We start from the raw sequence: 139,296 nt of genomic DNA, 5'->3' as shown, positions 1-139,296 counted from the left end.
TAATAGCAGCAATTTGTTGGGTATACCAGGATTGGTGTCATGGACTGTATACAGGATCGCAAAGACACACTTAGTTCTGGACAAGGTAATGTAACCGTAATCATGTTTTCTGACTTGGTGGCTTGGTAATGTATTATATGTCATGTCTGCTGTTTGGGATAAATCACTACAGAAGCATGTGAACATCCTTCTTCCACCCTGTGTGTCTCTGCTCCCAGCTACAGGCGATAACTTCTTCCTCTCTTCACTTCTGATTGTCTTCACTGAGGTGCCTGGGCTGCTCTTTGCACATGGATGAAGACGTGATTAAGTACCTGTCTTAGGGATTCATTCAATTTGCTGGCAAAGGTATTACATCCACCTGACAAGGAAGGATGGATATTTCATTCATCAAATTCTATAATTGAATAGAAGTGAGACAGCACATATGTAACTGAACATAGAGCAAGAGACAGGGGAATAGAGGAGAAAGGTACAGAGTGGGGCTTTGAAGATGATTTAGCCTCTGGATTGAATGTAAATGTGATCAGAATAATAGGTACCACCGGTTATTGTCTACCAGAATAAGATCCTTAGACCTCCACTCTCCGCAAATCATTATCCATGCATTTATGCAGTGCTTGCGGTTGCACAAAAAGTAATTGGAAAGCTTAATTGTAGTGTATTTTATGGTTTTATTGTTATATTTATATACATCCATCCATACTATCCAATAATCCAAAAATATAAAAAGCAATGGCACGCGTTCATATACTTTGTAGCAGTATTATTTATAAGATATTTAGTGTGGGGCATTCCCATCAGAGGAATTCTTTAAGCTTTAGAAATTAAATTGATACTTGAACATTTAAACTTTCCTTTCTGTCTTTGTTCTCTTGTAAAATGCAGCAGGGGAGCCATTCAACCAACAATGGTGGATAAACCTACATGTATACAAAGGCAAAAGGGCCTGTAAATGAACAGCAGAAGGCCTCCGAGAGAGAGACATGGTCATGTCTTTATTTTTGCGAAACAGGATTAGCGAGTTGATGAAAGGGGACAGCGCGCAAAGTGACACGATTACGGTCGGTGTCAGTTTCACTTTACAGTTTGAAGAGCTCCCTCTTCTCCCTTCAAGGGGAGGAAGCTCAGCATAGTTCTGCCCCCGGAGACATGATCATCTCAGCTGCTCGTGAACCCTTCAGGCATGGCTTTTCGTCAGGCTATTCGAGGCTGACACGAGGGCCTCTTCCACTCCTCCACCCCCTGCAGCACACAGCTCATTGGGCATAAGAAACACAATTAAATTCAGCTGAAGCACGACCACTGACTGCTCGGCTGTAGCCTAATAGGCTTAAGAGAGGAAAATAAATCTAATTGCGTGTTATTGGTCTGAAGTTAATCCCCCATGGCTTGACACTAGACCAGAGTTTTGGCGGGTGTGTGAGGCATGCTCCATGGTTCTGGAGCAGCTCATGATCGACTCAGTGAGGAGAGTTTTGGCGGTAACAAAGCCAAAGGGCTGCACTTGACTCTTGACAGGGTCTGAAAACCACTAAAAAGCTTCTTAAGTGGCCCGTAAGTCTTATCAAGTGCACACTCTTGTATGAAGAGAGCGCCTTGTGAGTCCACACACCAGTGAAATGATGATGTCAGGACCACAGTGCAGAGTGATATAAGGTTTCAGTTTCTTGTGCAGTTTCATTTGTTGTGAGGGGATTATGAAAGCTTGACAATGTTCCAGTGACTGCAGGCATGGGAGGTAAGAGGCAGCGTTATGAATTAATTGTTTCATTACACAGTTTTGAGACATATTAGATGAGATTAATATGCAATTACTCTGTCCGCCAATGACACCTGATCTGATTTCTAAGGCATACGTTAAACGAACCAAAGCGATATAAAACACTTAACTTGCTGTTTAGTTTCTGAAATGGTTTCCAGTCCTGAAGCAATCCTGTGAACAGATTGTATTTTTCTCCAGTCCCACCATAATTGGAGCCTCACTTTTGCCCTTTTGTACATATTATTAAGTTGTTAAAACTATCAAGTCAGAGGTTGGGCATTTAACCACATAGCCACACGCATTGTTAATCCTTTCTCTGTTATTTCAACTCAACAAGATTTGGCCTCTCAAGGTTTTTCTCTAAGTGCACAATACCTTTCAGCTGTGCGTATGGTCATGGATGTGCTGGTGCAAGATGGCTAAATAGCTCGTGGTGTAAATAGGACCCAGACGATTGCGCTCCAAAGGAGATGGAAACAGTTTTCTAACTTATTTACTTTGGAACGATCAAGAAAACCACCTATTTACTTCCAAGCCCTTCTTCTTTGGGAGATATAAGTCTGTCTTTAATTTCGTGAGGGCTTCAACAACTCACTTTTCACAATGAGTACTAATAGTCCTCTCTTGGATGGCAGCCCTGCGGCATGTGAGATTTGCATCGTTGTGACGGCCTCCTTGGCTGCAAGCAAACAACACAAAGACAAGTCAGTTAACCTCAGATGACACTGGATTCAGTTCTTTGCATGAGGGCCTCAGCTTGTTCCACCCGGCTGTTTAGACACTGTCAGTGGCTGCCGAATCTCCAACCAGGCCTAATGGTAACTTCCCAATGGTGGGATGGCAAGACCGAGTGGTGGTTTGTGGTCACTTCCAACATGGATCTTGGCTAAATCCTAGTGTGCAAAGACATGGAACTTTCTAATTAGAGTCTTAAGAAAACCTTTTTCTTGGCTAGTACAAAAGTCACTTATGCCACATAGAGATAAAGATAATATTCTTATTTTAAAAGGAAAAGAAAAAAAGTGATGACAGTGATAAGCAGCAACTGCATATACAATATTGTCAATATTCAGAAATAACCAAGATTCAGTGGCCATTCTGACCATTTTGCCCTGTTGATAATATAAGTAATCATCAACTTCTAATTTTTTATTTGCAGCAGGTTAGTATCAGGTTGGGTTTGCCTTGTAACTGTGGCATAAGCTTAAAGTACATTTATAATGATGAGTCTTCAGTTTGTGTTTAATTTGTATGTTTGTTTCTATAACAGCAGAAATACAACTTTTTCCGCCCGCAAACAATTACAGTTAAAACTGTTAAAAGCCTGAGTTTAGACCAGACTAGACATCAGCATAATAATGTTATGGCACCTCTAAAATGCTGCCTATTAAAATGCGATACAAAAGATTATTTCACATTCAGGCACTGTCATAATGTCTTACGCTAATTTCACATTGACCCTTACCCATATGTTTGGATTGCATGATCACACATCATGGTACAATGATGTCAAATCCAAATGTCTGCAAATGCAGTAGCAGCTGAAGTTTATAGTTATTGCTAATCACTAGAGATAGCAAAACTAATGAAGCTCCATCTCTCCTTACAGACATACGGATGGAGCACAGAGTGTTTATCTTGTCGAATGGGAGTTGGCAGTCGATAATTAGCACAATCAGTTGTGTTGTTTTAAAAGGAAAAGAATCTCCTTGGAAGTAATGTTGAGTCTTTGATCACAGCCTGATCACCTGTCCACTTATCTGGACTGTTCTACACATGAGGCCTCTGTTTAGTGTTCAGATAGCGTCTTTGTTAGCCGAGTGGCTTCTTCCTTTGTGTGGTCAAGCATGGAGCAGATGAGCCTTGAAGAGAGAGTGGCTGGACTTCTGTGGTGAATGTGCCGAACGTCAGTGAAACCTGAAGAGTGAATCAGGATTTTTTCCCCAACACTGATAAAACCCAGATTTAGTGCCGCTCATAAAACACAAGGCAAATTGTGGGCTTATAGCTATCTGCTTCAGGACCTGGTAATAGGGTCCACTAAATTTCCATCTCAAGTAACGGCCAACTGAGGTGGATTTTTTTTTTACTGTTTCAACTCTGTGGGTGGGTGGAAGGTTTGATCTTTATTATTCTTAATAAAATTGAAAACAGTCCTGACTTCTTTAAATGAATTTGGGATTTTTTTCATGTTTGTTTATGGAACAAAATACACTATAAACATATGTATATTGTCTTGTAATCTATACATTTTAATTGGCTGATAAGATTTTGTTTTTTAGAAGAATTCAGCATTATCTGTATTTCAACTAATACAACACATATATGCTTTATTGTGGAAAAGTATACACATTCATACTTCAAGGCCAAAATCTGCAAGCTAAGGGGTAATAAATGTTATCATTGGATTAGCTGGTTCATAAGCCTCCTTTCCGCTCTCATAGGTCTGGAAGAAAAGTCCTTTCACACGCAATTGAACCCAAAGTTCATATCCTTACGCATCACACCAATTATCTCAATATCCGGTTATATTGCGCTTTTAAACTTGAGGAGTATGGATAACTCTGAATCCAAACTATGGAAGGAGTTTTCATCCACCTCAGATGTTAATTGTGACAGACAGGTTCAAATAAAGGAGGAAAAACTAACATAAAATGAATGTAATAATAAAATGCTGTTTTCCTATCATGGCTCTCTTTGTGTGAAATTTAGTTCTGTCAGAGTAAGAAATGTTTTTGTATTTAAAAAAAAATTTATATAATCTGCAGTTATAGTTTTTTACAGCAGCACATTTCCCATTGACATCTGTTCTAGTGTAGTCTAACACCGTCATTTCTTAACCACAGTGCAACAGTAGCTCAGCAGTGATGGTGTGGAAACAAATGTGGCAACAGAATCCGCCTGGGGCTCAATTTATGGCTCACTGAAAATACAGAGAGAAAAGACAGCTGCACTTCCTGCAGTTCCATATGAAGCCCCAAACTAAGTTCATTATGATAATTACAACTTTCATCAATTCACTGTCACAGCATTTGGATTTCCTTACTTTACCTCTATTTCTGAGGCAGATTTCCTCCCCAGTCCCCCTTTTTCTCCTCTCCCACTCACTGTGTCTCTGCCACTCTCTTGTTTCACAAGAATAAGGGGAAACAAGAATATTATTACGAGTAGTCAAGCGGGTAACTGCAGCCGCGTTTTTTGAACAATAATGGGCACAGTGCCTTGTGTTGACCCTTGAAAATGGCCTGCAGTAAAAAGTAAAGTGACGGAGCAAAATGCCAGCGGGGAGTTTTACATGCACACATATGAATATATCCATTTATATTTCAGTCTTTCTCTGTGTGTGACAGAAACGGAACTACAGAGACCGGGACAAAAGAGAGAGAAACTGAGTCAGCGAGAGCAGCAACGTCCTCTGGTATCTAAATGATTACAATGAGTCCCTTTCAAGCCGTAGCGCCCATTGCTGTGACTTGATATGATTTTTATCAGATGCTGAAATGCTACATTACCAAGTGGGCAGTAAATTATGTCTAAACCAATTACAGTGGGACCCTGTGCGGCCCAACGGCCACAGAGGGCAAAGTGGGAGGGGATGGAGGAGGATGGAGGAAGGGGGGAAGCAGGAATGAAAGAAGGATATGATAGGGTGGGCTTTGGAGGGTGAGGGGAATGGCTGGAGTTTGTCTTGATTAGTGGAGTCTGGGGGCACATGAGAGTCTGGCGATAAGGCCACTTGCAGGGTGTGTGTGTGTGTGTGTGTGTGTGTGTGTGTGTGTGTGTGTGAGAGAGAGAGAGAGAGAGAGAGAGAGAGAGAGAGAGAGAGAGAGAGAGAGAGAGAGAGAGAAATTGCAGAAGAAATGCACATAAACAAAGGTTAGCATGTGTGTGTGTATGTTTCCTGGTATGTGTGTGGATAGGCATAGATTTATGTGTGCATTTAGGGAAGGTGTGTGTCTGTCAGAGGTCAGAGGAATCAAAGCGGAGAGTCATGGGAAAATGTGTTTCAAAGCTGCCCCCAATAAAGCAATAAATTAGCTTCAGTTACCTAATGCTTGTCGAGCGAAACTGGTTTCATATCTCTGGCCAGTGAATCAGTGCATATTCCCTTTTTTTATTGTCTATAAAAGGTATCTGAAATAAACGAAAATGGCTGATATATATTTATTATCACACTTGCTTAATAATGGAACATAATATCTGTCCTATGACTTCTGTAATATCTTCTTAAACTATAAACTGGTACTTAAAAGAAATTTAGATTTTTTTTTCATGGTAAACCAGATTGACACTTTCAAAATAAAATCAAAAAAGTAAATTTTTTTCCTAAGAAATCAATACAGTGTATCCTTGATGTTTGTTTTGATTTATTTGTAGAACAAGTAGAAATGTAACTTTTATTTATTTTTCGGCCATGAAAGAGCCGCATACATTAGAGTTCTTCAAGAGAGATGAACATTTGTTTCTGACCGACAGTGCAGCTACTGGTAATTTGATTGGTGGTGCAATATATGTGGGCAGGCGTTTGTAGGCCGTTAACCATCTGAGGGAACGTTGTTACTGTGTCGAAAAGTCAGATAATCTAGTGTAAATCAGTGCTATGTTAGCTAGCTTCCACTTTCCACATAAAGTACAAAATTCAAATCATAAAGACGGGTCTTAATCCGCTAACAGTACATGACTAACGGTGTGTGAGATTTGCGTGAGAGCTGCCAATGACAATGACTCAGCATGTGTAACGTCAAGTAACATGAATGAAAAGTAACATCTAGTTGGAATCTGTGCTAATGTTAGCTAGCTCATCCCGAATTTTCTAATATTGTAAAGGGACAAAAAATGCTAACAGTACATAACTAACTCTATGTGTGCTTAATGACAGAAACAAATGTAATGTATCAGTGTTAATAGGCTACAGGACTATGATGTACTCAGTAGCGCAGATGTTGATAGCACGTCTCCAAGCAGTGCCGGCGCTCAAATGTCAACCACTGCCATGGTAAATGCCCACTCAAAAGCTTGAAGCTCAGACACTGTTTAAATATTTCCAAAAAAGGCTCTAGACCTTTTTCTTTTTGAGAAATGGAAAATTGCGTGCAATAGCTGCAGTATCATTATAGTTTATATTTCCTTACACAGAGTGAGGAGAATTAAAACTTCAGTTTGACTTTGAGTAATGAAATAGCTCTGAATTTTGAGTGGAAACGTATGTGTGTCTCTGTGTGTCTCTGTGTGTGTGTGTGCGCGTGTGTCTTATCCCGTCATCTGCTCTAATTTGTTTATCCCCATCCTTTTCATAAACACCATTAGAGGGCAAATAGGTGATCATAAACTGGAATGGCTCCCCTCCTCCCCCGCCATTTAAGATAAAGTGTAGAGATTCAGCAGAACATCTTTATTGGCCTCTGCCGCTTTGAAGACAAATGGAATAACTTTCCCTTGTCTCTTTTGTGCAGCCGATTCTGCTGAACTGTGCAATGTGGCTCACTGATTTATTAATTCACTGGGTTTGTTGTCATACAGAATCTCTCTCACAGCAAAGGAAAATGCCAACAATAAAACAAAGATCAATGGCAAAGTTTTTATGCAACTGCAGAAGTTATAATGAGCCATATATAATACTCTGAAACCTGAAAATGAACTCCAGCAGCATCCATGCTAAAGTGTTTGTTACTGACATGATACATTTCGCCCTTCATGCTTTTATCCCTCTTTCTAAACTTTGTATTTATGCACTTCATTTATTCCACTAAATGCTATTGGCCTGTCATGTTTAATTACATGTTCTATGTATGATGAAGTCCAGTTTCCAGTTGACCCTGTCACTGACAGAGAATATGAACTGAAAAAGGAATCACTTTGTTGTTTGAAACAACCTGAAGAGAAGTCTTTCATCCTACAGCCAACATTTGCCTCTTTTTCTATTTTTGCGTCAATTTTCATTGTTAAAAGAAGGGGGGCTTTAAAACTGAAATGAAAATCCCCTTTCTTTGTAATGTTTATTCTGCCTTTTCCCATATCCGCTCCCGCTTGGTCTATAGCCTCCCACCCCTATTCACCATATTCCCGGATGCGAGCGGCTTGGAGCCAGCGATAGACTGCAGATGAAAGGGGAGACAGAAGGGGGAAGATGGTAATGAAGCAGAGGGAAGAGACAAGAGGTCCCTGCAGGGACTCTGACCGCCTCCCGGGACTTGTTTCGCTGTCAGACCACGCTGGCCTCCACGTCCACAGCTCCCTGTGGAGAAGATGTGTCAGAGGATGTTCTGGGTCAGCCATGGGAAGAGACCATGTCTGAGCAGATAACGTCTTTCTGTCAAATTACCGCTGATGCTTTTGATGTCGGGGAGTGTAAATAAAGAGAGAATTAGCTTGAACCAAGGACTAGAAACTGTTGAAATGGTCTGAATCTGACTGAAATTATTTGTTACAGTGCCTGTGCGCATGTAGGTAACTGAACACACTCACACAGATTTGGCATCGGCAGATTAAGGACATGAAAGGTGTATTAATTACATGTTTGGAATATTTCCTTTTTCAGTGGTGTTAGCCTGACAGCTTCTGTGAGTGGCAGGCGGCACCATGCTACGTCATCCTGTGTGCAGCTCTGCTTTTGCTCAACAATTTACCACTTTAAAAGGCCCTATGGCCAATCTGCAGACAATCGTCCCCTGTAACACTATCTGGGCCCTGCTGATAAAATGCAGATGTGGCTCCTCTCAATGTGAATTTGTGACCCATTAAGTAGAGCCCCTCCTCTTTCCTCACCACTCCATCCCTCCTCTTGGCAGAGACTCCAGACCGCCTTTTCACATGCATTCCCCAAAAGCAGGTATGTGGATAGTATCAGGCTAACGAGTCACAATGGTGAATTTGTTCAACAAGGAGCACCGCATTACTTAAATCCAAGTGTGGCTCTCCCTCTCTTTGAGATCTGCGGACTAGATTGGCGCGGTCTCCCCAGCGTCTCGTTTAGGGACAGACAAAAGGTGAATTCAAGCGCTCCCTTTGAGGTTCACGAGACCTGACTCTGGTCTATTGATGTCAAGTCTCCCCCCAGTCTCCCAGAATGTCTCCATTGGTCAGCCATCACTGCTGTGTCACAGACAACCTTTGTAACAGTTCACTTGTACTTCACTTACAATAACAATGACCAAAATCGAGAAACAAATTGAATCATATTGATAGAATGACTCAAATCCACATAAGACCAGTGTAATGTTTAACTGACTGAACGTGTTCCCACAATTATCCACCCTAATCACTTAAATCTTGGTCACAAGCACCTTCTGTTCTGACAGCTTGTATGCTGCATTTGTATGATTTGGATGATAGAATATTTAATTGCAGGGTAATTTAGAGCCAACAATAAAACAGGTTTTGCAAGGTTATATAATGAGCCCTGTATAATACTCATAATAATATAAAAATATAATAATACATTCTTAACACAACATTGCATGGGAGTGTGGAGATGGTAACCCTGCCCTTTCACCTTAATTTTAAATCGTATCAATTTCTAATAAGCAGTTCTTACTCCGCTAAACTGCTGTGTTGCTTCAGGTACCAATGAGAGAATAAAATGTGATCCAGGAAAGCTGGTTTGAGCACTATCCACGAGTCTGAAGGCTAATCAGACTCCAAAACATGGCACAGTACTTTATAATACTATGAAGAACAACTTAACATCCCTGTAAAGTTACCACAGCAAATGTTTTTTTATTGTTTATTGCAATGATCAGTAGGTAAACGATGGAATTGATTGGTAATTAATTGCCTTGCCAAAGGACTCTGTTGCATTTCAGCTAAATTTGGAGGCCACATTTTTCACACAGCTACAGGTGTGGTTTAACTCTACGTGTGTGTGAGAAGTGATTGTTTGCTTGGAAACAACAACGGCAGAAGCTAAAGAGGTTAGCACAGATGCTGCTGGCATCAGTTATATCAGCACTGGAGAGTATTTATTAATGGAAAGAAGAGCAAAGAACGGCATTGAAGACTTTTCTCAATGGAAAAGATGTTTTCGTAAGTTTGACTACGTTACACGGATTGTTGATCTAACCGGTTTGAAGATGTTTGACAGATGGTTCATTCAGTCACCTGCCAAGTATTTCTGAAAGTGCCTACCCTTTTCCAAACAGATTACAACAATGACTGTGTAAGAAACCATATGGCACAGTCAGTTTAGTTATCTGTCTGAATGCGCCCTAATGACGTCTGTATGCTTCAGCTGAACTGTGCGTTCGATTGTGCATTCGGTTCAGCATCTGAAAACCCATACCTCACACCTTCCTGACATTACCATTGCTGGACACGCATCAGACAATTTTTGTAACTTTCTGAAGCAGACAATCGTGCCCACATCACACAGTGGTGGGCTGTGCAGAGGTGAGAACTTCAAAAATCACTCTCAAAACACTCTTTCTTCACACATCTACTTTTAATTTTTAGTGTGTACAAACAAGTACAACATCATGAATGCCTTTTGAGGAGAGTCTGCTGAAAATGTACGCCTTTATCCCTATTTGTATGATTCATCATGTCTTGCCCTTCTTTTGCATTTTGATGTGGTTGAGTGATACATAGTACAAACTAGTTCTTCAGCCAGCAGTCTGGGCTTCACTGTAGCTCAAAAAGATGGTAGCCTCAGTCGAGAAATAATACCTGGATTACATGTGTTCTTCAGTAGAAAAAACAAGTTATCAACAACAGTGAAGCATGGTTGTGGAGCATGGCTGCCACTGAGTGAAATCCAGTATGGCTCTCTGTCTATACTCTGTGTCTAACTGTATCAAAATAAAATCAGTTCCGTTTAAGTGAAATCAGTAGCACAAAGTCACATATGTACACACTGGGTGGAGGTATAACTATCACACTAGAGATGGTATGGGTTTCTCTTCATATGGATAAGTAGTAAATCATATTTCATGACTTCCATAAAATTCCAGTAAATTTAGTTTTGACCACCCTGACCGCTTCTGATTTGAAAGCAGCCAAATAACAGTGTCCCAAACTGTTTATACTGACCTCATTGTTCAATTTGTAAAGATCCCCCCTCATCTGTGGCTTGGCCCAGTACTGCCTCTGGCTATGCTTTTACATACTCTGTGATCTAGCTCATTGCACCACTTCACTGTGAATAGAGAGAGTTAAAGTCAAACCCCGGGGTAACAGAGGAGAGCATTATGGATGAGCAGCCTGTGAAAAAGACCCATTGAAAAAAGGCCTTTGACAGTTTAATTGGTCGAATTAGTCACGATATTCAAATCTCCTCTGTTGACCAGCCAATGACTGAAGTGTGTTCTACTGCAGGCATAGCCAACCACAAAACTCTGTCCAGATTGCAAACGAGACACATTAGGCCTCCCCTTCCTGCCAGCAAACCCCAGTCCAGTGGCACAGCACTTTTGCCAGTGCAACTTCTTGAAAAAGTTTCATTGCTACTTTCTGGCTACATGGAAAACATTGAAAACTCCTTTATAATATCTGTCAGCTCCCCCAGTCTCCAAAATAAACAGGTGTTCCACCCAAGCCAGTGTATTTACTTATGTCAAGGCAGTGCTTACATATACAGACACTCAACACACTTTTAACATTCTCCTCAATGCTACAGTCGAGCAGCACTTGGCATCAGTGTCTGCGGCCGGCTACACTGTTTCAAGAAGACAAATTAAAGCCATATAATTTGCCTGCTGAAAGACTCGCTCTGTATCACAGGTGTCAGGGCCCAAAGCAGGCGTTAACTCCCTCCAGCCACCCAAACATACACACACACACACACACACACACACACGCGCGCGGTGCATGTTCATACTAACACGTATGTAAGACAGCTACAAAAAATATCTCAAGCAGTCACTTAAGTCCCTATAGCATGGTTAACGTGGTTGTAAAACATGCTGGCCTGCACATGGCTCCAGCTTGTAATAACTGGTGATGACAGTAATATGAGTTTGTGTGTGTGTGTGTGTGTGTGTGTGTGTGTGTGTGTAGATGATGTGTGTGATTGTGAAAAATGTATATAAACATGTCAGTGCAAACAGAGAGATGGAGACTTGGATTGTAGAGGATTAGTCCACTGTGTATATGTTTTGAAGAAACTGTTTTAATAGAGATAGAAATATGCCTATTTGATTAATATCAGCCTTATGTCTGTGGATTAAACCTACAAAGACAGGTTTTGGAGGGTAGCGGAAACAAGCTACAAACATGTGTTACCTACTGTATTTTCACATCGAACAGGGCAACATTAACATTAATATGGAGTTATTTTTGTGCCCAACTGATGAATGTTTGATATGTTAATATTCACTCTTTTTAATTCTGTTTTTGGTCTCTTCCACTTCTGAGGGGAATCTCTGGCTCTTTAGCTGCTATATGCTCCACTGTGTTCACCAGCTAGTTGCTAACTGTGTCTGATGCTGGGCAAGTAGTGAGGTTATCAGAATGTCTGATGAATGTTGTCTGCTGCAGCCAGCAATGAGAGTGCAATGAGATTGGTAAGAATGAACCAAAACAGTAAAGTTGTACATAAACAGAAATATAACAAGGGCAATTTGTGGTTTAAGGGGGAGTTACATGCTGTAACTATTTCTTGGCCAGCAGCTATCAGGCATAGAGACTGTGCACTGCATCCTGAAGCCAGGTGTGGTACACTCAAGCCTGTGCAGGAAAACTGTAACAAAACCTGTTCTTACTGACCATATCTAACAGCCCGCACTGCAAAAAAGAACATGTCAAAAAAGTTTCAACACATACCATTTTTACATTTCTGTTTATGCACAAATAATATACAAGCTACTGTGTAAATGTTGCTGGGCATGTTGTTCAACTTCCTCTGGTCTATATGTTAAACTAAACTCAACACGCACTGACTCAAGTATTCAGCTCCTCCAGAAGAGGACTGAATGCTGTGTTTTAAGATGGCCCCCATTCTTTCCAATGAAACTTGCTCACCAGCTTAGTTGGGAGACTTTCTGTTGGCTTTGCCCACTTATTAATGGCTACACAATTTTGTAATGACTGTATGGGAAAAAGTATTTTCGGGCTTTTGTCAACTGTAATTCCAACTGTGACCACAACACCAAAGTCACCCAACAGCCCAGCTGTTCGTGTAGGCTTGCTCCAGCTCCGTACTAAACGCATAAACATGAGATTAATATTGATATTTCTAGCTCTCAGGAAAAAAAGGTAAAACATTTTTTTAACTATTCCTTTAAAAAGAAAGCTGGGGGAAAAGTGTATCCAGCAGGGAGGGAAGAGGAGAGGATGAAAAAGTAAAGAAGGGCAGGAAAAGCGATAGAGCACTGAAATGCCTAAAGTAATAATCCTTAAGAGACACAAAGGCATGCACTCCCTGGTGTTCGTATGTGTGATAATGTGGCTTGGCCTTCAGCCACTTCCAACAGTTGAAGAAAGCACTCGAGAAGAGAACAGAGGCTGTCCCTTCCACTTACCTCCCCCCACCTCCCTCTCTGACTCTCTATATAAATGCTTGGCAGTTTTACGCATGGCTGGGAGCAATTTCCCACAATGTGTAAATTAGTCAATCTCCCAAGTCAGTAAAGTGGCCTTTGATGGGGAGGACATTAATGAAGTGTACCATTAGGCCTCACATTTGTATTCTTAGGGGCTCTCCAAGCTTTTGATGTCGTGAGGCCCCATGGCTGATTATCCACATGCCAGCGCTGCATGCCTCTGTTACTTAGACGAGAGGGAGGGAGGGGAAGAGAGAGAAAGCAAAGATGCTGGACGTTTAATGTTCTCTTCTTTCGCCCTGCTGGACTGTCCACACTGTCCTGCTGGCCATTTGAAATTGGCAAAAGAAAGAAAGAGAACGAGGGAAGGAGAGGAGAGCGGGTGAGCGGTCCAAAAAGTGCAGTCTAGGAGCTGGACTTCTCCCTGACACTTCAAAGCGCTGTCTGGAGTAAATTGCTGTGGACCGCTTCATTCAGAGTAGAAGGGCTTTCCCTTCGCAGATGACAGTTGCATGGTGACAAAGTTCAATTGGCACTGGTAGGAGTGGAGGGAGGGGGGGTCCCAGATCAAAGCTGGACCATTGTAATGGTTTTGTTCCGTGGAAAATCGCTTTTTGTCCCCGGCCTTTTCAAGCCAACTCCTGGCTCCAGTCAGGGTAAATGGGATTTTTAACTCCCTTGTGTGGGTGGAAGGGCGAGGGGAGGTGGAAGAGCAGAGGGAGGGGAGATTCTTTGCCTCAGGGTAAGGAACTCAAGACCCCCCTTACTCCCCACCATTCCCCTCCTGCTCCTCCTTTAACCCCCCAACCCCCTCTCTCCGCCCTCTGACAATGCAAGGCCAACTATGTTGATGTTACTGAGCCTTTCATCTGAACTCAGCATCATAATCTTCACAGAGAAAGTTTAGCAAAGCAATTGTGCAATTACATTTATTGTAATAACCAGAGTGGGACTTACAATGGTTTATGTCCTTAAAATGTTCTCTGTTGTGCTCTCATCTGCACTTGTTTGTTTAAACACAAACAAATCCTGTCTTTATATCTGTCTTTCTTCCTTATTCTTTCTCTCTCACTGCCTCACACATGGTATCTCATTTTGTTGTGTGCTGGCAGAGAAAGCACAACCTGAAGCGATTGATCTTAGCCAGTTGTGGACAAATAAACACTCATCAACTATCTCTGAGCCCTCATCTTCTCCTCGTCCTCCTCCCATGCTCCCTTTTCTCTCATCTTTACTCTCCTAAAACAGGAGATGTGAAGTCTCCGTCGTCAGCTTGCTTTGAGTCAGTACAAAGGAACACATCAAAACTGCGATATGAGAAAAACTTTCATATTATTTGTTTGTTTAGGGGATTTCATTGGTCTCTTGGTTGGTGTACCACTTCGGTCCAAACTGAAATATTTCAACAACTATTGAATGGATTGCCATGACATTTGGAACAGACATTTATTAGGATGAACTGTAATCACTTCTATTAATATTTGAATTTAGTGCCACCATCAGGTAAGAATTCAAATTTTAAATTTGTGCAATACTGGTTTAGGATGGAATACTTCATCAGCATCAGCCTCAGCTTCACTTTGTTTTTATGGCTAATTAGCACATGGTAGCATGCTTACACGCAAAATTAAGATGGTTATCGTGGTACCATTATATGATAGTAACAATATAGATGTTTAACACTATCATGTTAATATTGTCATTGTGAGCATGTTAGGAAACTCAAAGCACTGCTGTGCCTACAGCCTCACAGGATTGTTAGCATGGCTGTAGACTTGTTTCATCTACAAGTTGATATTGACCTCTGAAAAGTTGGTGATCAACATGACAAATAGCTGTCCAACATACACAAAATATGATTCAGCATATTATACTGATGGGATCATGATTTAGGACACATATTACTTTATTACCACCTCCTATTCCCTCTAATTTACTTAGCTATTGCCACTGCTTGCTTACTAAATTAATTAAAACAATTAGCAGTTTTTGCAACAAATCTTCTATTCCATTGCTGTATATTAGTGACAGTAAGTTCTCTAAATTGAGTAGCAAAAAGTGTGTGTGTGTCTGTATGTATGCCTCCACACACAAGGTATGAGGATATTTTAGTAGCCAAGTGCGTCAGACAGAGCTTGAGCTTGGTCTGTGTGATTGACTGTATGAGCTGCTGGCCAAATGTCTCTGCTTTTTCCCTTGAGCTTGGGGAGAAAAGTGTTATTTCTTCAAAAGCCCCATTTGAGAAACCCCGCAAGCCTGTAATTGCTAGGGAAAAGGCCGGACAACCTGCCAAGCCAAACACTTGAGAGGGAATTGGAAATATTGTAAACAGTAGAGTAACCCACTCACTGTCGGGACTAGACCGGGGGGGGGGTGTTGGAAGGCTGGAGGGTGGTTGCAGATGAAACATAGAGTGTGTGAAAGAGAAATGCTTAAGATTTATATGCATAAAACGATGACAACAGTTCACCGTCTCCTTTGAAGCTCCACCAGAACAGGGAACCTTTGTGAAATGAAGGAAAGCCTGATGAAGAGTTCTTCTTCTACAAACACGAGATGAAGATGAGGATCTCACCTTCTGCAAAACCTGCCTCAACTTCAAAAACGTTTTATTCCTATGTTGAAGTTGTCAACTCAGCAACGCCTCCCCCTCCACACTTTCTGAACAGTGAATGTACTTTATGATCAGCAGCAACCTCTTTTATGTGTTGACACAATATTTTTCTTGTGCTGTCAAATAAAAGCGGGGGATTATTTTTCTAGCGCGACCCCATTTTCCCGTCTTAATGACCCGAGCCATGCTCTCCTGGAGTAGCAACCATTAAAACCCAGTTTGGGTTCAGTGCAACTCGGCAGTTCTGTTGGCTTAGTTTTTTCCCCCTCCCTGCTTTCCTCACTCGCCTTCTTTTTTTTTCACCTTCCCCTTTTAAAAACCAAATTCCCCCGACACCAATTAGAAGGCAAAAACGGAAATCTTCGACCAAACATGACATTTACAGGCTAGAACTCAAGACTTTTAACAGCTCCCCCCACCCTCACTCTTAGACACATATTATGCAGGAGCTCACGTGCAACACATACACACACTGGATTTGTTGTAATTGTTGAGCTATCAAAATGCCAAATCACTGCATTTTTACGAGTTATGTGCTCATGTTCTGCCTTATTGTTTGATGTTTGATGTTTCAGGGTTCAAAGGTTGCAGGGTTTTGAACCTTAATGAACCCAAAGTAACACCTTGTAATTCATTTCTCTACAGCTCAGCAAATTAATTCTCCTTTCACTCATTTCATCTCACGTCAGACTGCCACCCTCAGCGTCAATCTGTGTCAGTCTCCACAAAATTACATCTACATGTGTCTGTATGCCTGCGATTTAACCAGACTGGACCACAGCATTAAATAAGATGGAAACACATCATTAACTCAGACCCCCACCCGCCACCCCCTCTCCGTTCTCCTCCCAAACCCAGGACTACAGAGCATACACAAAAACACTTGGGTAATTACTGATAATTAAATCAATTACAGGCAGGCTCTGCCTTGCCAGCTCTGGATGGCGGCAGCCATGTCAGAGCGCTCCAAATATTTGAACAGCACAATCCAAATATTCTCTCTGAGCAGTTTTTTGCTTCGGAGAAAATCACTCGCCAACCTCGCTCTGACAGCAGCAGTCAGCGTGGCCGTGTGGGCAGTGCCAGCAGGCGGCAAGGCCCTGATGAGCTTCAGCATTAATGATGAGGTGATTAGTCAGCTTTTCCTTCCTCCGGAAGAGGCTCTGCAATTTCATCCCAATCATAGTTCGCTTTGAAAGGATTTTGGATGACGGTAAAAAAAAAAAAATGCTGGGGCAATTAAATTGTTTTTACTCTCTTTTTCCCCAGATTACTATCTGGTGCTCTTGCAGTCATGGTTGACAGAAAAGAGATAAAATGGACCATTTACTGCCTCCTTTGGGGGTGGGCTCAGGCAAAGAGAGGGAGACCCTGCAGGCCTGTGGAACAGGATGATCTGCTTCTCCTCATCTGTGCTTGTGGGGGTCATAACTTAACTTTTCACTTTATTTCAATCACTGAGAATTCTTCTTAAATTTGCATTTTTGTCTTGCATTTTTTGGAAAAAAGTCAGTCAGAGAACCATGTAGATAAAGACTCTGTCTTAGTAATACTAGGAAAGACTGCCACCTTTATATGTCTTTATTTGCTATTTGCAATAAAAGCTGACTTATGGGAGTACAAAGACCATGGATTTATGTTTCACCATGAGTTTCAACATCATGTCATGCAATGTCAGATTATTTTTTTGTGGACTGTGGTGCCAGTGTAAGCAGCACTTTACACTCCTACCAGGTTATGTGTGGCATTATTAGCTGTGTCAGATGTGGAGCAGTGGGTGGGGGTGGGGGGTGGGGAAGGAGGTTTATCAGATGCAGATTTAGTGGGTAAAGGCAGCCACAGTGGGGTGTGGCCACCAATGTCTCTGTGTGGTTTTGATAAAGATAGAGATTTATGCTCCTCCGGCGTTTATGGGTCTGGGACATTGAGTCGAAGCCCACTCAGACCTGCCGCCACCTCTGTCTCGACAAGCTGGGAGGGAGGCGGATATTGTTAACGGCTCCCTTTCCTTGTACCCCACCTCTTCCACCCTATCACCCCCATCATGCCAACTGAGGGCCAAACAGTGATAGACTGACTGACTCTTTGACGTGTCACATGCATACAATGACCTCACTGATTAAGCCTTTACCATGAAGAGGTTAAGATGTGACAGCTGCAGAGAGGATTTCCCCAGGGTGTCTCTGTCAGACCACTGTCTGTTTTAAGTTTATCAGATCAAACACTGACATTAATATCAGGGTTAATCATGAAGGCCTCATTCACATTCATAGGTCAGTGGGAGTGTTGGAAAGGAAAATTAAACCTCAGATTGTGTACATTTATTCTTCTGTGGATGAATGGGAGGAAAAAATGCTAATTTTTAAAGACAACATTTTAGTGAAATAAATCTGTATTCTTCAGAAGAATCTCCACATTTATTAGAAATGTAAAATGTAAAATTTGGATTAAATTAATTGGAATGAAATCATATTGGTCAACATAGGGACAACTCTTTTTTTAAAAAAAAAACATATTAGAGGAATTTCTGTACAGTGGATCTTTCCTTAGCGGAAGCTCCAGACTGACATTTGTTGCAGATAGCCCACAGAGGCTTCAGTCGGAAGAGCAAGGGCGCAGAGGGCAGGAGGGGGAAGCAGTGCGCCGCTGTGCTTGTCCCCCCTGGCTTATTGAATTACCTAAATGAGCAGAGGAGAGCAGACTGGGGCTCTTAGTCGTTTGAAGTTTACAAATCATCCTGACTGCTCTGGGGCTTGGGGGGGATGTTGCAAAGGAGGGAGCGGGCGGGGGGTGTCTTTTGATGCCTTAAATAAAAACATCAGGGAAACAAACAAACAAGGGAGAGAAAGATGAAGACGGTGAAGAGGTGGTAAGTTACCCATGGCAACTTGGGAATGGTGATGGTTGAGAAACCACTTCCTGTGTATGATGGGAAAATTGCATAAGTTCACTGTTGGTGCCTGGACAGACTGAGGACTTTGTGTGTGTTTTGTTTAAGTTGTCTTAAAGGAGTAGGTCTACATTTTGGTCAATATGCTTATTCATGCTCTTGCTGTGAGTTAAATGAGAAGATTGATACCACTCTGTGTACAGTGAAGCTTCTTCCAGTGGTTGGTTAACTTAGATACAGACTGGAAAGAGGGGAACAGCTAGTCTGGCTCTGTCCAAAGGTAACAAAGTCCACCTACCAGCACTTTTAAAGCTCACTGATTAACATGTTATATCTCACTTGCTAAGTCCAAACAAAAACCAGAGTGTAAAAATGGCACATTGTGGTTGTTGGCTACAGTTGTTGTAGGTGCCAGAGTATTTCTTGGCTGGGTGCAGTGATTTTCTGGGGTCGCTGCTGGTTGACTGTGCACCTCGCGGTGACGACACCGTTGACAGATTTTGTTAGCTTAGAAAGAGTCAGGCTTTCTGTTTCTCCTTGTTTCCAGTCAGCCTTTATGCTAAGCTAAGCTACTAAGCTGCTGGTGGTAGCTTCATATTTACAAGGTTGGACATCAGAGTGGCATCAATCTTCTCATCTCACTCTCTGCAAGAACACGAATAAACATGGGCTATTTCCAAGAATGCTGAACAATCCCTTTAATGCATAAAGGAAATAGATGATCACATTGGTAACTTCACTGCAATAACTGGTGAGAAATTGCTTTGTTCTGTGCATCAGTAGCCTACTGTAGAGACTTCTGCTCTGAAATCTATTTTTTAACATATTGTCTGTTTGTACAAAACAGATGGGAAGATATTCTGTGCTTCATTTCATTCCTGTTTGGATCCAATCAGAAAATAGAAGAATAAGCTCACATGAAACATCTTTAGATTCTGGTATCTGTTCAAAAACAAATTGAGAAAATATGTGTAAAATAATTGTCCATTACAGATTCAGTATTTAGAAATAAAAATGTAACTTTGTGGATTTTGCCCCCTGACAAGCTATGATTCTTCTGTAAAGACAAATCAATAATGGATTGTGTCTGGATATGATGCAGAAAAGATAGCATGTTGTTAGTACAATCAGGGGTCTTTTCCAAGCTATTAAGTGGAACTAATTAATTATGGCATGGAAATGCATTATAATGTCTCGCTCCCACTGAAGACAACATCCATTTTCAGAATGGAAAAGCCTGAAATGTAATTAGTTACATAATCATGACAAAATAAGGTTGACTTGATTCAAACCATATTGTTCACATTGCATGTCCCCATTTCCCATTTCCATTCCTCAAAGCACCCGTAATACAGTATTTTGTTTGCAAAAGATATTTACCGTTCTTTCTGGTTGTCCCATTTGCAGTTGATTTTTCAGATTCATGAGGCTGGCTCATTTATGTAAAACACATGCACACACGCTCATGACCAAAAAATGACAACGGGGAAAGAATGATTTCAGCATACAGATTACCAGGAACTCAATCAACAACTGTCTGGGGATGGTAGGAATCCATTTCAACTTTGTGACCCATTGGCTCTGTGTCTCTGTAACCACGCGACTCCGCTCTAATTGGACGACACAATGTCTGGGAGTTCTGAGGCTGGACAGAACTCACGGCAAATTACTGCTCACTTCCTGTTCAATCTGAGCGGGCATTTGAGCCGTCAAGGGAGCTGTTGGACTTTGAAAAGTGTTTGCTTAGCTTGGCATCTCCGGTAACCGTGACCCTGTTGTAATGAAGAATAATTTACCATTTTGGAAAGTTCATTTTTGTGCATGCCTTATTTACAACAGCAACATCCCAAGCGTACATGGAACTGATCCAGTAATGTGAACGGGTAAACTGAAATGGCACTTAAGAGATTTAGTCCTGAAAATTATCTTTTGGTTTGACACAAAAATGTTTAATGTTCTTCTTTTTACAAATAGATACTGGTATGGATGCATGCACTATGACTGTTCAGGAAGAGCAATAAGGAAGGAAATGTTATTCATTCGGACAATGCAGATAAACATATATAGCGGGAAACAAATGTAATTGATATATTGTATATGTATATGTATATTTGCAGCTAAACAACTAAATCATTTAAAGTATAAACCAGATTCAGGAAAAAAAATGTATATACTATGTCTGTGGATGTACTGACGTATAGGTGTGTATGAGGGGTTCAAAATGAATCTATTTTCCATTAAGGTATACGATTAAAGCGCCTTTTATTCTGAAATTTTGTGCATCATTTAAAGTAGAATTCACAGGTAATGAACATGTATAAAATGTGCAGAAGTGTCTCTCTCTGTATTCATTTTTGTTCCGTGTCCGTGTCACTGCGATGACTCCAGCAGGCTCCAGCAGGCTCTGTGTCTCCGTGCTGCTGCTGCCTGGTGAAAGCAGCGTCCACTGGAAGAGGATTGGTAGTGACATCTGGCAGTTTGATAAAGTGGATTTGGTTTCTTAGGGGCAATTCCAGGCTGCTCTCCCCGGGCGCCAGGCCTACTCTGGTTAGTATATGACTTACATGTGTAGGCTGCTGAGAGGGAGGACTGGTGTGTGTTTGTGTGTGTATGTGAGAGAGAGAGTGTCAGTATGTACAGTATACAGTATCTCTAAGTAGGTAGTGTATGTGTGCATGTGTGTGTGCGGTTTGGTGTATTGAGCAGAGGGGAAGCGGTTAGTTCAAATGGAAAACAGCAGTCTCTCCACCATTTACATTAATGCAAGCCTTTCATCACCAGCTCCCCTAAAGCATGGCCTCTCCCCTTCTAATTTACTTTAAACACACACATTAGTCTCATCACTAAATGCTAATGGCTCTTTATGAAACAGAGGTCTATTTCCCATTTTTCTAATGAAGGCCCTATTTCCCTACAGAGCCTCTGAGTCCGGTCTAATCCATCGCTGAGATGGCTGATCCGTCCTTCCATAACATCCTCCACCACCGCCACAAAGTGAAGACAACAAACAACATGCAGGCATGTCCAAATATAGAGACCGGCACTCGCTAACATGTAGCCGTTCTTCCTTCACAACATATGGTACGTATAGACAGTAATACATAGGACTTCTTTAAATTTCCCCTTGAGGCTGGCTCCTCTGTCAAAAGGTTGGCATTTTTTTTATAAGAAACTGGAGTTTTAAAGGACCGATTCCATATTTCCCATAACTATAACATTGCTATAATCTTCTGGTATTAATATGATAGATAAACAAAAACCCAGATTACCGTCATATAGGCTGTCATGAAGCTGCTTTGTAGGTTTTTGTAACTGCTTTTGCCTGAATGGATAAGAGGGCTTTTGTAACTGAACCAGAAGAGCTAAACAGATAACTTGGAAGATGAAAGCACTTCTGAAAATGATATTTCAACAAAACACTAATAACAGAGAGAAATCTCTGAGCTGAGAGAAGAGAAAACACTGGCACCAAAATAACAGGTCATACAGCAACTGATTAAAATTGCAAAACATTCCTAGGAATGTCTTTTTTTGGGGTCATATTTTGTTCTTTATGTGGCTTTTAAACTGAATGATCACCCCTGCATCTGTCCTGGGCAACTGATTTATGAACATGTTGCGGGTTCCGAGGTTTGCTTTAGGATCGAGCCACATGAAAGCCGAGGTGAAGGTCAATAGCACAGGCCTACTGTGGTTATGAAAACATCATGGGTGTTTTCTCGCCAGGGCTCACACGAACACGCTGGGCTCAAGGACAGACCACGCATTCTGCAGTGCCACCATCAAAAGGAGAGTTCGCTCAAAAATGTAAATAGGATTTTTCATCACTAGGCAATTTTACGCGCACCTTAAAGCAGGAATACAATCCACGACGAGACTGTGTGTCTTTCACACAGTGCACATGCTGAGAGTCAGATCCTTAAATATCTTATCAGTTCAGTTCAGAGCTGCTGGTGTGTCATTGCATCTTCATCTGTGCATTTTATGGTTCTTTATCTGTTAATCAAATAATAACTGTAGTTTACAATTCTACATTTAAAGATTTACTTAAGTAAAATACAAAAGTATTAACAGCAAAATGTGACAACTATTTTATTACTATTTTATGACATGTATAATGTGTTTGGAGAGAAATGACTACATTTCCTTTACATGGACTTTAAAGTGTGAAGTGAAAAATAACACATTTTACCAAATGTTCACTTTCAAAGTGTTAAATTATTAGATATATTATGCCACTGGATTATTATTTCTGATGTATGAACATGTCTTTTTATGCAGCATTGCAATATTGGTGCAGTCATTTTAAGGACTTTGTATACTGCTGTGTTGTTTTATCAAGAATGTAAAAATTCTTAATCAATGAAGCAACTAAGAACTATAGACTTTAACTATCAGATAAATGTAGATAGTGGTGAAAATATTTTATTTAAGTAAAAGTAGAATTACAGCCCTGATATTAAACTCTTATTTAAGTAAAAGTACACAAGTCAGCTATCAGCTAAATGTAGGCCACCTAAAGAATCCAATGTTAAAGAACTCATAATGCATGAAAATGGCCCCTGTGAGTGTTATATTATTGTTATATCATTAGATAGATTAGATATTATTATATATTATTACAGATACATTGATGTGTAAGCAGCATTTTACTGGTGTAACTGGTTTGAGTTTTGAGTACTGTTGGTTTAATAATATGTAACAATGCATTTTATGTGTAATCATAATAAGCAAAGTAACTAGTAACTACAACTGCCGGAAAAATAAAGTGAAGTACGAAGTAACTTTTTATATATATATTTTTGGGGGGGGCTTTTTATTGCTTTTAATGGATAGTGACAGCTGAAGATTGACAGGAAAGAGGGGAGAGAGAGCGAGAGAGAGAAAGAGAGAGAGAGAGAAAGAGAGGGGGGATGACATGTGGCAAAGGGGGGCGCCAGCTCTACCAGGTGAGCTCTGCAGGCACCCTAGTACGAAAAAAACATTTAGTACTGTACTCCTCTTCTGTAAGAAGGTGACTTAATTGTAATATTGTATGTATGCATTGGAACAAAGACATTCATCGTGTGGCAGTAACATGAAGCTGCAATTATTTTGTATCTTGCATTGGTGGCTGAGTGCCTCTGTGATTGATTAAATGTAAAGTAGAAACTTACTTATTTAAGTTTGAAAAAGAAGCTTAGACATGATCAATGTTAAACTTTTTTCACTGTCTGATCTTATTTCAGGAAGTCCTGAAATATTTAACTGTTCTGTGTTCATAGTGTTTAGCCAGCCTGACCAGTAACACTGTCCATTAAAGATCGTACACCTTCTCAGTATTTTCTTGCATAATGACAAAAATGTGATGCCTTAAAATCCCCTTTGAAGAATGATCAAAATATAAATTCATGACTGATAAACTATAGTTAGACAACTCCTAGACAAGTTTTTGATATGAAAAAATAAAACAAAATAAAAATTGACATTATTACAGCATGAATTTCTTTCTGTCCTTTCTATTAAACTTACTCATCTCTCTCTCTCTCTCTCTCTCTCTCTCTCTCTCTCTCTCTCTCTCTCACTCTCTGTCTCTGTCTCTCTCTCTCAGTTCTCAGGAGGAAAAGGATCTCCAGTCGGGCCTTACCTCACCCGTGGCATTGGAGAGGGAATTACAGGGCTTAGTTCTCTCAACTTGACCCCGCTCCTAATTACTTGTCGGATAAGTCTTTTGGCTCCTAGCGGAGTGTTGTCCTAACCTCCACTTGTCTGCTGTGTGTCCAAACATGGAGAAAGGAAAACACGTTCCAGTGGAACAGGGGGCTTAGCCTCCACGCCGCGTTCTCACAGAGCCAAACGCCCCACCGCAGGCTCCCAGGGACCCACACAGGTTAGACTGAGGACTCCTGCTTACCTCTGTTCTTCCTCTCTGATTGATGGGGGAAAAGGCAGGCAGACTGTGTCTCGTGGATTTTATTTTGTAATGAGAAGATAGCCCTTTGCATTTTTCAACCTATAAATATAATTACAATTTCCAGGTTTTCTCTTCTTAATTTTCATAGTTAAACAATAATGTTGTACTTTGGACCAGATTAAAGAAGCACAGTTGTGACAGATAAACTGCACAATGCGAGCTGCAGCTGGCCAGCCTGTCTGGAGCATTTTGAACCACCATTCTCCTTTTTAAAAAAAATCTGTGACAGGCACTAGTGATTGGAGGCAACCTGCAGCGAATTTGTCTTCGTCAGACCGTATTGTCTCAGACATTTCAAAACCTTTTTTGGCAACCTCCCCTGTAATTATGGCCCCTTCAAAGACGATGATCAGTGCAACAACTTAGTGTGTAATCGACGCTAATGATGGATAATAACACTGGTATACAGAGAGAGAGAGAGAGAGGACTCCTCATAATCAGGTCTTTTAAGCGTTTCTGATGTGACTTCACACTCAGGAGGAATGTGTTGTGTTTTTGTTCTTTTTAAGAGTGATTTATCACAGTGATGGTTGGCTGGGAGACGTATCACTTTTAATTCCTTCTCTCGGCAGTGACTCACACAGCACTTCCTGCTTGAACTAGCCCACAAACATGCAGCAATTATGATTAAATAAAGCTGAGAAGGTTAATCATTTTTACCAAAAGAGAAAATTAAAAAGTTAATGCCCAACATCCTCATAGTTTAGTTACTGATCATATCTCCACAACCCCCCCCCTTGCTTCAACCCTGAGAAAGTGCTCTCTGAGACTACCATACTTTAAATCATAACTCAAAACAGGGATTATCAGGGGATCAGAGATTTGTTTTTAAATAAGAGCTCCCCAAACCTTTAAGGTATGTGATCAATTCTGTCTAAATAACAAAACGATAAGGAACTTCAGTGAAAAAGGACAATCCTCCGGGGACTGAATAAGTTTGGGGAGGGAAGTTTATTCCATTATTGTCTAATAGCTTCCATAACCATCACCCTTTACCCCCAATAAAGTCTCATTGGCCTGAGGATTGAGTCTGGATTACATGGTAGCTCTGCTAATAATGTCAAACACATGAAGAGACCTGACCCCGAAACTCACCCATCACCACAGCGAGCAGAAGGTTACCAGAGTGTTAAGTGTAACACACTGTCGTGATGGGAATATAAATATCATAAGGAGGCAGCTTTCTTTAGAAAGTGTTATGCGTTAATAATATGTAATGCACAGTATGTGAAACATGTTCTTACAGCATGTTATATCATCGTGTAATTGGCATTTTGCAGCTTTGAAAGGAGTGGTCCTAAAAAAGAGACAAGATATAAAGAAAGAACAACCTGCAAAGACTCTGCCTTTTCTTATATGTGTGTGTGTGTGTGTGTGTGTGTGTGTGTGTGTGTGTGTGTGTGTGTGTGTGGTGTGTGTGTGTGCATACCTCATTTCGTAGGCTGCAGCACTGTACGGCTCCCCCCGGGGCTGCACTGAGAGGCTGGTGCCAGAGAGTCTCACCTTGTCAGGTTAGCCTGGGAACATTCTCATACTACAGGCATTTCTTCCACTCACACACGCAAACACATGCACACACACACACAACCACACTTGTGCTTGCACATTCACAAGTCTGCATGCACACAATGCGACCCACATCAAAGCTAATGAGCCATTATATTGTCATTAGTGTTTTATTTGCACCACCCTGTCTTTCAGCAATCTGTCACACTGTTCACATGCCGATGACTCAGAAACTAAACAATTTCTGCAGATTTGAGTGTGTGTGTGTTTCTACTCTCATGTGCACACACTGCTTTTGTGCAGGTTTGCATGCTACACAAGCATTGTCCTGTTTTCTGTCCATTTTTGTATGTTCTCGACATGTAATCCATTTCCATTTGTCAAAACCAGACAAAATCTGAATCCATCATGGTGTCTGCTGTGAATCCAGCTCACGATGATGTTTCCCGCAGGGCCTCAGAAACCATACATGATTTAAGCAGACTTGAAATTTGTTTGGGGAACGTCCACTGAATAAAGCATGTGTTTATGTACATAGCACGTCATTATCTTTGCATCTTGATTAGATTTTCCATCATTTCTCATGTTTGTGCACCTAAATAAGAGAATATGCTGGCAGGACCACCCAAACAGAGCAATCACACATGTAAAATAAGAAAAGGGATGCTCATTATGTAGCAGACAGTTTGACGCTCTTTCTTTGCATGGTCTCAGTTTGACCTTGAAAAAAAAAACGAATTACTGTAAATACAGTGCAAGTTTTGATGAGGAACCTCTGGTAATTACTCCGGACATTCTATTTGTCTCAAAAGTTGGGTAAATTGATTTATCTTTTCACACCCCCGATGAGATAACAGATCTGTCAACATCATCTCCTCACGGCTGCCGGTGCACTAATTTCTCAGGATGACGCCTGTGTTTGTTTTTTAAGTGATCCAACACTTTTAAGGTTCAATTTTGTCAGTTATTAATCTTGTCAAAACAAACAAATGAAACCACAACATGGAGCAGAGTGATTGCTGTTGTACCTGAATGGGAGGGGCGCAGAGAGCCGGGCTCACGCCGAGCAGACGGGCTCTCCCCAGTGTTCACTCTGAGGAATGCAGCCTTTCTGCATAGTGTTGACAACAGAACTAGTGTGTTCCTCCCACATGCCAAAGCACACATCCACATGCTGCCATAGATTCATCAGTGTTAACTGTTGCTGAGATTGATTTCATCTCAGCACAAACTTTACATGCAAGAATTAGTTTTGGCTGTTTAAAGTAGCTGATATGATGAGAACAGCGGCACCAACATACTGATGGTTTATATGGAGCATTTAAAGAGCTGGCAAATGTGGTAATAACTTGCAGAAAAGGTTGCTCAATATTATGAAGCATGCCTGTTAAAAACTACAGCATGTATGAGTTCCCATTTGGCACAGCTATGGTTAAAGACTTTTTTTTATTTCTGCTGAGTCTGAGCTGCACTGTACTGAAATATATCGATAAAGCTGAGCCCTAAAATAGATTATATTTAGATATTTATTTGTGTTGTTTTTCTTAATTAAAATCTGCTGTGATTTAATTTTATTGCATAACTTACTTAAATACAAAACTGACAAAGAAATGAATTATTATTCAAATTTGTTTGTAGTTACAGTCACAAGAGTTGAGATACATTTGCAGTGATTTTGGTTTTTGTGTGGCAACATGTGGCTAATCATCCCCAAGTTGTCAGTGAGTGACTCAGCTTCATGCAACAAGGTAATAACGCTCCTTTCGTGCCAACAGGCCACTTTCTCTGCTCATGATGCTTTTTTTTCCTAAACCTTTGTCCTCCCCGCTGCCAGCAAGGCTGATTTTCCTTTCAGTTACAATCCACATAAGATATTGCTGTGTTTCTTTTGTGACAATACTAAAGCAATAATTACCAGACCAACACAGTATTTTCATCATTAAAGTGCAGCTGTGATGGATGTGGCTGTTTCAGAATTTGAGTTTAGCCTTTAATTACCTTTGAATGATTGCTTTCCTCGAACAAAGCACAATGATGCTTTTAAGGAGGACATAATTAAATAGCAATTCTAATTAGAAAAAGCAGAACATGTGACTCTGTTGTGCCCTCCTCTAAAGGTTCTAATGCCAGGCAGCATTTGGGAATATGGTATATATTTAGCTTCATTCAAAGCTGGCCCGGCTCTCATTGCCTGCACCCCTGTGAGTCAGAGTTTCGACCTAACCTGAAGAAAACTTGGCACAGCTACTCAGCAAGCGATGGAAAATTAAAAAGCCCAGTTAGTGCCTATGGGTGAGAAACAATTATGGGTTTGTGTTCATTACAATGGTGTACAAAGGGAATGAAAATTCCTACGCTAAGGGTTTTACCATCAAAATGCCAAGAGTAAAATGAATGTAATTAAGCCCACAAATACCTCCGGCTTTTGTAGCAAAGCTGTTTTACTGCCTTTAGCTGCATGCAAGTACTTTGCTTAACTCTAAGTGGTCAATACAAGGGCTTTTGGCAGGGAATGACTCTAGAATCACTCATGCACAATACAACATGTCATTGTATCTTGTTGCATGTTTGTTTACCAGTCCTTTGATATTGGTAATTTAGATACTATAATGAATTTAAGTCTCCATAAACAGAAGATTTGTACTCATGCAGCTCTTCCATTACACAGCAGTGTTGTGTCACAGTGAAGGAATCACAGTTTCCTTCATTCACATCCCCTTACCATGTCTTCTTCTCTCTAAACAGAATATTAGAAAAAAAGTTACTATTAGCCATATTAATACACTAAATATAGAGCTATCCCCACTGCTTTCATTAAGGTGAATATAAAGTAAGGTTTCCCTTTACTGATTCCACTTATTAAATCAATACCAGTCATAAAGGAAGAGATGCAGAAAAGAAGGACTTAAAAGTTAAATAAGGGATTTTTAAGCTTTGACAAAATCATAATATGGATTATGTTAAAAAACACTGCAATTCAGTATCAGTAAGTCCTCACCCATATTTTGTACATTCTATATAAATAAAACTGAATATGCTGCAAGCTTTCAGGAATCAACAATGGGGCGACACCAGTACATTCAGAAGAAGAGTCTAAACACCTGACAACTCAGACTCAAAACAGCAGTCATTTTGGGCAACCAGGAGGCCAAGATTATCAGTCAACAGAATTTCAGCCGGTGGCTTATCATGCATTTGTTTTTATGCTTGGGAGGGCTCAGATACCCTTCTGTAGCCCACACTGCCCAAAACTGCTCAATACCTTAATTTAAAAAAATCATTTTGTGCATTATTCACAAGAAATCAAGTATTTCTTAGTTTAGGTATCTATCTGGCAGGCAAAAAATAAAAGATGTAGTAAACGAATAAACATACATTTTCATTTTCAAACTTAGCCCCAACCGATGCTGCCTAAAGTGACAGCACTTGACATTTATCAGACTACAGGCAGCTCCCTCTGGATAAACTATACCAAGTAAAAACTATATATACTTATTTTTCACAATACAGTAGTACTCACAGACTTCCATGTGTATAATCGGCACAATTCTCCTTTCGGCACTGAATGTTTTATGAGAAAAGTGAACTTAGTTTGTTGTCTGTTTCTCTTCTGTCGGTCTATGAACGACGGCCCTGTAAACGGTCACATAATAATTATATATTAAATATTTACAGAGGTGCATTGATACTCTCTATCTACCAGAGAAACAATCAATATGTACTTTAAATAATGAGGGAACAACTTCAGAAATCTAAGAAACCAGATTGCAACTGAAAATGAATTTAACGTGACGATAATGCAACCCTTTTTTAATGATCCTGAGCAGTTCTTGCAGTATAAACAGCATATGTTTGCACTCACTATGTTACACACTACAGTTTGTTATGTCTGGTGGATATCAGGAGGTTACAATGAAAATAAAGTGCTTGCGATATCACCCTCAGGATGTTTGGACACAGTTTAAACTTTGCTGTTTAGGCCTCAGCACTTGTGTGAAAACAGTAACTCAACTGAATTCACGAAACAGTGAATGAAAATCTCAAGTAGCAGAATGGGTGTTTGGGTGTGTGCGTAGGCTACGGCCTTTTGTTTAGCGCAGGTGTGTGCTTGTTTGTGAAAATTACTAAGCATTTTGTATTTCTCTGACATGGAGTATCAAAAAGCAGACGTCAGAGCTGCAGTAACGGTGAGGAAAGCCACTTGTGAATTTACAAAGAACAACAGAAATCTCCAAGGCTATGAGCCTATTAGACACAGCATGTTTTATTTCATGTGGATTTTGTTATTCTATCAAACACACACTCAAGCATACCCTCATATCTGAGCGCTACATTTCCCCCAATTGAAAACATCTTCATTGAGATACATAAACATATTTAAAAGTCCTATTTAGCTCTACATTTGGGTCCTGTCTGAGATCTGATTTTCCTCTCTTTGATGTTACGTTCATATTCTTCCTCCTCCCCGGCAACATGTGTCCCTCGTTACATCACGTCATGCCAACGAACAATCAGTTTGTCAAAACACATCTCCGGGCTCTGAGGGAAGGGATGAGAAAAGCTAGTGAGGGGAAGAATGGCTGAAAACAGAAGGGACTGTCAGGAGTATTATTAAAGTAGTAACAGATAGCTGCTCTTAGCATCGCACGGCCAGCGGCTTCAGGGCCTCGCCCCCTAGCACCTTCTCCTTGATGTTAGCACCGGGCCGCTCTGGGACCAGATCGAGGCGGCTCATTGAGTGACAGCTTCAATAAGGCTAATTACAGTGGGCTGCAGGGCCCAGTTATGTTGTCTGGCGACTCCACCCACTGTGGAGCCAGAGCGACTGTGTTAACTATGGTGTTAGACCAAGGTAGGCATCAGTCAGCCACCGCTGGACCTCACAGCAGTAAACACACACACACACACACACACACACATACACACATATTCAGGCCCAGAGGAATGCACACAAAGGTTTGTTCATCATCACACTCACAACAACATGAACACGCACTTTTTATTAAAACATAACTACGACAAAGACAAAACTAACTAATTTCTACATGTACACACTTATACACACACAGGGGTTTCTCTTCAAATATGTTTATTTCAGGAGGTTTTAATGATTCACAAAAGAGGACACACAATGTTTCAAATAAAATGAGAATGTTTTGAAAAGCCTTTGAGGTCAAATTCGATGACCCGAGTGTTCTGACAGTAATGATGGCGATGTTGTTTATGATACTAGCAGTAGTGGAATATAGTATATAAGAACGCTGACTCAAGCACTGTACTTAAGCAGAAATATGAGGTACTTGAGTATTTCCGATTCATGCAACTTTATGTTTCTACTCCACTATATTTATTTAACAGTTTAAGATTAACTTTACATTCTACATACAAAACACACGATGAGCTTATATAAAATATGTCACACTTACAATATACTTACAATATTCAATTCCATTCAGTTTTATTTTTATAGCGCCAATTCATAACAAAAGTTATCTCATGCAGGACACTTTTCAAATAGAGCAGGTCTAGACTGTACTCCTATATGCATCAGTAAAAATTATCTCATAATCTAACTATATAATATGTAATAGTATAACACTCAAAGGGGGCATTTTTCTGCATTGTGAGTTACTTTTGACATTTCCAGTGCAGGACTTTTACTTGCATTTTTTTATATTACAGTATACTTAAATTTAAGAATCTAAATACTTCCTCCCCAGGAAATTGTCGCCCAGATCCTGATGCCTCTTGTGACCTTGTGATTTAGTTATGAAGGCTTAAACAGTCAACAAGCTCATTATCTATGTGGGATATGATGTGTTAAGCCGCACCTCTGATCTAATATTAGGATTTTATTTGGTATATTCTTTGTGAAGTCAGCAGAGGTGGTGATTATTTCGGATGAGGTGGCACTAAAACACCGTGGGAAATCCTGCATACAATTCTGAAGCACTGAGGGAGAGTCAAACAGTTTAAACTTGACAGGGGTGTTTCCCATTTTGTTTGATCAGTGTGCGCATGTGTGTGTTAGACATAAAAAATATGTGTTTATATACAGTATCTGAATGTCTTGGGTTTGGCATGTTTACAGTGTGCTCGTGTTACCATCATCTCTGTCTGTCTGCTCGTCTCTGTTCCCCCCACACAGTTATCTGAGTAATCTCCACGTCCCCTTGCTGTGTTCATTGATTTGTCAAGCTACATTTTCTCAGATATGTTGTGACATTTTTAGATTATGTCTGGAAAAAAACTCCCCTTGGCTTTCCGAGTCATAGCAAGCAGCCAAACTGCCTTGCTTACCATTAATTATGAATCAGGTACAGTCTTGCCTGTTTATATAAAAACTGGAAATTATGCTTAATTAGAATTCTGCTTAATGACTGTCTTTAAGGCATGCTGTAATTCATTACGGTACATTGTAATTATTGGTTGCTCATCACAATAACCACTCAGCATGTTGTTTCATTTATCATTACATGGAGTTTTAGTTTAATCAAGAACCTGGTGCTTTTCTGGTGCCGTGGTCGGACCACCTGAACTAGTCTGACTCTGTTAGGAAGATTTGAAACGCTTTAAAAAATGACATCCGACTATCCATGAAAGACATTTAATTGATTCCTCAAGCTAACCTAAGATGCTACATGACACATCAGCAGTGTTGAAGACGTTGGTCAGCTGACATGGCACTAGCCAGCAGGACAGTGATGTTTGTGGGTATGCCAGTGTGGGAGGCTCATTCCACAGTGGAGACAGGACTGTTTAGAGGCCTGTTGTGTCTGGAGTCTCTCAGGTCACTTTAATATCAGCCCAAGGCCTTGAGTCGGCCCCCATGTCGCTCCAGCAATTACTGGAGGATCTCCCTCGTCCTTCTTCCTCCTTCATTCCCTCCCTCTGCTGCTCTTCCTCACCCTTTTGCTGCCGTCTGCCACTTTGTTGTGTCTACTTAACTCTCACGTACTTCTCTCCCTTTGTTTCCTGTTTCTCAATTACATTTTAGTCAAACATTAAACTGATGCTGAGCACAAAGCATGACATAATATTCTGCACTAAATCCTATTTACTACGCCTCTAAACATTGCATTTTTGCAGCTCCAGAGGAGATTTGAGTGAGAACTGTTAACCCTCGAGTCCATCATCAACTTTTTCAACCATCTCTTTCTTAACTCTGTGTTTACTCTGTCACTGATCTGCCACTAAACCAAGTTCCTGTCTGTGTATTTGTATACACAAGCCATCCCTATGAGCTTGCGTGTATATAATAATGCTTTTAGGGGATTGGGCCCTGCATTGAGCCTTTTAACTTCAGTCAGCACTGCATCCTGATATCCTGGTGTGACTGGTTTGAGGGGGTAATTCACTCCACCAGAAACACAGGCTTTTAGAGGTTCCACATGTGCCTTGGCACCAGACAGAAGAGAGGCCAGTAGGTTTCATTAATTGTGGCAACATTCCTGTAGCGTTGTCAGGCGGTTTTATTAGTATTAGCTTTGCCCGCAGGCTGTCATTATGCCTCATTTAGAGCCCGAACCCTTTCCATGGCTGTCAGGTCATAACTGTTTAAGAATATTGTTAACCACTAACAAATTAATCATCAAATCAATAAAGCCAGTTTAATATTATGATCTAATTGAGCCAATCAGTCAAATTTCTAAAAAAGCCACTGAATATATTGTGGTGAAACTAATTTCAGTATAAAGTGGGTGAATTTTTATGAATTTTTCTTTTCCCAAATACCTTAAAAAAGTGGTTTTATATATAGGAAATATAGGATATTTCCCATATAGTGAAAGAAATAATAATAATAAATAAAGTTTGTATTTACAAAAGACCCTAAGAATTATCACAAATTGCAAATGAGAATTTAAAACTAAATTATGCGTACCTAATATGCTCTTTTACAGAGATGGATTGACAAAAATATTTGCAAGTTTCCCTTGTCCAACATCCCAGAAGAAATGTCAAATGCTCCTTTAATCCAGGCAGCTCACTGGGTGGATTCATTGGAGCAATCATCCTAATAGCAGTAAATCCACAATAATTGACATGTCAAAATTACTTGCAAAAATTGAGGTGTTTTTTTTCCTTGACAGAGACCTTTTAAGCAGACCGAGATGATCCAGCGGGTTGGAAATGAAAAGCAGACTGATTGTTCCAGCAGGCATTAACCCCACCTCTGGATGGATCTCCCTGGGTCAGGCCTGGCTACTGAAACAGTCGCGCCTCTGACTGGTTTGATCCGAGCCTGTTGACAAGGTCAGCTGTAACTGGCTGAGGGGTTGTCATGACTGACTGCAAAGCGCTCCTGACTCATCTGTGCAATCATTTGTCAGCATGTCATGTTGCTCAAATGTGAGGGTTGATTGAAAAAAGCCCAAAAATCATAGAAAAAGACGTTTAATTGTCTGTTGGTCTGTTCTGCAGAGAACCAGCAGAGAATTTTATAATCCTCAACAAATTGCTTTTAGACATCTTGGTAAAAATGGTTCCATTTTGAAGCATTGTAATGTACTATAATAATGAAAGATTATACTTTTTTCCTTAGTGTCTGCAGTTTCAAAATATTCAATCTGCCTTTATTTCCTCATTTCTGGGATTTGACTTCTAACCGACACCATGTGACATATTCAAGCAAAGAAATGTGACTAGTTAGCAGTGCTTATTGTGGTCGTCTGGACATGATTTGTTTGCACCAATAAAAGCGGGCAGGAATTGTTTGTTTTTAATGACCATGTTATCCACCATGGAAGCATGAAATTTTATGTCTTTTTTCCACTGAGACCTCCAAAATCACCTCAGGATGAGATAATTACACTTTATTAGAAATATATTCTCTTGTGCTAGTGTATGAGTAAATATTTGACTTTGATCTAGTGTGTTTATGTGCCCGTTGCATGCGAGCACACACATGATCTGTTTGTTTGTGCAAGATTTTCAGCCACTTTCAGAAGAAGCTCATGAAATCCTGACATCATTATGACTTGGTCAGAGAATGATCACAGAAAACTGCATGTACACATCTCTAAGTGGCTGTTAATTCACATTTTACCACTGTGTGTGTGTGTGTGTGTGTGTGTGTGTGTGTGTGTGTGTGTGTGCGTGTGTGTGTGTGTGTGTGTGTGTGTGTGTGTGTGTGTGTGTGTGTGTGTGTGTGTGTCCAGGCCCAGGCTCCCTGCTCGCCCTGTGGTTTGCTGTCTCTCTGCATGGAGCTGAGATGTGAGGAGTGAACGAGGAGCACTGCTGCCATCCCACTGCAGATCAAATACACAACAGGCGGCACGAGGACGACAAACAGTCAAAACAGAACCTGATCTCGGGGGCAATTACCAGTGTTTGCTTAATCTTTGGAACGTGCTGTCGAAGACCAGGGTCAATGACGCTGCTTGACTTTCTCTTTTTAGCTGGGGTGAGAATAGGGATTATTACTCATTAGGACTTCACAGTTTGGTGTTTGTACATGTGGGGGTAGACGGGGGATGGAGCGGGGTGGTGTTGGTAGGGGGGCAAGGCAGGATTCCCCCCATCAAACACACAGGAGAGAGCGGAGTGGGTTAACTGGGCGGTGTGTGTATAAAGAAGGACAAAAAAGAAAGGTAAAGGGGACAAAGAAAGACAAAAATAATAATATGCTCATAGTAAAAGTTCAAGCATGAATCTGACTGAATGGACAGTAATAAAACCACATCCTTGGTTCAGTTTCTAAATTTTCTTCAGCTTACTTTTCAGCATTTGTTTTGGTGAACAAAGTTCTGACACTGACACTCTTTCAGCATTTCTCATCGTTAACCCGCTGGCAGTGCTCTCCCACTGATTCTGTTACCTGTTTGTTACCTCAGCATCAATTAAAGCTATTTGAAACCTCAACCACCCACAGGCTCCTGAAACGTACAATTAAGGTGGCGTGAGACCTGGGTTTGCTTCACACTAATTCCACACCGCATTTAAATGACAGCGTCAAGGGCCCTCGAGGGTTGTGTGAATGGGTTTATTGGATATCTGAGGATTCATAATTACCTGAAAAAGTAATTGCGACTAATTCCACCCAGCCTTCGGGATATTACAAGTTAGGCTGTAAGCTGAGGTGTTCGGTCTCTGCCTATAAATACTTGCTGGAATGAAGTGGCCTTAAATTCATGTTTAAAATGATGATGAACAATAGGTCACGTGCATGTGACCTTTGGTGAATGGAATTACTGTGACATAACAAAATAATAATAACATGTTAACAATGATTAATTTGCTAGCATACACAACTTTGGCTCCCATTAACTTTTAACAACATAATAAATAATAACATAAAGCAGCATAAATACTTGTGTGTGTCTCCATATCCATGATATCCACTCTCTTCTACTTTAATTTGTACAACAGAGCCCTATTTTCTGTTGTCTAAAACATCTACTCTTCTCACCCTTAGACTCAGCACCTCTATTGAGCTGGTGAACTTTAACACTAAACACTAACACTAAATTTAAGACTTACGGGAATTGGTGTTAGCTTAAGTTCACCAAAAACAGAAATAATAAATAAAGTTGCCATGGTTATGTGGAGAATTAGGGTTAAGCAAGTACTCGGCTGAAACAAGTATCGGGTACAGACAATGTCATTTTAACTTTTTTACCAGAGTACCAGTAAAATGCGTCAAAATCTGTATCAGTAAATATACCAACTTTTAAGAAAACTAAGAAAACTAAATAGTTATCTTACTCTTGTGATCACGTCCCATTTAAGCCTTGCCCATTCCAAGTATGGACACGAATACAGATAATTTAGTTGTTTGAACAGATACAGATACAGATAAAGATAAAGATAAAGATAAAGATAAAGATAACAGTGTACTCACTCACCCTAGTAGACATATGGAGTTAACCACACTACATACCGCTGACAAGGTTTATGTTCCAGGGCTGGATTTTAAGTAATTTGTTGTTATTGCAAATAAACCTAAATGTGATTTTGGAATCCATTTTCTTATTTTGGAACTGAACACGGAAGTTCGGTTTCTCTTTAGCCTTTTATAAACTGGAATTATTTTACACCTGAGTAAATTAATTCAACCTTTTCTTTAGTCTGTTTTCATTGTTCTTTTTCTGTCTCACACACACACACACACACACACACACACACACACACACACACACACACACACACACACACACACACACACACACAAACATCTTGTGGTCATGTAGTGACTAACCGGGGGATGAGAAGAGGTTTCATGCTGACAGGATGTCAGTGCTCAGTGGGAGATGGCTAACTAGTGGGAGCATCAAAGAACGGCTAAATCACCTCCCTTCCACCACAGCACAGTCACTGCATTCCTCCAAGGTGCAGATATGAAAGGGAGTATGTGCTTTGTAGAAGAAAATGTACAATCTAAGATAAGATTAGAGTGTCTCTGGTAACAAAAGTAGTAGTAGACAAGTCTGTATCCTGAAATTGTGCAGTTTTATTCCAGATTTTCTCCTCAAAACATTTCATAACTGTCGGCCATTGATACATTTTTCAAAACATACATGTATCTGCACATAACAATGCAGCAGCAACAGTGCAGCTGTCTTTACTTTGTACTTCACTGTTGGCTCTTTTCATTACTTTGGCAGCAATAACACAGTAACCACCATCCTTAAAAAAATCTCATATACCACTCAGCACACACACTGAGGGGCCCTCTGCATGTATACTTCCACCAGTGTGCAGCGGTAAAAGTTGTTGCAGAAAAGGAAAGAGAATATAATGAGACATTTATTTGGTGACAGCTTCACTCACTGTGCCTCTGTTTCACACTCGTATAAAGAGATGCCATAAATGACAAAATGGAAGTCGTGAACATGGACAGTACTTTGATTTTAAAGACCATAACTCTCGGATTGGGCTCTCTGTGGGGTGGATACATTTAAGGAAATGTGTTTTGGTTTTTTTAATTCTAAAAAATGGATGAATGTGTATTTACATAAGTTTGTGCTCATTCATAGTAGTGGGCCACTTTTACAACTTTCCCTCCCTTTTTTAACACAAAGTAACTGTAGGTGAGTAAACATTGACTCCATTTCATCCAAAGTGGGTTTTTCCCCTTCTTCGCTTCATAGCCTCTCTATTGTGTTCTCGCTATTCTCATTCATCCCAAACTCAACCCCAACTCTCCCCTGCCAAGCCTGTTACACAGCCAAACAGGACCTGCTTTGACTGCCACTTAATTACACACCGTTTTGCTCCACAGTTTACCAGTCAAAAGGAGGGGCAGGCTGGGGGTATGTGCACGGGTGGGGGGAGTTGGGCTGGGGGTAGGGGGGCCCCCACTATCCTCTCCATCAATGTCGGCAGCCCCCACAAAGGCCCTCATGACAGAGGATGAGTAGTTATAATGCCGTGGCCGTGCCTGCCGCTCAAAGTCACCCCATTCCTAATTGCCCTCAGAGATGGCAGATAATGGAGGGGCTTTGAAGTGAAAATGGCCCCTAATGAGCGAGAGAGAGGGAGAGAGAAAGCAAGGCAGGATGGGGGATAGTAAGGGAGTGTATGTGTGTGAGGATTGCATGTGAGCCTGTTTATGTGAAGGACAAAGTAGAGAAAATGGAAGAGAATATGTAGAAGAAGAAGAAAGGGTGTGATGGGGAGCTGCTGTACTCCTCAGTGTCCCCCACTGTGCTCACGGGAGTGCAGAGGAGGCCGAGACGGGAGTCTGAGACGGACACTCAGCAGGGGTCTGCTTCATCCATCTTCCTGGCTCGCCTACTTCTCACCCTTCTGCACCCCTCTGTCTCCAGTGTAGCCTCCAGGCACCTGTCTCCCCCAATGGTTTGTTTTGAGGCTCCTCTCTCCATCTCTTCTCTCCTTACTTCATACTCTCTTTCCTTTCATCCTTTTTTGTCCTCTGTCTGTCTACCCATCCCTCCTTTTGTTCCCATCCCTCCCTCTTTTCTCTGTTTCTGCTGGACAAATTGACAATGGCACCGCCGCTTGGTCTGGCGTAACAACCCTTTCCATACCAGCGACATGCCTGGGATTCTTTGCACTGTCTTGCATACTTTCACATGACGCCAAGGAAACTCAAATGATTTACATACAAAGCATTTTTCTTTTTTACTGCGTGCTCCTTTTGTCATGCTCTTTGTTACTGTCTCTTGATTACCTTTTCTTTGTTATTGTGATGAAGCCCTCTCACCCTTTACCTCTGACTTTGTCAGCAGGCTGTAAAGTCAGTTTACTCTCCAGGCCCACAGTACATTTGAATATACAAATAGAGCAAATCAGAGCTGGTCACATTTAGATGCACGAGGACAACAATCAGAAAATTTTGTATACAGTAGCTAAATATCTAATTCATGATTATACACACACAAACACACACACACACACACACACACACACACACACACACACACCTATACCAAAACCATACAGACCAAATGAGATGTCATGGTTACCTGGTGAAACATGTTCATTTACTTAAAAGGGTTTTTAAGTAAATAAGTAAGTGAGTACTTTGGGAACATACTTCTTACTTATGTATAATGCATACGTGTCTCTGGGGCTAAATGCTAGCATGATTATGTGAAAACAAGATGCTATGGCAATGACAATTTGTTTAAATGTTTTTTAATTATTGCTATTATTTCCCAGTTTCCATAATGCCTCAATCGCACATTCTCTTTAATCTTGCTGCCATCGCTCATCCCCATTAGCTCTGTTGTTTACATACTATTGTTGTTCTAATTTAGATCCTTTTGATACAGAACAAAACCAACTCTCCCCACTGTGAACTAAATTTCATATAAACATTTGCAGTCCTCTCTTTAAATCTCAAAGGCCATGACACTGGGCAGCTCTAGTGGCCTGTGCCACGACCCGCCCTCGTTGCACAATAAAACACGACCCGCTCAGCTGATGAAATGGCCAGTTAACTGTAATCTGCCTTTATCAGGCCCCATCAGCCATTGTGTTACTCCCTTTAGTCTTTGTCTCCCTCTCAAACATGTTGTGTTTTTAGTATGGTCTGCCATTTCAAAGGGTGCCTCTCTTCTCGACAAAGACCAGAGCCAGCAGGGCCTTTCTGAATGACAATACTTTGAGGAATCAGTTGGTATTTACTGCTGGAGAGGTGGAGTGCATTAAGCCAAAAGACTGATTGTTGTTGTGTTTGCCTTTACTAATTGGCTGGAAGGCAGTAAGCTGCTGATACAATTCAGAGGGAAAACAGTGATCAGAGGAGGAGATGGGGAGTGGAAACTGAAGATTAAAAAAATGCATGGTTGGTTGGCTTTCTGAGGGCTGATGAGAACATTAAGATTATAAGGACATGCCAGACAGTGACACGCGGTCAAACCTTGTTTATTTAAAACTAAATGATTCTGTGTTTATTCCCACATGCTGAATGAGGTCATGACCCACTTTATCAATGACTATGTACAATGGTACAATGGTAATGTCTACATAGCATGTATTAAGCGCCATAGTGGTGAATGATCAAAAGTAGGTTTATTTCTGGGTCATCCGCAATCCAGTGGGGTCCCTTGTCCTTGACACAAACCTCAGAGACCGTCACTCTGAAATGAGAAGGAGGAGGAACGAGGACCAGAGGGACCGGGTACCGTCTAACCATGGGTACTTGTCTACTTAGTAATCAGGACAAGCTGTGGGGAGACATGGCCTAAACTCTCAACCGCAATGTCTTCCTCCGCAGTGGAAGAAGACGAGAAAGAATAACAGAGGGGGGAATGGTGAGTGAGTGAACGTTTTTGCTGGACGAGCAGAAAAGTAGCCATCCCTGTGATGTGTTGTGAAGAACGGAGGCAAGCCACAGGTCTAAAAGGGACGCACTGTATATTTGTGCGTGTATGTGTGGGCACACTGTGCACGTTTATGTGTGTCACAAGTGGACCAAAGGCATGCACCAGTTCATTTTTTGCTGACAAGAGCTGCCCCGAAAACAGAGACGCTACTCATCAACTTTTAGGTCAGAGGGAACCTAAATTGAGTGTGTGACACAGAGCCGAGAGGGAGACAGGAGAAGGAGGGTGGTGGGGGTGAGGGGGACTCGAAATCAATGCGAAAGCCAAAAAGTTGGGTTCTCAAATGGTCATGGTTGAAACCAGTATTCACAGTGAATTTCCGGCCGCAGTGCCATGCCTAAGTCCCCTTGATTATTTTCTGGTTCAGGGGTTGCCGCATTTCAAAGCTTCCTCTCTGCCCACGTCTGTGATTCAGTCTTGTTAAGAGGCCTATATTTCAGCACAGAAAACCTTAAGCAAAATTAAAAGTGACTATCAATCACACAGAGGTCTCAGTCCTCCATTTGGGGTGGGGTGGTGTGGACCTGGACGTTTAGCAGTATAACCTTGCGACACTGAGTGGGCTGATATTTGAGTATGTTTTTGGAATGGAAGGTTAAATTTACAGTGAGACTGGGAAACTTTCAAGTCGTCTTTAAAGTCGAGAGCCACGAAGCTCAGTTGCTTCAACAGTGAGTAGGTCTTTGTCCTCTGTGAAGATGCTTCAGTGGAAATGCACAATCACCCTCTGTTGAATGTAAAAACACCCAAATCAAATGAACATTATGTGAGTCAGAGCTTTTGCGCTGAAGAAGATGCTTTTTGAGCTAACTATGAAAGTGATCCAGAATCAGATATTGACAATATGCAACAGGCAGACATGATTGCTTGCATCTTATTTGAAATGTTGCTTTGATTTGTATACACTAGAAGATTTTATTTTGAGCTGTGGTAAAGCTTTCAGAAAGTCTTATCCATCCAGTATCTAGTATATGCACATTGCCATTGTTAGCATGCACATAAAATCATGTGGAATTATTTTAGATTAGATTTTAAAGGCGCACTAATTTTACACATGAGGTTCAGTTTACTCATCTTAAGGAGTACTGTGTAAAAAGTTGTATAATGTCTTCTGTGGCTCTGGAGCGAACTTTCTAAAGTAAAATAAAAAAAACTCCAATGATGTCCTCAGGGTAATCCTGCATTGCATTAAACTCTTTTAGGGCATGCAACTGTTAAATATTTTAACTATAAAGTACTCTGATGATTATTTGTTGAATAAATATACTACTTTTATCTACAAAATATCAGAAAATAGCCAAATATAAAAAAAACTTTTCCAAATCTATTACAGAGAATTTAGATAAATGGTCAAAGTTGACAATATCATTAGCGGCCCGAATCTTAATTGCAAAAATGTACTTTTTTATAGTAGTATGCTGTAAATGCCTCCCTTCGAGAGCTATTGGAATAGATTGCAAAATCCTAAAAAATATATAGAAAAGACACAAACCAAGGATTAGAACTACACTACTCTAGTGCAATAATAGATTAGGAGGTTTAAATGTCCCAAATTTTGATTTGTATTATTTATCCTTTATGTTTCATATATTGTCAAAATGGGTTGAAGAAGAGTTAAACACCTTGGGCCCAATTAGAAAAACTTATTATATCACTTAATACTTTTAAAGATCTGCTTTTTTCAAGTTGATCAAATAAGTACTGTAGCACTCAATTTGGACCTATCATTAGCAATTTGATTTATATGTGGCAATAAGTTGGAAAACTAACCAATTGGAAACAAAATGGCATATAAATACACCAATATTCAACAATAATATCATACAAATAGGTGGAAAATCCATAATTCAGTGGCAAAACTGTGGTATCCACACCCTATCCAATGTTTACAACAACAATGGTTTAAGGACCTTCCAAGACTTGAGGGAAACATTCAACTTACTGGGGTCATGCTTCTTTTTCTATTTACAGTTGCACACTGCAATGCGCACATGTGTGGTTCCACTGACTCAATCATTACCAACTCACCCACTCCAAGAAATAATAACAAGCTTTAAACATAGTAGGGGCTTTGTGTCAAATTTGTACAAAATATCCAACAACATCTGAGTTCTCATTGAGCATCATGGCTGTAAAGACCCTAAAAGCTATGAACAGAACATAGACTGGAGGAGAGTTTGGAATAATATTCCACTCACTTCATAAAATTACAACCATCAGCTGCTAAGGTTATCCATAGGTTGTATTTTTCTCCTGTTGCCAACTTAAACTGACTCCAAGCCCTCTATGTTTATTATGTCAGAACATACATGCACATGTTGTGGGAATACCTTCTGGATACACTTAATAACAGCCTTATCAGATATAATGGATGTAACTATATCATGCCTTCCAAACATTGTTTTATTGAATGATGAATCTTCTCTTAATATATCAAAACTAAATATATATATATTTATACCATTAAGTGGAATAACTGCAAAAGAAATGGTAGTAATGAGATGGAAATATCTGCATGATTTAAATATGCATCATTGGTTTTCAGCATTTTATAAAGAATTATCAAGAATACGAGGTATGAAAGATGTCACAGCAGTAGCTCTTGCTCTCTAACTATAGCCACATTGTAAATTGTATATGTATTGGGTAGAGATTATGGATGTGTATGTATGCATATGTTCAGGTGTACAGTATGTGTTAATATGCCAGCATATATATGTATATATATTTTTTTTCCTCTGTATCTCCTATATTGATACTTAAGGGAAAAAAGGTAAGCCAATAAAAAAAAGAGTATTGTTTCAGTACTAATCTCTAGTAGTAGTAGTAGTTGCATTATTAGTTATAATTAGTTCTAACATTTGAAATGTGAAATGTTGAGGATACTCAGCATTCTGTGCCGTATATGTTTGTAGCAGATAAAGGTCATGACAGGCAAGTGGCATCGAGTGTGTACGACTGACCTATCGAAATCTTGAGATGAGCTGACTCCTGCAGGACACAAAAGGGAAAAAAATGAAAGCATTCAGATGAGGGACCGAGTATCTGTTTCACAAAGTCCCTGTCGCTGTTCATGATGCCCCTCCCCACCATCAGACATGAAAGAGCGAAGCTCATAATAAAATGGAATAAACCATTCTCCAAGGTTGAATTATTGTAATTACGTGTAATTGAGTGTTTGGCGGCAAAACCATTTCCTCCTCAGATCCCTCATGTACTTTTTGAAAATCACGATCACTTTGTTCTTGGCCCCAGCCACCAATTGACCTTCTCCAATTGCAGTCTTTCCTGAACGGCTGTGACATGAGACAGAGTGGGACTTGAGGGTGGGAGGTTGGGGTGGTATGGTGGGGTTGGGGGGGCTGCGTGCTATGTTGTCACAAGATGAGTTACTCTCCACCAGTTCCATATGGTTTCAGTCATCTGTTGGGCTCATTTCTCTCTTTCCCCTTTACTTTCTGCCTATTTATAAATACATGAAGCCGTTCGCGACGGTCTGGCCTTGGCCTGAGCCTGGGGTTAAGAATGGGAGAAACCACCAAAACACAAATTAGTTCATGTTTCATTCCAGTGTCTCTGAGGAGGTTGGTTTGTTCTGGGGCAGAAATACGTGCCTTTACAGTAGACATGCCTGAGGATGCATAATAGTGGTCATTGTTTCAGGGTTACGCTGGTCAGCCAGCAGTCTCTCAGCAGAAGAGCACAAGTTTAATTGACCTCAAATGGCCAATTGTTGCCTGGAAGAGTTTGTCTTTTGTACTTTGTGGGTCAACAAAGATTATATAAAAATTACAGACTGTTATATTGATGTAGGAGAAAATTGCACTGTATGTTACCTATGCTACCACAGTATAACAATCTCACTATAAAATAGATTTTCTCTGTGAACCCGCTGACTTGTGCTAACGCCCATAATTCTCCAAGTAATTTCAAGCTCAAGAGTACATTTACAACATTACAGCTGTCTAGTGAGGATGAGGCAATGGGGCGACCAGTGACCTGCTCTGTAAATACTTCCATGGAGCTTTTTACGCCTCAAAGACCATTGTGTCAGTGTGAATGTACTTGTCTGTGTCAGCTCTGTCAAGTCGTAATTGGGTGACCATGCAGAAGTTGCAAGAAGCTATTCAGTGAATCCCCAACAAATGTGTTCAACTTTAGGTCAGAGGGCGAAGCAATGTAACTGTCACTGGTGACTAAGTAACACGATTAATTCTGACCCGACTTTTTGTTGAGTATTTTTTCCTTGGTCGACAGGAAAATAAATACAATATTTTGGTTGTAAATGACTATGAAAGCATAGGATTATTCATTATTCATGGTTAATATTAAGGTCGTCTTAAATGCAGAGAGAAGAGAGAAGCTTCAAATTGGAAAATACATGTTTGTATTTCTTATAAGTGGCAAAAGTCTTGTCAGACTTGAACCTTGAACCCAATAGACACAAAAGATTCCAAAAGACTTTGGTTAGTGAACGTTATAAATAGTAGTATACTGATAAAACTGACAGTTTACATCTCACAAGATTAGCATTACTCAGGGTTCACTGAAAAAGTAATCATTATCGAGATAATTACATATAATTGACTTTTGGTGGATCAAGCTAAAATGTCACTTTGATCTTAAAAATAAAACATTCCATGAGTTTTAATAGAGAAATTGTAATTCTAGTATTCATAGTCGATTTGTCAGTCGGTATCATGCACTCCCCCTTGATTACATAGACTCCAGCTCAAAAGTAAGTTGCGATTGGGAATGTCAGGTTGCCATTTTCTTATGATTGGCTGATGAAAGGTATAATTTGGGACTGCCAAGACAGCAACTTCAAAAGCTTCCAATGCCATATTAAGCTGGAATGTGAAAGCTGTCCAGGCAAAAAATGATCCAATTTTCTACTGGCTTTAATTACAAAGAGGATCCCCTTTCATTGGTGGGGCAATTGCTGTCCATTTCTGAAGACCATTGTGGAAAATGATCAAGTCAACCATATCCAGAATGCTTAAATCTGGACTGTTGTAGTGTGGCCATGGCATGATTATATCATATTTGAAACTCACATATCCATACACTCTGTAAAACAACCTCCAGACTGATGGTAACAAAGAACCAAGACCATTTTTGTGCCAAACAAGACACAATGATAACAGCGATGGCCATAGTCCAATCACTCTATGTCCAAAAAGTAGTTTCCTTAATAACCATTTTGTTTGTGCTTGTGGTGACGGGTAGGACAAAATAAAATAAGTGGGAAAAGGGTAATGTGCCTTGTAACCGTGTCCTTTTAGAAAGTTTCCCTTTCTTGGCTGTCACCACGCCAAAAAAATAAAAGCATAAATTGTGGTTGATCCCTGGAGCAGAGACATTGTGCCTGAAGCCTGTTGGTAATGGGCAATGCCCTTTCTAATCTAAATAAAGTTAAGCGTTCGTAACAGCGACTGCATTATGGAAAATCCAATTTGTGATTGCAACATCTGTACTTAACCTATGGGTAGTTCTTTGTTGGTCCAAGCAGCTAAGCTGCATGTCTTTTCCATGATTAGTTTTCCAGGAAACTTACATGCACATGACCTTGCATGCAATGCTTATGATTCATATGCAAAAACTGGGTCCTGGTTATTATGGTGGTAAAAAAGAATTAACATCTAAATATTCTCAGACATGCAAACCCATGCACAGAGAACAGCATCCAGAGATACTGTATATGCACACAAGAACCTTGTGCTTTTCTCACAGTCTTACACAAACAGTCATACTGTATGCATACACAGTATCATGCAGTCTACATACAAATAATAAGATGTTAGCTTACCATTTGTTTGAAAATAGGAATTAACATAAATTAACATGACATCATGAGACAAAGAAAGAAACTTAGATGATTAGGCCCTGACTTAAACGTCATCACTGGCACCAAATATCTTTTCTTCTCTGCTCTAAAAAGGCTTCTTCTATTTGTCTTGTTGACATAATGCCAAACCAAGCAAACTAGATGAGTTATTCTTCACCATCTTAGCCAACCCTCCCCTCTCTACCCCCACCTGTCAAATCCTGTCAGACCATATGTCATGAGGAGAAGGACACGAAGAAAAGGGACCATTCTCACACGTTTGGGATGTGTCCAGAGGCTTATTTGTAAGCCTGCAGGGTGTGGCAGGTAAGCTACCACCTCAAAGGCAACAGCTCCCTCCCATGTAATTGCTCTTCATCAGATCAAGCTGCGTGACATTCCTTCAGACTGTTTCAAGTGACTACTGCCAAAAGACAGAGTCAGTCAACTGCCCTCAAAGGGGGCTATCTCCAGTCTGGACCAGTGGTGGTTGATGGGATATCATTGTGTCATTAGCTCGGGCTTCAGACTACACCCAGCAAATAAACAAGGCTAACACAAATACAGTACATTGAGAGACTCGACAAGCAAAATACAACCGAAAAACATGAGGCTAATAAGCAGGCGACATGCAGCCATTAGACAAAACAGTGTTATTCACCCCAATAAGAGATCCTCTTATCAGAGCTGGGACCATTCTAGCGAGGCAGAGGAAGGATGCATCCTCAGGCAAACCAGAGATAAGGGCCTTTGATAGAATTAAGCCAACGTCAAACAGCCAGTAGATGAGTTCTGTGAAGATAAAGCAGCCAGGACTGACAGGTCTGATAATAGTCCAAACAAAGAGAAAGTGGAGATTAAGGGGTTTCTTTTCAGGCAGTTAAGTGGACTGCCCAGAGGACACTCCAAAACATGGCTCATCTGTCAGGGATGGGAGGAATGGATACCATCACTGACGCTTCATCCAGGGGACAGATAGTATCTAGGAATGCCTGTAAAGAATGCTTAGTCTGTTGTACCATAGTTCAGGATATTAATAGTCGTCTACTTTATCAGCAAGTTTGCATTTTACATTACTGGAATAGTAGAAATAGAAAATGCAAAGGAGAACAAGAATAACATACAGAAATACCACCTTCCAAGCAAAGAAAATTAAAGTGCTATCAGGAGTATAGCTGTCTGAGGGTAACCTATATGGAAAACAATTCTGACTGAATTCAACTGAACAAATAAAACAGATTCCTGTTTAAAACATTTGTTTTTTTAAAACATTTGTTTTAAACAGGAAAAAAAACAGCCAAATAGGATTACAAATTGTTGCAAGCTCCCCATCAATCTGAGTGAGTTGTAATGAGGGCATGTGAAGGCAGGCAAACACAGAGAAGTTAAAATAGTTAAAAGTAATGAATAAACAGCTGAAAAAGCTAAAAGTAATGGATAGACAATTGAAATATTTAGTAATGTAATGTAATGGATAAATGGTTGTATGTTGGTTGTATCAAAAAATATTTCAACACAATCCATTTTCATATAATTAATAGCCTTATATAGTATACAATTTATATTACATTCATAAAAACATATTTGAGTGTTGCAGGTGAAAGAGTACTTGAGCTCATCTGAAAGGGGTCTCCAGCAAAGTGGTTCCTACTGTATTTGAGAATGATCTGCAAAAAGATGGTCTTTCAGCATATGAAGGAACACAGTGTGACTCTATGAAATATATTTAGATAAAATCAGTTGCTGAATGTGAGGTCTGTCATCCTTCTTCTCTAGCCCAGTGCAGTACATGCTCGCAACAAGCTCAATTAGTGTGCTTTATCCCGTGGTTAAGATAAAAGTTAGGAAACTTTAATGCTCTGTTAGACTTCTCATATCGACACATTAAAGGCAGTCATGCCTTTTTGTGCCCATAACCTTAGTCCTTGAAAAGCTGCTCTCTTTCCACAGTCAAAGCTAAGAGTGAATGAAAAAATGATGAGGAGTTAATGCTGAGGCAGCAGAAAGGAGAGACAGTCACAGCACTCAGTTGTAACACAGTCTGGCACAACACTAACAAAGGAAATGAGCAAACCACACAGCAAATAACAGACTTTTATTCAACACTCTGGGCCCCACTGCTTACATCTGGGTGCCAACCTCGGTCACTTACAAATAAACGGATTTATGAGAAATATTACGCACAAATTACTACATTTGTCTAGACAGGACATTATTGTAGCTTTACTTACATTGGCATGACCAAGCAGAATTTTCATAAATATGTCTATTGGTATATGTCAAACATTTACAGCTTCCAAATTTGCACTTAGGAGTAAATGGCATGAATCAGCAAATAAACTAAATTTCTCACAGTGTAAAATTATACATTTGAGTGAGACTTCAGATAAACTAAATTATGCTTCCTACTGAGAATACATTTTCAAGAATTTGAGAATGTAATAGTTGTAATTCCACAGTTATATGGCACATTACATTCACCTGGGAAAATATTTCAACATTATTTGAGGTTTTGTTAGTGAGTAATGTTTTCTCTTTGTAGCCTACTAATAAGCATAAGCAATATTCTCATTATTGTGTATCAATATCTGTAACACTTTCAGTCCACAACAATAATTTTACTATATTGCACTGACTGAGACTTCAAGTGGTAATGAGGCAATGCAAGGCACCAAACATCATGAATTCCTTCATTTTCATCATACACCACAAAAGCAGAACTTGATGTCATGATAGATCTTATTCTACAAAATATGCATTGATGCACATAAACAGAAAACACAGACAAACCTTGCTGGATTGCTTTTGTAAAAAACTTTAAAAGCAACTTAATCCCTCATTACAATGGGACCAAGTGTGAAAGAGCAAATTCTGAGTAGCTCACTAATGTATCAATTACAGTACAATACAAAGAATTCAAAAAGACATCTGTAATGAGTATAATCAAGTAGAACACCAGAAAAAAAATGTCTGGCATAAATCATAAATAAAGCGTACTAATTTCATCAGGTTTTGGGGTTTTGGTTTGTTCTGATGCCATAATACATAATAGTAATGTTTTAAAATGTAGTGTGGTCTTAGCATTATGGTTGTCTGGTGCAGACAAAATGGCTCTTGGGGCCATAACCATGGACACAGATATATGCACGCTGAGAATAAAAAACAGGCTAAAGGCTATATTCAAATCTGCAATTTGGTCTTCCTGCATGTTCAAACTACACAGACTTGTGAAGCCAAGTTCATTTCCAAGCAATAGGACCTTGAGCTCGGTCTTGTTTGCACGTTGGAAGCAAGTGGGGGATCATTTTTATCACACCAATGACTGCTACTGGTTGGTTACAGCACCTGCATGAATGGAAGTGAGACCTAGGGGAGCCAACTACTGCATGCATTACACACTCCTGGTGAATTGTGAAGAAGTAATCGGTTGCTTCATATGTATAATACATGGCTCTCCACAGTCTCCCCAGGCCAGCAGTACACAGGGAATACTTCAGATATTTTGAGGTCATAGCAGGAAAAGCACAGGTATAACCCATAATACTAATTATGGCTGCATTCCATTTAGGTTTCCCAGTTCCATGCTCATGATACTGATAAGCTCTGCTGTTCCTGTTATAAGTCAAAATGTGTACTGTGAAAAAAGTCAATTGACCATTCCAGTTTGAGAAGAAAACACCAACAGAAAAGTTAAACATAACATAAATATGTTTTACTGAAATAAGGAGAAAAACAGACTTGTGGTAAAAGTAGTCAGTCTCAAGGCAGCCTAAACCTAGCTCATGATCCCTGTTAAGCAGGTATTATACTTTAGTATGCTACAGTCCACTGGGGTCCGTGTCACAAAACTATCGCCATCAGACTTCAGAAAGTAGTACAAACATAACTACTATCAAGTATATTCAGGCCTTTAGTGGGTGAACAATCCAACACTTGGTGAATCCTGCTTCACATTGAGAGGTGACATCGCTATTAGAGCTGGGCCGCGGTACTGTCACGTGTGACCTCACAAACCTGATCAAAACAGCCGAATATGGAATGTGTCTCCAACCAAATTAAATGTGTATTTTTCAGTGTTTTACATCAGTTCTTTACACAAAGAAGAATATGACACATTTCAGCTTTAGCCCTAACAAATCATATACTACTTGAATTTCTGTTGACTTGAATGGTCACAGTTCACAGGCTCAACAAGTCGTTCTCTACAGCTACTTCAGTCCTTTGAAAGGGGCTCTTCCATTTGCTTTTTCATTAGCTTAATTTTTAGTGTGTAATATTCCTCTTGCAGCTTGAGGACGGCCTCTTGTCTTCTCAGCACAGATATTTCCAAATCCATTCGCTCTTGCAAAGTTGGGCAGTGTACTGAGGGCGGAGAAGTAGAGCAGGGAGTATCTAGTCGTTCTGTAGACGCAGTAAAGCCAGCAGCACGATGAGCACTAAACTGCACTGCCAGTGATTTCGGGACGTTGGTGAAAGTCACTTTCTGTTCTGCTGAAGAAGTAGAAGGATCTGGATATGTAGGGAGATCAAGCTCAGTCAGTGGATGTTTGTTTGAGAATCTTTCATCTATTGTGTGGTCATCTCCATCTTCATCACAGCTGCAAAAACAAGAATTGTTGACAAAAATTTGCATTTTATCCTTAACACATAAAGGGCGGGTTCATCCAAATGACAAAAAAAAATGGCCTCAATGCAACCCTATTACAGATGCATATTTTCAACAAATTACTGCTTTCTAAGCACACAAAAAGAAAAAAATGTACCTGTTTTGGTGAGTTTCCACCAACTCTGAGACTGAAGAGTTTTCTCCATCCTGTTGCAGCATGTCTGAGAGGTTCATCACAGAAATCACTACTTGAGTCACAGTACTGAACTGATCAAGGGACAGGCCTTCTGTGAATTCAAAATCAGGATGTTCATCGATTAATATTAAATACAATACAATAAATTCAATACAGAAATCAACAATGGGGATTTGCTTAATTGCAGCCATCCCCACATATCCACCCTCAAGGCCTTGGCTTATTTAAACAGTCTTAGACTGTAGATTTAATTATATTAATTATAAGGTATAAGGATTTTATTCCTAACAAACTTTTCCTCACCTGTTCCCGCTTGCCTTTTTTGTCGTTTGATCTCCTCCCTTGACTTTGCCAGCAAATTCTCCCACTTTTTGTTACAGTCGGAAACTGTACGCTGAATCTGTGGAAAGGCAGCATTGATGGCTTGGGTTATTTCCTCCCAGGCTTGTCTTTTATCCTGTATTGAAACTCCGGTGCTGCACTTCCCTCGGATTACGCCTTTCCTCTCCTGCATTAACTGAGCAAGGAGAAGACACTCCTGGTCTGTCCAGTTAGGTCTTCGCTTCCTGGTGGACATCCCTTCAATAAGTTGTAGGGGCATTTTTCTGAGATACACACACAGATTGATTATATGATTGATTATCTGTATGTACATTTGTTCCCTATTACATCCCTATGACACACACATACAGTGCAAAAAATTCAACATGACTGGATTTAAACATATTATTTAACATGGTCATCTAACTAAAAGGTAAAGCCTTCCACTTAAGTCTCTTTAAACTTAAGTTGTTATCCTTAAGAGATTTTTGAAATGTTAAGATTTTCTCTACCTGCAACTCAATCAAGGCGAAGAGCAACTCGATACCAGGTCAGACGCTTTAAGGTTGTTAATACTATGAGGTAAAATACACGCTATAGTAAATAATAACTGAGAACCGCTTAAGGTAAAATGTAAGGCTTTCTTCTCCGTCTCAGGGAAAATCCACAGCGTCGCAGGATAATGACGTCCTCACTCGGTGACGTGTCAGGTTGTTTACAGCGGTGACTGCGTCGCAGCTGCACCGACATGGCTGTGGACATAACTTTACTTTTCAAAGCCAGTGTAAAGACAGTCAAAACGAGGAACAAAGCGATAGGAATAGGCTTTGACTCTGCCAAAGATGACATTTTCAAGAGGAGCAGACCCAAGAGTGGCTTCTCTCCGAAGGCGAAAGAAGTGGTGAGTGTTTGCTCAAGCTAACTTTAGCTAACTGGGCTAGCATCGGCACAGACAGACTTTACAATGACAGCTAAAGTGTGGGACTGCTGTGGTGAAGTTTACTGGTCATGCTGTATTGTAGAAGCAGCAGCACGCTTTGATAATGTGTACACAAAGTTAGGTAGTTCTCCGGTTTGCTTTGGGTTGCCAAACTGAAACTCAATGCATGAGTTTATTACAGTGTGTGCTAGCCAGCTGTTCATAGTTAACCAGGCCTCTCTCTTTAGCTGTGTCATAACTTTGTTAAATGCAAAATCAATCCAATGGGACCGGGCAATAGAAATAAAATCCTCTATCACAATTTATATGTTACTTTATATGATGGTATGCTCAGTTTCCCAGAAAATACATTGATGAACTGTTGATGGATAAAATATCCAGGCAACAATGATAAATGTAAATATCTGACTAATCAAGGCACTTTCACCACATTGATGCTAAAATCTAATATTACCATAAAGCTGACATGTTTATTGTTTCCTGCACCCAGAAATATTAAAGGAATAATCATATTGGTGTAAAATGTGTGGCAAAGTGTGCCTTGTGTAGGCCAACAATATAGGATTTTCTCATGTTCAAGAAATATTTTCATATGACCATATGGTATTGGCTACTCTGTAATTTTTCAAACACTCTTTCAAACCAGAAACTATGATTGTATCACGCAGTGAATCAGAGCTTTATGTTTCTCCCTCTGAATTGTGTTATTTATTTGCAGCTCTCAAAAAGGAAATCACTTTTCTTCAAACTGTTTAGTAGTAATGGTAGTGATGTACTAGTTTAGTCTTTTCTGTAAACACAAATGTACATGTTACAGGATGCACTGTCATTCCATGTATTCAAAACAAAGTAGTTTTCCACAGAGCCATTACCTACTCAACGGCGCTAGGCTGGAACGATCTGTCTGCTTTTGACTCTGCGTCTTTCTCCAACTCGCCGTGCAGGGTGCCTACTCTTGTGGCATCAAGGTTGTAAATTGCAGTTAACAAATAGGTTCGATTAAAAATCTTACAGTTGGCATTTCGTTTTTTGCTGTTAATCTATTGTCCTTTTTGGCACATATTTGTACATCTTTGGCACAGGTTTTACTCCTAACTGATCGACAGACCAGAGATTCATGCATTGCACATATTTTGTGTACAGTACTGCTTGTCTGTACCCACTCACAAAGCAGGGAGAGACTGATGTTTCTACATAATTAAAACTAAATTGTCTCTCTCAGACAAAGCAATGTCCTCTTCTGCCCTGCTTTGTTATGCGCCTGCTTGACCATTATATTCCTTTGAAATGTGAGCATATCATGGCCAGCAATTATTATTTTCAAGTAGACATGAATAAATACTGTATGGACTAAACACTGCAAATAACATTACAACAACTTAACCTAAGTTAGTCCACTTCTGAAGATAAATCACTGCAAAAATGTCATCTACTGTACACAAGGAAATAAAGATACTGAAATAACATAGCATTCATAAAATTGCCCCTATTTTTACTTGAACTTTGGTTGGACTACAGGAATTTTCAAATCCTGCCCAGTCTGGGCAGTTCAGAATAAATGACTGCTCTGCTTGAGATCTGGGAAGACAAAGGCTAAGTTGTTTGAAAAAAAAAAATCACAGTGGGCCAACTGGCCAGACTCAGCAGTTTTGAGCCCAGAATATTTTGTGCCAACTGTCAAGTTCAAATGTCACTTCTCCCCCAACACTGACAGGCCTGGATTCTGGGCTTTGAACTGACCCGGAAAATTGCCCAATGTGATCTAGACTTTAGGCTGCCGAAGCAGAAACATTACTTATAAAAGTAGTGGAGAGCCCTCTCCTCACTTCATTTAGATTGAAAGGACATGGCAAGTTTTCTTATAATGTCGTGAACTATTTGAAACAAGCATTCAAACCGAGCTAAATGTTTATCTATAGGTTGTAATTGTGTTGACAGCTTTGGTTTCAGTACGTCTGTTGAAAGACTTAGCTCACTGTGTACTAATCTTGATTTTAAATTGTTGAAAATTTCACATAGCCTTTAATATGTTGTTGGGAAAAAAGTTGTTATGAACCTCTTGTCATGGGAAACTGACCTTAAAAACTTGGCAGGGCAACATTGGCGTTTAATTAGTTCAGGAATTTTGACAAAACAGCTCAAATTTTATTCTTCCATTGAGGCACTTAGACATTGTCAGTGGTTGGCAGTAGGAGATGGATTATTGGCAACTAAAAGGCTTCGCTCCATGTCACGAGTGTTGCTTCTACAGCCAGAAGTCTTTGGCCTGACATGTATACCATGAACACAAACCTCTTCAAAGGCACCTTGAAGAACCACTTTACGTTTCCCTCGGGGAGTCAGGACTTTAAGTTGTACCTGATGTCTCCAACCATCAGTCTGAGGCAAACGTGAGCCCAGTCACAGCAGCTCTGCACAACCAGGGTTTTGTTATGTTCTGTTACATTGATATTAGAAATGGTGGTTTAATAAAAGCAGTGGTGCTGATTCAAAGAAACCCAAACCTATCCTGTGGTGCCTGCCCTCTGCTCTCCTCCCCCCTACCGCTGTCTCCCTCATGCTGCAGATATAATCTCAAACCATCTCGATGAAGCAGCTTGTGTAGAAATTGAAATTGCGAGTTTGGAATGTCCTGACTGCTTACAGTTATGTTGCGGTTTTCACCCACAACTCAACTCTCCATTCTTCTCTGTACAGCCTGACATAGGCAGCATTTTTTGTGCAAGTCCGCTCTTCACATGTATGATTCCATAAACATGCTGCAATAACATTTTCTTTCGGCTCTTGAACAATTTCTTGGGGAAAGCCGATCCTCCCAAGAGCCAGTGATTAAAGGTGGAAGATCAAAACAGAGAAAATATTAAATTAGGTCCTCAGTAACAATGTTGACGGCCGGCACCTAATGCACAACAGATGTGGGTGCCCTTCAAGACATGCATAACTCTCCAAGTTCCCACCGAAGCTTCACAAAAATAGAAGGAAAACATCAAAGTTGACAAATACACAGTGGTCCTATGAGGTTTTTTCCCATTCAAAAAGCAACTCAATGAGAAAGGAAATGCAGCTTCTCTCAAGGCAATTCAAAAAAGGCTTGATTGACTAATAAGAGGGCCAGTGTTTACAGGGTGGGGTTTGGTCAGGGGAATCTTTTACCTCATAGGGGTCGGTTTGGGGCACTGTGATCTCCATTTCACCGCTCACCTCGTCTCTCTCCACAGCATGCTGCCCTTCTCGAGTTTAAATGGAGGAGGTCACTTTAAAATTGGTAAATTGTGTGTAGAAAATAGTGCTTTGCTCCCCACTGTGCTTTTAGTATTGGTATTCCAAAATAGGCTCCTTCTCACAGTGTTTTCTTAGAAACCCTGAAAAGTGTGGCCCTCAGCCAGCACTTAAAAGTATGTTGTGCTGTTAGGGAGGGGGGGTCTCTTCCCTATGATAACTTTCACATTGAAAGAGTATGCTAGTATATTCTCAAAACATTTCGTTTGAAATTTAAGAGTCGGGTTTGCTTGATATTTGTGTTAGTAATGATACATGTCAAAGCCAAAAATGTTTTTTTTAAACATTCACAATTTCATAAAAGTTATGTTTTGGAGAAACTCTGGACTATATCAGCCCAAATAATTTCTTTATCTGATGATCTTCTGCATTTATTAGGTCATGTTGGGCTGATGGTGTACAGCAATGACATTTATGAGTTAATGTCAGCCATTTGGGGAATAAAGTGCACTAGTGTGGAAAACTGCCCTTTTGACTTGAATATTTTGCCAGGCCTCTTCTTAAAATAAAAGTTATTGTCGGTCAAGTAACAAAGTTAAAACATTTATGGTAGAAGCACAAAGCCTAAGTACTGTTGAGCCTTACAGAGAGAGTAAAAAAAACAACAACCATTCATATAGCAAATAAAACAAATCCTGACTTTGCGTTGATAAGATATTGTCTCATGAGACAACATAAAGCTCATTGAAGCCTCTTTATATTGCACATTTTATGGAGGTTTGCAATATATATATTTTTATGTAACATTATTTCTAAAAACATATGGATAAAAGTGGAATAATCTTTCCAACCCCAAGACACTTGAACAAAACGTTTCCTCTTTCATTTCTACACTCATCAAGCTACATTGGCACAAAACATGCTGGCGTACAGCTGTCAAAGCCAAGACTATACTAAGTCAGTGCTTCAGCCATGGGGAAGTGATTTTCAGGGATCACCATGAGATGAACGTGCTGCTAAATGGTCTCTTTACCAGTCGGCCTAATCTCTGCACTGTTTTCCCATGAAAGCCAGGCAAATTGAATTTTGAGGCATCTGCTGTCAGGCCTGAGCGCAGTCTTGATTTTGTTTCACTGCATGCAACAAAATGTTCCTACATGATTCATGAAAATGAAAATAAAAGAGGAAAAAGTAGTGAGATGCAGATTTACAGATGTATGTCAAACTCTAAATCATAAGATGGACACCAGATACTGTACTCTGCAGACCAAATAGTTTAAGCGGAACAAAAGTAATGTTGAGCTCAATAGACTAGGCTCAGTTTAAACATTTAAATGTGTTCCAAAACAAAAGCAGCAGCTGTTGATGCTTTTTGAAGAATGTTGTCAGGCTTTGTCATTAGACAATCTTAGTTATTGTGATTTACAATCGCTGAAATACTACCAATACAGATGACAGCAGGCTGCATACTTAACCCTGACACTCCAAAATACAGAGAGTCTGAACCATGAAACTGCAACAGATGTGTGCTCCTCTACTTAGAGACAGCTCTAAAAGAGACTAGTATTCTTGTTGGTCTAGATTAAGATGTTAGTGCTAGAACACATGAGGTATTAATTATGTATAGTCATTTCTCATTGATATTTAATACAGCAATTCAAACTAAAGCAGATAATGTTGTTTACTGTAACAGTAAACACATTGTTTACTTTTCAGCTGTGGTCACCATTCCTCTACAATACATTAAATTCATTGTTAAAGGCAAAGGTCCAGAGAAAAAGGCCGTTACTCTGGTGCTTGTTTGTTTGTTCAAGCCTGAGTATTAGCTACAGTATTGTTAGAATTTTTCATCCACACAGCTGAAATGTCTGTTTCCAGGCATACCCACTTTGCTCATAGTTACTTTTGTCGTTCTTCAAATTAAATTACTTTATTCAAATCAAAACTGTATTAGATGCTTATCGGACATTTTTTCTATATGCACAGTTCCTCTGGTTTTTGTCTTTACAGCAATTGTCTGACCTCGACCAAATGTGAAATTTGGAAACAAGAGCGAGAGTGTTTTTCTCTACCCACACAAATTTAGCCACACCACCTATGACATAGAGAAGGAAAGCTGCTGTATAAGCATGTTTATTACATGATAGAAGATTACAAGGGTTGTCACCCATCCTGTTTTTTTCTTTAAATGTGTTAGTTCATAAGTCTTGGCAAATGTATTTTATTATTTATTTATTTTTATTAAAGCTACTAACATCCTATATCTAGCATTAGTTGTTTTGCGCATTTTCAGGAATTGTATTTGATTTATCTGCTAGAGATAGAGGAGAGAGTTACAGTTTTCCAGGTTTGCCATTTTCCATGTTGACTACAATATCCATATTTATTAATTTGCATCTTTAAAGCATGTAATAATTTTTCTTCTTTGTTTAATGTGTTCAAAGTAGGTAAAACAAAGATGAAACAGTTGACCTGAGGCAATCTATTCACTTCCATGAACACACAGTTCACATTACTTGACAGAAATAAATCAAAAAGAAGGCACTTCGCCAGTGTAAATACAAAGTGTGTGCAAAGTCTTCAGGGCAAGTTAGTTATTGTATGTTATAATAGTAAGTACTATCTAGATGTGAACACTGAGTGAGAAGAAGGGAGGGGAACTGTTGATTTACCTGACTAACAGACAGATAATTTGACACGTTCTGATTGTTCAAACATTTGTTGCAGGAATCACAAACTACTATCGCAGTGTTACATAATCACGCTCCTTAAAGGATCGCAATACATTCTGTACAATATATCAGATCTTGTGTGACGTGTGTCACTTGATGTCACCGCTGCCTGTTTTTATTCTTTGATTTTGTACACTCTAGTGTCCACGTTTTGTGAGCTAAACGTGACAGTCCCAGCCAATACATCTGTTTCTTGTGAAATTGATTGTTAAAATGTGATTTAATAGCCTAAAAACGCAGCTGTGTAGTTTCCATCGAATTTTGTCCAAAACAGAACACAAGACCTGTCTCAACGGTGATGTCACCTACACGGTCGGCCTCAGTCGGATCTCTGATTCGTGACTGACAAAGATGCTTCGTAAACACTTTCAATTTGTTGTAAAAGGGAAAAGATATAGAGATGTGACTCAGCGTTGCAGCACAGTGGCAGCTTTGTAGATTTTAAAACATACAACGTCGCCACTGATGTGCCTCAGTATTTGTTTTATGTATCCATGTAGGATCTGACCTGCATGATCAACAAACGGCAAGACTGTATACAAATGTCGCTTACTGCAGCTTTGAATCTAAATGAAACACGTAGATATAACTTTAGCACATTTCAAAAAAGGTCAAAGACCCTGTTCATAAATAATCTGAAAAGTTTTCTTTGGTGGAACCTTTTGTTTGTTTATAGAGCTGACTAAAGCACTTTAGCTGTAAATAGACATAAGAAGACAAAACTGAACCCATTAGAGAGTCAGACATAAACATGATAATAAAATCAACATGCGGCAGAGTCTTCTCCACTGAAGCATCCTCTCTGTATCAGGCCCACATACACAACATAGCGTGGCGTCAGTATGGATAGCCTTCGGTCAGGACACACAGGGACTTAAACCAAAGCGGGGCAGTCATCATCAAATTCTGTCAGTTACCTGCATTTAACAAAACAAAGAGCCATCCAAGCTCTTTAGAAATCTGCTAGCTAAGCCTTTTCTCTTTTCTTCCTCATAATAATCCCCCCTGATGGTTTGTTTGGGCTCAATTGGGGCTGGAGGGAAGCAAGGGGGAAGGAGAAAGTGAGGAGGTAAAGTGGGGGTCTTTGATGATGACGAGATTAGATGTAGCCCGGCAGACTGTCTCCTTCTGCCTTCGCTGTGAGCTCTGCCTGACACACACCTATGGCGGTTGCATGTATACACGCACACATGCTCACATATAGCTGCATACACACACACACACATACGGTGAGCCACATGCACATGGCCACCCCCTTCCTCATTGTTGAGGAATTACTTGCTCTTTGGGGTCTTAAGTTACAAGAGCAATTGATCCCTCTGACCCCCTACAAACCCTTGAGGTTGTGCTGGGAATCTGAGCTCCAATGTATACACACAGGAGACAGCTCAACCCCCAGAGCAGCAGTCTTGACACTCCCCGGCACCCCCACAACACACACACACACACACACACACACACACCCTCCCACTCGTTCCTTGTCCGACTCAGCATGTTCCAATGCTGTGGATTTAGCACTGCCTGCTGGTCAAAGATGTGCAGTGCCATGGACAGAGGTCTGCAGGCAAATATAGTTAGCACATAAATAAAAGGCTGAAGCCAAGTGCTAATTACAAGCATGAAATATAATTTATAGTTAAAGATAAATTAGTCATGCCATGTAAGAGGTTATATTTTCCACTTTGTGGCAGGCCAAGGATAGTCTTGAAAACTGAGAATTACGGAAATTCAAAAGTGTGCTTCCACAGTGGTTTTTGTGGCTGTAAATAAATATTTTACCACCAGAGCTGGTTTTACTTGAGATAGAGGAGTTGAAGGCTTAATAAGATCACATTATGACAATTGCCTCATCGTGCTTCATCTTTAGGACTCAAAGGTCTGGACAAATTTGGCCTCCTTTTAAAAAATACAGATAGATATATTGACAGGAGTTTACAAGATGACATTAGGGCAGTATTGAGCAGTTGTTTTCATTATCCATTGATCAGTTGATTATAGAATGTCAGAAAATAACAAAAAACGCCCAGAGCCCATGTCATAAAACATCTTGTTTTCTCAGATGAATAATAATAACAAAAATATTTAATTCACAATCACAGAAGATTGAAAAAATATTCACATTTGAGTGGAGCCAGTGATGGTGATGGCAAGTTATTTTTGTTTAAACAATGACTTATTTAAAATAGTTGCAGATGATTTTTTGTTTGATTGACTTATTGATTAATCAAGTAATTGTTTCAGCTCTAGGCCACATTAAATACTTCACAATAGACAGTGTTTCTTATAGGAGGTGAGATATAACACTCCTAGATGAACCACCAATCAAAATGATCACAAAAGACTATGAATGAAGAAAAACATTTGTTATTTGTCTCTACTGTAAGATACATATTGAGTTGGTTGAATCCATGATTTAATTGCTGAAGAAAACATTATTGTCAACTTGTTAAAAAATAAGATCCTTTCCAACCAACAGGATCACCCAGGACATTTTAAAAAGCAGCTTATTCAGTGGAGGGTTTATGGCTGCACTTTTGGAAAATCCTACCAATCTCGCAGGAGCTCGCTTCAAAGTTTCCTCATTCACTGCGACACTACAACACAGACGGAGTTTTAATACACTTTGAACCATGAGAAAGGTTGTCTTCTCCCCTGAACCCCCTCAAAGCTCAACTGCTCTGAACAACAATTAACTCTTGACCTCAAATAATTGTATTATTACAAGGGTCGGCTTGCTTTAACAGCCCTTGCCCGAGTTAGCGCCCCACAGCAGTGTCATACGTCACTGAATTACCTTCTAAACCAAAGACTGAGTTCTAGCTTTCTAACAAATTGCTCACCTCTGTTGATCTTGACACCTTCTTTCAGCATTGAAAAACTTGTCATTTTTCAAATGTCAGCTCAAATAAAACACTGCTTCAAGTCACCGTTAGGCTAGGAATGAATGTTTAGAGACGTTATTAGACGACTGGTGCCAGGTTACCCCTCACAGCCAAGGCAATTTGATAATTGAGGTTGTTAGAGTGAAAAAGCCGAAGGCCGAAGACAGCGTCGTTATGCTATCAAAATAATCTCCCACGCTCTGGGGTCGCTGTCACAGTCAAACTCATTGTGTCATTTTTCAATCCTTAGCTTGTCTGAGTTCTGTCTTCTTCTGGATCATACAGAGCCTGCTGTGTGCGTATTCACACCCACTTGTACCCTGCCAGCAGAGCTCTGTGGACAGGGAAGCAATTTGGTCTTTTTTAATATTTGACCGAATTACAGGAGCAAATATTGGATTGAACCAAGTTTCCTCTGGTTTCCCTGTGCACACACACACACACTTGGACATTTTCTCAGTGATAAATAGTAACAGATCATGAATTTAAAGCTTATTAGAGATGGCTCTGTCAGTGCTCTGTATGCAGCCGCTCATGGTTTTATTTATGAGAGCTGTTTGACGAGGAAATTGCAGGTTTGATTTTTGTATGTCCCAGACTTGATGAATTGTCAAAAGCAAATATTGAGAATTCACAGAGTTACACGGACATTGGTCGCCTGTCACATCCAATAAACACAAAATTATACATTTACTCTGGCTCTGTCTAAATGTAGTTGGGAGAAAATAGTTTCCTGGTACACGTCTAAAAACTTCTTTCTTAAGCATACACATTTGATGGAGCAACCGAGGCACAGCATTTAAACAGACTCATTGACATGATGGTAATGCAGTCAAGTAATGCTTCTTCTCACTTTATTTTGACAGATCACAAACATCACCAAGCTCAAAGACTTTCTGCTACAACACAGGAAAGATTATGTGAGCGCCGGAAGGTAAGCCTCTGCAAACGGTCACAGTAATCCACCACAATCGACAACAGCAGCGGTAAAAACCCCTCAAGGTTGCAGAGGGAGGCCGGAGAAGAGACAAACACTTTGATTTTGACAAAATTCAGAGAAGGTCAGGAGTCAGGGCTACTTGAAGGTACTGTCAGTTATGTCTCTAGTGTGTATGTGTGTGTGCTGCAGGGGCTGTCTGCTGGCACAAGGTCAGCAGCGAGTAGGGTGGTCTGTAGCGGCAGTCTCCAGTCTAATTGTCTGGAATAATTGAGCTGCAACCAAGTGAAGAACAAATCACGCCCTGGGACTAATCCAGGCCTTCCTCCCCTCAAGGCTCCCTCTGTGTTTTGTAGGTGTGGGTGTGTGGAGTTGCCAGTGTTTTGTTAGGTTTGTTGATAAAGCCTCAACAGAGCGCATTAACTAAACATTAGAGATGTCAGTGGGTGGAGCGCAGCAGTATTTAGTGGTGGGAAAATCCATCGAGAAGCATGGAGCAGAATCAGTGGTATGTGTGCAAGTCTCGTCATTAGCCGTTCCTGTCTTCCAATTTACTTATCAACTTCCTTTTTCCTCCACAGACAGAATAATTATACACTATGGATTATACAGAGTTTACTTCCAAATGCTTACAGAATAGGTTTAGCTAGTAATCATTTCAGACCAAGTATTACTACGGTTAAAGTAAAATCCCGATTGATGGTGCTCTTGAATTAAATAGAATATGTTACGGTGATATCTAAAGTATCTCCTAGCAGTTCACTAGCTTTACACACTGTGTACGCTGTATACAGCCCTGGCTCTGTAAATGGGAGACAAAGTAACTTGTTATTCCAGCTATTCCAGCCAGGATTTGTGTGTCAATAATAATAAGGTAATATTAAATGACTTGACCCATGGAAAAGCCTTCATTCATTGATGTATTTATACAGTTTAAAGTTACAGGGACAGTGCACATTAATGGACATTCTGTAAATGTGGCAGTTTTGCCACTCTGGCTAATTTTTAACCGCAGTCCCTGGGCAGGTCAGCTTACTGTCTAGTTTGTCTGGAGCTGGTGTGCTAGCTCTGGGAAACATTTCATCCTCTCTGCATGTCAGCTTCACAGCAGCAACATTAGCAACATTTAACATTACATTACAGTGTTACAACCTTCTGGGTTGTTGTTCACATGAAATCATTTGTCATGGTATTGGATTTCTCCAGAAACGTTTACGCCACCTTTTAATTATCTAAGTAGTTGTTGACTAACCATTTTAAAATCCAATCTAACCAGTCCAAATCCACCTTTACAGCAGAATAGAATCATCACCATCTCTTCATGTTCTTAGCTACAGAGAGTCACTGTGTCTCTTGTCCACCAGAGGGAGACAATCTCAGATCTGACAGCAAGAAAGTCCTTCAGTATGTTTCAGTCACAATAATGGAGTTTGCATGTTTTCCTCATGTTTGTAAAGTTTTCCTTTCAATTTCCTCTTCATGTACTAAAACCTGAACACAGGAATTGGAAACTCTAACTCACCCATTTGTCGAACTTTAATGGTCTAAAGACATTAGGGGTTTCCCTGCCATCATAGTGTTTAAGTGTTTAAAATCACTGTGATTGTTCTTGTGTGTTTTACAGTCTCATCTCGTCAGATCTTACCCGTATGACGGACAATGAACGAGACCAGATTGACCAGGATGCTCAGATCTTCATGAGGACTTGTTCTGAGGCCATCAAGCAGCTACGCAATGAAGGTGTGTGCTTATTTTACTGTGCAGCTCATTAACTACTCTATAAATAACATTGTAAATGTAAAATATGCTTTCAGGTGGTGCTAGTTTCGTCTTGCATTGTGCAGCATACATTAAAGATACAACTCAGATTAAACTGGCCTCTGAAGTTTATTTACTTTTAAATCAACCTGGGAGCTGAGAGGAAATTGGATTTGTCTGTACTTTTTTCTTTTTTTTTTGTTTGTTTTTAATAAGTGAATGTGTTATTGTCGTCATGATAGCGGAGAAGCAGGTGACATCAGCCCAGATAAAGGAGCATAGAGGGGCCGTGCTGGACCTCATTGAAATGTATCTGAGAGGTAAGTTCATGGAACTCATTACAATTCAGACAGCACACGTCTTATAGCTTGTCTTCTATGGACTGTTGTGTATGCATCCATTTGTTTATCTTTAGGACATTTCATGGCTCAGGGAGTAGTGGGTATGAGCCCCGAAGGCTGTTTGCATTGGAAAACAACATGAGGACCGCATGGTAACGTCATGTGAATGTTGATTGTTTTTCAGGAGTATGCAAGCTGTACTCTGAGCAGAGAGCAATCCGGGTCAAGAGAATGGTGGACAAGAAGAGGCTGTGAGTATTTGCAAAAATGTGCTTCCATGAGGAGGACTTTTTAGGACTGTTGCAACTTTAAAAGTTTGCTCCTGTTTCACATGACGCTTTGCTCTGTGGTTTCAGGTCAAGACTGGCCCCAGAGCACCACAGTAAGGTTGAGAAAACGCCAGAAGTGGAGCCCACGGAGGAGAAGACTGTCAAGGAGGAAAGTACTGGTAAGTGAGTCCCCTGAGACACTGGACTCTATTTCTGTGGCAGTACACAAAGAGGTACAAGATATTCTGCTACATGTTCGTGTTTCTGACCATGATTTGTTCTTTGCTGGTTTGGCATTATTGTGTATTTAGTTATTTCTGTCCCTTGTAAAGTGCACTTTTCCTCGCATTCTGTGCAGGGCAAGAAAATGTGGAACTAATGATAGAAATTCACCGTAACTATGTCAACGGACAGAGGTTTATAGTCCCAAGATATAGAACAAAGTGGTATAAAATTGGCCTTGTAGTAGCAGTTTTTTTACCTGCACTTTTACCTTGTCTATTCTGGTGACTGTCTATTTTAATGGTTTGTTTTTGTTATTTCTCATTTTTAGAGCCTGGAGCACTTTTTCAAGTTGTGTCATGTTTGTCAATTGTTTGAGTTGTGAGGAATTCATTGTCTTTTACTGCAAACTAAATTTACCTATTGGTACTATTAAGTACCCTGAACCTGAATCTAAATACAAAAGAAAAAGCTCAGGTTAAACCAGTAGATACATTTGATTGAAGCCTATCATATTCTGCATTACAGATGAATGGGTGATTATTACCTCTACATTATCTGTCTTTACATTGTATAAAAGTATACAATGTAACATATTATATACATTATTTACATTTCCACAGCCATCTGAAGTTAGCAGGCCGGTCTTTGTGTTTCATCTGCAGCCTCTAATTTGAAAAGTGCCATGACACAGCGCAGCACCATTATGCCTGACGACGGTGCTTTGATGAAGTCACAACCATTACCTTGTAATTCTGCAGGTTTATGTAGTCGGGAATCATTAACATGTAGGGATGCACCGCACAGTTCACATGGACAAATCTTTGGATGCGATATCTTAAGATAAAAGTTCCCAGTCCTCTCTACATCACTCAACGTTCTCAGGGCCATCGTCAACTTCATTCCAGCTTTAATGGCAACAGCAGCATTACATTTTTAATTTTAAAATGGATTTTTAATGGCATTATAATGTGTTATAGCGTAATTATGGTAATAACAGTGTTAGTTAGGTTTGATAGTAGTCAGTCAAAAAGCAATTAGTCTCATTGTTATTATCATGTTAACAGGATTATTATGTGAATCATGAAAACTGCTTAAAGACACTACTTCCTCAACCTTATTATCACTTTAGAGAAACAAACTGAAGGCATCAAAATTATTTTAGTTTTAATTGACTAATTTTCAGTTAAAAAATGCACATAATTGCTATTAAATTGCTGTCACTGTGTTGCATTATAAAATATATGTCATTCTGAAAACATGATACCTGGACCTTTTTAAGTATCTCTATAAACAGTCAATAAAGAGGCTGATCATTTGTGTTTGGCAGCACAATGTTTGTACTCTATATTGTCACCTTGCCACCGAACCTCTCAGACAACAATAATATTTCTGTTCCCCCTCTTCACTCTCCTCTCCTATTAATGAGCCATTTTCATCAAGCTCCACTGAGAGTGCACAGCCAAGGTGTAATGTCTCATGATAAGGATTAATTACTGCACTCCTACAATTTGTATTACAGTCAGTCCAATGTGCTGAAATGTGAAGTGACTACAAGGCACTAAATAATCATCTAAATAAATTAATCTAAATAATCACACAGGGTTATATTTTTCCCTCCAAAGACAGAATTAGGAACTAATCGAAATTTAGATGGACAGAGGGAATGATGGAGTGAGTGTTCGGAGTTTTTGTTGACACGTGAAGTTGTCTGTTTTCTGTCTGTAGAAAAGAGTGTGTCAGAGGTCCTGGACAACCCTGTCAACCTGTGGGAGGAGGGCCGAGTGGAGGATGAGCTCTCTCCGGAGGAGATCCAGATGGTGTGGCACCTCAGACATATTCAGTATTTATGTCATACAGTATATGTAGATTTGTATGATACATTGAGTGTGTCTCATGAGGATTAAGAAGTCTAAATGCACAGGGATTCAGTAAAGAACACATTCAATGATTTACTGAGGAGGTTCAAATAACAGACTAATTTAGACTTTTATTTGTCATTACAAATATAACTTGCAGTCTGTCAAGTCACAAAAGTACACAGTTATGTTAATTTAGCTAATTTGGCTAGATAGTTTACGTAATACAGCATATCCTAACTTGTAGTTACTCTACAGTCTACAATCTACATAGGCATTATTGATGAATATGTTTTATTTTTGTGGGCTTTCTGTCTAGTTTGAGCAGGAGAACCAGAGGTTGGTGAGTGAGATGAACAGCCTGGTCGATGAAGTGAGGTGAGTCCCACTCAGCACAGACATTACTTCCCCCTTTTTTTCCTTTTTATCTGTTCTGGACAGCATGGCTATTACCAGAGGGTGTGTTACACAATGTCATTTCCCCTCCCACTAAATTACATCGCCCCACTAATTGAAATGCCAGGTGAGCAAGACAACAATTATGTGAAATACCAGATGTCGATCCAGACAGGATTAAAATGACCCAAAGGACATAGGTGTTTGCAGATGAGATTATAACTGTGGTAGCCAGAGAAAATCACTGATTCGTTTGTTCCAGATGGAACTAAATAGTCCTGAGGTGAAAATTACTAAACACCAGACCTGTCCCTGTAATCCTAATTTCATCTGGAAAGGCTTAAATATGCTAGCCACCCAATTTTTATTCGATATTTCACGTGCTCCTTTTGTGTGTGGCAGGCAAATCGAGGGGAAGGTGGTGGAGATCTCTCGACTGCAGGAGATCTTTGCTGAGAAAGTCCTGCAACAAGTGAGTTCTTTCCATTCCAGTCACTTAAACACACAGTATTTTAAAGACAAGGTGTACCTTAACTCATTTTCCACCTCACTTTCTTTGACAGGAAACAGAGATAGACAGTATTCATCAGCTGGTCGTGGGTGCTACAGAGAATGTCAAAGAAGGCAATGAGGATATACGAGAGGTAACATTCACTAAATGAAAACAACCATTCCTTTTAGTCCACATGTGCTATTCATTTTTTATTTTATGTTTTCCTTTGGTTGATAAATCTGAGCAGTAAAATTTAATTTTGTTTACTTCTATCATAAGGCAATCAAAAACAACGCCGGCTTCCGGGTATGGATCCTGTTCTTCCTGGTCATGTGCTCTTTCTCTCTCCTCTTCCTGGACTGGTATGACAGCTAACACAGCTGGTCAGCATGGACTCTTTACAACAGGAAACAGTCTAGCTCCGGCACATTTTGGTTATCTCGATAAGAAGCGATGACAACACTGAGACTGAATGTACAGTTTACCACGCTGGACCTGGTGTACAAAGCAACAGCGTGTTCTTCATGAAGATTCTGTGTTCAAGTGAAGATGGCAGATTGTTTTTCCCTAATGCTATCTAGTTTCAGTCTTTAAAAGCACTTCTGTGGAGGAGAACTTTGTATGGAGCACTGTGTGTGTGTGTGTGTGTGTGTGTCTGTGTCTGTGTGTGTGTGGTTGGACAGTTGGTCTTTGTCTGCCACTAAAAGCAGTGATAATGGTTTGATTGGCTACTACTCTTGTTCTGACTGACTGAAAAAAACATTGATTCCTGTTGATGCTTTTTGGAACAGACTAAAGGATACTGTGCAGACTGACATTACATTGACTTTGCTGTCTCATGTACATTATTTATATACATTATAAACTTGTGTCCCTCAGTGACATATACATTATACTTCACTGTCAAATGTAAGGAATGTTTTCATTTCCAGGCAATTATGAGAAGCAGAACAATTAATTTGATGTCTATCACAGCGTAACTGTACTGACACACCACTCACATTCTAGTAAAACTAAGCAATTCTCTTAATTAAATTCTGTATCATCTTTCTTTACTTCAGGGTATAACACTTAATGAATTTCATATTTATGTCAAGCTTTCAGATAACATCAAGGGCAAGGGCCTGTCTTGGCTCATGTCAGCGAAAGAAAGGAAGCTGTCGACAGGAGATTTGATTTACACAGCCTCCTGATATTTCAGCTAATCTGTTTATTAGGATTAACCTATATTCTGGGTAAAGCATTACAGGGATTAGACATTTTTCTTTGATCTTAACTCAAGGGAACTGGAGCTGTTAACTGTATTTATTTTCTGCACTGAGGGAGTTTCAGCATTACTGACAAGACTTACTCTTGAAATAGTTTATGTTGTTAGCCATACATGAATTCCACTTGGACATTGATGTGAAATGTGGGCACTTTATTTCAGTTTTTCATTTAACATTTGTATGTAGCAAATGCACTTCAATGGTAATCATTACATTGTTTGAAAAAGGTACATAATTTGTGACAGTTTAAGTTAAATGACAAATACAGAAAAAAGCAACAGGACAAGCGTCTACTGTCAGATTGTTCCACTACATCAACCTAAGTCTAGTATCTGTGATGGCTACCAACAGCCATCTATGGTGACATTAATCAATGCAAAGCATTGCACAATACAGTGTCTTCACTAGCAATGCAAAAACATTCAATACAGTAGCATAAAATGTATGCTATGAAAAGTAACCATTAACTAAGTCTTGTGGAGCTGGCAAAGAAAAGCACATGGTGTTCACAAGAGTTCAAATGAATGGAGACAATCATTAATGCTGGTTAAAAAGATTTGATGCATCAAATACTAAAAACTCCTTAACAGCACTATATGCAGAGAGCAGTATGGGCTGCGTCAAAAACAACACCATTAAAATAGTTTTTTTTCCGCTGGTTAAAAGGTTTCCTCCAGGTCAAGCCTCATTTATTCACAATACCATGACAGTAAAATATTTTGACACAGATAACCTTGGTTGCAAATACGCTGCAAACTTCGGCACTTCATGAAAAAGTTACCACTTGCTGGACCTCACAAGGTCTGACATGCGCTATCAGTACTTGAAGTATTTGAAAAGAGGTTCAAAGCAAAATGATTGTTTTTAGAGTCGTGCGTGCATGTGCGTTAAAACAAACGACGCAGACACGAGATGGTTCACAGTCATTTCACAATGTGAGTACTAAAGTGAGTTCTGTTACATATGTGTATGTACAAAGACAGTGTGTGTGTGTGTGTGTGTCTGTTTGTATTTCTGTGGCTTTTTCTACACATTTGCCACTCTGTTTAGAAGTGTGAATAAATAATAACATATGCTATTCAAACAAACCATGAATCCACCCAACTGTAAGGCTTGCTTTGCTAAAAACGCTCAAGATTTCCACAGATTTCCTGCTACAGTACATCAGCTGACCAAACTACATCAACAAGGCAGCAGAGCACCTCAGGTAAGAGAAGTTGATTTTTCACCCACAGAAAGCCACAGGACTCTGAGGTTTGCTTGAATGGCACAACCATATTATTTATTATTTCCTGCAGCAGGTGAGACCACCTCCTGAGCCCAGGTTGGTTAAGCCAGTTTCTGGGCAGTCTCCGTCTCCTGCTGGGTGACCTTCTCCTCAGACATGATGGTCATCCATGGTGATACTGACCGGGTGATGGTCTGCTTGGCTATGTTGTAGTGGTTGATGAGGGTAAAGAGGCGCCCGCGGCCCCCAGGGCCCTGAGGGGGATAGTTGCCGTACATCCCAGCCGGCATGCAGCGACCTTGCTGCTCCAAAGAGAGAGAGAACGAGATTGAGAATATTCAGACGAGACAATGTGAAAAGAAAAGAAAAACAACCACAAGGTAATAAAATTATAATTTGGGAAAAGTGTAATGGAATTCTGGGAAAGAAACTGCATATGGATGACAAAAGCTCTCGCTTAATATCAAAAACAGATTGGAAAAAAAAATTCCCTAATCTCTACAGGTGTCTATGAAAATGAATACGGTTTATATAGAAAATGAGTAAAACCCCATTTTATAGCAAGATCATGTAACTTTTGCCGAACAAGCCACGACAAGCGACAGTTGTGGGACATGCTAAATGATACTGTTAAGCAAATAGCTAAATGCTAAGCTACTGGAAGAGTAACACAAGTGTAATATTGTCATAAAGTCTGCAAAATCAGTAATAACTCAACCATGTCCATCACACAGCAAACTGGATCTAAAGTTTGTTTAAGATAGCATAAACCAGATTGAGTAAACATTTTATTGCTTATTAATTCAACTTTTCTTTTGTAAGAGGATGATTGTGTTGTTTATAATCTTGAAAGTTACATAGTCTACCTTCAAATACAAGATTATTCTCTAACTGATCATTCCTATTAACAGGAAACTGTTAAATTTGTTCTATAACTATCTAATGAATGTCAGATATTCAAAGGGTAGATTTGAGGGGGCCTGCAAATGCTTTGCTTCATTGCAACTAATTGTAATATAAACACCATTATATGACAGGCTGTCTGTCTATATGGTTAATCTATATGGCATACTTTCTGTATAATAAACCTAATTCATGTATCATTTTCAAAACAATGCTTAAAGAACATTTGTTGACTCAGGTAACAATAAAACAAAATGATCGCTGTCAATCAGGGTAAAAAATGAGTGTTTACCGTGTAAATGAAGCTGTCGGGACAAGGCTGCTCGTACTGGTAGACCTTGTAGACGACCAGGAACACCACACACACCAGGAAGGCCAGGGCACAGATCACCAGCAAGGTCACCTAAAGGAGACACAGCCCCATCATCAGACCTGTGTGACAGCTCTGCTAAAGGACACCAGAAATCAAAAGTCTTCAAAAGATTTTATTCATATTGTTTTCTCTTTTCTTTATATTACAGATGAAACAGCGGTGCAAGGCAGCAGAATTCAAATAAGAAAGGTACACTGGTGTAGGCGAGTTGTACACCAAATGATGTATCTAAATATGTGGATGTATATATAACAGTAACTAAGACCCAGTCAGGGCTACAGGACATTCTGCATATAGTAACTCAACTAGAAAATAGCTTGTGTGACCATCTGTACTGCCCAGCTCTCACCTCTCAGGGGAGTTATGTAACTGCCACTGGTGTTTCGGGAGGGGGGACCCCTGGGAAGGGGTATAAGACGAGGTGTGGGAGAAATTGCCTCATTATTGCCGAAGATGTTGAGCCCCAAGGTGTGCGCAAATTATATTTATGAGTCAATAAGAATGAATATGGTACTTTGCTTGTGTAGAAATTGATCATTTCAAGTACCAGCTGAGATTTCTTTTCTATTTCTGTAATAAACAGTGAAAATGTTTTGTTTTTTAATGCATGCTGTGCTGAACATTTCTTGGATTGGGAGCAAGGTGCCATGAGCACTTTTTATATTGTTCCCCAGTATGTTTGGCACAGGTTTGATAAGATTGTTAACAGCATGTATCAATTTAATAGAAAAAAGGAAAAAAAAAAGGATATCTTTTTTATCTGTCTGTACGGATCCTGCAGTTGCACAGGAGAGCAGACAGTACGAAATGTACAAAGCAAAGCAACAGGAGATTATGAAAGAGAGACTATCTGCGATGAAAGGGCTGCCTGCAGCATTTCAAAGCACCGATGTGAGGATGCGAGCTGTGTTCTCTGAGACAGTGATGTGCCTCCTTGCCTTTCAGATGTTTGAGAATTAAAGCTCCACTATTAAAGGAAGCTTGACACATCTCACAGGGACGGTTTCATCTGTTGATTTTGAATGTGGTGGGAGAGTACTGCAAAGTCTGCATGCAGAACACGTTTTATGCGTTTTATGAATTTTAAAGTATGCAAGGAAGTCTTCTACATATGCAATTCAGTCAGCCCAACTCAAGATGTGGATTGCGTTATGATCTTTTCTTTCACAAGAGCATATGCTTTAATCCTTCTATATGGTGGGAACGGCTGCCGGCCACGGGGGGCGTTGAGGGAGGTGGGAGAGATGCTGCCGTTTGGAGGCCATCGCCATGGCAGCAGCTGAATTAATGAGGGTTTCAGGGCGGGGTTAAGTGAATCATTGTGCATTATGTCTCCCTGTGTAGCCCGACAAGATGACAGGCTGCACAGGACACGGGAGATGAAGGTGGCCCGAGCAAAGACGGGTATAACTTGGATTGGAGAGGGGGAATATTATGACAGCGGTGACAAATGTCCTGAGCTGCAGGGCAAGAGTTGTCTGCTCTCCTGGCATATGGATGTGTAGGAGTGTAAGAGATACTGGAAATGGGATGATGTAAGAAACAGAGATGATGGCAGCGACATAATTCTTACCTTGAGTCGCTCGGATACACCTTCGATGATGCTTATTGAGAACTCTGCAATTTTAGGAGATCGTAGCTTTCCCTTCTTGCTCTCACCATCATAGTCTGCCTTTGTCTTCACCACCACCTGGTAGGAAACACATAACATGCACATGTAGCCTACATGAGAGAAGATCCAATCAGCTTGCAGCTATAGCTTTAGGAGGAAATGAGAGTTCACAGAAGCAGGATGGGTAACATTATTTGTATTGTTCTATATAAAGAAACAGTAGATCTGTAAAGATCATTGGTTACCCCCCCAAAAAAATTTAGTTTTACTTCATTTTCACCAGCTTAATTGGACTAATTGGGATGACATAATTACAGAAATCACTGATTGGCTGTGACTCTCCTAATCAATGGGAAAAAATATCAAACAAAAAATCCTTCTTACCTTATCTGGCGGAGGAAACTGCAGTTGACTGGCATCTAATGGTGTTATGAGAGGGATGGTGTCAAATCCGTCTTCAGAAACCACCTTCCCGTTATTTTTCTCGCTGAAATTATTCCCCAGTTTAACCATTTTCCCTGCACGAAAAAACACCAACCTGAGGGGGGGTAAAACAAGCGCTCAGTACTCCTCAACGTGAGGCATTAACGATTATTCTCTCTTCCGTTGTGATTACATCAATCGTTCAAGGAATCACATAGTGTGAAATTGTGATTTTGTTTTGTTACACATGCAAACAGCAGTACAAATCCCACACAACGATGTGCATGGTGTGAGGCGCTTTGTGGGCCACGAGAAATCCTGTTAACCACAAAAGCGCAGGAGAGGACACGCAAGGCTTCGACATAATGGGACTGATGCATCACCGTGAAAAAAACATATATGCGATTTACCGCATCCGAACACTTACCAGCTCAGCCGAAGACCGTTTTAAAAAGAGCGAATTTCTCCTGATGTGCGGACTTTATTGCTCCAGCGCTGCTTTTTGTGTTTTTTTAGGTGTGACGCAGCCGATTTGCGGAGAGCTGGTGCACAATATGGCCAGCTGGGTTTGTGCGCCGCGTTACCTCCGAGCTGGATGCTGCTGCTGGCGTCTGGCTGCACTGCAAGTGATGTAACATCCTCATCACAGCCATCCATACATCTGATCGGTGGCAGTAAACCCAGGAGCTGGAGCCCATTACCGGCAAAAGATGTAGAGCATCAATCTGAATGTACTTAATGTTTTTATTGAGGGAATCCTGTTTTGTTTTGGGTTGTTGTTGTTGTTGTTGTTTGGGGGGTTTTTTGTCTTTATTAAGAAGGTTTTTTTTACTGGCAGTGCAAAAGCAGAGTGTGCATGTAGGACATTTCAATATGTGGTTAGCATACTGCCAGTAAGTGTAGTGTGTCCTGCAAAATTAACAGATTTGTCTTTGCATTCATTATGGTTGTTGCAGATTTAATGGAAGATAAACTGACATAAATTCATATAAAATGTTAAGCTTTCTGGAGATTAGTGTTTGAGAGTATTGTTTCCTGAAAAATGTTGATTTAGAGCATGGTTGGTCAGCTGGCTGGCAGGATGTTGTGTCAAATGACAATGTGAAAACAATGTGGCAGGTGAAAGGTGTTGCACATAGCGATGCACCTTCTGAGAATCATCACCTGAATCTGCAGCTCCCCTCAGCTTTATGGAGCTTTATGGTGAGTTTCAGCTCTTTGTTGAGCTGCCCGGCTGCAACTGTCCTGGTTCACTCTCACTGCTCTCAAAGCGTTGTTTTCAGCTGCAGCAGGCAGCTGTTTTCAGCAAAAAAAGCTCTAAAAGCTCACTGTTCACTACCTGCTCGGCACCAAACAGTTAACCGGACACAGTTAAAGACTACCTGGTAAACGTAGTGGAGCATTTAGGAGCTATGGAGTCAAATATTTCCCCCAAGAGATGGTAGAGACCAAAAAAAGAGTTAAAAAGAGAGTGAATATTGGACTCAAGTGGCCAGAAACTTTAGGTAGGCTATTGCAGGTTTAAAGAGCAACTTGACAACAGGCTGGAGAGCAGTGTTTCACTGATTCAACCCTGTCTTAATTCTGGCTGGGTGCAGGATTCAGTGGCATCTATAGCAGTGAAGTTGCAGATTGTTACCAACTAAGTACTGCCTTCCAAGCATGTAGGGGGAACTATAGTGGCTGCGAAACTTGCAAAAAAAAGCCATCTAGAGCCAGTGTTTGGTTTGTCTGTTCTGGGCTACTGTAGAAACATGGCGGTTCAACATGGCGTCCTCCGTAGAAGAGGACCAGCTCCCTCTGTAGATAAAAACAGCTCATTCTAAGGTAACAGAGACACAACGATTCTTATTTTCAGTTCCAATAGACCCTCCTAAATGTTACACACTGGACCTTTAATAAAAACACTTCCCATCATGTACATAATAATCCCAGAAAAAAATACACAACATTTTGACTTTACTTAAGTCTTTTATATGACTCCTCATTATACATTGTGAAATGAACCTGTGTCAGTGCATATTATCTAGTAGCTTGTTGCCAGGCTACAGAGTGAATGAAAGGGGGTTAGAAGAGAGGATGCATGAATGATCAAGTCCAGTGTGTTAATCCCTTGTGAGAAGGAAGTAGCAGAAGAGAAAGTGACAGTGATCTCAGCTCATATTTAGATAGAAACTACAGCTCTTTGGTGGACTGTTAATGTGGCCTTCTGGCTCTGTGACAGCTGCAGTGCCTCCGCGTGATGCTGTTTGCTGCAGATAAAGAGTATGTGATGATGAGTCAATGGTACAAAGTCATTAGCTATCAGATTTTCTTTCCTGTGGCCGGAGAGGTGAAGTCATTGTGTTTCCTGAAAGCAAATATGGTGTGGTGAGGAGGTGGCTGTACAGGGGTACAGTTTGATAGCTTGGAAGTGTATTCCTTTACTGTTATATGTGAAATTTTACCAGCCCTGGGTGTAGTAAAGCATTAGTGTTTGAAATTTATTCTGGATTCCAATTTAGAAATATCAGCATTATATAGTAAAGTAACAACATTCATGAATTCGTTAAAAATACATATGGACTATTCAAGAAGTCCCTGTCAGATATGGTTATTCTTATATAGATATTATCAGTCATAAGTGCATAATCTGATCTCAGCAAGCGACTGTTGCTGCTGGTTCTTATTTATAGCGTTCAGACTGGCACAAACACACAGTCTGAAAGTAAGGAAATATTAAGTGATAAAGCAAACTTGTTTCTTATTTTATTTATTCATTAGTTTCTGGTAACCGGGAGGTGTGGGCCAGGGCCTTCTGCTGCAGTTGCCTTTTCAGGAAAAAACACTAGAGGGAGACACCAGCTCACTTATTTACAGCCCATGGTTGTTTCTTATGAATAGTGTGATGATTCTTTTTGAGTGTGATCATTACGTCACTATAAACTGTGAAATTATGATTAAAAAAAACTCTAAAAACAGGCACCATAGCACTACAAAGAGCAGCACTGCAGCAACTGAACAGATGTTTCCTTTTCATTACATTTATGCTGGACATTTAAATTCAATATAATAATACTCATTTTCAAGGGGATTTTGGCTAGATCAAATCACTACTGAGTTTGAGCATAAAGTAGCAGAAAATTACTAAAGTAAAGTACAAACACCTCAAAGTTGTACTTACGTACAGTACTTGAGTAAATGTACTTCTTTTCACCACGGAAAGAGGAAAATTCTCTTAAGTGTCAATGTAGATTTCAGCTAAAGTTGTGAGTTTGAAGCTATAATATTGATAGACAATATGACTAGGCGACGCTGCATACAGCCCTTTTAGTCTATTTCAATGCTAAATGATCATTAAAACACAAGTATATAGCATTAAGTAAGAGTGGACATAAACTCAGCAGTATGCATGGAACTGATAAATACAGCAGATGAACATGCCTTTAACTTACACAGTAAAGCGTGACAAAACCTTATATAGCACTGTAAACTGCTGTGTCTTTAAAACCAACTCTGTTCTTGGCTCTTTGCCCAGAAAGTTCATTTCCCATTTCCCATCCAGCCACATGGACTAAGCTCCGCCACGCAGAGAGAACAAGTATTTTCACTCAGAGAGCAGCCCCTCCAACAGCAGTCGGAGCACAGACTCCCTGAAGGACCTCTGTCACTGACCACGGACTTTTCCATCCAGTGTGTTGTGAAGGACACAAACCTCCCAGCAGATCCGTCACGGCCTGTCAGCTCTCAGAGAAGTCGAGGTATGATTTAAACTCTGAAACTCAAAGTGTGACAGCCAGTCTGCCTGTCAGGTGTACCCGTTATTCGTATCATTGTGTGCTTTGAGTAGAGTTTGTGTTTGCTTTAGTTAACTTCTGGTGTTTATCTGCTGAAGTTTGGACAGTATGTCAGATGACTCATTGAATGTGCTGTGTCTGGTTTAAAAAGTCCAGCTGCCATGTGGAACCTATTGTCTTTTGCATTAACACAAAGCCTCTTTTCATGAATCTATAACTCCTGTCACTTGTCTACTCAGCAGTTTGTGGTGGGTGTGATGTATGGTAGAAGTACCTCTGCTCATGGAGGCTGTTTTGGTGAAGGCTCACAGTAACAGGCAGGTTACTGAATGTCTGCCCACATGAGATTGTTGCTCTTGAGGAAGAATTAGTCACAAAGATTTGAATGGCAAGAACTTAGGCAAGAACAATAAGGTTCAGACTCAAAGTTTGGTTAGTTTAAGTTCCCACAGCAGGCATCAGTAACCAGGCTGTATAAACAGGATGCTGCACACAGACACTCACACACTCTGCTTCATGCTCTGGTTGAATGAACACGCTGGGGCGCCGGCACCACCATCACTGCTAAGTCAGATGTTTTTCTATAAACTGGCCGGTTTGTTATTGTGGACAACTTGCTTGCACAGAGGCTGCATCATGTGAGCGATTGTGCTGCTGAGATTTCTGGAGGATTTTCTGGGAGGATGAGGTCACAGGGAAGAGGCACACCCAGAGTCCGGGGCTCGGAGCAGGAAGGGCCGGGGGTGGAAGACATTCAACAGTGGCTCTGACTGAGTCACTTGCCAGGAGGAAGCCATAGTTTTGTTGGAATTTCCATTCAGTTGTGGTATTTGTGTGGTATTTATACTGAGACACATGGCGTGGGAAGGGCCGTTTCACCCTCAAATACACAAACAGAAGCCTTATGACTGCTTTAATAGGATTACATAATGCACTTTATTCTTACACAAATCATAACTTCTTTTTCCAAATAGTGTAATCTTATTTCCTAACATGAAAAGGAGGATTTTGAAAGAGTGGGCTTCATTAAGTAAAAATACAATTCACATTGGTATGTGGCTGGAATGAAGATCATTTCCTTTCAGCCAAAAAGATCAAGCTGGATGACCTGTGAACTTTTAGAAGCATTTAAACCCCCGACTTCCTGACCTCTCCTCACACGAGCAGTAACATCCAACAAGTGCTTTTTGTGCACTGCTGGAATCTCTTGACGGCCTCCCAAGGATCACAAACAAGTTTTTAAAATAGTGCAATCTGCTGCAGTGTTTTCAGCCTGTGTGCTCTGTTCTGATTTATAGAGGCTCGGTCACCGGTGTGGACGGACGTGGCTCGGAGGGCTGACTGAGCCGGGAAGTGAAGTAGGGGGAGGGGGGGTGAGGGGAGAAGTTGAGTCAACACAGGAGTGTTTCTCAGACTTGCGTCGCTTCTGGTCTTGTGCCTCTCAATGGGATCACAGGCACAGACTGAGGCTGCAATAACACAGAGTTACAGACCCAGGCAGACAGACAGACCCAGGCAGACAGACAGGGTCTGGATAAAATGAAATGAAAGAGAGTAGAGTCTGGCTGGGAGGGGTGATTTTGTCTGCAACTGAAATAGACGTCGAAAACATAATAATGCTATTTATAAACTGGGGAATATGTACAGCAGCATCAACAGTGGCATGCAACAGAGCACACAGGCATCAAGGTTTTGTTCAAAAAATACTAATACATTCCCATATTCATCTCTGATCTGTGCACCACAAATGCAACTTGGCTAAAGAGGAACATTACATACTATATGGAGTGGACTACAAAGAGAGGACGCCTATCTGTCTGCAGAGCTATTGTTTTCTTTTTGTGGCTGTTTATATGTGCACCGTATATTACACAAGGACTTCACTCTGCTGTTTGACCCACTCTGATAAACACGTTGTGACTGCCGTTTCGAAGTCCAACAAGCTGTGGTCAGCACTGAGCAACGCAATACACCAGACGAGCTCTAAACACACGCAACTGCTATTCAAGTCTTTTAAATAGTGAAACCGTCATGACGTTTTCCTCACTCAACTGTATTTCAGAGGTACATTTTCCAAAATTACAGACTCCAATGAGCGATGCTAGCCCAGCCCTTGACCATGATGGAAAGCCGTAGAAATGAATGACATCCTGCTCTGTGTAGGGAAACTATGAATGATGATGATGGAAGAGTTGCTCTCTTACTATTACTGTGTGGTCGCTCTCACACACGGAGGGAAGGCCTACAGTACACAGACTCTAGTAGTGTTCACAGTCTACCAGTTGATGTCAGGCTTCACTTAAAAACAGATCAGAATAACCTGCCTGGACAACTTTTTCTCCCCACCATCCACAGAGTGGCACAGCGGCGTGAGAGATTATCTACAGTCTACATCTCATCTACATCTGATTCTTCGAGCAGTCCAACCAAAGAGCCAACAAACTTCCTTCTCACATTGTTTCATCAATTTTAGAGATCAGGGCATATTCACAAAACATAAGGCTTGGAGAGTAATTCATCTGTTGCATGCTAACATTTGCTAGTTATGTCAGCGGATCACCAAAGTCATTAGGATTTATCCTCTGGGGAACATAAATATCAACATGTACAAATTGCATGACAATGCACTTCACAATCAACACCAATGTAATTATATAACTTATCTGGAATATATATCCAGGGTGCGACCTACAGGGGAGCCAGGGGGATCTTGGCTCCTCTTAACAAGATGTGAGCTCCCCTGGAAACACAATTTGTTTAATTTTGGTGGTTCCCTAAAATATTGACAATATGCTATTTTTGCCATGCATTTCTATTTTGCTATTATGGATCATGTGTAAAGTTGGGCTATTACTGATGTATGATTTATGCAGTAGGATGATCTGATTCACTAAAGATACCGGCATGCTATTCTTGCAATCATCACTGAAGCTTATTGGTGCAATATAATAACCATCACTTATTGTAACTCAAAGATCATCACACTCAGTCTGTGGGTCAATTCACCATTATTCATTTCTGTTTTGTAGTCAACATCCTGCGAGTCAATCAGTCAAGCACACTGTGTGTGTGTGTATATATATATATACACAGTATATATATATGTGTGTGTGTGTGTGTGTGTGTGTGTGTGTGTGTGTGTGTGTGTGTATCATGATCTGTGTTATGATTTTCCACAAAAAGACAAGCAGCAAAAGAAGAGATTAATTAACATGACTTTAACTTAACTTTGCTTTACAGTGAAGGTAAAGCAGCTGACCTTGCACGTTTAAATTTAACAGGCTATTGATGACCTTAAGCGAAAAAGACATGTATCGGACACAAGACAATAACTTCCGGTTCATACAAAGCGAAAAAAATGTATATCAAAATCGATCCGTGGCCCGTTATTTAATTTCCTATTTTTGATCTGAGCAATAAATCGAAAGTACAAAAAATGAACCGTTATATGTTTTTTGGTATCAGATTCATAAACGAATAAGGAAATAACAAACCGTTTTTCATTCATTTTTTTTCATTTTCCGATTTTGGAATCTCAATTGAATATGAAAAGAACAAATTATACACGGATTTAATTTCTTTCTCTCTGTTGTTTTCTCACTTTGGTCTTTTTGTCCCAAAGGTCAAAGGTTACTCATTGAGCTATGACTAAAACACATCTAGTGTAAAAAACCAAGAGATTAATCGAGATCTTTGGCTACTCACTGATGACAGATTGAGAACAGACGGTTGTGTGAAGAGATCACACTCTAACAATGATGCGTTTCCATTTCTGCATTTGACCTCGTCTCCGTCAGGGTCAAACATCAACAGGTTAAAATCTCTCTGACACTTAGAAGGAACTCTGAGAGAGATAAAAAGAAACATGTAAGCATTGTGCAACCCCCTGCATTAGTTTCTATGTTAAACATGAACAAGGCAGCCAACTGTGCCAAAGTAAATGTTGGATGTCAAATGGCGATCTCATTTTTTGAATTGTATACTGTACGTGACTCACTTATTCCTCAACGTTTTCACCGGTACACTTATGGCTGACACTTTTTTTTAACTTAAGCTTGAACGTGAACCGAAGCCAGCAGAAGGTGATTTCCTATGAAGAAGTAATTTTATCCATTTTACTCAGCACAACCATTTTAATTATAGGGGAATTAAACAATCAGTCTGGTGTTTTGGGTTTTTTCCCCTCTTTTTTAAAAGTGACAGTTTATCCCACAAAATGAAATGCAGCAGGAGCTGCAGATTAATTTCATCAGTTCAACTTGCTGATGTCATTGATAGTTTTGGAGTCAGTGTGTGAAGATAATGGACTAAACACTAAACACCCAACATTTTCAGATGATAATACAAACACCTTTCATCTAACCTTGTTTCTTACTAGTAATTAGGCTACGTAAGGCACCTAAAGTGTAAAGGATATATTGAGCCAAACGTGTCACAGATTCAATTCTTTAAACACATAAAATTACTAATGGACAGAAACACAAACAGTGAGGAGGCTTACCTGACGGCTGGTAGTATGGTAGTCTGAGGTAGTCTGAGGTGATCTGTTGGCTTGGCCGGTGTCTGACCGGTTCCTCAGCTCCACCAGAGTCAGAGCATTCCACGCTATGATGCCATTTTTAATATTATGTATCCAGTTACCACCATACAACCTGTGGTGGAAGTTCATGAGAGAGTCAGTTTTTACTGTGCTACACAGAATCTGAGTGTACTCATATACTATAGGCATATATAACGTTGAAGGTATTAAAGTGTGTTAATAAATCATTGTTTTTTTGTCAAGCCACCAGAACAGCAGCACAGACAATTGGCATTCTCATGGAACCTCATGGAAGTAATGCTATCCTTTATTGTACAGTACATTTAAAAATATAGAGAATCTCCTTTGTTTCATTGTTCCTAGGACTTATAAGGATGGAAGGTACTGTTCTTTCTACATCCCAGAAATGCTGTTAGCATTTTATTTAAATTGTCAAATTTCAAAAGGTGAATAAATTGGATTAGAACAAAACTTTGCGGTCCGTGATAGGTCCGGCTGCATTAGCGTTTTTTGGGTAGTAGCTCATCACTGTCCCATAATAATGAGATGCCTGGGCCGGAACAACCAGCAGCAGCAGCAGCAGCAGCAGAGAGAGCAACATGGTGAAAGTGTCAGTCTCTCGACACAAAGACAGCGAGTTAATACCAGCAACACATGTAGGCCTACTCCCAAAGACAGCCTCTCTTTCACTGTCTCGCCCCTTTTCCGCTTGGCTGTCTTCCACACCGAAGTTGTTTAGGTTGAAAACAACCATTAAACCAGGAAATGGTCTAATATGAGGACATGTTTCTTTTTGTTGATACAATAACAGAATTGATAAATGGTTGATTGCAACAGTATTCATCAATTTTCAGTAGTGCATAAATGAATTTGATTTGTAAACAGAAAGTAGAAATCAGATGTCTTGTCTTGTTCTTAATTCAAACCAAAATAGGAGTCCATGTTGACATAGTACACAGTAGTTGTTCGATGTGGCATAACAGTATTATTCTTCGTGCCCTAACAATAAACAATGAACCACTTATTGTCTGATAAAACAGCAGTCCTGTGTGGACCCTTGTGTGAAGACCATCACTGTCTCAGAACAAAGTGCACCATCCAGTTTTAGACGGTGTTGGCACTGCTTTAAGAAAATGAAATACAATGTAGAAAATTCAGATTCAGAAAGCTGTCTTGGCGATATCATAAAAGTCATCAAAGGAAAGTCATCAAGGTGGCAGTAAATTCATTTTCTGTCTCAATTAGGTAACAATTAGAATTATGACATTTGTGCTATAATGTGATCTACCATGAATACATGAGGGAGCTGCCTGTCTGTCTAAACATGGCCTTGTTGCCTACTTGTTGGGCCACTGTGGCAAGGAGTACAAATTATAATAACATAAAAATACATACAATAAGAATAAATAATTCAAGATTTTGAGCATGGCAGTTTTTCATGAAATACTTTACCAATAAAATTTATTTTTTAACAGCAGACTAAATTGTTTTGTTTTTTTGTTTGTTTTTTTGTCCTCCATATAACCCCATATTGACTGCTTTTAAATGTAAAATGTTCCATATTTTGCTACTCTCGAAACCAAATGGTAGCTCAGCAATTAGTTAATACGCTAATTAAGCAATCAGTTGATCAAAAGGACATTCATTGACAACAATTGTTGGCTACTCATCGATTATTTTAATCTTTTAAGTCAATTATTTGGCAAAAACACCAAATATTTGCTGTTTCCAGCTTCTCAAATGTGAGGATTTGCTGCTTTTCATATATCATTTCAAATTAAATATCTTTTGGTTAGTTAGACGGACAAAATAAGCAATTTTAAGACGTAACATTGGGCTCTCAGAACACGTGACTGGCTTTTTCACTATTTCCTGATATATTATAGATTTTATAGGTGAATCAATAATAAAAAATATTCAACCTAATTCCGTTTCAAGTACTTAAGTATTCCTCTATTGTATCCAGACTTGCCAAAGAGTACATGCCTAATCCCATATTTGGTCATCTTGTGATCTCTGCATTGTCTATTTCCTCTTTTTTTTTCTGTCTTCCTGTGTTTTTTCCTGTTAACTGTGAAATTAAATCCTCTTTTTCACACTTCCTTCCCTTCCTGTATTACTCTTAAATGTTTATCCCTTTGGGTGTGTTTCTCACCCATAATGCCATGGTAACTGAGGTAATTGTTGCTGATGTCACTCCTTTCAATTGAGCAATTGGGAGGTGGGACCTTTATTTTATTCAGCCGATGCCTGTAATAGCAGCAGGGCGCACCGACAACCACCAGGTGGGATAAGTGAGCTGTGTGTCTGTGTGAGCACTGTGAAAGCTGAGCCATACTGGCAACAGCAGAACGTTCCCATACAACAATTTCAATCAATGGATAAACTCTTGTTTCTACTTTCTTTATGTGAAGTAATGAAGTGTGTAGGACATTTTTTTAAAGCATGGCTCACCATTTTGTTGTAGTTAAAAACACTATTTTTGTCAGCCCTAATTCAATGAATATTTTAAACTGATTTCTTCTTTTTCTCAACCTTAAATATATCTCTAAAATATTCTATATAAAAAAAGATAATTTTGTAGAATCAAATCGTCTTTTCAACAACAGTTTGGGCTCAAGCAATCCAAACCTGACCAATAATATGGAACCAGAATCTCATCAACATGTTTTTATGTACACAGGCTTAACATAAACTCTTTCTAATCCCTGATGTGATACAGCACTGCAGTTCCACACCAGATTTGAGATGGGCCTACTCCTACCTACCTCCTAATTAACCTTCTCTCTCTCTCTCTCTCTCTCTCTCTCTCTCTCTCTCTCTCTCTCTCTCTCTGAACTGAAATGGACTTCTCTCCTGTACTCATAGGAAAGTAGACTAGACAAAGTAGTAAACGATGATTGCTAATTCTAAAGTTTAAAAAAACACGCAGAGAAATTGTTTTTAAAACACATTTCAGTTTATTTTATACTGGATAAAACTAGAAACAATAAAAATGACAGCATTCTTTAGCAATGGCACTTCAGCAATGGTTATTTAGAAGGGGCATACATTAAATGTACATTCAAATTATTGGAAAATAAAGTTTGTATTGTGTTTATTTGCACAAAATATATTTTACACTGTCCATTTCAACTTTTACCATTTATACCACATTTATGAAAGATGATTAAAAAACAGTTTGTCCCGGTGTGTAGGCTTCATCTGCACAGATGAGTTAGGATAAGCACAGTAATTTATTACTGTATATCATTAATTTCCCACCTGTGTTGCTTTCATTTCATGTTTCACAAAGCAGAACTTCTAAAAACATGTTCCAAATATTGCAACGTGAGTGGTGGTCTTTTGACATGTCAAACAGTAACTTCTTGAATACTTGGAAATTCTGTGAAATCTATTCATCAAACCAAAAACATGCTCATAAGATCCACATTTGTTTGACAATTTATTAAATGTACATAAAATAATTACCATATTTCATGGCTATTGACAGATTATCTGTAGAATATGGCTAAATTACATCACCAAGGGATGGAGGTTTCCTCAGACAAAGCATTGTTTTTGTTTTAAATATGAAAACTGATTTAAATTCAAGTTAATTTATTTGAGTTCATTTTATTTAATTCAGTTGAGTTATTTTCACCTGTCATCCATAGCAACCAACCCCATCCTGTAGCTCTGGTGTTCTGTCTGTGCCTCAGTAAAAGTTGCTCAGCAGCTTTGTGAATACAGTGGCTCTTAACTTTTGGAAAGTGTTTTATTCTGTATTTCAGATGGAAAAAGCAAATATGTGAGAAGTAAGAAAAATGAACAATCTTGTGTAGCAGAAACATTTTTCTTTATCTAGGGAATGACTGCATTAACAACAGTTGAGGCAGTGAATGCCTCAAAAATGCTTTGAATCAACATTTATCTGACAGTCTCATATTATATTTCCTACAAGGATAGTATTAATAGCAGTGCTGTTCGCTACTTGTTATTCTCTCCACACCCAAAACATTTAATCTCCGACCCACACCAAAACGTCTTTTTAAAAATATCTTATAGTGTAACATACTGAATGTAACATAACTCTTGTATTAAAAAATGACATTATATAATAATTGATCGTTCTTTATCTGTAAATTAAACCTTGACTCATCTCAACTATCAAGATTGTTATTGAGGACGTAAACATCTAAATACCTGAAACACTCATTCACAGTAGAAACATACCTCTGTTATCTGCAGATGAGACGCTCCCTGCTTCCTTGTCTCATTTAAAAACGAAGCACACAACAGTGTTTTTTACAAGTGTGTGTGATTGGGTGTGTGTATGTGTTGTGACATGCGGTATGAAAGGGGATGACATTTTTTTGCTCCTTGACCTTTAACTTTAACCTGTGTACAGCTCCGAGCTAGAAGGGATGGGAAACAAGATGTCCTTATGAGAGTCAGACATTGCAGCAGTAGGTTTTAGTGATAGTGTAAAACTTCCAGGTGTTTTTCTAACTTTCAAAAGTCTCATCACACCTGTGGCTTCTCTAATTAGCTCAACCCTATTTGACCGGCTTCTTCTTTTAACTTACTTCAAGCCAAAACGTTCCTCCTCCCTTTGTTTTATTGCTATCCCAGCTGAGGTTAGTCTTGAGCAACCACAAGGATTACAACACAATTTCTTGTCTGTCACAAAACCCAAATTCAGACTTGTTTCCACTTGCCTGTGAGAGTGCAATTCAAGGAAAACTGCATTAGAGTTGCCTCAGGAGAAAAAGTGAAAGTGTATTCTCTCTTTACAGGATTAATTTGCACTGGCACTGCTTGTTTTTTTTTTCAGATTTCACAACCCGTGTACACTCTAGTATTCAGTCTGAGAAACACACTCCAACATGGCCAGTAAAACAGAGGAGATTCAATTACTGTTTTTTTATTACAGTCACGCAGCTGACCATGAATAGAACTGAAATCAGCTGATTTTGCCCTTAAGGACTTAGAATCACTTCACGTTTTCCATAATTTAATTATAAATAAAGAACAGTGGCCCAGTGTTCCAATGAATGCTCTCGCAGTGTCAGGAACTGGTCAAGCCAGCTTTCTTCAAAAGCCCGGAGCCACATCCTCACCCAGGAACTTTATCTCATGACTCAACAACATCTTTTTATGGCTGAGACTTTCTACCCAATACAACCAGGCAGAGAGGACACAAGCTGATCCCTCCCAATTTTATTACGGTACAGTATCAGCTGCTGAATGTTTACTTCCAGTATGTGCAGTTAGGTTGAGGGTGGAGACTTGAGGAGGGAGGGACAGGAGGACCCACCTGTCAAGAGAAAAGAATCTGACAGCAGAGCGCCGCTGCTACCTACTGAAGAGTCTCAGAGGAGTGCAGGAGAGTAATGCCTACTAGCTAAGGGAAGCACACTGGTGGCGGTGTCTATCCATCGACTGCACAGAGGGAAGATCAAAATGGGTGGCAATATAAGTCAGAAGAAGGGCAGCAGACGAGCCAGCTCAAGGAGTCACGCCAACAGTGTCATGTGAGTCAGATCACTCACCTGTTTGATGCAGATTTAACAGTGCATTAGAGACAACTCATTGACTTGTTTGTATTGTTTACAGTTGAACCAGAGGCATTTTACCTCTCCCATATTACTAGTTGATATGTATGTTGTATGTTGTAGGTTGTGTGCAGTTCTAATAGTAACAGAAGCAGCAAGAATATGAAACCTGTGCTTCTATATTTTACAATACTGAGCGTATAACTGAACTTTCTTCCAACTGGTATGAGTGGCCTCTGTCCAGGCGTACACTTGCATGCACATGCAAATATTCACACACCCTCAAAATGGACCACAGATAAAGACTGCATACAGATGAACTGTTAAACATGTTTGCTCAGTGGCCTTACACACAAATGTGGATGTGTGTCTGTGTGCATTTGAGCAAACACATAAAGACAATAAAATAGTCAGTGAATCATAAAGCACAAAAAGTTTGAGCATGTTCAAAATTTAATGTGCAACATTAAAAAAGGGGAGGGTGGGGGGAAAGTGTTACACCAAGCCGTTGTGACTGGTTTAACATGATCAGTTACAGGGTTGTCTAAACAGATACACAGTTGTTTCATTACAGCATGATCTCATTGTGAGAAATATAGCTTCACTGTGTTAATATTTGCTTGAGGTGATTCATGTCCTCTTTGTTCTGGGTGGCAGCTCTGCCCTCCTCTGTAGGTTGGACTACATACACACTGGACCATGAAAACACACACACTGCTGTTCTTGTTGGGACTGTAAACGTTCCACACACTTCACTTATGAAAGAAAGGTGGGGGAAAAAAACCACACATTCTACAACCACAACTAGTGACTTTTACACTCTAAAATGCACAGCACTTTGACAACCAGTTGATAGATAGTGTTTGGACATAATTATGGTCACATTCTGCTCTCTTCAGCGATGTTTCTTTAAGGCTGAAGGCTGAGTAAAGACAAACAGGAAAATAACAGTATTTTCTTTGCTCACTGTACTTTACAGACAGTAGATCACATTTCATCAGAAACTAAAGAGACTCCCTTTGCTCATTTGCATCAAACAAAATCCACAATAAATACATTCACTCTCATGTATTCCTAACTTTGGCCGTCAGTATCAACACCTGCTTGTGCATTTGTGGTCTCGGTCTCATCCGCTTTGACCCAGGCTTTGGGTGATCTGTTCTTCTGTGGTTTAGGGGACAGCATGTCAGGTTGGCACGAATCTGCAAATCTCTCACGTGCTTTCTCCCAGTTCTTCTGGGACTTTGATCGGGTCACAGAGACACCATCTAGAGACATGGCGGCACCGGCCCCCAAACCTGACTGGGACTTTCTGATTTTCAGTTCAATCTGTGGAGAAGAGAAATGAGAGAGAAAAGGATTTTGTTGCTTCACAACAGATTTTAGTCAAAACAGAATCTGCCTAAAGGACATCACCAGATTGTCTTACCGGGGCTTTCATTCCTGTTCCCTCTTTACCCAGCCCCTCTCCTTTCTTCCAGCCCATCTTTTCCAGCATTTTCCTTCCTTTATTGACTTCACTGATCTCCCTTTAAGAAGACAAGTAAGAAGACATGATTACCATTGAATCCATTATTTTCTTTCTCTAGCATTTACACTCATTGACAAAAGTACTTACTGATGGACAGAAGCGGGTGCATCATCTCGTTGGAAAACACCCTCACTGCCTACTGTCTGTCGTCGAGACTCTGCTCGGTCCTTATATCTGGGGTTCCTCAGGGCTTTGACCTCTTCATACTCACTGCTCTGTTTACAGAAAAGCACACAGGTGGTTAGCTGCATAAAGAGATGAATGGGGGTTTAAAACTTAACCAGGCTGCTGCTTGTCCTAACACTCACCTGCAGGCCATATTTGGCCTTCATCTGCTTCAGCTCCTTTTGTCTCAGTGCTTCTTTATCCTCTTTGGTAAGAGAAGGGCCTTTGGGAAGATACAAAGTAAAGCTACATCTTCTGTATCACTGCTGCTGTGAATCTGTGGTTGTTTTCTGTTAAGGTGGCTCACCTGTGTTCTCTTCTCTCCTGTGCTTGCTGAGGTGAGCCATCACCTGACCCGGCTCACAGCCGTCACACGTATCGGTCCCCGAGTGGATATGGAAGGACAGCACAGTCTCTCCCATCTTCACCTCATCTCCGTGCATCAGTGCATGTGGCTCACACTTGGTTTTGGGCTGAAAGAGAGATTTGTTGATCCCGTCACTGCTGAGTTTTAGTTTTACTGTTTTATTTAGAGGCAACAAACTGAGAAATGTTTTTTTTACCTGTAAGATCCTGTTGCCATTGATGACTGTTCCATTCTGGCTTCCCTGGTCCACCAGCATGTAGCTCTGCTGCTCCTGGTCAAAGTACACCTCTGCATGGAACTGGAAGCAAACACAGTTCACAGTGAGAAGCATCACATAACCCTGCAACATGCAAAAGAAATATGTCGATCCCTGGAGAAAAATAATAGTTGAGAGGGGTACCTTGCTCACTCCCATTTCTGGTATTCGGATTGCATGGTCCATATCTTTCTCTCTGCAAACAAGAAGACAGCAGGTTGTCTTCAGTGAGTTTTGTGAGCCATTTTTTTCAACTTACTAATTGATCAATTCCTCATATTTTCACTACTTGTTGTCCTGTAAAGCTTCGTCATTCTGTCTTTGGTACTGCACCCTTCGCAATAATGTTTCCCACTGTGGCCACCTATTCTAAAAACGACAAGAACTCACTTTTGCTTGGTACAAAACTATCTATTTATTGAACTCCTGCTGCTACACAAGAGAGAAAGAAGCACAAACCTGCCAAAGGTGGCTGGAGAGTCGGCTGTGATGATGAACAGAGTGCCCACCTGCAGCACTGGAGATCTGACCACTGTCACTCTTACACAGGGTGGCCAAATGTCTTTCACTGCAAGAAAAGTAAACCAATTGCAGTGAAATGGGAACATAGCAGCCTCAGAAAACAAGTGTTGGGAACAAATGACAGCTGATGATCCAACTAGCTTGTACCAGAATAATTAATTGAGAAGATGTGTGTCTCAAACAAGCTCTGAAATTGGGCTTGTTTTTTCTCACCTTCCTGACTCTGAGTCTCCATTTCTGACTCTGGGCTTTCCTTGGAGGAGGAGCTGGATGACGAGAACGAGGGTGTGGACTCCCACTCCTCTTTCTCTGACCCTGTGATCTCCCCCTCTTCCGGCTCACTGTTCCCCTCTGAGTTATCGCTCTGAGCCGGGCTCTTTTTCTTCTTCGCCTTTTTTGACTTGGATTTCTTCCTTTTCTTCCTTGATCTACCCTTATCATCAGAGTTTGAGCTGTTTTTCTGCTTCTTCCTCTTTGACGAAGATTTGTCGCTCTCCTCCCGGTGTCTAGAAGAGTCTTTTCTACGTGGAGCCACATCTGGACTGTGAGACCTTCGGCTCTGTTTTCGTGATTCTGTGGTCCTCTTCGTTGTTTGCTGTTCGACCCACTCAGTTTCTTCTTCTTCCAGCTTTACCTCATCAAATATGAGTTCCTACCATCAGACAGTCAACAGTGAGATTATCATCTGCGGTGATGTTCACTGACAGCGTGCAAGCACAGGCTTTGTAGACCCCTTGTTCCATGCCATGTCTGGCATGTTTTTTGTATATGGTGTCAGTCTTCAAAGACAATTCACTATAGACCTCCACCCAATTTCAGGATTAATAGGAGACATCTACAGCACCCAGTATTTAAAGCACAGGTGACCAAATCCTTCAGTCATTTGTGGTTCATGACACATGTAAATAAAGACCATCTGAACAGTGTTTGATATCCTACAATATGAAATGACTGAATGCTTTATATTTCAAACTATCTTCCACTTGGGTTTAACTTTTCTAGTTTGGCCATCACATTATTGTGTTGAAATTCACTTACTTTAGAGTTGTATATACAACACTGGGGATGATTTCAGCACATTCAAATATCTTTAAAGGTGTTGCTTGTGTGAAAAGCAGAATCTGCCGCCTTTATTGAAACTGTATGAGTGATTTATGACTTTGTATTCCTCCTATTGTGATGGCAAAACCATTGAATTAAGGCCCAGGTTAAAATTATCTTGAACTTTTCTTATGAATGGTTTTGCATGTTGGTATTAAAGGAGTACCTCTGTGGGAAGCCGTAATCCAGTAAGAAGAAATCTTCATATTAGCCAATGAGTTAGTCACCTCTTGCACCTAGGTCAGAGGATAATCTTTTAGTCAACTAGCTTCGTATTTACACAAAAAAGACAGAAAGCAAGTATTTGAAGACTGAGACCAATAAAGTCATGAGGATTTGAAAGCTCACAGTTTTAAAGGGGAACTACAAAGTCTACAAAAGCCAGCTGTCAGCCACCAAGAATAAAATGCATCTATGTCATGCGTCAACAAAAGATCCAGGTGTGACATACCTTATCGTCCTGGTGTGAGCTTTTCTTGGACTCTTTCTTAAACTTTCTGCCCTTCTTTTCACCAGTGCTCTTGTCTTGGGAAAGCTCTGCAGCAGTTTGTGCAGCAGGCACTTCGATCCTGGAATGAAACTGGTATCGTCCACTCTCCGCATCATAGTAGTAGTAAATGCCTGTGTTGGCATCGTAGTACAACTGACTGGCCTGAGGAAGAGAAAACATGTACAAGATCAAAACACTACCTGCTACTAAATTAATTCTACTATAGACAGCTTATTTTGACTGAAAAGGGTGTCTGACGAACCGAGTCGTAGTAGAATCCTGTGCTGTGGTCGTAGTACATCCCCGTGGTCTCATCAAAGACAAACCCAGTCTGTGTCATAGCCTCTTCAGCAGTGGCTCTCAACATATCAGCTATGGATCCTCCATCGCCCTCCTGAGAGATAATACCATTTGTTGGTCAGAACGTGAACTCTAATTTATAAATTCAACAACTAGATTCATACCAACATCTTGTCATTTCAGTTTTGGGGATTAGTGTTGATACAATTCTGATCTCTTTTTTTTGTCATTCACAAATTGGTTCAAACACACCAATAAAACAAACCTCTGTTGAGGCTGCAACACTGTTGTCAGGTTGTCCTGACACATCAGCGACTGCTGCTTCATTTGTTGTTGAAACCTCTGCTGCCTCGCCGCCATCTGCTGCATCCACTGCTGCTACTGTGTTCAGGCCTTCCTGAGTGTCTGAAGCCTCTGGGTTCTGAGAGCAGCCTCCATAATAATAGTTGTAATAATCTGGAAAGAAATATTGAAGAATTTGTTTGTTGAACAGTTCACTCACTTTAAGACTACCTGAAATGCTTATCTAATGAATTAATGTACATAAGATACACACCGGTTTCTGTCCATACGTATTCTTCTGTCTGAGTTTCACAGTTTACTCTGTCTTTATCCTTCTTCTTCCGTTCATGAATCTCTGCGCTCAGCTGGGCAACCTACAACAATATATTTCAGGTCAATTTAATTGGAAAACATTATTGAAACACTCACTGTAATAACAAATTCATGGGATTATCATAATTAAAAAATGTCAGATTGATTTAATTCAGGGTTTTCCATAATGTTTTACTGCAGACATGGAGCGCCTAAAATAAAGACCACTAATATTAATACACATTAACCATTAGAGAAAGAATCTATTTCACACAGCAAATGCTACAGATTTTGAGAGTGTGTTTATTGGTTATTAGGCATCTATGAAGGGAAGTGATCAAGGTGAGAAGTGTTACTGTAAACCCTGCCATATTGTCAGCAGAGTCATGACACAATGGAGGAATAATAGGGAGGGCGTTCAAGTGATTGTATATCAGGCATCTTCACAACTAAATATAGCCTTCAGGGCGAATACAGCTATATCTCATATAATATGGGTAACATGTTCATTTTCAATTATTAACATAACTTTTTTTGAAATGTTTGATACGTAATGACTTTTTGCTGCCTATATTAACACCAAAGCAGATAGACTGATAGCTCACCTGCGGTCTGTATAAGATGTAATAATGGTAATGTCTGTCTGTACACACTGACCTGTTTCCTCAGGTCTTCGTTGTAGCTCTCGGTGCTCCTCTGCAGTCTTTCGGACTGGTTCAGCTGTTTCTGTAACTTGGCCAGCTCGGCTCTGCAGCCGTGGAGCTCCCGCTTCAACGCCTCTACTTTCAGACGGAGCTCAGCCTCTTCAGTCTCGGTGTCGTTTTCTCCCTCCTCGGTCTCCATTAGCTCAACTGAAGACGTTAACATTCAACTTTATAACTTGTGTAGGAAAGCAGCTTCAGAGTATTAGCCATAGTAATCGGAGGCCAGCTCGCCTGTTGAGTCAACAGACAGTAGATAGCAGAGAAATACTGAAATAACTCAACTATAAATTGTTACGTTCACTAACCGCTGCCGCTCATTAACGGTATTAAACCGACTGACAGTAACGGTCGCTCGGTGAGGGTCTTACCGTTTGTTCCGTTTTCGTCTCTTTGGCAGTGAATTTCCTCTCAGCGCGGCACATGAACCGACCTGAAAGTTGAAAAAGGACATTTTGTAACTACCCTGTATGTCCGACACAGTCGAGTAGATGTTTTGATGATAATTAGACAGTTACAGTTATAACCGTGGTAATGTTTACTGTCCACCCCGCTAGTAACCGCCATTTACTAGAGGCTAACTACGTCACAAAACGGAAGTACTTCTTCTTCGGGTTTGGCGGACTTCCCTTTGGCGCTGTAAAATCTGACACAGGTAGAAGAGCTTTACTGCCACCCAGCGACGAACTATTTTCATAGTTTATCAGTAAAAACTAGTAGTACGTTTGTTTTTTTTTATCTTTTATCTTTTACCTAACTTCCGTGCCCTTTCACAATGTCGGATTTATGTTCTTGGTGGCGGCACATTTTACTACGGAGTCCGGTAAGTGTCAGAAAACAACATACAGTGCGCCATCATCGATGTGCTTCATCTGCTCTCACTTTTCACAATTGTCTGCTCCGTTATATTTATTATTGTAGAGAGCACTAATCTTCCTCCCGCGGACATTAGATGACAGGCTTGTGATGTACGTTGACATGATCAATAGTTTGATTTTATTTGATTTTTGATTTTTGATTCTAAACATCTGAAAATGTCACTGACTTCAAAATGTTTTTATTCTAAGAGGTTCTTGTTATGAAGTTGCTGTGTTCCAGGGAAATAGCAAGAATGTATATTTATGCAGTGTAATAATTGCTTATTATAAATTCTAGAGGATATAATAGCTGTGTTATTAAATACTAAAGTAGAAGTATATTGTATTAAAGGCTTTAGTGCGTCTTATAATAACTCATAGACTGCATTATGATATTATGGAGGACTTAAGTATAGTTGATCAGTGTGCAATAGTGGCCATAGTGAATGAAGTCTGAGCTGTATACGTTGATGCATTATTTAACAATATACGTGCCATCACAAGGTGTTGTTGTGTGCTTTGACCACTAGATGTCACTACAACACATTGATCCTGCTACTTGACAATTATGTGATATTATGAGCAGGCCTGCTTTCTTGACCTGAGAAAATACTGATCTCTGGTAGAATGTGATGATTTTAGGATGATTTTATCTGCTAATTAAAAGATGTTCACACTATTCAGTTCGGCTGATATTTTAGTTTAGAAGTCAGAACTTGTGTATGCTAACGCAGGCTAACTGTGAACACATTGTGTCTGTCAGTGGCCCTTGCTCCACATGTCCTTCCTCTTCCTCCTCTGTTTCTCAAACACACACATCTTCGGGTCACATTTTAATTCACTTCCTCCCACTCTGTGTGTCTATAGTACACTTATTTCAGCCTCCAGAGAAAGGGCTGTTACATAATGATGTGGCTCCACTATTGTCCTCTAAAAATGAATGTGTTTAAAGTATTATACTGTAGACGCAGTGTAAATATACCATGTGCTCATGTGTACATTTTATCTTTGCATTCTTTCAGGCACTTGAGCAGCTTTGTTAGAAAAATACTGGATGTTAAGCCTGACATGGAGACTAAACATAGATGTGTCATCCGTCACATTTGTACTGAGACAGGCAGAGTCTGAGTTGTTGTGTGGAGAAGTTGGGAAGGTCCAGAATTGTTTTCCTTCTAGCTTCAGTGACTTTCTGTATTCTCCAAAAAGCCTTTTGGGTTCCTCCCACTGTGTCTGAAATCTGAGCTCTTTTGAGTTGTGTTTGGATTTTGGTGGAGCGTCACACTTCTTGGCAGGACCTCTGGTGTCTGTGGTGGTGGTGGTAGAGCAGCCTGTAAGAATGGGGTGGTCTTTTATCTGGAGACACACACAGCTGCCCCACAATACCTACTGATGTTTATTGATGCCATTTTTAGACTAGAAATAACAAAGCTGTCATCTGTGAGTATGACTGGTTTGGTTTTCAAAGGAGTGGAAAAGCGGATGGTAGTGAGTTCGGTTTTCTTTAGTATGTTTCTAAAAAAAACTGTCAACAAATAGTCATGATTTTATGTTAGGTATGGTAATGGGAACCATTTCTTATGTAACCTACTTATTCCTGGCTACCAGGAGTCTTTACTAGCTGGTGCAGGGAGCTGTTTAGAATAAACAGAGAATCCATGGAAACAAAGAGTTCAATGGTCTTATAGACTTATAAGGATACTTTTATTGTGAAAAATAACCTCTATAGATGCAGAAAACACACGTTCCCTTTAAGGTTTCTCAGGTGTTTGTGGCCTTGTCTATTAATCAAATATGACCTACGGTGTTGATCAAGGATTATTCACAAGGATTTCCGCTCATAACGTGTGGAAAGATAGTGATCTTTTTTTTAATATGCCTGAGTTAGTGAGGGATTCCTTAGACTTAGGAAATAGGAACACCTGGTGTTTTTGTGAGCAAACACTTCAAAGAGAAGAAAGAGATGCGAACCCTGGGATAAAAGCACAAATTGATCCTCGTGCTCCAGTGATAATCTCTTTGTACTACTCCTTAACTACTCCTTGCACATGATCAGTGCAAGCAGGGATTGCCCTCACCCCAACCTCAAGCTCCACCAGACCCAGACAGTAAATAAGTGGGTGGGGGACCAGCTCCACCCTTTCTGGTCCAATGTGGAAACTCTGAGCCTGACTGAGGCACGTGTGTCTGTGCTCCTCCACTGGAATTTGGGAGGAGTTTCTCTGCTGCGTGGCCCAGTCAGACCCTGGAGGAGTTTCTGGAGGAGGGGTACAGTGTTAGAAAACAATACACACAGGATGCATTATAGATATACCGTTCAAGTGTTCTTGAAAAGGTAACCAAATTACCATTGCAAACACTGCTGCAAATGTGGGTCAGATTAGCCATTCATAAGAGATTTGTCTTCCCAAGGTAATGTATGCACAGAGGAACAGAGTCTGTTAAATCCCTGTTGGTTGATTTCAACTGCCTCTGTTTCTATATGGTTTATCTGTGTCATGATTTATGGGACTGTTCCTGTTGACAAAATAAATACATTTGAGTTGAGTGACAAATTAGAGGATATAAAAACATTTCAAGTCTATATTAATGCAGTATTCACTTCATTCATTTGTACAATGAAAGATTTATCAGTGGTTATAATCACCCCTCCTCTCAATACTGGACATGAATTGGCCTTGTTGATTTATTGCTTTAAACCACTCTTCTTGCTTTGTGTAAAAATGTATTCATAAGTTTAGCTGAAGTGAATACGAGGCTTTGGCAGTCTGAGTTAGTTCTTCCAAAGTTACCTTCATTTTAGTGCAGAATTCCCTCTTTCTATTTCCTTGGAAAGTGTTTCCTTGCTTAGCCCCAGGAGAGGCACGGTAGCAAAAAGAGTGGATTTTACAGACGATAACTTAGATACCCACTTGATTTGAACAATTGCAGCAGCTGAAACCTCATATTTGCTTTGGTTAAACTCCAGAATACATTTTTGCACAGAAGACTGTGGATAATGTTCCCATCTCTTACACTGGAATCAAATTAGGAGGGGATCTCCTCACAGGCAGTATGGAAGAAAGGAATGATTACACTGACCATTAACTCTTTTAATGTACAGGCACGTGAGTGTGGTTATAAGGCAGATTTTTAAAAAAGTACTCAAGTATAAACCACCTTTAATAATAATAATACACTTTATTTATCAGTTATCGAATCAGAATTATAAAGTGCTTTATGTTGAAAAATCAAGATATAACAATTCAGCACAATAAAATGTAATAAAACCAGGCCACTGGAAGTACAGAAAATGAAATAGAATAAAATACCCAACAATAAACAAACATAAAATAAGAAATACGGTGTGTGAAATAAGCAAATATAACACATAAATCATGTGAAGTAAAGAGAAACACACAGGTGACATTATTAAAAGATGAATTTTCAAAGGTGATTTAAAAGTTTGTTACTGATTCTGCAGCCTCGGGGAGTTCCAGAGCCAAGGGGCCCTGACTGCAAAAGCCCGTTCACCTGGGGTTAGGAACAGCCAACAGAGCCCTGTCTGAGGATCTGAGGCCACGCTCTGGCTGATAGAGGAGCAGTAATTCAGCATATAACACAGATCTGGTCAGAGGGGCCACTGAAGAGTATGATTTAAATCAGTCTAAGATAGTATCCCTGAGGTTGACTCATTTGTCAATGTACCAGTTTTTTCCATAAGGTATCCTTTGTTGATACTAGTGAATGGCTTTGGCTTTTAGCAGCATTAGTTATTTTAGAGAGCTTTTTATACCGTTGAGGTATTTCAGACACACATAACGAGTCATTCTTTCTTTCCCTTGACAACATTCAACAATATGCTATTGTGTCGGATGCTACAGTGGGTTTTTAGCTTCAATTAATGAGTGCGTTGAAGGAAGTGGTTCCCCTGTCAGTTCAGTGGTCTGAACGATTACTGCAGACAAATTGAATCCAGTCAGGTATATCTCCTGGGGCTGTCTAACAGAACTGGTTCCCCTGGTCATGCATGCCTGCCATTGGATGGGAGAAACAGTTAACTGTTTAACAGCCTGGGGGAGCAAAGACGGCTTAAAGCTCCAGTCCCACATTCCTAACCTCTCTTTGGGCTATAAAATGTGGAGCCCCGACTGTTCAGCTCCTCCTCCTCCTCCTTCTGTGTTTGTTTTCTGACTCCCTCCTTCTGCTTCAGAGTAGAAGAGCGGTCTGACAGGGACGTACCATTCTCCAACCACAGGGGAACTCATTTTGTTGAGTAAATAGAAGCTGCTTCATTTTAAGAGCTTCAAGCTTCCTGCCTCCCCCTGCTTTGTGTTCCGTCAGTGGACTAGCCTGAGGTGGAGAGGAACGGTTGGAGGGGGGTTCAGAGGAGGAGAGAGTGAGAACAGCATTTTGAAACCCAGCTGATCAGAGCTGTGGTATTCTGCCACAGAGGCAGAGGGAAAGGAGAGCGTGACTGGAAAAAAGACAAGAGAAAAACACAGAAAGGAGCTGAAATCTTCTGAAATCTGAGTGGAAAGAAATGTCTCCTTCCTTTAATAACAAACTGGGAACTCGTGTGAAGAGAGAGGCTCTGTGGAAAGATGTGAGAGCTGTTGGCAGGGTGGAAATCTGAAGAAGAGACGCACAGAAAAGGATCCGTCAGGTTCTGGAAACCAGCCCAGTGAATCCTATAGTCGATAGAGGGTTGAAGAACCCCCCGTGGAAAGAGGAGGGATGTCTTGGCTGTCACCCGTGTCATGGGCCAAATGGACGTGGACGGCGGTGCGAGGGGCAGAGGGAGAAGAAGATGAAGAAGGGCATGAGGCCAGCGAGGAGAGGGAGCAACGTGGAGAGAGAGTAGAGGAAGAGGAGGAGGAGAGATCTCAAGGCTGCAGGCAAGTGTTGATCTGGAGCCGTGAGACTTTAGAGGCTGTGATTCACGCTTCCTGAACTGGAGAATGGGGCATTTTCACATGTGTGTTCATGAGTGTGTGTGTGTGTGTGTGTGTGTGTGTGTGTGTGTGTCCACCTGTCAGGTTGAGGAGTCTCTAATCTTATGAAGGTAAGATGAAAATGAGCAGAGGAAAAGAAAAAAACAGCTTACCTGTCGTCCCATCTGCATCATTTTTGTCGTTAACATGCAGAAATATCAAATGTGTTCTGTTGCTGACACATTTCTGGTGTGGCCGTGTTCGAACTGCATGTTTTTCTCAGCCTCACTGACTGGTACATCCTCATTTCTGTGGCTTCACAGAAACAACACATGCTCCAGCACTGCAGTCAGGTATGCTTTAGTTTGATGATGTAATCATTGCTAACACACAAACATGACACATGCTGGAGGCCTCGTGACTTTTTTTGTCATGTCTGCTTTGATGATCATGTTATCTTGGCCATTGTTGTAAGTAGACACAAAGGTTCATAACTACCTTTTTGTGCTGACTTCCACACTTATAAAATTTTATTGACCAGACAATGTCTCACTACTGTGCCAAAAAGCCGCGTTTGTTTACTATCCCAGCAGTTATCTAACCAGTCTTATCAATATCTAACTACACTGTGATGCTGCTTCCTGAAGTGATAGTATCCAGCTCACTGTTGCTGCTCTACTGTGTGCAATCACAAGTCGGTGATAGAAAGGGTCTATTTATTTTGCTAACTGTATGCAGTTGCAATGTTCAAATCTTATATTACGATATTTACATAAGTCGTTCGTATGGTGCAGTCTCGTACCTCATACTGTATAGTGCTAAAGATGTGACAGGAAAGAGTGGGTTGCTCTATTTCCTCTTTCTCTCTTTTAGTCAATCTTTTACTTTCTCTCCATTGCTAGCGTCAATTAAAAAGTGCAGAAGGTCGCAAAAGCATAATAAAACAATAAAGTATACTCCAGATGGATTTGGGATGGTAAAGCCTTATAAAGTCACATTCAAGTCCTCTTTGTGCATCATGCATAAAGTAGAAATATCAAAATGTGTATATGATTATATTCAATAGACTTTAATATATACATTTTATACCTACAAAAAATGGGTAGTTTTACCCCTTTAGGCCTTTAAAATTTATTGAAATAGAACAGCATTAATGGGGAACATCACTCTGTCGTTGAACTGCGACCTGTCCTGATGAGGCATCACAAGCAGACACTGATTCACCTTAAAGGATCACAAGCTAAAAAACACTCCCTTAGATTATGACACCATGAATCCTACAGTTTCTGGAGTATATATAGATTTGGGAGGGAATAGAAATAAAGAGTTTGCCCTTCTACTTGCACATATTGCACATTTTAATGCAGTTAGTGCAGTTCTGTTTGTGCAAGTCGTCTTTATAGTTTATAGTGCTGATTCAGAATTGTGCCTCTGAGAGTATAAAGTTCCAGTATTTATGATGCGATTACTACTCCTCAGTTATCCTTCTGTCCTGTTTGGGAAATTCATACTCTCTCTCTCTGTGTCTCTCTCTGGCTTCCACAGCTCTGACTCAGAGGGTAATTTTGACACTCCTGAAGCAGCAACTCCTGTCCGTGCCCCTCCGACCTTCCCAGGAGAGCTGGAGAACAACAACGCTGATCCACACATAACAGGTGAGGCCACTGCTGAGCAAATGACAGACAGAGAGAGAAGAGATAAGGAGAGACAGAGTCGGCATACTGTCCAGGACGTAAACACGCTACAGTAACGCCTCGGGGCAGCTTCATACTCTGTATGTACACAGCACAACAGAGTGTTCCTCCTTGAAGTTGCCATGGAAACAGGAGTCTTTTGATGTTGCACTAGATGTTCAGGCATCACATGTGTGTACATGTGTTAGTTTTCATAGTCAACGAAAGAAAAGAAAAATTCTATAATGTGTCAGTTATTATCAGCATTATATGTTAAAATAATAACTTTAAATAGCACATTTGGGCATTTATAAATTCCACTACTGTGTCTAAATGTGGCGTATCGGGTTCACCACGCCAGAGTAATTGGATACATATGCAGTCCGACAGTTTAAGGAATGTACCTACCTACTGCATTCTAGCTTTAACTACTGTATGTGTATCAGGAGGACACGTTATTCTAACTTTTAACTTTCATATGGATCATACAAATGTTTTACCTGAGGTTATAATACCTAAGCAGTAAAACATGTCCTGTGTGCTTGGTATGTAAGCTGGTATGCAGTCTGAGTGTGGATTTTTTGTGTGATGATGGCAGAAGTGCTGTCATTGTCATTTGAATCACTTGGAGGAGGAGCCTACAGCAGAGTGTGGGAATGGCCTTTGCTCTGGAATTCAACAGGTTTAACAAAGGCTTCGGTTCGCCCTGTTTTGTATTGGTAACTGATAGAGGTCACAATGAGGGGAGTGACTGAACAAAGCTTGTTATCAGGCTGAAACCATCATGTGGCTCACTTTTTAAGGAGGTTTTTAGGAGACCATGCGTTGATGTAAGGCAGTTGCTTTATAGGAACAGCTCCAACAAACATTTACTACTTCAAACATCCCTTCCTGCAGCTATGAATGAGGACGTTTGAATCCTGGCAGGCAGGAGTTGAAGTGCCTTTAGAAACGTCTTTGAATCTAAACATGCTGATGGCTGTGTTTGTCTGTGGCTATCCAAAGTCTCCATTACTACATCAGCGTCTATACATGCTGACAGTTTAGAAGTATTTAATGGATAGTTGACTTGACAAAGCAGAAAGGCATTGACAGATGAATACCTCAGGGTTGCTTTGTATGTCTCCTGTGGGGAAATGCATGCTAAGCTGCAATATGACTTGAGTTTATACATAAAAAATAATTATCTATACTATTTCACAATGTTTTAAAAATATTGGAACAAATATTTTAATTTCAAGATAAAGATTAATATATATTACAGACACTATGCCCTAGTACTTTATACTCATACTAAAATCAGTGAAGTATATCATAACAAAATTGTAAACAAATGCAAAGCAATTCATTTTATTAATCAAATTGGACCAAATATTTGCATATTATTGCAAACAGCAGCTTTGTGAGATTTATCCCTGCTGTGACGTGTGCAGTCTTTATAAACACAAAAGTGAGAGAATAAAAGGGAATTATTATACCTTTGTACTGAATATGCATGTGGATTTAGAAGAAGATATGTTTGTATGGACATGTTGGACTGCAGGAATACTTTGAAAATGACACTCTGGCGACATGATAACGTGAATGGAAGTAGGTAGAAACACAGCAAGCTGTGCTAGTCTCCTAGCAACATAATATTACATGAATATGATGGGTATGACAGGCATACTGAAATATGTTGGTGTGTCAAAAGCTTCCCTGGAGGCAATAATGACACCACAACCAGCACTGCCCCTGTTGTCCTCAACACACAACACAAAATAAATCATAGCTCTCTCTTTCTCTCTATTTTCCAATACTACTTGGTTTAAATGTCATGGCCCTCATAGTAAGACATTGCCATGGCAACAGCAGCAATTGGAACAGTTGGCTGGATTGTAACCAATCAGATGCCACCTACATCTAAGTTTAGATTTGATTGGAGGGATTATCAAAGGTAGAGGAAGTGTGAATGCAGTTTTATTTTTTGCATTCTGAATGCGCTCATATGGTTAATTCTGGTGTTTTGTTCTCTTATTTCTTCTTTAGATGTGGATCAGGAGGAGCACCTGATAGTGACTGCTCCTGTTTGGGATCAGGATATTTCGCTCAGCCCCAACATGGGTCAGGATGAGCCTGCCGTCCCCATGGGTGGCCCACTGAAAGTAAACATCCAGACCCTGGAAGCAGAACAAACAGAGAATCTTCCAGAGGCCCTGGGCTCTGTGCCTGTCCCTACTTCATCCTCAGTGAAGGAAATGCCTGATTTGGCCAAATGCACAGCGCCATCCTCTGAGCCATCGCAAGCCCCAGTCCCCGTCCTAGTTGCAGATCCTGTCCCGGATGTGGCTTCAGCTCCAGCTCCAGCTCCAGCTCCGGCTCCAGCAGCAACTCTAACTCCAGAACCAGAACCAGAACCAGAACCAGAACCAGAACCAGTACTAGAACCAGAACCAGAACCAGAACCAGTACTAGAACCAGAACCAGTCCAGAGCAGTGAACCTTTTGCCAGCCCGGCTCCAGAGCCCTCTGAGCCGATATGTCTTGTTGAACCAGAACCACAGTGCAATGGCCTCAACCAGGCCGAGCCCACTCAAAAGACTAAAACCAGCAAGTCTAAACCTCCATCCCTGAAAATAAAGGCCTCGCTGAATGAGCCTGCCCAAACAAATGAGGAACAGGAACTTCCTGTTCCCAAGGCCACTTACAAATTTGACCCTGACCAGCTGGATGACAGCTTTAACCCTTTCACCAGCGGCGGATCCAAAATCCAGAACTCTCCTCCACCGTGTGGTTCAAGCTCTCTCCCTAGACTTGAGCCACTCGGTGGCTCCTTGCCTGTCTGTGAGGCCAGCTCAGCAGCTGCAGTAGAAGCAGAGATGATGGAGTCATCGTCAGAGGCAAAGTCTGTGTTGCTGGAGTTCGGTCTGGATGAGGGGACAGTCAGCAAGCCACCTCCGAGGAAATTAGGTGGTAAAAAGACAATCAGCAAATTTGCAGCTAAGAAACAGAAGCCCAAAGGATCAGCGGCTTCCAGCAAACCAGCACCAGAACAAACAGTTTCAGAAACAGATTCTCAGCCAGTGTCAGAAAAAGCTCCTCAGCCAGCATCAGAACCAGTTTCAGATCCTCTTCCAGAAACTGCTTTGCCAGACTCAGACTCTAATGAACCACTGAACCTTGACGATGTTCCTATTCCAAAGACGGGAACATATAACTTTGATCCCAGTCAGTGGGACGACCCGAACTTCAATCCATTTGGCAGCAATAGCACCGTGAGCAGCTCTCCAGTACTCCCTAAGACCTCCTGCAGTTTTGATCCAGACAATTTTGATGACTCTGTGGATCCATTTAAACCCTCCAAAACCCTGAGCACAGAGGACTCGTCCAGTAGCACCCCTCAGCCAGAGAAAAAAGTAAAAGACGGAGGCAAACAGAAAGCAGGGCACCCGGCAGGGGAGAAGAAAGCGAGGCAGATTCCCAAGAAAAGCAAAGAGAGGACAATCACGTAAGCCTTTCTTTCTTTCCTCCCCGGGAGTTTGCAATTTTGAACTTTTGAACAACAATTTAAGTCATTTATATTCTCTCACGTAAGGTTCAGATTACTGGTTTGATGTGTTAGTATTTACATCCACTAGGGGTAGGATGCATACCAAACAATGCTTTGAACACATGCCAAACACTTAACACTGCATACTGACCATTGATGCAATTCCCAGGTTATATATAGGTTTTAAAAGTGCTTATGGCTGCAGTGGTTTGGACCAGTTTCAGCTTTTCCAGGTCGCTCTGCATTGTGTGTTTATGCTCAAACTTGAAACTATCTGCTGAGAATCTAACATGCTAAGCTGAGCACCTTTAGTCACTCACACGCTGTTCTTTGTCTCTTCCCCTGCTCTATTCTTCATTCCCTTATTCAATATCCCCTTCATCCTTCATCCTTCCTTCTCTTGTGTGTAACGCAACCCCCCCAACCTCTGCTTTCGTCCACTTCGATTAGCCCCAGGACATCTGAACAAGTCAAGTTTCTCTGTTTTCTGTTGTAAGTACTCCCACTATCGACGCTCTCTTTCCTTCACGCATGCTGGCTTCCCATTTTACTCTCATCGTGGCATGTGCTGGGACAGAACCGACTGTTGAAGGAGCATGTGAGGAAAATAAATGTCTTCCTCGGTTTCACCTCAACTCACAAGACCATAACCTGTTACATCAACAACTTAATTTGTTCCATCTGGTGATCTTGTCAGAAGTTGGGCAGCACTACTACTAGACTAGCTATGTACATAGCTGTACCTCATTAATATATACACTATACGATCAGCTCCAAAGACATAAAAAAGCTTGCACCTCTATGGTTATAGAAAACTGGAGGAATTAAAATGGTTAAGGATCACTACTTTTGGATCTATATATTCTGACATTTGTATTCTCGTCATGTGCTTGCTTTGTAGGAATTCCTGTAAAGTTCAGAAATACGATGAAAGCCAGTCCTTGGTGCTCGACGTGTGCAATCAGGTACTGTGTGTGTTTCTGTGTGAGTGTTGGGTCAGCTGAAATGTGTCACCTTACTGCAGTGACACTGCAATGTCCATTATTCAGCAGCTGTCCAACCTCTTGGCCTCACCTCTTCACACACACACACACACACACACACACACACACTCTGTGACTCAAGCTGACAGGAGTATCATCAGTGTCTCCAGCTCTGCAGTGCTGGTTTGGCGTGGTGACAGATCAGTGATTTATCACTCTGCAGTCAAATATTAGTCTGCTGTTCCCTTCTGTCCTCAACATTATCACAGCTCTCCATCCTTAGGTGATATACTCAAGATATTATATAATACCAGAGTCTCTTAGATAACTTAATGTAACACAATCAAGCCCCACAAATGTTACCTTACATAACGTAACTTCCCCAGCATAATGCGGTTGGAATACATACATCAAACACCAGGGTTGGAGACATTGGACCTTGGGGATTGTGATAATTTTGGGGATTGTGTAATGTTTAAAGTAATGTACTGTATCCACATTGTTCATTAAAGGTTTGAATCCACAACAATACACATACACATTTTTATGTAAACAAGTGATTTTTGTTTTCTTTAGAATATATTTAACTTACTAAGTGTGAAATGAATCCGATTGTAATGTGCATTCTATCTTCCTCTCTTTCCTCCAGGAGGAGGATGAGGTGGTGGCTCAGACCCCAGAGATCTCTGAGCGAGTTCATCACGCCACGGATGAGGAAAAGCTCGCCTCCACTGGCATTATGGGCCAGACAACAAACAACCAGGAGGAGAAAGGAGAACCCGAATGCAATAAAGTACCTCTGAAAAAACAGCCAGTCAATGATATATCTGTTATGGACGGTATGTTTGTATCTTCAGTCACTCAATTGTGTGTCAAATTTAAGTTGGAATGGAACAATAGCAGATAGTGAAACAACACTTTTTTGGCAGCACAGATAGTTCTAAGGTTAATATTAAGTCATATAAATACACCCAAGATGACACTTATGTTTCCCTTTAAGTCAACTTTACCTATCTGTTCACAAAGCAATGCATGTTTTATTATGTGAAGCAGCACTAGTAGATAAGAATAATTCTACCAATAGTCATAATATCTGATCTGTTTTATTCCACCTGACCTTCTAAGTGAACTTGTGATGTATTTAAGTTGGTAGTTTTTGTGTGAAAGGTCATTTTAGCTCAGCGTATGCATGAGGCATGGTGAGGAAGTAGGAATGAATCAGAGAGGTGCAAGTTCCACTGGCACTGGAAAATGTGAACAAGGAGAGTGATTCAGTTAGTACTGCTGGAGTATTGGAGGGTGCAAAGCCACCAGAGAAAGTGTCAAACTTTATGAAGAAGAAAAATGGAGCATGCATGCTCAGCAAAATCCTGTCCTGGAAATAAGAAATGTATAAATATTACACTGGGGAACAAATGCTTCCTACAGCTGTGCATTAAAAGCAGTCTGTGTATCACAGTATCTTTTAGTCACAGAAATAAGATCTGATGAAAACTACACAAATACTGCTCATAGTCTCAATGCTGAAGTGTTGGACATTGAGCACCAGTAGGTTGCAGCATGGATCTGCTTCTCTTTTGTAACTTAGATATGGCTAATTAGTACAATTAACTGTTGTCATTTGTCACTGAATTATGTGTTTTTTTTCTTCAAAGGTCCTGAGACTAAGATTGCAGATGAGCTGGAGGAGAAGGACACCTGCAGTCTGAAAGATGATATAGTAAGTAGACTATAGAAAACACTGGGAGTGAGCAGTATGAATATTTAAACATGACCTGCTTGTTTCGCACCAACTGTTCTTCATCAAACAAAACAAAAAAAATGTTTTGTTTTTTCGTACTGGGACAACAGTTAGCTTGTGTTGCTGTCTTTTAGCTATTTCTGTTATTACATTCATATAATTTGTTAATAACACAATACTTGATAAATGCAATATTTACTCTGAGATAACCACACTTGCATATTCAGGTTATATAAATGTTTAATAATAAAATAAACACAAATGTGAAGAGCATTCCTTCCAAAACTAGTGATTTGTGGCTTGCTGTAAGGGATCTGTTTATAGAATGTAAGGGTCTTGGATGTTCTTGTCACATCTTAGACTGAGCACACAGTGTGCTTTCTGCATGTTCCACAGAGTGAGATATCCATGAACCAAACAACAAAGTTGACCAGCAGTGACAGCCCAGACACAGCAGCCCTGTTCCAGGACAACATACCTCTGAGTGAGATGGACAAGGCTGCAGTGCTAACCCTGATCAGAGAGGAGGTATGTCACTGCCACACACCCAGAAACACAGCGTCCATTCATAAAGTTTTAAAAACAAATTCTCTTCATGCCCTGTCTTCCAATCAGATCATCACTAAGGAGATCGAGGTCAATGAGTGGAAGAGAAAGTATGAGGAGAGTAGAGCTGAGGTATTGGAGATGAGGTATGAAGCGTTGCTGTTTCCCTAAACCTTGCTTCACATTTAAAATGCAAATGTAGAAAAAATATATAAATAAAGACAAAGTTGACAAATGATGTTCTTATCTTGACAGGAAAATAGTTGCAGAGTATGAGAAAACAGTTGCACAGATGATTGGTAAGTTGCTGCCACCTGCTGGTGGTATATTCTACATAGCTGTGTTTGTTTTACAGGTGTAGGGTCCAGAATGCATTATTGTAGATAGCATGTGTAGTTCATGACTGCTCCGCAACACTGTTACACCTTCAGGATACATTTAATTTAAGGATGCATCTCATAAGAACACACTGCACTTACAATATTCATGTCAGAAAGTATACAGTTTTACATTTAATAGTGGTTTTTGTTGTGTTGGGTCTGTTGCAGTGCATAGGATTAGAAATTAAACAATGACAATGAGGTTAAAGTGTCAACTCTCAGCTTTATTCTGAGAAGATTGCAGTGCACTTTTTTATTCATACATCCCCAAATGTTAGAGAACATAACCTTAAAATTAAACACCATATTTAATATTTGTATGCTGATCTGTTGGAATCTACAACTGCCTAAAATAAATGCCTCAAAAACACCAGCAGACACCAAGTCTGTACTGCAGCCAGATGGTCTTTAGAAAGTGAAACCCATGATCACTTGTACTGAGGTCAAGTGTTTGTAGTAGTTAGTGAGGTATATTCCGCTGTTTGGCTATATAAAAATAACCTCCTTGTTTGCCTTGTTTGTATGTTTTGGATCTGTGTCCTGCTAAATTGTCCTAAAACTGGAGAAAACTAGTAGTATGTATAAAAAGGTCTAAGTGTCCCACACCCAGTATGGATGTGAACATGCTCGATCTCCCTAAAGGCTGAGAGTCTGCACTAATCTTATAATCAGTGCTTTATGTCAAACACAGTGTGCTGGATTAGCCTCCACATCCAAAAAAACGGAAAACATACCACTGCCCTGCTACTTTATAACTGTACTGTCTTTCATGGTTGCATTTGACTGAGCTGTTTCAGTTCCATATTTTTAAGATAATCTAGCCTTCACTTCCTTTGAATCTTACGTTTTTAATCCTCTGTTGGTTTGCAGAGGACGAGCAGCAGCAGAAGACCCTGTCCTGTAGTAAGTCAGTCAGGCAGTTGACTGCAGAGAGGGATCAAGCCTTGGCTGACCTCAACTCTGTGGAGCGCTCCTTTGCTGATCTCTTCAGGAGGTATGAGAACATGAAGGGAGTCCTGGAGGGCTTCAAGAAGGTCAGTAGAGCTTCGGTATGACTGTCATGAGATGCTATCCGTCCACATAAAAGCCAGATCATTGACCATATTCTCTATGTGTATCTCTCCAGAATGAGGAGGTGCTGAAGAAGTGTGCACAGGACTACCTGATGCGGATCAAACAGGAGGAGCAGCGGTACCAAACCCTCAAAGTGCATGCTGAGGAGAAACTGGACAAGTAAGCTTCATCTCTGCAATTTCTGTTTGCAGGATTCAATCATTGGGCGTTTTTAACCCTAAAAATCCATTTGCATTTCAAGGCTAGGCTATATTCTCTAATTTCAACAACCTCTCGTCTCCATCACTTCCTCTCTAACAGGGCTAATGAGGAGATTGCCCAGGTACGTGCGAAGGCCAACTCTGAGGGTGTTGCACTAAACGCCAGCCTGAGGAAGGAGCAGATGAAGGTGGAGTCACTTGAAAGAGCTGTTCTCCAAAAGGTAAGATGACTGCAAACATGATTAAAATGATACCAGATTAAAAGTAGGGCATGCTGGAAAAACACTATTGTGTATAGTAGATATTAAGACTGGATGAGTTTTGTGTTTGTGTGTTGGCTCAGACTTGCCCTTACAATTCTGGAAAAAGGTGCTAAATAAGGCACGTTTAAATATTTTGTTGTCAAATGAATTGTGGTGTGTATGAGTTATTACTGCAAACAAATAAGATCACAGTCAAGCTCTTTTGTGGGCTTTATTTCACACCAAGAATACAACACTATTATATTCTGAGGTTAAGACCACAAATCTCACAAAACCTGTTGGTTCATGTCCCTTCTAGTTCTCTTTGTTTTGTTTTGTTTTCTCTTAATGTTTAGTGAGAGGGATAAAGCTTTTCATTCTGTGAACCTAGAGGAACTCTTCTTGTTCTGCTGTTTTGTGCAATTAATCGCACATTAAAGGTGTTTAAGTACAGTTATTTGAAAAGTGCTTCATTTACAGTTAAAATCACCGTAAGGTCTTTCAACATGTGCAGTCACTGAGCACAGATTTCATAAATGGATGTCTGCAAATACATTGCTATAGTATCTAACACTAGAGGGCAGTGTTTCATTTATATAAACCAGAATCTAGTGAAGAAATATAAACACCACCTCATAACCAGTCCCTGACAATAAATTAGAAAAGATGAAAAATAGGAGGAAGTTTTTTGTTGGATTGTGCTTATTTTTAGTTTAATGATGGGTGTCGGCCCAACCACAGTGCGGTCCTTTCTGCTCTATCAGTTAGTGTCTGTGGAGGAAGAAGCACTCAGATCCTTTACTGAATCGTAATCGAATCGTATCATAAATAGTTTCAATGTGGAACCAATTTTAAGTACTTTGTTTAGTATACTACTGCAATCTACTGCTACTCAAGTAAAGTACAATTAAGTAAAAATTATACTTGAGTAAATAAACTTTACATTGCATTCCACCACCAGCACAATAGATACGCCCATTTTAAATTTCATATGTTTGCACTGCGACACTTCTGCAAGCTACGGATTCAACGATTTCTATTGTCCCTGTGCAGATGCAGAATTATGTCTCTGTCCTGACATTTTGGCTTTTACACCTAAACATACCTTCCTCTCCCTGTTTCTCACAGAATCAAGAGATCGAGGAGCTCACTAAGATCTGTGATGAACTGATCGCCAAACTGGGAACAGACTAAGAGGCCTTTAATCAAACTGTCACTACAACAATTATGTAAATTATGTACATACTCACACTTAAGCACATGTCAGCCCTTCTTTCTCCCTGCTCATTGTTTTTTTTTTTTAAATATTGAAATACAGAAATACAGGTTGCACTTTGCTCTTTTGTTCTTTTCAGACTGAAACCAGAACAATAACTGATCATTGCGTTAATCATGTCACAGCACTTGCAGAAGCACAAAGTTGAGATGTATTTTAATTATTTTGAAGGAGAAACGCAATGATTTATTGAGGATTTGCAGTAAAGGCTCATTTCATGGTTCAAAGATTCATCTGTTTTTAACAGCTGGTTCTCTTCTTTGAAATATGTGTGCATTTGAAAAAATCAGCTAGTGTGTTGTATTACAAAGAATTTCATTAATCATTTTATACAGCATGTTTAACACAAAACTGTAGGAAATAATGTGGGAAATAAGGGAAAGACGATGTGGGCACACAGCACAGACATCTTTTACTGCAGTGCGTCTACATATACGTAACATTCTTTAGAAAGGACAAATCTCTCTGTTGAGTGCCTGAACTGATCCTAGCATATTAGTTTTCTGGCCTTGAAATATTTCTTGCTGCCATTTCTTTTGTGATACTGACAGTTTAAGTTACAGAGTATTTCTTAAGTTGCCTTTGAGTTTGTTCATCTTTCTTGTTTCACAGGGTAACATATACAATGTGTGATAAAATCCTCAGTTATGCACAGTTTGAAGTTGAACCACAGAGTTTGGACATCATGTACATTATGCCCCGCACAAATCTCTGGGATTGTTACATATAAAGAGCACTTAAAAGAATCATATCCTAAATTCTGATCTATGATATCTTATTCGTTTGATTGTGGTTTGACAGTGATGGGTGGAAGTTTAGTTTGAAGTAGGAACATTTTTGCTCTTGTTATACTGTAATGTTAAAACCATGTGCCATGTTTCATTTTCTCACTCTGCATTTGAGTGTGGAAAAGTTAGAATCATATTGTGTCGCTGCCATGTAGATATTTTTGTACTGTATTCATATTTTATCTGTGAGCTCAAATGTTGCTGGTGTGCCTTTATTTTGTCTATTTTGTAAAATGAAAAAGAAGAAGAAAAGATTTAGTTTTCTCAGTTCCTTCATGCAGTTCAGTTACCACCCTCTGTTGTGGACTCTGTTGCCAAAGTGTATTGTATACAGTATATATCTTTTATGATCAAAATATCCTGAACAACAATGAGTTATAGTGGGTTTGCAGTTTTGATGCTTTACCTGCGGTAGATGAATGAGCTTACATGCTGGGCTACATTACTCTTTAAGGTGAAGATCTGAGTTTTGGCAAGCAAAGGTTTATCAAGTAATAATATCTAAATAATATCGCTAACATCAGCGCTTTCTGCCCTGATTGAACCTGAAGGAGCACACTATTGCATTTTGGCCAGATGTCTTTCAGATATAAAAGGACAAATTCCTCTGTAGATCCCTTCTTTCACGTTAGCACAATCAATTGCCAAATGTCATTGTAAAATGAGATGGGTCTATGTCCTGTTGTGGTGGTGTTACATTTGTCTGAAGGTGCTTTTCAATGCAAATCCATTGTTACAGTACAATATGTGTAAATTTTATACCTTATGAAAAGAATTTTGATCCTAATATTTGTAAAATTGAAGAAAATTAAGTATACTCAGATCTTATGTTACCTGCTATATTTTGTGCATTCCTGAATAAATGGTTAAGATTTAATATTATGCCAGTTTCCTGAATCATTTAAGTTGAGCACATAACAAGTCAGACACACAAAACATGTTGTTCCTGAGTCTGCTATCATTGCAGTGATAAACATAAACACATACAAACTCTGTCATTGTTTATTCCCACAGGGAGGACAGGAGCCAAATGTCATCACTGCTTTCATGCTCTTGCAGCCAATGAACTGTTGCCTTTTACAAGCATGTCATTAGTGGCATTTTGTTTGCGAGTTAAGAGCCTGCAGTTTCCTCCAGATTTGACAGTTATAACAATGTAGTGAGCAGTTGCCCATTTCTTAACTGTTTCAGTGCCGATTAATGTTGTCAAATTGAAATTAAAGGCCGCGAATCTGGTTAAATTTGTATACTGTACATTAAATAAATCACAACTAAGGTACTTTACTGGGACCTCTAATAGCCTTACACTTGCTGTTGTGTATTTGGTCTGCTTCAGCATTCCCCTGTTGTGTTGTAACTTGATTCCAAAGATGATCTCCATCCTGCTCCCACTGGGCAAGAACAGAACTTCTTTATCTATATAGTGAATCTGTGTGACAAGAACTGGCTGACTGCTGGTATTATTTATCTTACTATCCACAACAGGTAGCTTAATGATGTTTACTCTGACAAAACAAGTGGTCAGCCTCATAAAATCTCAACTGGTTTCTAAAAAACTTCCCTGTAGCCAAACCTCTTTGAAGCAGGGTCATTTACCAAATGTGGCCAGTAAGTTTTATTGTTGTAGCCATGCAGAGCCACCAGATTTCTCCATGTATAACAATCTATAAGGAATTGTAACAGTACATCAGATGGAGAAAAAAGTAGTCGTCTTGTTGGAAAACTCAAAAGGTGTCACTGTTTGAAAATGATACAAAAAAACTGAAAATACTAGATAAATCAGCAAAAAAGGGTACATTCGATTCACAAACCCAGCCCATGTATTCTTTTTACTGCAGCTTCTTGGTCTGCTAAACAGTGGCAGAGAATTTCTGATGGTATAATAATGCATTCATGTCAAATTTGATCTGCTGACAATTCACTGTCTGGCTCAAGGACACTACAGAAACTTAGATATTTGCTGACACACAATGTTTTTTTCAGCACACATGCATCAGGAATTAAAAAAAAGATTATTGTGAAATGTTGATTAAAGGACGATGTGTAGAAGGCTATACAGTCAGTAGAAAGGTTAGTAAAACATGTCAGGCTAATTATAGTCATTTCTTTAAGTTTCATGTCAGTAAATTGAAGAAGTACTTGTTATTACATACGTCTCAAATGTTTATGTTCTTAATTACATGTACATTATTCACATATTTGTCCAAAGGTTTGTTCATTTAGTCTAGTTTGTGCCAAGATCGGGCTTTGTGGCACCTTCTGGCCACATGGTGGTGTCCTTGAACACCACAGTGCCACACGCACAGGCCAGTCCTGATGGGACACTGAGTCTAATCTGAGGGATCAGTCAGGAGGTTTAAGCATGACAGTTTAGTTAGTTAGTTAGTTAGTTAGTTAGTTAGGTAGTTAGTTAGTTAGTTGGTTATTTAGTTAGTTAGTTAGTTAGTTAATTAGTTAGTTAGTTGTATCTAATCCATGTTTCTTACTTTCTTGCATGTTCTTACTTACCTGGGGATCCCTTAAATAGCAAAGTAAGTCAAATTCTGTCTACCATGGTAGACAGAATGGATCCCAACTCTCCTTTTGAGAACATTCACCTTTTTTTTTTTGCACAAACTCTTAAGAAAATATCTGTCTCTCTTTGACTTGTTTTGTCAGCCACTCCTTTACCTTGTCTATATTGTCACCCATGGTATGATGGGAAGAAAGCCAGTGTACTAGACTGAGCTTGTTGTAAATGGTTGTCTACAGTTGGCTTTTATACAGTCTATATACTGTCTATATGCACCAAAACGCATCTAACAGTAGATAGTAAACAACAATAGGTCACTTGATTCAATTTGAACATCAAAAATATGATTAAATGGAACTTTAAAGACACAGACGTAGCACCTAAGAGCCCACAACACCCCAACATTAATGGTGTAAAAGTCATCGAGTTCACTCCCAAACCATCGACAGTGAGCTGTGAGGTTTAAGCTTTTTGGCATTCTCAACCAAGAAGGAGAATGGTTTCTTCCAAGGAAAGTACAAAAAGAACATTATTTCATATCATAATACTTTAATAAATAAACTCCACAGAAGTGAGTAATCCTTTAACTTCTTGATTCAAACACAAAAGGCACATTAAATGCAGTGTCTCACATTTAAGACCATATAAAGGCCATAATATGCTGGAAACGGAAGTTTTACATAAATGTAGAGTTTCATAACCCACAGATGCAGGTCCATGATCTTTCCAGCGCCTGCAGTGTGTTTGTGTAACCCTGGTGACTGGACCGGAGAGGGCGGGTCCAGGATGCTGAGGCGGCCTCTCATTGGCTGCCCTGTGTGGTGAGGAGTGGGCTGGGAGCGCGCGGCCAGCTGTGAGGGGAGCAGAGGAAACAGCCAGGAGAGTACTAAAGGGACAAAGACCCGCTGGTCCACATCTCATCCTCTCCAACAGGTCGCAAAACTGAAAAAGTCTGCGTATTGGAAAGGCTGTGCTGCTCGTTCTCCGTCTGTCAAAGTAAGTTGTTTCCTTTAAACTCTCTCACGCGAGATTTGACCACTGATGGGAGTTCGCACGTGCGCGTGTGAAACATTGAGACTCATTAGAAGTGAAGGGTTTTCTTATTTCGTCCTCTTTCTTCGACTTCTAACAAAACAATGGCAGACAATTTGCATGTTTCTCCCTTTTAACTAATTGAATTTAATTTTACAACCCATATTTGATCTGAATTTAAGTGTTCAACCTCCCAAAAGTTAGCTTCATGAGAACACGGGTCACTGCAGTGTGTTGCATTGTCGTAAAGCCTAAATAACAAGCTACAATGGAAAAGGAATGAGCATCAGTCTGCTGTGTATCTTTACTCTGGTGCTGACATTGGACACATTTCCTGAGGAAGCTGCAGGACTCTTCTGACTCTCTTGGCATTCATGAAGTCTTTCTTTTGTCAGCCACTGGGAATATTGGGATCTGTGCTGGCCAGGGCTTAACAGACACTTGATGGTTGATTTGTTGGTTTCTGAAATGAACAATAGACTATACAAGAGCTCTGGCTTTGACTGAGAAAAGCAATAAATTCAGCATATGGAATTCTGGGCTTGACCGTGCTTGGCTATCTTTCACTCACATGCAGCTTTCTCCTATCTTGTTGGCCTTATTGTTCTCATGCAGGACTACGTGTTTTACACTTTCTGCAATGCTGAACTCTCCATAAGTCTGATATAAGTTAAGTTTCTGAGCCAGTTTGAAGTCTCAACTGTGGCCATTGTTTTGTGGGGTGTGGGTGTGTCTCCACTGCTTCTGTAAGCAGTTTTATCTAGAGCATACGTATAGTGTTCATTTTTCATGAATAGGTATGTGGAGTTGACACGTGCTGACTGGAGTTATGTGTGTTCACTCAGAGCTGCACTCTGAACTCTACTAATCTAAAATGTATGTATGGTTGATTCTGTCACTCTAACAGCATTGGGTAATAGCTCCTTCCTCCTGCTGAACATGTTCCTTTCATGGGAAGATAAACCAGATGTTTCACTCTGAGGATCACAAGCTGACATCTTATGCGGTCTGACAAGTTATTGACTGTGTACTCCAGGGGTGTTTTTTTTAAGCCTGTGCGCTCTGCAGTTTGTTTGGCTGGTTACTATGACGTCAACTCGGAAAGCAACCCCCCCCCATCCCATCCCCTTAAACACACTAAAGGCGTGGAGGTCTCCTTACTTTCACTGTCTTCCTCCCTTCTCTTTACTCCAGGAACATTCCTCCCTAGGGGCTTTTGGTCCCTTAGTTGACACTTTCATGGTTTGCCATGAAATATCGAGGTGGAGTCAACTTTCCGTCTGAAGCTCAGTTGCGCAGCCTCCAGGCACAGATCAGCAGATAAATGAGAGGGGCAGCAGCACCCACCCTGCAGGAGCCCACATTTGCTCTCCATTAGGAAGACACAGAGAGGAATCCTTGTCTCAGCAATATCATCTTCATTCTCACCCAAACCTTCCCAATTTCTCCTTCGTTTCTCTTTTATTGGCAGTGAAATGTATTTTCACTGTTCGCTCAATATACTGTAAAACTGCGGTGAATTCAGTTTGTGATTCACGAACCTATACTTGTGGTTGCGTAGAGGCCAATGAGGGGTCTCTGGGTTCCTGCTGAGGGCCAAACCAAACTGTTCCTGCACAAGACTGTATACTGCTCACTCGCTTAAATTATGGACAGAACTGCCACACACCACAAATTACTGTGTGCCTCTGCAACATTCAGCCCTCAGTTTAACTCTTTGGAATTGGAAAATGTTAAGTCCATCTCGTATAGAAATATTCAAAAAGCATACTGCCCTACAAAGGTACAGTACAGTAACTATAGAATTGAAATTCAGAAAAAGGGGTTAGGGTTTGCAAACTGTAAAACTAATAGAAATCAGTTAGATAATTGAACAGCCACAGAACATACACAATACATTTAAAATGCAGATACCACACGCTGCCTTTGGATAATCTTCACAGGATGCTTAAATAACTGTAATAGCTATCTACCAACAAAATGTGTTGAGCTTTCTCTTCCATTTAAACTAGTTTGTTTAAGAAAATGTACTTTTGTTTTATTATTTACAGTCCATAATATTGGAATCAAGTGTGATCATATATTGAAATCAATATAATGCTGTTTACAATTAAGTAGAGTCAAAAAATGAGATGACAGCTAATGAGAAGCTAGCTAGCTACCTGTAGCAGGATCTGGCTGTTTTTCTTCCTTCTCCATCATGAATTGATTTAGTTACCGCTTTATTTAATTGTGTGGAATAATAAACTTGATATAACTCTTTTACTTTAGCTGTAAAAGGTTATTTAGCTACTAAAACATATGTCTTTGTAGGGCAGTGTAGTCCAGTGTGATGTTATACAGCTTAAAACAGCTTCTATTACTGATTCTTACAGTCTTATTAAGTGTTGTCCTTATCTCTCCCTAGATCACTGTCCTTGCCCCCCTGCATCATGTCTCGCCCAGTTGCCATCTGCTGTCTCTTGTCTGCGTTGTACATGTGGACTCTGTGCAACGCCCAGTCAGACTCTGGCAGCCCTGCAATCCAGCTACGTCTAGCTGGGGAGAAGAGGAAACACTACGAGGGCCGGGTGGAGGTTTTCTACAATGGAGAGTGGGGGACAGTGTGCGATGATGACTTCTCCATCTACGCTGCCAGAGTGGTGTGCAAAGAGCTCGGCTTTGTGGATGCTGAGTCCTGGTCGCCTTCAGCCAAGTACGGAAGAGGAGAAGGTAAGAAAACTAGCATGGAGTTTTTATTAGAAGTGTTGGTTTCCAGGATTTGATCTGAGCCTTGTGTTATCTAATCAAAACCCTCCAAAAATCGTCTCAGTCTTGTCAGTCAGCTGTCTTAAGAAGGAGCTGAGAGTTATATCTGAGCAAACTGCCAACCACACTCATTCAAAGGCAGTATATCTCTTCATACAGTTTAAACAGTTTCATATGTTCCATGGAAATCCTTGAATGAGGTACACGTTTCCCCCCGTCTGACTGCTAATACCCTCAGGCACTGGTTTCCCCATTAGAGAACTGAGACACGCCAATCAGTTCAGAGTATGGGGGGGGGGGGCTGGAAACACTTGGTGTGTGAACCAGACACACACAGACATAATCTCATCTCCTCTCACTTTGCCGGGTATGAATTCCTCCATCACTGTAAAAACACTGATGAGATTCCCAACTCGGTAGCTGCTGGTGGTAAATGTCAGTTGGTAGGTGTTAATTAACTCAGTGTCCTTGTTAAAGGCACATGTTTTCCCACTGGGCCAGCCACATCCAGCTAGCCGCTCTGAAAGCAAAGTAATTAACTTGCTTCCCAAAGCACCACAGTCATTATAGCAATTTCAAGAATCACATTCATGAAGTAATATATCCCATGCATATAATGTTGCATGTGTATTTGCAAGAAGCAGTTAACAAGCAGTTTGATGTATATGGCTGGGCACACAGGCAACTGTTTACACTGCATTTTAGCAATAGCATAAGTACATAAAGATGGGGGCCTTTGGGACGGGGTTAATGTCCTACCAGTGTTTCTGAAAGATCACTAAAGGACACTTGTCACTTTAAATATTGTGAAGTTTTTTTAATGATCTTTTCCTGGCAAATAGATGTTTAGTGTGTATGAGTATTTGAGGCCCAGACTAGCTGTGTGCATGTGAGTGAATGGAAACTACTTTTATCTGTGTTTTCTTGTTGGTGGAGACACATGGCTATAAAAGTGATCAAGGGCATTTTCCATTTCCCATCATGATGACTTATGCACTATTGAAAGAAACCACAGAATGTTTTTAATTAAAGACATAACTACATAACAAGTATTAAGACATCCCTTTTGGATTCAGAGAGTTTTTTTTATCTGCAGGGACGTTTAAATCCAATCCTCAGCTGTGTTTACACCACTGGCATAAATATCAACGCTGCAACCAGCAAAGCTGTCAATAGTTGCACCGGGGCCAATCACAGTTATGTGTTTTTATTTATTATTTTATTTCTGCTTTATATCTTTTTAGGAACACTGTGGTCTGTCCAGTTTGTTATAATTTTGGGTTAAGGCTATGCTGTTGGCTTAAAGTGCCAATAAAAGCTCAGAATCAGAAAAATCATGGCTCCCTACACAGTGTGGCCCCTGCTCTTTTCACTGGCTTGTGAAATTACATTCCCATAAGGCCTGCGAATGATAGTTTTAACACAGCAATCCAGATTTATCACAACTGGCAAAGCGGAATATTTGTTTAGACAAAGGTGTACTGAGACCAAACTGGTTGTCCCTTGGAAACTCTGCTTCAGCTTCAGAGGACTTGGCTCCTGTAATGAAAATGTTCCAGAAGTAATGATCTCTCTGCCAGGAGGAGGCTACGTGACCATATAACATGCAGTCACTTTCTTGGTATGATCAGGATGTTCCTCAGCAACATGTTGAGACTGTCAGAATGATGAGCAGTCCGTTGGTGGTTTCTATGGCTACAGTTATGTGCACGGCTGAATCAGAACAGCCAGCTGTACAGCAGATGATCTGCTTCAACCGTAACAACATTTATTGGGCACGTTTTGCCTGAAAGAATGCGTCACGTTATGTTGGAGACCAAGCACGTCTCAACGTGAGTAGGTTTACTGTCTATCTGACTAGACATAAAAGTCATGAGGGTGTGACATATGGCTTAAGTTTTCAAGGTACAATGTTGTAACCTCTCTTCCATTTATATTTGCTCATTAATTAATTCCTTATTAAGGAAAACTACTTGGAATTGAAAACATAGATATATACATATATATATATACACGCTGATCAGCCATAACATTATAACCACCTGGACACCCTGGTGGTCATAATGTTCTGCAGCCCCATACCAACAAACTGTGATGCACTGTGTGTTCTGACATGAAATGTTCACTTGCTGCCTAATATATCCCACCCACTGACAGGAGCCATGATAACCAGATAATCAGTGTTATTCACTTCACCTGTCAGTGCTCATATCGGTGGCTTATGGGTGTATATATATTCACACACAGAAAGGAAGGGAACTTTAAACTGTTCAGCAGTCCAGGTTCTTTATTTTATTGGGAAACAATTACTGGAAATTCTCAAATTAAAGGTTAGGGGGGGAAACAACCCTGAAAGGTATCCAAAGAATACCAGCTTTGAAGTTCGGGCCCCTGGCAGTAGACAGTCATTGTTGTCTGTTCGCCAACATCATCTGAACACTGGGAGAAAGTCCAACTCCTACTTATATAAACGTTAGCACCTCCTACCCCAGGAAATAACAATTAGTATATCAATTAACTTGTAGCCGAGTTTTATCTATTTCTCAATAGATAACTTTTATAAGTTAACAGTAGAAAAAATTTACAAAACATGTTGAAAGAGTAAACTTTATCTCAAACTGTTCAAAATCAGCATATCCTCCAAACATCTCCCAAACCTCCCCCTCATCCATACCACACTTGGCACATTCCCCCAGGAAGTTGACCATAAAAGGAGACCAAATGGGTAGAGACTGGTTTGACAGCGTCCAAACCAGAGGATTGCCAAGTGCACTCTAGAGGAGAGGTGACAAACACAAAAAAATTATCAAATAAAGATGTTAAAACTCCAATATTTTGTCAGGATTGTCAAGATCTCTTATATCTGTGTGACCGTGGCACCAATACTCAACATAACACAACTATAATCAACAGGTTACAACCCTTAAACAGATTAATTGTCTGCTGACTAATCAATCGACTAATCAATCAACTAATGGTTTCAGTTCTACAATTTACAACAGAAAAATACAATTTTACCATCATACAAGAAAAGTAAAAGGATATATTATTGTATTGGCACTAAATATCCAAGTAAAACCAGCATGCCCATCGTCTTCATCCACTCAAAACTAAACAAAGCAACAACATGGGGTCTACTGCAAGAAAATTACAACATATATCCATTTGCTTGCATCTTTGCCTGTCTCCGATCCAGGCCGTATCTGGCTAGACAATGTGCACTGCACTGGTGGAGAGAAGAGCCTGGCTCACTGTCAGTCCAATGGCTTTGGAGTGTCTGACTGCAAACACTCAGAAGATGTCGGAGTGGTGTGCACCCAGAAGCGCATTCCAGGCTTCAAGTTCATCCGGAACCAGGCCAACAGCGAGGAGGTAGGTTCCCATGGAGCAACACGCTCACAGTTAAACCTGCACACATGTACAGTACACTTAAAGTAAACAGGTCTGTGCCTATACACACATGTAAACACCTGGGTGGGATCACTTGATCACATAATTAATAAAACTCCAGTAGCATCCACACATGGTTCAAGTACACGCTTGTACCCTGAACAGATGCTCAGCACAATAAAAAAAAAGAAACAGTGGGTAGGCTTAAGATGAAAGAAAATCATGCATTGCTCCAAGTTGCTACAAGAGAGGTTTTTTTTTTTTTTCAAATCCGTCCAACTTTCCAGACTGATCCAGACAGATCAGTGGATTGAATGTAATGTCTGTCTGTAGGTATTAAGAGGAGCAATATTTTTCAGTCTTGATTGTGTTGAAAATGATGTTGAATGTGCTTAGATGTTTTTTTTTTTGTTTTATTCTTTTCTCCTTTTCTTATTTTTTTTAAAACTGCTTATCTTTTTTTGTTTCTAACCTGTAGCACTTTGAGATCTTTTGATGAAAAGGGCATTATAAATAAAATGTATTATTATCATTTATTAAATATCCATCATCCATTTCTCTCTTTGATTCACTGAATAACTTTCACATCTCCGAACCTGACCATTGAGAAAAATCTGCATACAGCCTGGGTTGCATCAGCTATTTGTAAATGTGTCACTCAGTTTGTTTTAAAGTAGTGGTTTACTAAACCGGGTTGCACCATTAAAACGTAAGCTAGTAAAGACTTTAGTAATGCGTAAATCAGTTGCTTAAAAAACATCTGCATCACTGTCTGATCAGAAACAAATAATCATGAAAACAGGATATATGCATGCATGAAGAAGTTTGTTTGTGCAGAAATATGGTAACCAACTTTATTAGGTCATTTAGCCTAATGCTACTGGCCAGATGTTTTGGAATATGAAGGATAATTCAAAATGTTCTAGTCATTTTCAAACAGCATTTTAATAGTCAGGTCAGATAAATCTCCCTTTACCTCTTTGTCAATATGTTAGCAAGCTCATTTAGTGATGCACAAATCTCTACTAAGTAACCACTTGCATTATAACGAGTGCTAAGTTAATAAGACCCTACAAACAGCTGTTGCAACCACCTCCAGCATTTTGTCCTCCGTATGATTAAATGGATACAACTAGTAATCAAAATAATGGTCTAATGGGTACTAAATCAGTATGTCTGGAAAAAATTAGACAGCAGTTCTTCCGTGTAGGTAGTCACATCTGCCATGACATGAAGCCAGTGAAATAATCCACAAGTCAGCGCATATTGTAGAGCTGTCCACTCCACCACTTGCACTAATGACTTTGCCAGGCTGCTATTAGCCTATCCCTGCCCACACTAGACCCCCACTCTGCAGCCTGGGAGATTTTGGAGATGACTCAGAGAGGAGGAAGACCATCCTGTCTGGCTGCAGAGAACGCCTTGTGTACCGGATGGAAAGTCAGTGTTGGTTTGTGGATGTGCCAGGAGAAAGGGAGGAAGAGAAGCTTGTCAGAGAACAAGTTATTACAATAAACTGCCATAGAGGGTTTCCCTTCTAAAACCAGACTGATAGAGATTAAACAAATTTTCTTTGGCAGCTTAGAAGACAGTCGATGCTTTAACAGTCCATGACTACATTCAGAGTGTTCTGTTTGTTCATACTAGAAGTCAGCAGGGAGATTTGGCCGGGTTACAACAGCAAGAACAGTGACTGTGTTTTTTACTGATTCAGTTAAGACAACTGAGGAGAGCATCTGAAATCCCTGTGTGCCTTCTTCTTGTGCCTAGTTGAGTCATGGGAATGGAGGAATAGACAAGAGGAGAAATTGAAATCATGGACTGCTGAGTCCTGTGTAAAACGTTCTTATTTTTGCTGGTTGTGTATGTAAGCAGCACCCTTGTGTTCCCTATTTGTCTTGTGTATTTATGGTCTCTCGGGTGTTACTGCAGTTCAGTCCCACCCTGTAAATATTTCCTCGGCCCAGCCTTTCAAGTCGCAGGGGAGAGGAATGGGAAAAGGTGTAGCTACACCTCTTTAACCATGCTTAGGCTGACGTCAGCAATGGGCAGCACTGTTCCTTCAACCTGTTTATTCACAGCATGAATTGACATTCTGTGCTCAATCTGGAAAGTTAACACCCTAACCGAGTGTGCGCTACAGTCAAAGTAGAGGTTATTGCGAAAAGGGTGGCCAATCAGTTATTTTGCTTCTGTGTGAATGCTTTCCAACTTTCAAGATGATATATGTTTGAAGTATGAAGAGTACAGTTCACAGTGCGTTTTCTGTACTTCGGGCTTTAGGTTGTGTCTGTTCAAGTTGATATAACTGTGAAGTGAAGTGAAGATTCTGAATTTGAGGTACAGAATTTAGATAACTAGCAATGGTCAAATTGATGTTTTTCAGTACTGTACTTCAGGGTAAATCTACAGGTTACAAAGTTGCTTCGAACTACAATTATTTTGTTTTTGTGAGGGATAAATCATGAGACTACTTTACAGCATATGGGAATATGTGAAGATAGACCAGAACAGCTCACCCTGGCAAGTTCAGCTTTGACCACAAATAATAGTCTACGGAAGACATGAGTCTGTCATTAATGAAAACAGCAGCTTCCACTGGCACGAGTTGCAATCGAAGACATGCTACAGTATAACAAGAACTAATGGGGCGATATCAAGTTTTGCTGAGAATCTAATCTCAGTGTGTGTTTCTCAAAAAAAAAAACAGTCAAAGCTCTGGTGAGAACCGTCATTTTAACCTCTGAACTGTTACTTTGTTCCACTAAGGTCAGTCTTTAATGCTGTCTGCTACTGATCTGTCCTCTGAAGACAAAAGCCAGGTCTCTTACCTTTCTCAGCTAGTTATTCAATAATCCAACAAAAGAACATACATTCCTGTATGACTGAGTTATTGTCATAAATAATGTTAATTATTTTAACATGCAGCATTGAATGCTGTACACCATTGCAACAACCCTCCCTGGAGTCTTTTATGTGTCTGTTTTATTTATTAGCATATGTTTGTGTGTGGCAGCGGGAGGAGATTATGACAGATGAAGTCCTTTATTCTGTAGGGGACGGGGATTACATTTGTCAGCAGAACCAAACACTGAGATGGCAGGAAACTTTGTTTACCATCTGCTAGTGGGGACTTTTCAACCAACTTTGCCATGTTGGGTTTTTGTTCACGTGTGAAAGGCACGCTACACGTGTCATTTGTGTCGATAGAATCATTGCTAAATACTTCTCCTTCATTAGAAGATGTCTGGAATTTCAGGGATGAGAAACAAATGAGCGCCAAAAGCAGCTGCAGTTGCCCACCACATCACATTGTGTGTTCGCTTTAACCAAACACTTATATCCAGAATCAACACAAGACGTCAGCAGCCAGTTGTAATAACAGAATGCGGTGGTTAAAAGCCTTTTGATTCTTTGCACATCTAAACAGGGCAAAGGTTGCACTTCTCATTTAGGCGCGACGGTGTCTGCTTACAAGAATTTCAGTTCCTCGCATTCACTGCTATACAACAAAAGGAAACCCGAGCCAAAGTTGGATTCGCCTCCAACATGGTGTATGCAAGAGGCTTGTGAGGAGGAGAGTGATCGAGGGGAGAAAAGGTTGATGTCAGGAGGCTGAAGACAATTTTTCTCCAGCATAGCGGATCCACCACATGTTTAACAGCTGGATCCCGCTGTGGATCTCCTTTGGGCTGCAGAGTGCCCGAAGTGTAAACTCTGCACTTTATGATTTACCATTTGCATTTTGTGCTGACTTATTATGTGCAGCGCACATATGCACCAAGACTAAAGTTTCGGATATTACACAATTTAAGAGTTATTCAGATGTAAGGTAAAGGTGCACATGAGTCACTTGACTCATGAGAGAAATGTTGCTATAATTCTATATTTATATATTTTTAGTGCCGTAAAGAGCCAGTTCAATTTTGTATACAGTGATGTTAAAGCATTTCAACACAAACCATTTAAACTTCAAGGATCAAGTAATCGATAATTAAGTTTGACTTTTTGTAAGTAATTTGCTTTCTTGCTGGGAGTTAGATGAGAAGATTGATTCCACTTCATGTTAGCATAGAAGCTGGAATGGGGAAACAGCTAGCCTTGCTCTGTCCAAAGGTATCAAAATCTGTTAACTAGAACCTCTAAAGCTCACTAATGAATAATAATGTTATATCTTGGTGTTTAATCCATACTATTACTAAAGTGTAAAAGCAGATTTTATGGGGGATTGTGTGAGGTGGTCCTTGAGGTGACACGATTCCAGGAAGTAACTGTGTTTGGACAAAAATATTCTGGCGTGAACCCCCTGTGAAACTCTAAATTGTTGTTTCTGTGTTTGTACAGATTAAACAAATAAGATACAATAATTTAGTTGCTGGTAGAGGGTTTTTTTTACCCCTGGATGGACTAGCTGTTCCCTCCTGGTTCCAGTCTTTATGATAATCTAAGCCAACAATCTCCTGGCAGCAGCTTCATATAGCATAGCCCTTTCCCATACACATGTGCTGGCTTGGCTTGACTCGCTTCAACTCAGCACATCAGCCCAGAACGGCAGGGATTAACATCTCTATTGCAACAGGACTACCTGCTTGAAGGTGTGTCTTTAAAGTCAGAGAGAGCGGCGACGGTGGAGAGAGCTCAAGATTGAATGAAGAGAGGGAAATGTGTAGCGACAACAAAGCTAAAATAAATAATTAAATAATAAAACGTTATTTTCTGATTGGTTACGTTCTAGAGCACAAATAAACATGGCCGCCTTCCTCCCTGCAGTGTGTAAACTTGTTTTTCTTGAAGAATAGCTGCTAACTATACTCCGCTAATTTGGTGATGAACACATTTTGTTTGCTATAAATTCTTAACAATAAAAGTTATTTTGTTATTTAAATGCTTTTATTATGAAGCAGCCAAATCAGGAAGTGTTTGGTTTTCATCAACAGTAACTTAACACGACTCTTATACAGCTGAAAGCAAACGTGAAAGAGACAAACTAAACTTCAAACCGCAGAGATTCAGTTAGAAACTAGAAAAGCACTGAGAGCTGAACACTCATAGACTTTTAAGAACATCTGTCTCTCTGGTCTCCTGTAAAGACATGAGTTGACTCTCAGAACAAACACTTTTTTTTGGCCTTTTATTGCCTTTATTTGATAGATACAGCTGACAAAAGACAGGAAAGGGGGACAGAGAGAGGGGATGACACGCAGCAAAAGGCCGCAGGTTGGATTCGAACCCTGGGCCGCTGCAGCAAGGACTCAGCCTCGGTTCATGGGTCGCTAGCTCTACCCACTGAGCTATCCGGGGGCCCAGAACCAATACTTGTTTGAGGGGGGGGATGGGGATTGTCACAGGTCAGCCGCAGACGGTGAGATGTCACCGCAACCTGCTGGTTGGTCGTGCTTTGGCCTGACTCCGGAGATGGTCCATCTCGGGCGCGGCTTGGCACAGCTTGGCACATTTAAATGGGTAATGGAAACCCAAATCACTGGTTTGACAAAGGAAAAGCCCTATGAAAGGGCAAAGTCATCCAAATCTAAGCAAGAAAATGAAATTTTCCAAACCATCAAACTATTCCTTTAACTATGTGAAGTAATTTGAATGCAGACCATGAGGGCTCAAAGGATGGAAATAGAGCTTAAACCGTAAGTACTCCCTAATACGAGCAATTTGCAATAAATATTTATTTTGAAAAAGGTAATGATTAATCTGTATAGTATGACCATTTCCAACACAGGCAAGTCTGGCTAACCAATTCTGTAATAATGGCCATTTAAACATATCTACACTGAATTTAACCCCAGTTTGAGATGAGGTGTGTGTATGTGTGCGTCTAGTCTACCTATAGTAATGATTCTTTTCCATTTCATTGCCATGATGGCAGCTGTAACCCCACTGATAGATATTCCAGATGCAAAGCACACAGACACACGCACACACACACACACACACACACACACACACACACACACACACTGGGGGCCCGTGAGGCAGAAAGTGGGGTGGGGCAGATGTGAAAGTAATTTCAAAGAGCCTTGCTGTTCTCCTGCTTTTCATCTAAACTGTGGAGTGATTATCATTCGTACTTGCCATGTTTTGTAAGCTGGGGCGGGGGTTGGTGGGAGTCTGGGCGCACGTGCAGATAAACGTGTGGCATTGCTGGAAAGCTGAATAATGTGGATGAAATGCACAGTAGTGGAAGCATTAGTCAGAGACTGGCTAGACCAAAGTATCATGTTCACACATCTACTGAGGGGGACCCAGTCAGAAAAACAAGTCTGCTCTCCAGTCAGAAATAGTTCAGTGGTCAAAGCTCACTTCAGAGACTAGTAATGAGTACAGCTAAATGAGGAATGTTTTTCTTTTTCTGTAACTTGTTCCTTACAAACAACCAAGAATATGTGACTTTATTTGAGAAATATTGCGTTAATCATTTATTTTGACAAATGGGTAATGATTAATGTGTAAATATGTACAGTCATGCTGTAGACAAGTCCAAAAAAAAAAAGCCACAGAATGAATGAATCACTACAGTTCCACGGTAAGGGAGTAAGTGAGGGAGTGAAGATGAGGCAACCTAATAGAAATGTCCATTTGAGAATTAGCCTTAGTATGACCTACAGAATGGAAAGCCTGCGTTCATTTCATACCTCAATCACACATCTAGGCTGGTCCGGTTGCCAAAATGGTCAACGTTTGATATGAAGTCACATTTCCTGTACTTCATTTTGGGAAATGTGTTTTCTTGCCGAGAGTTAGATGAGAAGATTGAAACCACTCTCATGTCTGTGCACTAAATATGAAGCTACTGTACTGTACTGCAGCCACTAAGCTTAGCATTAAGGTAGAAGGCCTGGTCACAACGAGTTGTTTTACTGTTTAGTTTTTGTATGGATTTAACAAACAAGATCTTACCTGTAAATGAGTGAACTTTACTGGTGCTGGTAGGTGGATTTGGTCATCTTTGACAGAGCCAAGCTAGCGTTCCCCACTGCTTTCCACTGCCTTATGCTAAGCTAAGATAACTGACTGCTAGTGGTTGCTTCTTATTTACCCTACAGATATGAGTGGTATCAATCTTATTATCTGACTCTCAGCAAAAAAAAGAAAAAGCATATCCCCCAAAATGTTGAACTCTTTATTTCCATGTATTTCAGAATTTCTTCCTTCTATTAAGTCCAGATTTCCAATTTGACATTTGAAAAATATATAATATTATATATATTTGAAAATTTCACAGCTTTTTAGTCATAGAATGTGAAAAAATATCCTTTAGGGTCCATGTTCTTTGTGCTTAGCACCCTTTTTCCAGCATTTTTTTTGACAGGGTGCTAAAAAAAACTGACCAGTGTGTAGATTTGGACCTTGGCCAAACAATATTATGCTGAGTTTATGTCTGGTGGTCTGGGTTTGAGAGGGGGAAACGCCTGGACTGATCCCAGCTGTGGGTGTGCTCTTCTCTTTAGTCTCGCACGTTCAGACAGCCAGTTTCCTCTCTCTGTGCCAAATGCAACACTGGTCAGACCCATCTCAGTGCCCCATTTCAAACTCACCTCGTACCCCCTGTCCTGTCAGGTATTTTTCTCTCCACACCTGGCTTCACTTTGATTACTCACATTTTCCGTTTGATTTCATGTTCTGCGTCAAATGTACTTGAGTTAGGACATTTATGAGTATAGTTTTGTGTCTTCCTTGTTTCATTTTGTTGTTACATTTTCAATTAGCTTTATGTTTTTATAACATAATTAATCATCTCTACATCATTCTCATCTTGCTTTTACTGAAGCAAAGTAAACAAAGCACTAAGATAGCTTTTAAATTTGAGACCACCGGATCCTTGATCAAGATCACGTCTCCTCACCTTCCCATTCTACCAGGCACCGACGGAAAACACTCTGTCATGCTATGGCCAGCAGGAATCTCTCCATGAAAGAGTGGTTCTTACCCACTCTAACCACTGCGGTCAGTGGGAGGACTGGGGTCACTGTAGAAACAGTCTGACTTAGTCGTGGCTCCTCCTGCATTGCAGTCTTTAGTGTGTAGAGACTCTGAAACCTTTTCCCATTCACATTCCCTCAGGCTGACGCCATCTCAGGAAACCACCCTGTGGGCAAACGTTTAATATTTCTGGGAGACATGCCTGGCTGTTGGTTTTTTGCAGAGTTAAAGAAGCAGGCTGTTACGAAATCACTGAGATCAGCATTTGCATACCACAGAGCAGCTCAGAGTTCTGGCTCTTTTAGGCACCCACAGTGCAGCCTCACACCCAGCCAGGAACAAACTGCAGTTTGTTCCTGCGAAGGAGGGAATTGAACAATCGCGTTTCGAGTTATTAGGTAGCTGTTTTCCCATAAAGCCCTGGAGGCCAAAGGTTACCATTCCATCCTGGTTTAAGGGAACTTCATATTTATTGTGGTTGGTGACCCCAGGTTTGACCAACTGGCTTTACAGCCCTTTATAGAAGACTGTGGACCACCCGCAGACACACTCCCAACCTGAACTCTGTCACGCAGCTTCTGTCTTTATTATAATGTTTAAAATCTTGATTTATAATCATAATTAGACGTCTTTCTTTTTTAACTTCTTGTATCAGTGCTCATCATTTTATGGTCAGCCAAGAAATCCAGGACACTAGATGAGAAGTCTTTGCAGAGACATTTGGCCCAGATTTCTTCCACACTCCCCCGTAGGGAAAAGACTAATGTTTCTCATTTTGTTCTCTACTGGTTCGTTTCAGCTTCTTTCACTATCGAATAATGACACAAATATAACTTAAGTCATATATATAATACCCAGTAACTTCATCAAATAATGAAATATTATTTATTCTCCTTTGGGTTTTTTTCTGGGGAAACCCAAACACTGGTAGCTGGTTTTGACAGGTCTATGCTGTCATGTTTGATGTATGTTCTCCACCAGCTTGCTATGGGTCCGAACATCTCAGCTCTAAACTTTAAAGACTCAAAAAATATGGAAGAAAAATTCCAGACATTCATTGGACCTCCTAAGGCCTCTCAGCAACAACAAGTTTAAACAAAGATTTCATCGTCAGATTTTTCAGCTTGACTCGTGTTTTCAAGCATACGTACAAACTAAGAGGCCACAGGGCGATTTTCTTTTTTTTTCCTGAAACACTTTTGCATTCTCTCTGAGTATGAACTTCCTTTGTGACTCATATACTGTACTGTATTTACAATATATCAAGTGAAACAGTACATGTGTAGTCTACAGTAGAAGTAAAACCAGCTACATCCTCTAAATAACATTCTTGTCAGACAGCTCGAATTCATTCACGATTATGTTCACTTCACCAATTATATAACCACGTTTATAAAGCAATGACTCAGTGTCAGTATAGTTTATGGAAAAGTCGAAGTAGATTTCAGTAAGTTGAATGTAATATAGCACTGCAAGGAAACATGATTTAGAGTGAATTTAAAAAATGACTCCATTGGATCGGAACAGCATTGCAGACATTTTGCATGTAAAGACAGTATTATATAGAATATGAGTATTTCACAAACAACAATAACTACTTGACATGTTTAGCATGAAGGATAATCTGTTTTCATATTACAGTCTACCAATATCTTGATATACATGTCTGCCACCAATTATCTTTCAGTGTTTCACTTTTTTAAGTCAGCTATTCCCTTTTTGCTCTGATTTTACTTGACATGGTGGGAAACAATTTTATAGGCAGGTCCTTCAACGTGTGCACTAGGCTTCTACGGATGTCATCAGTGTCATCTTCTTTGCTGTGGCGTGCTGGGGAGGTGGCATCGGAACATTTTGTGCCAACCAACTGGGCAAGCTAGACCAAGAAGAACGCCACAGCACCCAGTACCTCCAACCTCTGCTGATACATTTCTTTTTTTGCACAATATCTTGAAACATCCCACATATACTTATCTTTAGTTATTACAAGTCCTCCTGCGGGGGACATGAATGTCTGTACCAAACTTCATGGCAATCAGTGTAATAGTTGTAAATGTCTGCGTTATAGTGTCGCTAGAGAAAAAGATCGACCATATTATTACAATTCACCCTCTAGGGATCACAAATGCATCATACAAAATGTCATGGAAATCAGTCCATTAGATGTAGAGTTGGGAGATCAGGTATTTGACAAGTGGTTGACTGATGCTGGTATCTGAAGTAATGAATAACAGTAAAAGTAACTCTAAAGACTGGAATATTTGGTTGAGTGTGTAGTACTCTAACATCTACTTCAATCTACTTTCTGTACAATATCTGTAAGGTGTAATGTTGTGATTAAACATTTCCTCTGCTGTGTTTCTCAGGGTCTGACTGTGCAAGTGGAGGATGTGAGGATCAGGGCCACTTACTCTCACAGGAAAAGGATTCCCATCACTGACGGCTTTTTGGAGGTGAAAGACGGAGGCAAGTGGAGACAAATCTGCAATGAGGAGTGGACAGAGATGAACAGCAGGGTCATCTGTGGCATGTACGGGTTCCCCGGGGAGAAACGCGTGAATACCCGACCCTACAAGTGAGTAATGGTGCCGGGGGCCAGCAGCTTAAGTTTAAATAAGGCCAGTTACAAATGATGAAAGTCTTCACATGAATTGGAGTTACTGTTTAGGCTATGATATAGCAGGGCTACATAATGAATCATTTTAAAGTCACACCTGTGTAATCACCCTGTGTTAATATTTTAGATACACCACACATTCCTGTATGATACAAACACTTTATTTTATTTTTTTAAATTTCCCGGCAGGTTTTATAACTCCTTTTTACCTGTCCATTTAGTCCATTTAGGAATGTTGTACCATAGCAAACTGATGTTAGGAAAGGTTACATAATGACATTTGTTTACACTAGTCATGACTCAACCCCTCATCCATTTTGGTGAGACACTGAGATTAAACAGACTTGAGCCTACAGATTCTTGACAAGAGGCCAAACACCGCCAGAGGAAGTTTTAGAGGATGAAGGATGGGTCTTGCTGGGAAACGACTGAGTGCAATACTCTGTGAAACAGTGGCTCTTTTGGCTGCATCAAATTGTTTCCCTCTGAGCAGGATTGTTAACACACTGCCCTTCTTAAATGTCAATGTGTAGCCTAACAAAAAGCCAGCTATTTCTTAGACCACTTTGTGTCTTATAATTCTTATCTGCTAAGAAGGGAACTGAAGTTCAAAACACAACAGCTGCTTAATCCACATGAGAGAATAAGCACGTGAGCACATCTCCTGATCTGGTAACTGCATGAAAGAGAACAACATGTTTATCTCTTAAACAGCTCAGCCTGAGGTAGAAATCCAAGAATCAAACCTTTTTTTAGAATTAAATGTGGCTACCTGCTCTTCCAGAAGAACATGACTCGATTGGTTTGGTATTCAGTACATTTTCGCACATACAATGGGCCTATTAGCCTAATCCATTCATGATGCACATCCAGTCTGCAGTCTAATGAAAGACTCACAGAACCACAGTCCAACCACAGTCAAATCAAGACCAGAGAGACATCACAAATACATTTATTTTGAAATACTGTGAGTCAACGGGATGATCATGTATGATGTGGTCAGAGCTGCACCTGGATCTTCACATTAATGTTTCTGGCTTTGGTTAGCAAATGTTTACAATAAACTAAGATAAAGACAAAACATGTTTCTATTTGTATAGCTCTGGTAGACATGATCTCATCTGATTAGATGCAAATCTTCCATATGGATGCATTTTAACTGGAGGAAGAATAAGAAGCATCAAACCAGCTAAGAACACTTGGTGTTCTTGTCTATCACTTAAGATCCCAAAGCGTGTGGTTTTACAGCGTGTGATGCTGCCGTGCTCTCACATGGTTCATTGTTTTATGGGGTTGAAAGATCACATTCAATCTGTCTTTTATCTGGAACAACACGGGACCATTCCCTTCCCCAAACGTGCCGATAACAGTCTAACAAAATTAAAAACTCTGAATCAAATTTGGCACATCAAATTTCACGGACCACAAATTGTCTTTGTGTTCAAACCGAGCTGGAGGTACACTCTATTTACAGCATCTGCATAAGCTGTCAGAACCGAACAGCTGTAAATGTAGCTCATGCTGGTTTCATTACATGGTCTGCTTCTTCCAAGGCCCGGACCTGCTTCAAGGTCCACTATTGTTGGGTTCCTCAATGACCCTTAGTTGATGACTTCCATTCAAGTATGGGGGTCATGAGAATGTTAAGGTGCTCTCACAACAATACTCCCATTGTGCTTCTCAGCATAGGATGGGTATTGTTGAATTCCTCACTAAATACCTAAAATTCCCTCTTCCCATAAAACAGCTCCTTAGTATTTTAGTCAAGTGTGAGAAAGAATGGTATTGTGGTCTTCTACATGAAACAATTTTAAGGTGTTTTTCATTACATTTCTTAATTCATTTCTTACATTATAAAGAAGGTCCTTTTATGTCCATGTGTCACCATTGTTAGGTAATCCAATTGGTAACAGACTGTTTTGAAAGCTCTTCTTTGCTGTTGTATGATGTCTCTTGACATCTGAATCCCAAGGGTACATGCGGCTCAGCGGGTGATGATTAAGTGATCGATGTCTCACTTGAACGCACCAAGTGGAACACTTTCCAGAACAGTCTTTGCAACAGCATTACCTTGTAACAATTACATAACATAAAATAACAAAAAAGAGTGACTACATGTTCAACGTGATGGATTGCCTTTTTGAAGTAGGTCTCAAGTCTGCAGGTTTTGGCATGAACTGACAACCACGAGTACTGGAAAAGATGGATAAATGTTGACATTCCTCATTTATAGATAATAAAAAAACAATGACACGCTTTCTAAAACGGTTGGCAGTGATGTTAACGTAACAAATGAACAGAATAAGAAGACAGTGTAATTTTTAATATTTTTCTAATAAAATGTTATTGTGTTTTTCTCTCTCAGACTGCTGGCCAAACGCCGTAAGAAGAACTACTGGGGTTTCTCCGTCAACTGCACCGGCAACGAGGCCGACCTGTCTGATTGTAAGCTGGGCCGAGAGATAGAGCTGAAGGGCAACCACACCTGTGAGCAGGGCATGCCTGTAGTGGTCAGTTGTGTGCCTGGACGTGCCTTTGCCCCCAGCGTCAGCGCCGGCTTCAGGAAGGCCTACAGGGTGGAGGTAGGTCACGCTTGGCTGCACAGGGGAACAGTGGTTAGCTCTGTCGCTTCACAGCAAGAATCTGAGCTCTCGTCCTTTCTGTGTTGGAGTGGACAATAGGGATCAACTGTTTATGTGCACAATCTCAAGTTACTGGCTGTTTGAGATAGGTACAGTGAATGTATAGGATTCTGTCTTGATGGTATTGCTGAACAACTTCCTTACTTATTGCAACAGTGCATACTGAAATAATAAGACAGAGAGGAAACTGTGTACTGTGTGAATGCAGGCAAAGGAGAGCAGTCAAGATCAGTAATTGCACTGGATTTTGGTGATTTTGTTAGACGGAGCAGAATCAGATGCATGGAAAAACTGAGTGTTTTTCATAAGGGAGAAAACAGTCATCAACATTCTGTTCAGAACAAACCCATCTGGAGGAGTGAGTCTTCCCTTCTGGGGGAACAACTGAAAACAACAAAATATCAACAGGCTCCCCGAGACTTCATCTTATGTAACCATACGGCTGGTTTTAGTTTCACAAACTGCAGTGACATTTCTTATATAGCTTCTTGAAAATTACTTCTGAATTAGGCTCTTCAATTTCAACATGCATGTGATTTTATAGTTGTAGTTTCTGCATTATTATTGTATTATAAGAAGCCAAATATTTTTTATGTAGGTCCAGAGAGAGTTCAATAATCACATGATACACAGTCCTATAATGAAGTCCTGATATATCCAGCACTGGATTGCAACATTTCCTGCTTATTAATCAAGCATCTGGAAACAGTTAAACATCTGTCATGTATACAATTCAATTATCAGTATTTCAGCTAAGGTAACACCACTTTCTCTCAAGCCTGCCAAACAAGGAACAATTGTAAATAGTTAAGTTAATTCAAACTTTTTCCATTGCTGCAGAACAATGATAATTTACATTTTCACTCATTTAAATTTTTGTTGGACTGTTTCTGTAGCAACCCTTGGTGCGTCTAAGAGGCGGAGCTATGATTGGCGAGGGGCGAGTGGAGGTGTTGAAGAACGGGGAGTGGGGGACAGTGTGTGACGACAACTGGAACATACGAGCTGCCACCGTGGTCTGTCGAGAACTTGGGTTCGGAAGCGCCAAAGAGGCCTTGACTGGCGCCCGACTGGGACAAGGTATGACTTTACAGATTCATCACTCTATTACATAGTACGACTGATACGGTGGTACAATATATGGAGTGTGAAGTGTGCCGAAATAATAATAGTTTTAAAAAAAAACTCAAGTAAAAAACATTGTTGTGGGAGTGGGGAGTCTTACACACTCAGAAGGTTTAGTACATATCGTGGTCACAATTGAATACCCAAATTTAAAGGATCCTTATCAAAAATGTTTATTTTTTTCAAAAATCTAGTATTAGTTGCGCTTTAGAGGAGATCGGGTAATTTGTTTGGTGGCACACTCGTTACTCCATACACTGGAACACTGGAGACCACAGTCCCAAATCTCACCTGTGGAGATAAACTGTAACATTTCCTCCACACATTTAGGGATCGTACTGTTCATATGTTTGTAGCTTGATGACGTTTTACAGCACTCACTAAAATCACTATCACTCAACAAAATTCAAAGCAGAACTCAAAGCAGAACTCATTCCCAGCTGTGAAAATGAAAGGTGTTGACTGTAACCAGAGACCTCCACCTCCGCCTTATCTTTGGCCTTTGTATCGCCACCTGTTTTTGTCCCACTTCAATCAGTCTAAACCTTAAGTCAGCATAAAAAAGGCACAGGGGAATGTATGGAGTAGCACATTAATGTTTATACCTTGACCCAGAGCCTGATTGTGTGAAATACAATATACCACAGCATTATGAGAATCATATGTGCATTACTCCTCTGCCTTGTTCTTATTCTCACAGCAAAACACAAGAGCGCACAAAATGTTCCAGCAGAGAAAACAGCCTTTATGGGTTTCAGAGGAGGAATTCTTTTTTGGAGAGCGTGCAAGGTTATTTAAGGGATTTCTTTATGAGCTGACCACTCGATCCAAAAATGGTGCCACACACAGACTGTAGACTTAGAAATAGCTGATTGTGTTTGTTTTCAGAAGTCACTGAAGTTGACTGAAAAAGAATGTCAATAAAACTGAAAAAGTACTAAGTGATTCCCGGATTTGTGTGGGAGTTTTTATGTATAGTTATTACACAATTTCTGTATTTCTAGAAGTGTAATTTGTATATGTTTCACTCATTTTCATCTGATAGATAGTTACAAACTAATGCTGAGAGTTTTGCTTGACCCATGGCCCATGATTTTTTGTGTTATGCATTTGAATTTTATTGACGTAAGATTACAAATTTAATTTATTTAATCTATTATTTTTCTGTCCTACCAGAATATTGACTGTGTGATTACAGCAGCATTGTGTTCTTCCTGTTGTGAATTTATTTTCTTCCATCGACTGCCCGTCTGTCTCGGCCTCTGGCTGTAGTTTCAGAGCTGGCATCACTAGAGACATTCCTGGTCAGTCACATGGGAACAAAATCAGCGTGGAGAGAGTACTCGCACATGTTATTGTGGAAGCTCCGTTACACTGAGATGACTGAAAAAAGTTGCAGAGAGAGAATTTTTATTTTTTTACAGGCCACAAGTGTCTCATTTCATTTGACATAGCTGACTGCTGGTTTCCTTTGCGCTGTAGTTCTAGGGAACAGGACTTCTTACATCTGTCTTAAGATGGAAAACACTATAGCGGCTACTGCTGTTGTACTCTGGAATAATGGGCAGTACAAATCATTGTGTAACTCAAGGATCAGCTTTCTCCTTTCCAGTAATGGAAATCGATGACAGATTATTTTCTGTAGTGCTCCACCTGTTTGTCCAATTTTTACTCACAGTAAGTTTAGTCATAAGTTCAACAGAATGACAATTACACATTTTGTGTGCGCCTGATGTGTTTTCCTGTAGGGATGGGGCCAGTCCACATGAATGAGGTGGAGTGCTCTGGGTTTGAAAAGTCACTGACAGAGTGCTACTTCAACCGTGACGCTCTGGGCTGCAGCCACGAGGAGGACGCAGCAGTCAAATGTAATGTTCCTGCCATGGGCTTCAACAAGAGAGTGAGTACCGCTGTCTAAAGTACACAAAGAAATAAAGATTTGTGTAGAACTGGAGGACACATCTGTCTATCTCTGTCCTCAGCTTCGGTTAAGTGGCGGCCGTAATCCCTATGAGGGTCGTGTGGAGGTGCTGGCAGAGAAGAACGGCGCTCTGGTGTGGGGCACAGTGTGCAGTGACAGCTGGGGGACCATGGAGGCCATGGTAGTGTGCAGACAGCTTGGCTTGGGCTTTGCCAGCCACGCTTTCCAGGTAAGATCTCTGGAGTAAATGTTGCTCTCCACATCTCCTTCCAATAAATCATTTTTAAGATGAGCTTATCTTTTTAGCAGGTTTTCAGCATAAAGGAGATGGTTTATTTTAGGCTCTGACATATCGCTGACACTCCAAACTGGACTTTCCATCATTTATGCTTTCATTCAAGTTTATGGGCAATTCACTCAGTTTAAAATGAAATGTTAAACTACATCAAGACTTATCTTGAATGTGTGGAAATACACAGACAGGCACTAAACACTTTTATACGGGCCATCTTGCACAACAGTAATAAACATAGCAATAAACTATATGCACAGTTTATTTTATGCTGTGCAGAATTTCCATCATGGATCTTAAGATTTTTGTACAGTATTGTTTTGTCCTACAGATTGATTACAGTTGTTTCTATTTCCAATGTGCTGAATGTGCAGCAACATGTTGGGGTTTTTTTTGCACAATGTCACGTTATGGCAAGTTTAAAATATATTTACCTACAGCACCAGGTTAAATTGGTGAAATGGAAAGGAATATACACACAGTGGAAGCTGTCTGTTGTCAGAGGGGGTCGGTCTGCACCTCAGGCCAGGTCTTGCCTCTGCCTTTTCAGCTTGGCTTTCCTCACATTATAGTGACATCATTATTTAGGGTAATAGCTTGGATAGAAAACCAATGTTATTAGATAGATTAGATAGAGAGGGACTTCAGTTTGAGAGTGCAGGAGATGAAATGCAAGTTCCAGCCATGTATAATATGGACAAGATGAAGCCACTCTGGCAGTACTATGTGTTATAATGTCTCTGTGTGTGAGCATGTCAGTGGAAACCATTAACTCTCACTCTAATGAGCTTGAACTTTATTGATCCCAGAGGGCACAATAAGGATGTCACTGTCTTAAAAACATCAAAAACACACAGTCAGTGAAGAGAGCGGGTCAGGGATGGTCTGTGACACAGATGATGGGGAAAGCCTTCGTTTGCTGTTTGAAGTTTAGTGGAGCTCCACCCCTAAAGCCCCTGGCATGACTTGGCAGCGTCAGTCCTGTCCTGCTTACGTTTACCTCCTGTTTTTTAACCCCAGTGCTCCCTTTATGTCATTAGATAAGAGGCTGGTAAAGTTAAAGACCCCCCTTGTGTTCTTTATGCATTTCTATTTTCAGGCTGAACCCACTGTGTTATTTGTGGTTAAAGATGATATAGGTCTGGAAAGTATGTGTGAATCATGGGGATGTGCGTTGATAACAGCAGGGAGTTTTATGAGGGGAACT

The 139,296-nt window shown here is 40.3% G+C and overlaps 5 protein-coding genes and 1 long non-coding RNA gene across 17 annotated transcripts in view; 3 read left to right on the top strand and 3 right to left on the bottom strand.

Moving 5' to 3' along the window:
• Nucleotides 1–48,901: 48,901 nt before the first annotated feature.
• On the bottom strand, nucleotides 48,902–52,610 carry LOC127372092 (uncharacterized). Its single transcript, XR_007886537.1, has 4 exons — nucleotides 52,457–52,610; nucleotides 51,927–52,228; nucleotides 51,585–51,714; nucleotides 48,902–51,419 (listed from the first exon to the last, which is right to left on the bottom strand). It is a non-coding gene; the product is annotated as an uncharacterized LOC127372092 (long non-coding RNA).
• A 34-nt stretch (nucleotides 52,611–52,644) lies between these two features.
• Nucleotides 52,645–69,027, top strand: stx18 (syntaxin 18). 2 transcript variants are annotated; one of them, XM_051415455.1, is made up of 11 exons: nucleotides 52,645–52,845; nucleotides 62,584–62,651; nucleotides 64,279–64,394; nucleotides 64,655–64,732; nucleotides 64,938–65,004; nucleotides 65,110–65,201; nucleotides 66,973–67,064; nucleotides 67,423–67,481; nucleotides 67,902–67,971; nucleotides 68,063–68,143; nucleotides 68,272–69,027. In XM_051415455.1, exons 1-11 carry the CDS (start codon nucleotides 52,693–52,695, stop codon nucleotides 68,365–68,367), a joined length of 972 nt encoding a protein of 323 aa, XP_051271415.1. In that variant the 5' UTR covers nucleotides 52,645–52,692; the 3' UTR covers nucleotides 68,368–69,027. The 2 variants fall into 2 exon arrangements, with proteins under 2 accessions (XP_051271415.1, XP_051271416.1); XM_051415456.1 differs by lacking the exon at nucleotides 62,584–62,651 and having other exon boundaries at nucleotides 52,655–52,845.
• A 370-nt stretch (nucleotides 69,028–69,397) lies between these two features.
• On the bottom strand, nucleotides 69,398–74,429 carry LOC127372091 (neuronal vesicle trafficking-associated protein 1-like). Of its 2 annotated transcripts, none has more exons than XM_051415459.1 (5): nucleotides 74,227–74,429; nucleotides 73,761–73,894; nucleotides 73,338–73,454; nucleotides 71,684–71,794; nucleotides 69,398–70,790 (listed from the first exon to the last, which is right to left on the bottom strand). In XM_051415459.1, the coding sequence occupies exons 2-5, from the start codon at nucleotides 73,887–73,889 to the stop codon at nucleotides 70,590–70,592; spliced, it is 558 nt and encodes a 185-aa protein (XP_051271419.1). In that variant the 5' UTR covers nucleotides 73,890–73,894; nucleotides 74,227–74,429; the 3' UTR covers nucleotides 69,398–70,589. The 2 variants fall into 2 exon arrangements, with proteins under 2 accessions (XP_051271419.1, XP_051271418.1); XM_051415458.1 differs by having other exon boundaries at nucleotides 73,761–73,914; nucleotides 74,227–74,427.
• A 2,951-nt stretch (nucleotides 74,430–77,380) lies between these two features.
• Nucleotides 77,381–112,760, top strand: tacc1 (transforming, acidic coiled-coil containing protein 1). Of its 5 annotated transcripts, none has more exons than XM_051414089.1 (14): nucleotides 77,381–77,539; nucleotides 100,992–101,101; nucleotides 103,148–104,606; nucleotides 105,099–105,140; nucleotides 105,550–105,613; nucleotides 106,281–106,470; nucleotides 107,287–107,351; nucleotides 107,769–107,900; nucleotides 107,988–108,064; nucleotides 108,174–108,217; nucleotides 109,169–109,332; nucleotides 109,425–109,531; nucleotides 109,673–109,793; nucleotides 110,943–112,760. In XM_051414089.1, the coding sequence occupies exons 3-14, from the start codon at nucleotides 103,219–103,221 to the stop codon at nucleotides 111,006–111,008; spliced, it is 2,460 nt and encodes an 819-aa protein (XP_051270049.1). In that variant the 5' UTR covers nucleotides 77,381–77,539; nucleotides 100,992–101,101; nucleotides 103,148–103,218; the 3' UTR covers nucleotides 111,009–112,760. The 5 variants fall into 5 exon arrangements, with proteins under 5 accessions (XP_051270049.1, XP_051270048.1, XP_051270045.1 ...); XM_051414088.1 differs by lacking the exon at nucleotides 77,381–77,539 and adding an exon at nucleotides 87,351–87,631; XM_051414085.1 differs by lacking the exon at nucleotides 77,381–77,539 and adding an exon at nucleotides 98,877–99,410.
• Nucleotides 88,088–94,291, bottom strand: aggf1 (angiogenic factor with G patch and FHA domains 1). 6 transcript variants are annotated; one of them, XM_051414091.1, is made up of 16 exons: nucleotides 94,198–94,291; nucleotides 94,051–94,112; nucleotides 93,636–93,913; nucleotides 92,941–93,040; nucleotides 92,650–92,840; nucleotides 92,347–92,478; nucleotides 92,046–92,246; nucleotides 90,707–91,145; nucleotides 90,431–90,539; nucleotides 90,116–90,167; nucleotides 89,912–90,013; nucleotides 89,656–89,821; nucleotides 89,492–89,571; nucleotides 89,271–89,398; nucleotides 89,082–89,181; nucleotides 88,088–88,981 (listed from the first exon to the last, which is right to left on the bottom strand). In XM_051414091.1, the coding sequence occupies exons 3-16, from the start codon at nucleotides 93,843–93,845 to the stop codon at nucleotides 88,727–88,729; spliced, it is 2,265 nt and encodes a 754-aa protein (XP_051270051.1). In that variant the 5' UTR covers nucleotides 93,846–93,913; nucleotides 94,051–94,112; nucleotides 94,198–94,291; the 3' UTR covers nucleotides 88,088–88,726. The 6 variants fall into 6 exon arrangements, with proteins under 6 accessions (XP_051270051.1, XP_051270052.1, XP_051270054.1 ...); XM_051414092.1 differs by having other exon boundaries at nucleotides 93,636–93,829; XM_051414094.1 differs by having other exon boundaries at nucleotides 93,636–93,829; nucleotides 94,207–94,251.
• Nucleotides 112,761–115,236: 2,476 nt separating the features above from the next.
• The window catches only part of loxl2a (lysyl oxidase-like 2a), a 30,164-nt gene continuing 6,104 nt past the window's right edge, over nucleotides 115,237–139,296 (top strand). The window contains exons 1-8 of the mRNA XM_051416560.1: nucleotides 115,237–115,386; nucleotides 117,830–118,134; nucleotides 121,367–121,542; nucleotides 131,859–132,067; nucleotides 134,475–134,691; nucleotides 135,648–135,831; nucleotides 137,625–137,776; nucleotides 137,859–138,026. Of these exons, the coding sequence (XP_051272520.1) occupies nucleotides 117,855–118,134; nucleotides 121,367–121,542; nucleotides 131,859–132,067; nucleotides 134,475–134,691; nucleotides 135,648–135,831; nucleotides 137,625–137,776; nucleotides 137,859–138,026 (1,386 nt within the window). The 5' untranslated portion in view covers nucleotides 115,237–115,386; nucleotides 117,830–117,854. The remainder of the gene's footprint in view (nucleotides 115,387–117,829; nucleotides 118,135–121,366; nucleotides 121,543–131,858; nucleotides 132,068–134,474; nucleotides 134,692–135,647; nucleotides 135,832–137,624; nucleotides 137,777–137,858; nucleotides 138,027–139,296) is intronic.

Source organism: Dicentrarchus labrax, unplaced genomic scaffold (assembly GCF_905237075.1).
Source record: "Dicentrarchus labrax unplaced genomic scaffold, dlabrax2021, whole genome shotgun sequence".
Lineage (NCBI taxonomy): Eukaryota > Metazoa > Chordata > Actinopteri > Moronidae > Dicentrarchus > Dicentrarchus labrax.
This window is presented reverse-complemented; position numbering and strand designations above follow the sequence as displayed.

Coding starts and splice junctions, on each gene's coding strand:
- stx18 (XM_051415455.1), top strand. CDS start 52,693: ATGGCTGTGGACATAACTTTACTTTTCAAAGCCAGTGTAAAGACAGTC. Junction 64,733..64,937: donor CATTGAAATGTATCTGAGAG/GTAAGTTCATGG, acceptor ATTGTTTTTCAG/GAGTATGCAAGCTGTACTCT. Junction 65,005..65,109: donor ATGGTGGACAAGAAGAGGCT/GTGAGTATTTGC, acceptor CTGTGGTTTCAG/GTCAAGACTGGCCCCAGAGC.
- LOC127372091 (XM_051415459.1), bottom strand. CDS start 73,889: ATGGTTAAACTGGGGAATAATTTCAGCGAGAAAAATAACGGGAAGGTG. Junction 73,455..73,760: donor AGTTTCCTCCGCCAGATAAG/GTAAGAAGGATT, acceptor GTTTCCTACCAG/GTGGTGGTGAAGACAAAGGC. Junction 71,795..73,337: donor GTGTATCCGAGCGACTCAAG/GTAAGAATTATG, acceptor TGTCTCCTTTAG/GTGACCTTGCTGGTGATCTG.
- aggf1 (XM_051414091.1), bottom strand. CDS start 93,845: ATGTTAACGTCTTCAGTTGAGCTAATGGAGACCGAGGAGGGAGAAAAC. Junction 92,841..92,940: donor ATACGTATGGACAGAAACCG/GTGTGTATCTTA, acceptor ATTTCTTTCCAG/ATTATTACAACTATTATTAT. Junction 90,540..90,706: donor GGAGACTCAGAGTCAGGAAG/GTGAGAAAAAAC, acceptor CTTTTCTTGCAG/TGAAAGACATTTGGCCACCC.
- tacc1 (XM_051414085.1), top strand. CDS start 99,250: ATGTCTTGGCTGTCACCCGTGTCATGGGCCAAATGGACGTGGACGGCG. Junction 104,607..105,098: donor AGCAAAGAGAGGACAATCAC/GTAAGCCTTTCT, acceptor CACTTCGATTAG/CCCCAGGACATCTGAACAAG. Junction 107,901..107,987: donor TAACCCTGATCAGAGAGGAG/GTATGTCACTGC, acceptor TCTTCCAATCAG/ATCATCACTAAGGAGATCGA.